This window comes from Dendrobates tinctorius, unplaced genomic scaffold, assembly GCF_039654945.1.
Source record: "Dendrobates tinctorius isolate UK_male_01 unplaced genomic scaffold, ASM3965494v1 ptg000235l, whole genome shotgun sequence".
Taxonomy (NCBI): Eukaryota; Metazoa; Chordata; class Amphibia; order Anura; family Dendrobatidae; genus Dendrobates; species Dendrobates tinctorius.
Window position 1 is genome coordinate 1,305,001 of NW_027361902.1, and position 137,048 is coordinate 1,442,048.

Genomic DNA, 137,048 nt, shown 5'->3' on the forward strand with positions numbered 1-137,048 from the left:
CAACAGGTCCAAGTTTATTTTCCACCGTCCGACTGACGGCCCTCACAGCATACCGCAATATCTCTTTCCCACGGCCCTCCGTGTCCAGGGCCGCTTCACACACCGTACTTTACACCAGGGATGTATTTATACGTACCGCCCCTTTTCCACTTGTGACGAACGGCCCACCGCCGTTCGTCCAAATACGGAGGACTGACGGGGGTCCCGCTGCCACCAAAACGCGACGGACAGCGGACCCTGTGTCACCACTATGTCACAGTCCCACCACTGACACGGGTATATCAGCGGACGGAGGGACGAGACACACTGCCGGCACACGGCTATCACAGGCACAGTGGGGGCTTATCTTAGTTATCCCACCACTGGCACCATGTGACCAAAAATATCCAGCAAGCTAATCTCGCTCTACAATTTGCCGCAGGGGAGTATTTTGGGTGCCCCACCACTGCTATCAATCTTCTAAGTACTGCGGGGATTTTTGTACATCCCACTTTCTCTCAGTTCCACTTTGGAACTCGCAGCTCTCCGGCGCCCCCCCTTACCCTCAGGTCAGTCAGGGAACTGCACCTAGGATAATTAGTCGCCGGACGGGCTGCCTGTTGTGAACCGGCAATTAGGCTTCTGCAGTAAGGGAATTATCAATGCTGTGGCCGCAGCCACTCATTCAGCAATATAAGACCCTTCTGTACTGCCAGCAAGCCGCAATAGCCGTACACAACGCGCTGCCACCAGTCACGGTTACTTAATTCACAGTGTTAAATTAAGAGGGTCCGTGGCAAACCCCTTGAATTAGTAGCGATTATCTATCAAAGGCGTATAGTTCGATTCTTAGAGCATAGAGACAGAACTAAATAATTTTATCATTTATTCCCCGAAAAAGTAGGGCAGTGGTTACAGATAAAAGTTGCTATAAAGTTGAGACATAAAATATGTACAGTACAAACATAAAATAAACGGATTAAAAACAGAGGTACACTCACGGTTGTTCATGACTCGTTAGGCAAACCCATGCGGCGGAGAAAGAAGGCGGAGCCACACATCTCCACTCATCTGGAGTTCTTGTCAGCACGAGGATTGGAGCTCTTCTGAGCTGGTTTTGCCAAGGGAATGCCTTATAGGCTTTGCTTTGTGACATCACGGAGAGATGCATTCTGGGTTGATCCCACCTCTCTCATCCAAGTTATGTTTTGGCTACAAAACTTAGATTAGCTATAACTTTATGGGAGAAGCTGGTATGGACTCCTCAGTGGTATCATGTTTCCCAGGGTAATGAGCCCATCAAGAAAACATCAAACATCTATGCGATATGACCGTCCATTTGGGCGCAAATCATATCTCAGGTTCTCAACATCTTAGGACTTCGGAAGTGACACTGTAGCGGAGCTGGGACCGCTCGGATCACAGAGATATGGTTATTATATCTCTATGTTATAGGGCTTTCGCAGGGCAGGCTCTTAAAGGTTTACTTCTAACTCCTGATTTCAAACAAAGAGTTTTTTCCCGCACTTTTTTTTCCTTTCAGTTGAGGCTGAGAGAAGCCAAATGGTGTAACAGCAGGGGGCCTCCTATTCCTAGTGTGAACACAGGCTGTAAAGGAGGGGGGGTGACACAGCTCTGTGTGTGTGAAGGGAGGAGGGGTGAAGCTGCAGGGACAGCAGCCTGGATTGTCATATGTGCTGGATCTTTCTGGGAAGTTACAACAGAAAACATCATATTTTTGTAGGCAAAACCCCGTACCTCACAGACATTGTATATCACACCTCCCCCCTTAAGAGGGCGCTAAGGAGGCATTACCTCTCGGTAATCGGCCATGCGCACCTCAGCGGGTTCGCCCCGGCGGGACAACCCATCGGCATTGCCATTTTCACTGCCCTTCCTGTGTTTTACAGTAAATTCGTACTGTTGAAGGGCAAGGCTCCAGCGGAGCAACCTCCCATTGGTTCCGGACACTGTGTGAAACCAGCTCAGAGGGTTGTGGTCAGTTACCACCGTGAAGGCGCGCCCGTACAGGTAGGGCTGCAAACGCTGCAGTGCCCACAACATGGCCAGACACTCCTTCTCGATGGTCGAGTATGCCACTTCCCTCGGCAAAAGTTTCCGGCTCAGGTACAACACGCGGTGCTCTTGGTCCCCCGAGTCGACCTGGCTAAGCACAGCACCGAGGCCAAACTCGCTGGCGTCGGTCTGTACCAGAAACGGGCGACTGCTGTCGACTGCTCTCAACACTGGAGAGTTGCACAGGGCTGCTTTCAAAGCTTGAAAAGCCGCCTCACAGTCATCTGTCCAGTTGACTGTTTGGGGTAGCCTCTGCTTGGTGAGGTCAGTCAAGGGTTTTGCAAGGGCGCTATAGTCCTGTACGAACCGCCTATAGTACCCTGCAGTGCCCAAGAAGGACTTCACCTGTTTCTTGGTCCTGGGGGTGGGCCAGGACACGATTGCGTCCACTTTTTCTGGCTCCGGACTCATGGAACCCCCGCCTACCCGGTGCCCCAGGTAGTGGACCTTGTGCATGCCTATCTGGCACTTCCTCGGCTTGATGGTCAGGCCTGCCTGGTGAAGACGCTTGAGCACCTCCTGGAGGTGCTGAAGGTGTTCCTCCCAGGTGGAACTGAAGATGGCAATATCGTCTAAGTACGCCACCGCGTACTCCTCCGGTCCCCGAAGCAGGTGGTTGACCATCCGCTGGAAAGTGGCAGGGGCATTCTTCATGCCGAAGGGCATGACCGTGGACTCGTACAGTCCAAAGGGGGTGATAAAGGCGGATTTCTCCTGCGCCTCAGGGCTCAGGGGAATCTGCCAGTATCCCCGGCTCAAATCCATGATGGATATGTAGTTGGCGTTTGACAACCGCTCGAGCAGATCCTCGATGCGCGGCATCGGGTGAGCATCAGAGGTTGTGATGGCGTTGAGCCCCCTGTAGTCCACGCAGAACCGGGTGGTCCGATCCTTTTTAGGCACGAGGACTACAGGTGAGGCCCATGTGCTTTTTGACCGTCGAATCACCCCCAGCCTTAACATCTCATCTATCTCTTGGCGCATGACTTGTTGCACTGTTTCAGAGATCCGATAAGGTGTTCGCCGTAATGGGGCGTGATTCCCGGTGTCCAGCTCATGAACCGCTAACTCCGTCCTCCCCGGTTTGTTGGTGAACACGTCCCGGAAGGGTTCCAGGGTGGCCATCAACTGCAACCGCTGGGATACGGTTAGCGAACCACTTATCTCCATGTCCTCAATGGACCCACCGGCCTTGGCCTGGGCCAGCATGTCCAGGAGGGGATCTTCCTCCCCATCCTCTGGCAGATTGCAGACCGGTAGGACGCAAGCTTCACGTTCGTAGTGCGCCTTCAGCATGTTGACGTGAAAGGCCTTGCGCCCACCCCGAGCATGGTCAAGCGTGACCACGTAGGTGACCGGGTTGAGCTGTTGGTGGACGACGTACGGGCCTTCCCAGGCTGCCTGAAGCTTATCCATTCGTACGAGGACCAGCACCCACACCTTTTGACCCACCTGGTAGGTCCGCTCCCGGGCGTTCTGGTCGTACCAGCGCTTCTGGTCAGCCTGAGCCTGCGTCATGTTGTCATGCACCAACTGCGTCAAGGTCTGCATCTTGTCACGGAAGCGCATGACATAATCCACGATGGACACTTCTGTGGGGTTTGGCTCATCTTCCCAGGATTCTCTTATCAACCCAAGGGGTCCCCGGACTCGCCTGCCATACAGGAGCTCGAAGGGGGAGAACCCGGTCGAGGCCTGCGGAACTTGTCTGTAAGCGAACAGCAGGTGTGGGAGGTACCGCTCCCAGTCGCGCCCTTGGGTCTCAACCAGTATGCGGAGCATCTGTTTGAGGGTACCGTTGAAGCGTTCACACAAACCATTAGTCTGTGGGTGATACGGACTCGATACCAGGTGCGTCACCTGCATTTTCTCACAGAGAGCCTCCATTAGGCGAGACATGAATTGGGGCCCTTGATCGGTAAGCATCTCCCTGGGAAATCCTACCCTTGAAAAGATGGTCACCAGTGCGTCAGCCACCTTATCTGCCCTGGTTGAAGACAGAGCTACTGCCTCTGGGTACCGGGTAGCGTAGTCTACCACGGTGAGAATGTATCGCTTTCCGGAGCTGCTGGGGACGGACAGCGGGCCTACAATGTCCACCGCGATTCTCTGGAAAGGCTCCTCTATCACCGGTAAAGGAATAAGGGGAGCCTTAAGGGCAGGCCCCGCCTTACCCACTTTTTGACAGATGGCACAGGAGCGGCAGTAGTGTGTTACATCTGTCCCCATCTTGGGCCAATAGAAGTGTTGAGACAGCCGGGCCTTTGTTTTGCTGATCCCCAAGTGTCCAGCAAGTGGAATCTCATGGGCAATCCGCAACAACTCAGTTCTGAACTGATAGGGGACGACCAACTGTCTTTCCCTCAACCACTCCTTTTTAGGATCTCCGGGTACTGTCTCCCGGTACAACCTTCCTCGTTCCCAGAACACCCTCTCCTTATCAGACTTGGAGGTGGGCGTCTTGGCGAGACCTCTCAATTTCTCCAGGCTGGCATCTGAGTGCAGAGCAGCCTGGAACTCCATGCTGGAGGCTGCCAGAAGTGACGTCAGGGTCCCCTCTTTACTGGGACCCTCTGGAATCGGCTCTGGGTTCACCTCTGGTTCAGTCTCTCCTGTAGCAGCAGAGGGTCCAGAAGACAGTGTGTTACCTGCGATCTGGGCACTCTGACTGCGTGTGACAGCTGCTATGTATGCTGTCTCCCTGGGGATTTCTACAGACCCACCAGCCGGTGCTGCCCTGGGCTCTACCTCCCCATCCACCCCCAACACTTCAGGAGCATTGCTACTTATGGGCCAGTTACCTTCCTCGGTGGCACTGGTCAGCTGCGTGGCATTACCTTCCTCATGGTCCCCATGCACCTCCCCGTTGCCTTGAGCACCGTTGCTTGCTCCTATCAGGGGTTCCTCAGCCGTCTCACTCCGCAGAGTGACAGGGCTGAGCACTTCGGTACCTGTGGACACATCTACCGTTTCAAAGAAAGGGTTAACGGGTTCAGTCGGCACAAATACATCAACATCATCATTATCCTTCGTAGGAAAACAATGGTTATCAGATTGCTTTGGTACATTCACATCAGCATCATACCTGGGGTAAGAATGGTTGTTAGTTGCATCATTACTCATCAAGGCATTAGCAGGTAACACATTCAGATTCCCATCATCATCAACATCAGGGTTAACGTTACCATTATTATCAGATTGGGGAAGGGTGTCAGGGACATAGTATGCAACCATCCGCCCCAAGTCAGTCCCCAATAAAACATCAGTGGGCAAGTTTTCAGACACTCCCACCTCCCTCACCCCACTCCCAGCACCCCAATCAAGAAAAACCCGGGCCACTGGCAAGGGACATCGGGTGCCTCCAATCCCGGTGACAGTCAGGGTTTTCCCCTCAACAAACTCTTCTGGGGCCGCCAGTCCAGGACGGATGAGGGTTCGTTCAGCCCCGGTGTCCTTGAGGCCTGTAGCAAGACGGGCCCCCACTTGAACAGGTTGAACGTTGTCGTCAGCCCTCCCAACCACACCTCCCACCAAAAGAACAGAGGCGTTGGGCCCGGGGGCCTTGACTGGGGGGTTCTTCGGCCTATTCGGACAGGCGTAAAAGAAGTGACTAGGCCGCTGGCAGTGGTGACACAGGCGACTGTCAGTAGCCGGCCTGCTGTTGGCAACAGGGACTGGGCCTCCGGAGGGATGGCTAGCTGGGGCACTGGGGTTGGTTGCAGGCTTACCCCCTTTCCAGCTGGTGGCGACTGGCCTCCGCGTCTCGGACTTCCGGTTGGCCTCGTAGTTGTCGGCGATCTGCGCCGCTTTGTCCGCGTTCGTTGGTTCGCGGTCCAGGATGAACTGTCGGACCTCAGCTGGGCAGAGATGCAGGAACTGGTCTTTGATCATCAGGTCCCGTAGCTGCTCAAAGGATTCAACGGACAGTCCATGGATCCACTGGTCAAAGTGGGTCCTGAGTCCTTGCACCACATCACTGTAGCTATCGTATGGGCCACGTTGGAGGTGCCGAAACTTCTTTCGGTATACCTCAGGTGTCAGCCGGTATTTGGCGATCAGTGCCTGCTTTATGGCGTCATAGTCTTCATCGCCTTCTGGCGGAAGAGAAGCAAATGCCTCCAGGGCTTTGCCTTTTAGCCCTGGGGTCAAGCACCTTGCCCATTGGTCTCTAGGCAGCTGGTACTGTCTGCAGGCTTTCTCAAAGGCTCGCAGAAACGTGTCCAAGTCCCCGTCCTTTTCCATCACGGAAAAATGCTCTGGCCGGGGTTTAGGAGTTTGGACGCTGCTGGGCTCACTGGTTCGGGCTGTGGGGGCATTCCACCCCCGCTGGAGCATCTCCAGCTCATGGGCCCTCTGAGCCTCTGCTCGGCACTAAGCTCTCTCTGCCTCCCGCTCGGCTCGCTGCTCTGCTCTCTCTCGAGCTTGCTGGATCAGCGCCAGACGTCCATCACGGTCTTCGGCAGGGAGTGCGTCCAAGGCCGCTTGCAGATAGGGGTCCAGCCCGTTCTGGTTGAATGTGGGGCCAGCGCTCATGAGTGGAGCCTCTGCTGCAGCCCCATTGTTACTCGAGCCCGCTTCTGCGTTCGCTGGGCTCTGGTCGTTTTCCCGTTGCACCAGAGCCGCAATCATTTGGGCTTTGCTTTTGTTTGTGGTGTCGATCCGCCACACCCCGCAGAGGGCAATAAGAGATGCCTTGTTATGCTGCTTATACCACTCTGCTCCCATCGTAGCCATGGCTGCCAAATAAAAGACAGAAAAGAAAAACGGAGAAAAAGGGAGGGAATACTTGCAAGTACACACTAATGTCTCAGGACTAGTAACCACTGAGTCTGTTCTCCAAAACCTATGATGCAGGATTCTCGCAGGAACCGTGCAGGTTTTTAGTGAGAGGAATGATTGCTCAAACCAAATCACTAATGCTCTAGGATTATCCCACCGCTCTGCCACCAATATGTGACGAACGGCCCACCGCCGTTCGTCCAAATACGGAAGACTGACGGGGGTCCCGCTGCCACCAAAACGCGACGGACAGAGGACCCTGTGTCACCACTATGTTACAATCCCACCACTGACACCGGTGTATCAGCGGACGGAGGGACGAGACACACTGCCGGCACACGGCTATCACAGGCACAGTGGGGGGCTTATCTTAGTTATCCCACCACTGGCACCATGTGACCAAAAATATCCAGCAAGCTAATCTCGCTCTACAATTTGCCGCAGGGGGAGTTTAATTTGGATGCCCCACCACTGCTATCAATCTTCTAAGTACTGCAGGGATTTATGTACATCCCACTTTCTCAGTTCCACTTTGGAACTCGCAGCTCTCCGGCGCCCCCCTTACCCTCAGGTCAGTCAGGGAACTGCACCTAGGATAATTAGTCGCCGGACGGGCTGCCTGTTGTGAACCGGCAATTAGGCTTCTGCAGTAAGGGAATTATCAATGCTGTGGCCGCAGCCACTCATTCAGCAATATAAGACCCTTCTGTACTGCCAGCAAGCCGCAATAGCCGTACACAACGCGCTGCCACCTGTCACGGTTACTTAATTCACAGTGTTAAATTAAGAGGGTCCGTGGCAAACCCCTTGAATTAGTAGCGATTATCTATCAAAGGCGTATAGTTCGATTCTTAGAGCATAGAGACAGATCTAAATAATTTTATCATTTATTCCCCGAAAAAGTAGGGCAGTGGTTACAGATAAAAGTTGCTATAAAGTTGAGACATAAAATATGTACAGTACAAACATAAAATAAAGGGATTAAAAACAGAGGTACACTCACGGTTGTTCATGACTCGTTAGGCAAACCCATGCGGCGGAGAAAGAAGGCGGAGCCACACATCTCCACTCATCTGGAGTTCTTGTCAGCACGAGGATTGGAGCTCTTCTGAGCTGGTTTTGCCAAGGGAATGCCTTATAGGCTTTGCTTTGTGACATCACGGAGAGGTGCATTCTGGGTTGATCCCACCTCTCTCATCCAAGTTATGTTTTGGCTACAAAACTTAGATTAGCTATAACTTTATGGGAGAAGCTGGTATGGACTCATCAGTGGTATCATGTTTCCCAGCGTAATGAGCCCATCAAGAAAACATCAAACATCTATGCGATATGACCGTCCATTTAGGCGCAAATCCTATCTCAGGTTCTCGACATGTTAGGACTTGGGAAGTGACACTGTAGCGGAGCTGGGACCGCTCGGATCACTGAGATATGGTTATTATATCTCTATGTTATAGGGCTTTCGCAGGGCAGGCTCTTAAAGGTTTACTTCTAACTCCTGATTTCAAACAAAGAGTTTTTTCCCCCCGCACTTTTTTTCCTTTCAGTTGAGGCTGAGAGAAGCCAAATGGTGTAACAGCAGGGGGCCTCCTATTCCTAGTGTGAACACAGGCTGTAAAGGAGGGGGGTGACACTGCTCTGTGTGTGTGAAGGGAGGAGGGGTGAAGCTGCAGAGCTAGCAGCCTGGATTGTCATATGTGCTGGATCTTTCTGGGAAGTTACAACAGAAAACATCATATTTTTGTAGGCAAAACCCCGTACCTCACAGACATTGTATATCACAACACTCTTCGACGATCCTGGCAGCTCAGTCACTGTGGCCGCCTTAGGCCCGTACACCATCAGCACTTTACTGGTCAGCTTTGTCGTTCCAAATACGGTGTCCTTCACCCCGTGCCTCGTCTCTTCTGCGGTACTTTCCTGTCAGGACCACCCCCCTGACGTTCTCTCTCCTCAGTCCCCCTAGTTTGGTTCTCCTCACAGTGCACAAACTGTCATAGTCCTCCTGTCACTGGAGCTCCCTCTGGGGACTGGAACTTTCTGGAACCCTCCTTCAAATTTATACCTTTCCCGGTTCCCTGTAACTCCGCCCCCCATGACCAACGGTTTCTGAAGCCCTAAGCTGATGTCAAGTCCTTTGCTCACACTCCTCCCTGCCCTCTAATAGTCAACCCCAGGTACTGCATGTCCACTACACTTTCCTAGCTGTTTCCCCACTGTAGTAACTGACACCTGTCTACACTGTGCAAACTTTTCCTTCTCTATTCTGACAAGTCCGTCCGTCCGTCAGGTCACCTTCCCTACAAGGGTCAACCGTCTCCTATCACCTTCCTGCCAAGTCTGCCCCGTTCCCGCACTCAGGTCTCCTTTTGTACCCCACGCCCCCTGCTGTCCAACAGAAAGGTCTCTCCCCTTCAGAGGAAAACTCTCCCACCAACAGTGGTGACAGCCCCAATGGTTCCGGCTTAAAGGGCACCGCACACCGATGACTTGACTCATCTTCTCCCTAGCAAACATATTGGATCACATATCCTGCTCCTGTCCATGATGAATCTGCCATGGGAAAACATTTATTGGTGAGACCAAACCAATTTTCTAATTGAGCACTTTATTGGTTTTCTTCTTGGATCACTGTTGTCACAGGTCCAGAGGTTATGTTAATAGTTGTAAATAAAGGCTAAATTTCATTTTATTGAACCAGGACCCTCATAGCTATATTCCCCCTGACTTAGAGAGTAGAATGAGGTGCAACCATATCCGTATGATAGGACTGCCGGGAAGGGCAGAAGGAAATAATCCTGGTGACGCAACCTATTTCCGGGAGCCGCCTTCTCTGCTGCGTATGCGGTGGAGAGGGCACACCGTGTACCTGGGAATCCGAATCCTCCTGGAGCCCCCAAGACCCCTACTGATCAGATTCCTCAACTTATATCCTGCAACTGGCATGAAAGTGTCACCGGAATGTTGTTTCCCGACTTTTCAGCAGATTTGCAGAAATGAAGAGCCTCATTCACTTGGATTAAGAGACGTCTGAAAAGTTCCAATGTGACTGATTCCATGGCGTACCAGCCAGGCTAAGAGCAGTAGAGGGTGAGAGGGTCATTGTCTTCCAGAGCCCGGCGGAGGCAGAGGAGAGGATCTCCAGGAGAGAAAGGCGCCAGTAGATTGCATGAGCGTCGAAATTTCTATTTCAGGTGGAGATTATTGATTTGTTGTCTGCAAACTACGGTTTCAAGCTACTGGTGATAATTTTCTTCCAGAAGCCGATGGGAGAAGCGGAGAGGATCTCCAGAGAGAGCGGCGCCTGACGTAGTAATGACAATGTGGTAAAGTTATTGTACGAGTGCTGAACGTAATATTTCAGATGGAGAGAATTGAATTGACTTCTGCCAATCATTGTTTTACTGGTGGTATTCATCTTTATACCTGAGCTGCGATGCTATAAGGATTCATTGATATATTTCTAATGTTCCTTATCTCCATATAGATTTGTTAAAAGGTTAATATACCGTATATACCCGTGTATAAGCCGACCCCCCCCCCCCCTAATTGTGCCACAAAAAACTGGGAAAACTTATTGACTCGCATATAAGCCTAGGGTGGGAAATGCAGCAGCTCCTGGTAAATGTCAAAAATAACAATAGACACCAATAAAAGTAAAATTAATTGAGACATCAGTAGGTTAAATGTTTTTGAACACCCACACACCTTGCCCCCTCACACTGTATAATGCCCACACACCTTGCCCCCTCACACTGTATAATGCCCACACACCTTGCCCCCTCACACTGTATAATGCCCACACACCATGCCCCCACACTGTGTAATGCCCACACACCGTGCCCCCTCACACTGTATAATGCCCACACACCGTGCCCTCTCACACTGTATAATGCCCACACACCTTGCCCCCTCACACTGTATAATGCCCACACACCATGCCCCCACACTGTGTAATGCCCACACACCGTGCCCCCTCACACTGTATAATGCCCACACACCTTGCCCCCTCACACTGTATAATGCCCACACACCTTGCCCCCTCACACTGTATAATGCCCACACACCATGCCCCCACACTGTGTAATGCCCACACACCGTGCCCCCTCACACTGTATAATGCCCACACACCGTGCCCTCTCACACTGTATAATGCCCACACACCTTGCCCCCTCACACTGTATAATGCCCACACACCGTGCCCCCACACTGTGTAATGCCCACACACCGTGCCCCCTCACACTGTATAATGCCCACACACCGTGCCCCCTCACACTGTATAATGCCCACACACCGTGCCCCCCCACACTGTATAATGCCCACACACCGTGCCCCCTCACACTGTATAATGCCCACACACCGTGCCCCCTCACACTGTATAATGCCCACACACCGTGCCCCCTCGCACTGTATAATGCCCACACACCGTGCCCCCTCACACTGTATAATGCCCACACACCGTGCCCCCACACTGTGTAATGCCCACACACCATGCCCCCCCACTGTATAATGCCCACACTGTGTAATGCCCACACACCGTGCCCCCACACTGTGTAATGCCCACACACCGTGCCCCCTCACACTGTATAATGCCCACACACCGTGCCCTCTCACACTGTATAATGCCCACACACCTTGCCCCCTCACACTGTATAATGCCCACACACCGTGCCCCCACACTGTGTAATGCCCACACACCGTTCCCCCTCACACTGTATAATGCCCACACACCGTGCCCCCACACACTGTATAATGCCCACACACCGTGCCCCCCCACACTGTATAATGCCCACACACCGTGCCCCCTCACACTGTATAATGCCCACACACCGTGCCCCCTCACACTGTATAATGCCCACACACCGTGCCCCCTCGCACTGTATAATGCCCACACACCGTGCCCCCTCACACTGTATAATGCCCACACACCGTGCCCCCACACTGTGTAATGCCCACACACCATGCCCCCCCACTGTATAATGCCCACACACCGTGCCCCCACACTGTGTAATGCCCACACACCGTGCCCCCACACTGTGTAATGCCCACACACCGTGCCCCCCCACTGTATAATGCCCACACACCGGGCCCCCTCACACTGTATAATGCCCACACACCGGGCCCCCTCACACTGTATAATGCCCACACACCGTGCCCCCCCACACTGTATAATGCCCACACACCGTGCCCCCTCACACTGTATAATGCCCACACACCGTGCCCCCTCACACTGTATAATGCCCACACACCGTTCCCCCACACTGTGTAATGCCCACACACCGTGCCCCCCCACTGTATAATGCCCACACACCGTGCCCCCTCACACTGTATAATGCCCACACACCGGGCCCCCTCACACTGTATAATGCCCACACACCGTGCCCCCCCACACTGTATAAAGCCCACACACCGTGCCCCCTCACACTGTATAATGCCCACACACCGTGCCCCCACACTGTGTAATGCCCACACACCGTGCTCCCCCACTGTATAATGCCCACACACCGGGCCCCCTCACACTGTATAATGCCCACACACCATGCCCCCTCACACTGTATAATGCCCACACACCGTGCCCCCTCACACTGTATAATGTCCACACACCGTGCCCCCTCACACTGTATAATGCCCACACACCGTGCCCCCCACACTGTATAATGCCCACACACCATGCCCCCTCCCACTGTATAATGCCCACACACCGTGCCCCCCCACACTATATAATGCCCACACACCGTGCCCCCCACACTGTATAATGCCCACACACCATGCCCCCTCACACTGTATAATGCCCACACACCGTGCCCCCCCACACTATATAATGCCCACACACCGTGCCCCCTCACTGTATAATGCCCACACACCGTGGCCCCACACTGTATAATGCCCACACGCCGTGCCCCCTCACTGTATAATGCCCACTCACCGTGCCCCCACACTGTATAATGCCCACACACCGTGCCCCCTCACACTGTATAATGCCCACACACCGTGCCCCCTCATACTGTATAATGCCCACACACCGTGCCCCCACACTGTATAATGCCCACACACCGTGCCCCCTCACACTGTATAATGCCCACACACCGTGCCCCCTCACACTGTATAATGCCCACACACCGTGCCCCCCCACACTGTATAATGCCCACACACCGTGCCCCCTCACACTGTATAATGCCCACACACCGTGCCCCCTCACACTGTATAATGCCCACACACCTGCCCCCACACTGTGTAATGCCCACACACCGTGCCCCCCTGTATAATGCCCACACACCGGGCCCCCTCACACTGTATAATGCCCACACACCGGGTCCCCTCACACTGTATAATGCCCACACACCGTGCCCCCCCACACTGTATAATGCCCACACACCGTGCCCCCTCACACTGTGTAATGCCCACACACCATGCCCCCACACTGTGTAATGCCCACACACCGTGCCCCCCCACTGTATAATGCCCACACACCGGGCCCCCTCACACTGTATAATGCCCACACACCGTGCCCCCTCACACTGTATAATGCCCACACACCGTGCCCCCCCACACTGTATAATGCCCACACACCATGCCCCCTCACACTGTATAATGCCCACACACCGTGCCCCCCCACACTGTATAATGCCCACACACCGTGCCCCCTCACACTGTATAATGCCCACACACCGTGCCCCCCCACACTGTATAATGCCCACACACCGTGCCCCCTCACACTGTATAATGCCCACACACCGTGCCCCCTCACTGTATAATGCCCACACACCGTGGCCCCACATTGTATAATGCCCACACACCGTGCCCCCTCACTGTATAATGCCCACACACCGTGCCCCCACACTGTATAATGCCCACACACCGTGCCCCCTCACACTGTATAATGCCCACACCGTGCCCCCGCACTGTATAATGCCCACACACCGTGCCCCCTCACACTGTATAATGCCTACACACCGTGCCCCCCCACACTGTATAATGCCCACACCATGCCCCCCCACACTGTATAATGCCCACACACCGTGCCCCTTCACACTGTATAATGCCCACACACCGTGCCCCCACACTGTATAATGTCCACACACCGTGCCCCCTCACACTGTATAATGCCCACACACCGTGCCCCCTCACACTGTATTATGCCCACACACCGTGCCCCCACACTGTATAATGCCCACACACCATTCCCCCTCACACTGTATTATGCCCACACACCGTGCCCCCACACTGTATAATGCCCACACACCGTGTCCCCTCACACTGTATAATGCCCACACACCGTGCCCCCTCACACTGTATAATGCCCACACACCGTGCCCCCACACTGTATAATGTCCTCACACCGTGCCCCCACACTGTATAATGCCCACACACCGTGTCCCCTCACACTGTATAATGCCCACACACCGTGCCCCCTCACACTGTATAATGCCCACACACCGTGCCCCCTCACACTGTATAATGCCCACACACCGTGCCCCCCACACTGTATAATGCCCACACACTGTGCCCCCACACTGTATAATGTCCACACACCGTGCCCCCTCACACTGTATAATGCCCACACACCGTGCCCCCTCACACTGTATTATGCCCACACACCGTGCCCCCACACTGTATAATGCCCACACACCATTCCCCCTCACACTGTATTATGCCCACACACCGTGCCCCCACACTGTATAATGCCCACACACCGTGCCCCCTCACACTGTATAATGCCCACACACCGTGTCCCCTCACACTGTATAATGCCCACACACCGTGCCCCCACACTGTATAATGTCCACACACCGTGCCCCCTCACACTGTATAATGCCCACACACCGTGCCCCCCACACTGTATAATGCCCACACACCGTGCCCCCACACTGTATAATGTCCACACACCGTGCCCCCTTACACTGTATAATGCCCACACACCGTGCCCCCTCACACTGTATTATGCCCACACACCGTGCCCCCACACTGTATAATGCCCACACACCATTCCCCCTCACACTGTATTATGCCCACACACCGTGCCCCCACACTGTATAATGCCCACACACCGTGCCCCCTCACACTGTATAATGCCCACACACCGTGTCCCCTCACACTGTATAATGCCCACACACCGTGCCCCCACACTGTATAATGTCCTCACACCGTGCCCCCACACTGTATAATGCCCACACACCGTGTCCCCTCACACTGTATAATGCCCACACACCGTGCCCCCTCACACTGTATAATGCCCACACACCGTGCCCCCACACTGTATAATGTCCTCACACCGTGCCCCCACACTGTATAATGCCCACACACCGTGCCCCCTCACACTGTATAATGCCCACACACCGTGTCCCCTCACACTTATTATCTCTGCCTGTTGCTGTAGATTTCGGGTTCTGACCAGTGATGGGTAGTGAGTAGTTCAAAATGCCCTAATCTTCAAAGTGAACTAGTTCATCACCATCCTGACAGAGATTAGTTCATTATGACCTAAACAGCAAGTGGGAGGAGACAGAGAGTGACCCCGCCTCCAGCTCCAGGACGCTCCCGACTCTGTCTCACGCTTGCTCTTTATAAAGAAGGTAGTAAAACACTAATACCACACATCAAATACAATAGTAATATTATTAATAAAAACTAACATTGCACAGTAGACAGACACCGCTCCTATGTGTGTGTGAGAGAGAGCGAGTGTTTCTGTGTGTGGGTCATGCCCCTCACCTGTCTTTGTGATAAGATCAGCCTCCGGTAGAGGATCGGCCTCCTGTAGAGGATCGGCCTCCTGTAGAGGATCAGCCTCCTGTAGAGGATCGGCCTCCGGTAGAGGATCGGCCTCCTGTAGAGGATCGGCCTCCGGTAGAGGATCGGCCTCCTGTAGAGGATCGGCCTCCTGTACAGGATCGGCCTCCGGTAGGGGATCAGCCTCCGGTAGAGGATCGGCCTCCGGTAGAGGATCGGCCTCCTGTAGAGGATCGGCCTCCGGTAGTGGATCGGCCTCCTGTAGAGGATCGGCCTCCAGTAGAGGATCAGCCTCCTGTAGAGGATCGGCCTCCAGTAGAGGATCAGCCTCCTGTAGAGGATCAGCCTCCGGTAGAGGATCGGCCTCCGGTAGAGGATCGGCCTCCTGTAGAGGATCGGCCTCCGGTAGTGGATCGGCCTCCTGTAGAGGATCGGCCTCCAGTAGAGGATCAGCCTCCTGTAGAGGATCGGCCTCCAGTAGAGGATCGGCCTCCTGTAGAGGATCAGCCTCCGGTAGAGGATCGGCCTCCTGTAGAGGATCTTCCTCCAGTAGAGGATCAGCCTCCTGTAGAGGATCGGTCTCCGGTAGCCTAGAAGATCAGTCTTGCTAAAATCTTTCCCGCTGGCTCCTGTTCTCACAATGGTGAATGCTGAGCGGCTTCTCCTCATCCACAGTCACTGGGAGTCAGTCCTCTACAGGAGCCGCAGCTTCTGTGTCACCAACTAGAACTGATTCATCTCAGCAGAACCCAGAGAAATACTGAACTAAAGGAACGAGATTTCCCATCACTAGAGTTGAGCGAAACGGCTCGAAAAAATTCAAAAGTCACGACTTTCGCCAAAGTCGGGTTTCATGAAACGAAACCCGACCTTAGCGTGAGGTCGGCGACTTTAGCGCCAAAGTCGCGTTTCAAAAGATGCTTTAGCGCCCTTTTGCAGCCAATCAGGATGAACGGACACTGTGGGCAATGTGATGACATAGGCAGCGGTCACCACCATCTTGGAGAAGGGCATGCAAGTGATTGGCTTGCTTTGTGGGGCGTCACAGGGGGTATAAAAGGGCGGGGACGCCGACCGCCATGTTACTCATGCTGATCTCAGAATAGGGAGAGCTGCTGCTGCTGATTCTGTAGGGAGAGCGTTAGGCAGGGAAGAAGATTAAAAAAACTGATTCTGCTGCTAGCGATTTTGCCTGTACAACACACCAGTCACTGTGCAGTGCAAGGGGAGGCTATATTTTGGTGCATCAGCTCTGTTGGTTATTAGGCTGCCTTATAAGGCTACCTGGTAGCTGCATGGCTGTGTGCACACTGCTGAGCAAACTGCTTTTTTCAAAGCAATCCAGATTTTATTGTTTTGTCCTTGTGAGTTACTGAGCGTTCATTTTTCACACACCGTACAGCGGTGTACGCTCCTCTCTCAGTACCGTGTAACGGCTGTTATCACGGCCACAGTGAAGCTATCTGTGTGTGACTCTGTAAGGATAAGTCGAGGACATGTTCCGTTCTTACAGACCTCCACCTTATAGTTTTGTCTGGTTTTCAAACAGTTTAGTATATTTGCTGTTTGATTACATTCAAAACTATAGAGAGACAGCGTGTGTCAGTCCGTATACTAAAACATGGAGCTTGACAATTTTACATACACTGGACAGCAGTGTACGTGCACGCTCCTCTCTCAGTACCGTGTAACGGCTGTTATCACGGCCACAGTGAAGCTATCTGTGTGTGACTCTGTAAGGATAAGTCGAGGAGTTGTTCCGTTCTTACAGACCTACACCTTATAGTTTTGTTTGGTTTTCAAACAGTTTAGTATATTTGCTGTTTGATTACTTTCAAAACTATAGAGAGACAGCGTGTGTCAGTCCGCATACTTAAAAAACACGGAGCTTGACAATTTTACGGACAACGGACAGCGGTGTACGTGCACGCTGCTCTCTCAGTGCCGTGTAACGGCTGTTATCACGGCCACAGTGAAGCTAAGGGTGTGACTCTGTAAGGATAAGTCGAGGAGTTGTTCCGTTCTTACAGACCTACACCTTATAGTTTTGTCTGGTTTTCAAACAGTTTAGTATATTTGCTGTTTGATTACATTCAAAACTATAGAGAGACAGCGTGTGTCAGTCCGTATACTTAAAAAACACGGAGCTTGACAATTTTACGGACACCGGACAGCGGTGTACGTGCACGCTCCTCTCTCAGTACCGTGTAACGGCTGTTATCACGGCCACAGTGAAGCTATCTATGTGTGACTCTGTAAGGATAAGTCGAGGAGTTGTTCCGTTCTTACAGACCTACACTCTAGGGAGATTCCAGTTTTGCCCAATTCTATATACACCTTGTAGTTTGTCATACACTAGGCAATTTCTGCCGGTCACATTGCGGTGTTAAATAAACAGGGCCTGACTGAATCCCACAGTGTCCTGAAGTGTAGAGACATTCCAATTCTACACAGTCCTCTATACACCCTTCTACCAGCATAGAGAATCTGCCTGTCATATTGCGGTGTTAAATAAACAGGGCCTGTCATGTCGGACACTGTTCGCACCAGGGTGTCCAGCAGACAGCGGTAATACCCCATCCTACCACTTGGTTCTCAGCGGCGCTGGTTGGTCTTCTGATCCGGCTTGGATTGGGTTAACCAGGTTGTTAGTCTGGGTGAGGGCTTAGCCACGCCCCCTGCCTTTAAATTGTCCTGCGTGACTATGGGGATCGCTGACTATAGCTCTTGCCTTGTGCTAGCGATACCGGTCTGGAGTGGTGGTCTAAGGAGCATACGGTTTCTGGTGTAGTATATTCCGTTGCTGCCATTTTGCCTCCCTGTGTTGTATTTTTTGGTTGCCCTTGCACATTATTGTTTTCTCTTGTGTGTATGCGGTGTGGTGCGTTTCCTTTATCCCTGTTCATACTTATTTGTGGGGTCTGGTGTTTGGTCTCCTCACTGGGTGGAGGGTGGTGGGTTCAGCTTAGGGCTGGACAGGAGACAAGGACAGGGTGGAGGCCCAGGCAGGCACACCTTCAGTGTAAACCCTGGGTTGAGGGACAGGCAGGGTTTCCCCTAGTCTGAGGGACACCGCAGGGGCCCCGGGGTCCAGCCTAAAGTTACCTAGGCTTCCCGTGACATTATAGTCGGGCCCAAAAAAAAAAAAAAGGATTATTCACCATGGATCCTATAGTCTCCATAACCAAGCAGCTGGAGGCTCTGTCCATACAGGTCACTGAACTGAGGGGGGCGGTCCAGCAACAAGGCCTGTCAGTTCCTGCTGTACAGACTGAGGCAGCAGTCAGGGCAGCTGAACCCAAGTTACCTCTTCCTGAACGATTTTCTGGTGATCGCTGTAAGTTCGTTGTATTTCGTGAATCCTGCAGATTGTATTTTCGTATGCGTCCTCTCTCCTCAGGAGATGAGGCTCAGCGTGTGGGCTCGGTAATTTCCTTGCTGAGTGGTGATCCACAAGCATGGGCGTTTTCACTACCTTCTGATTCACCTGCATTTGAGTCTGTAGACCTTTTTTTTCTGCTCTTGGTTTAATCTATGACGATCCTGACAGACTGGCGTTAGCAGAGTCTAAAATACGCTCTCTACTCCAGGGTGAGCGACTGGCGGAGGATTATTGTACGGAATTTCGTCGCTGGGCTGTGGACACTCAATGGAATGACCCGGCACTAAGGAGTCAATTTTTGCATGGGGTTTCTGAAAGGGTTAAACAATCTCTGCTAATGTATGAGACTCCGGCCTCTCTGGAAGCTGCTATGGTGCTTGTAGTACGCATTGATCGCCGCCTTCATCAGAGGTTGCAGGAGACATTGCCTGTGGGGGGGCAGTTTCTGGTGAGGTTGCCTCAGGTGAATCCATGGAACCTATGCAGATCGCTGGTATATCACATACACATAATAACAAGCATAAATGTCCCCTGCCCAGAAAGCAAGGGGTCTGTTTTTTTTGTAGCAAAACAGGACATTTTATTAATGCTTGCCCCCTAGTACCTAAGAAAGACGTGCCGGTGGAAAACTGCTAGGCTCAGAGGGTTTGGAGGAGTCTAATCTGAGCCTTTGCATATCCTCCGTGGTGGTCTCCCAGTGTATGCTCCCTGCCAAGGTAGTGGTCGGGGGCCAAGAGCTGTCGATTACAGTATTTGTAGATAGTGGTTCAGCCGCTAATCTCATTGATGAAAAGTTTGCGTGTACAGCGGGATTGAAGGTGGAGAAGCAGCCTAATCCTATCCGGGTGGTTACCATCAATGCCTCCCCACTCTCACAAGGGGAGATTAAAGAGTTTGTGACTGATGTACAACTCCACATTGGGGTCCTACACTCTGAGCGGGTAACATGTAAGGTGCTCAGTAATTTACCTGCTCAGGTAGTTCTGGGGTTTCCATGGTTGTCTATGCACAATCCGGTGATTGATTGGAAAACCCAGGACATAATTCAGTGGAGCAGATATTGCCAGGAGAGTTGTCTGGCCACATGTATCTCCGCGGTGACTCCCAGCATCCCGGAGCCACTGCTGGACTTTGCTGATGTATTTTCTGAAAGAGGTTGTTCAGAGCTGCCACCGCACCGACCCTATGACTGTGCTATTAGGTTAAAACCAGGGGCCAAGTTACCGAAAGCCAGGATGTTTAATATCTCAGGTCCTGAGAGGCAAGCTCTCAAAGAATACATTGCAGAAAGTCTAAGCAAAGGGCACATCAGGCCTTCATCCGCTCCATTGGCGGCGGGGTTCTTCTTTGTCAAGAAGAAAGATGGCGGATTACGCCCGTGTCTGGATTTCAGAGAACTCAACCAGATTACGGTTCGTGACCCATACCCGATGCCACTGATACCCGACTTGTTCAACCAGGTGTCTGGTGCCAAATGGTTTTCCAAACTTGACCTCAGGGGGGCGTACAATCTCATAAGAGTCCGACAAGGGGATGAATGGAAGACGGCATTTAATACCCCTGAGGGTCATTTTGAGAATTTGGTGATGCCATTTGGGTTGACCAGCGCGCCAGCAGTATTTCAACATTTCATAAATGATGTCTTTTCTCATCTTTTGGGGAAATTTGTTATCATATACCTTGATGACATTCTTATTTACTCACGCGACCGTGATGCACACATAGAGCATGTTAGGCGGGTGTTGCAGTTGCTCAGGGAGAACAAGCTCTATGCCAAGCTTGAGAAATGTGTATTTGTCGTCCAAGAATTACCTTTTTTGGGTCATGTAATTTCCGCCTCAGGGTTTAAAATGGACACGGCTAAGGTGCAAGCGGTGCTGCAGTGGGATCGGCCTGATAATCTCAAGGCGCTTCAGCGATTCCTCGGCTTTTCCAATTATTATAGGAAATTTATTAAGAATTTTTCGATAATTGCTAAACCGCTCACCGACATGACTAAAAGAGGTACTAATTTTTCTGTCTGGTCTGAGGCTGCGGTGCGCGCGTTTGAATTCCTCAAAAACAGTTTTGCTTCAGCTCCCATCCTGGTTCAGCCTGGTGTCTCCCTACCATTTACCATGGAGGTGGATGCATCTGATGTTGGAGTGGGGGCGGTACTGTCTCAGGGCCCATCCTTGGGCAAATTGCACCCGTGTGCCTACTTCTCCAAGAAACTGTCGCCGGCCGAGCGTAATTACGATATTGGTAACAGGGAATTGTTGGCCATCAAGTTGGCATTTGAGGAGTGGCGACACTTCTTGGAGGGGGCTGTCCATCAGATTACTGTTATAACAGACCATAAAAATCTGCTTTATTTAGAGTCTGCTAAACGCCTGTCCCCCAGACAGGCTCGCTGGGCGCTATTCTTCACCCGGTTCAATTTTTTTGTGACATACCGACCAGGTTCTAAGAATACTAAGGCGGACGCCCTGTCCAGATGTTTTCCGGGGGGAGAGCCATGTGAGGAGCCGGTGCCTATCCTCCAAAAGGGAGTTGTGGTCTCGGCTCTCACGACAGAAGTTGAGGCAGAGATTGCGGAGGCTCAGGAGGAGGTACCGCCGGATCTGCCTCCTAATAAATCGTTTGTGTCACTACACCTACGCTTAAAGGTGTTAGAGGAACATCACGATACTGTCCTGGCGGGCCACCCAGGGGTTAAGGGCACTCTGGAACTTGTATCACGTTGCTTTTGGTGGCCCAAAATCCTGCAGGACGTGGCCTCATATGTGTCTGCCTGTACCACGTGCGCACAGGCCAAGACACCACGCTCCCGTCCTACTGGCATGTTGCATCCTCTCTGTGTGCCCAGTAAGCCATGGACTGAGAATTCCATGGATTTCATTACGGACTTGCCCTCCTCGGCTGGGAACACGGTCATTCTGGTAATAGTTGATCGGTTCTCTAAAATGTCGCATTTCGTTGCTTTGCCATCTTTGCCCAATGCGAAGACCCTTGCTCAGGTATTTATTCGCGAGGTGGTCAGACTTCATGGTGTCCCGTCTGATATTGTATCTGATAGAGGTACACAATTTGTGGCAAAATTTTGGAGAGCTTTTTGTTGACGCCTAGGGATTAAATTGTCTCATTCATCGGCTTTCCATCCGCAGTTGAATTGAGCGTATGAACCAAAACCTGGAACAATACTTACGCTGTTTTGTGTCTGACAATCAAGAAGAGTGGTCGGCGTTTCTTCCTCTGGCTGAATTCGCGATAAACAATCATTGTCAGGAATCGTCTGGGGAATCTCCTTTCTTTTGTGTTTATGGTCAACATCCCCAATTCTGTACCTTGCGCCATGGGTGCTCTGCGGGCGTCCCTGAGGAGGACCAGTTGGGAGCACAATTGTCATCTGTTTGGAGGAGACTAAAGCAGCGCTTGCTGAATGTAGGTTCTAGGTACAAACGTGTGGCTGACGGTAGACGTGTGCCAGGTCCGGACCTGTGTGTGGGTGATTGGGTATGGTTGTCTACAAGGAACATCAAACTCAAAATACCATCGCTTAAGTTGGGTCCCAGGTTCATTGGTCCGTTTAGGATCTCCGCAATTATCAACCCTGTGGCATTTCGTTTGGAGTTACCTGCCGTATACAAGATACATAATGTGTTTCACAAGGCGTTACTTAAGAAGGTCGTGGGTTCTGTTGATGTTTCTCCCATGCCACCGTCTCCCGTCTTGGTGGAGGGCACGTTGGAGTTTGAGGTGTCCAAGGTGGTTGACTCTCGGGTAGTGCGTCGCACTCTACAGTACCTGGTCCACTGGCGTGACTATGGTCCTCAGGAGAGGACTTGGGTGCCGGCTTCGGACATACTTGCAGACCGACTGATTACAGGGTTTCATCGCCGCCATCTGGACAAGCCGGGTCCTTGACATTGTGAGGTTCCTGGGGTCCCTCATAGAAGGCGGGGTACTGTCATGTCGGACACTGTTCGCACCAGGCTGTCCGGCAGACAGCGGCAATACCCCATCCTACCACTTGGTTCTCAGCGGCGCTGGTTGGTCTTCTGATCCGGCTTGGATTGGGTTAACCAGGTTGTCATTCTTGCTGAGGGCTTAGCCACGCCCTCTGTCTTTAAATTGTTCTGCGTGACTATGGGCGTCGCCGACTATAGCTCTTGCCTTGTGCTAGCGATACTGGTCTGGAGTGGTGGTCTAAGGAGCATACGGTTTCTGGTGTAGTATATTCCGTTGTTGCCATTTTGCCATTTTGCCTCCCTGTGTTGTATTTTTTGGTTGCCCTTGCACATTATTGTATTCTCTTGTGTGTATGCGGTGTGGTGCGTTTCCTTTATCCCTGTCCATACTTATTTGTGGGGTCTGGTGTTTGCTCTCCTCACTGGGTGGAGGGTGGTGGGTTCAGTTTAGGGATGGACAGGAGACAAGGACAGGGTGGAGGCCCAGGCAGGCACACCTTCAGTGTAAACCCTGGGTTGAGAGACAGACAGGGTCTCCCCTAGTATGAGGGACACCGCAGGGGCCCCGGGGGTTCAGCCTAAAGTTACCTAGGCTTCCCATGACACTGACTGAATCCCACAGTGTCCTGAAGTGTAGAGAGACATTCCAATTCTACACAGTCCTCTATACACCCTTCTACCAGCATAGAGAATCTGCCTGTCATATTGCGGTGTTAAATAAACAGGGCCTGACTGAATCCCACAGTGTCCTGAAGTGTAGAGACATTCCAATTCTCCCCAGTACTATATACACCTTGTATCTTGTTTTACTGTACCAGAGAGTTGGTGTAAATTTGTGTAAATTTTTCCAAAAAATGAGGAAGTGTGGTGGAAGAGTCCGTGGAAGTGGGCGGGGGTTGGCTGCTGGTAATGATGGTGTTGGTGGTGGATCTGCTGGTAGTGGCAAAAGCAAAATAGGACCGAATGCAGGAGGTGTTGAGCCTGCGTCATCGTCTGGCTCCACAAGGCCTCGAAGGCTCCCTTTTCTGGGAGTAGGTAAACCGCTTCTAAAGCCAGAGCTTCAATAACAAGTTTTGGCTTACATTGCTGACTCAGCCTCCAGCTCTATCACCTCCTCTTCTGAAGTTTTAAAAAATAAAAGCACTGAGTTGTCATTGGAGGCTCATGGTTATGAACCACACCTTTCCTTGTGTCCTTCACCCCAACCAAGATTGAAGGATGACGCAGGCCACACTACAGATTACTCCATGGAGCTCTTTTCTCATACCATGCCTGGGTTATCAAGTGAAATGGTGAATTACCCAGGCCAAGATGAATCTGACATGGAGTGCACTGATGCACAGCCGCTGATGGATGATTCTGCTGGTACATTCACTCAGAGCACTACATTGTCCTCGCAGTATACAGAGCCAGATTCTGACCCTGATGAGACTCAGGTGCCCCTTCCCGCACACTATACCACCATACACGGTGACACAGAGGAAGGTGCACATGACATTGAAGAGGAGGTGATGGATGACCCAGTTGTTGACCCAGATTGGCATCCATTGGGGGAAAAGGGTGCCGCTGCCAATAGCTCAGAAGAGGAGGAGGAGCATCCGCAGCAGGCATCGACATCGCAACAGCTGTTATCTGGCAGGCCCGGAGCAGTCCAAAAACGGGTTACAAAAACCCAAAAAATTGCAGGACAGCTTGGCCAGACGGTCAAAATAGGACAGCGTGCAAGGCCTCAAAATGTCTTCCCTAGTAGGAAGAGTGCAGTGTGGCACTTTTTTGAACAAAATCCTAATGATCAGGCCAAGGTAATCTGTAAGAAGTGTGCAAAGACCTTTAGCCGAGGGAAAAATCTGAGAAATTTGAATACCAGTTGCATGCTTAGACATTTAACCACCATGCACTTGCAAGCGTTGACGGACTACCAAAACTCATGTACCACATGTGCTACTGCTCCCAAAGAAAGTAGTCAGCAACGCAACATTGTTTCCCCCACTGTAAGTCCACCAGTTAGCACACCACCAGCAGCAAATGTTGAGGTGTCGTCGCAAGGGCAAATCATTCAGGGAATCACACTGTTATTGTAACGAAAGACTGAATCTAGGCCATCAGAAAGAACATCAACTCCATCCCCATCATCAACCCTCTCTCAGTCCGCCCTGTCCATCGCTACTTCCACCATATGCAGCTCTCAAGTCCAGCTCACCCTACCAGAGACTATGAGTAGGACAAAAAAGTACTCATCCTCTCATCCGGGTACACTGGCTTTGAACACCCACATTGCCAAACTAATCTCGTTAGAGATGATGCCCTATCGGTTGGTGGAAAGCGCAGCTTTCCGCGAACTCATGGCCTATGCAGTACCACGCTATGACCTACCCAGTCGCCACTTCTTCTCTCGCAAAGCCATCCCAGCCCTCCACCATCATGTAAAAGACCACATTGTCCATGAACTCAAGCAGTCAGTGAGTGGAAAGGTGCACCTCACAACTGATGCATGGTCCAGTCGGCATGGCCAGGGCCGTTACGTGTCCATCACTGTGCACTGGGTTAATGTGGTGGATGCAGGGTCCACAGGGGACAGCGGTGGTGGGACAGTGCTGCCTAGCCCACGGTATAGGAAACAGTTGGCTGTAGGCGTTCGACCCTCCTCCTCCTCCAGAAGCGAAAGCTGATCCACAGAGCGCAGTCGTACGAGCACTCCATCTGCAGCTGCCACTGTTGCACACGATGTGTCCCCCTATCGATCAGCTAGTGGAAAGCGTCAGCAGGCTGTGTTGCAGATGATGTGTTTGGGCGACAGACACACCGCAGAGGTACTGGCCGACTACTTTCAGCGACAAACTGAGTCATGGCTGGGCAGTGTACATCTTGAGGCAGGCAAGGTAGTTAGTGATAACGGCCGTAATTTTGTGGCAGCCATAGCCCTTTCAAAACTCAGACACATACCTTGCTTGGCTCACACCTTGAACCTGGTGGTGCAGTGCTTCCTCACTAATTATCCGGAGTTAACAGCCCTGCTCCAGAAGGTGCGAAGACTGTGCGCGCACATCCGCCGGTCGCCTGTACACTCCAGTCGTATGCAGAAGCTGCAGCGATTGCTCCACCTTCCCAAGCACCGCCTAATTATCGACGTTGCAACAAGGTGGAACTCCACCCTGCACATGGTTGAGCGGCTGTGCGAACAGAGGCAGGCCGTAATGCATTTGTGGGAGGATACACGGCCAGGCACTTTGAGGGCAGACATGGAGTTGACAGGTGGGCAGTGGTCGAAGCTGAAAGACCTCTGTAAAGTCCTTCAGTGTTTTGAGGAATGCACACGGCTGGTAAGCGCAGACGACGCCATCCTAAGCATGAGCATCCCACTTATGCGTCTGCTCATGCAAACTTTGACGCACATTAAGGAGCAGGCGTCTGCAGCCGTGGATGATGAGGAAGAGGAGGAGGGAAGCCTTGATGACAGTCAGCCATTGTCTGGTCAGGGACCTCTCCTGGACGAGGTGGAGGAAGAAGAGGAAGAGGAGGAGGAGGATGATGATGGGGATGATTATTTAGGGGAGGAGGATGCTTCTCGTGGGGCAAGTGAAAATGTTGGCTTTGCAAGGTCTGGTACAGGGTTTGTGCATGACTGGAGGGATGTGGATTTGCCAGAAAGTGCTCCTCCACCCAGCACTCGCAGTGCATCATTGACACCGGGAACATTGGCCCACATGTCAAATTATGCCTTGCAGATCCTAAAACGGGACCCCCTCATTGCCAAAATGATGAACGATGATGACTACTGGTTGGCCAGCATCCTGGATCCACGCTATATAAAGGCAAATTCCAAAACATCATGCCACAGGAGAACCCTGACCTAATATTGGCTAATAAACAAGCAACTCTGGTAAACCGGTTGGTTGAGGCATTCCCAGCACACAGCAGCGGTGATGGTTCTCACACGAGCCGTAGGGGCCGGGGGCAACTTGGAAGCGGTGTTGGTGGTGGACACATCAGAAGTGGCGTTGGAGACAGGGGTTTCATGACCATGTTGTGGACTGATTTTTCAAGTCCCGCTCACACGACTGGTAATACTGCATCGATTGAAAGTGACAGGAGACAGCAGTTGTCAACTATGGTTACAAACTACTTTTCCTCCCATATCGTTGTTCTCCCTCACAGGTCATTCCCATTTGACTATTGGGCCGCTAAACTGGACACCTGGCCTGAATTGGCACAATATGCCTTACAGGAGCTCGCTTGCCCAGCTGCAAGTGTGCTATCGGAAAGAGTCTTCAGTGCAGCTGGATCAATCCTGACAGAAAAAAGGACCCGTCTGTCAACCCAAAATGTGGATGATCTAACCTTCATTACAATGAACCATGCATGGGTTTCCAAGGATTTTGTCCCACCTTACCCTGATGACACATAGGTTGCCAGGAAAATTGTTTTCTTTGGTCCACCTCTTCCTGGGACTTGACCAATTTCGCCTTTAGCAGCAGGTGAATGTCCCACATCAACATATGCCATTTTGTAAACCTCCCTAACTGGGCAGCCTCCTCCCCCCAATGGCCGGGATCACCACCGTGCGCACGCAACCGTGCGAGTGCCATTGCCCTGGTCAGGTGGGTGGGCCAACTCGTGGGCGCGGGCACTGGCACAGGGTCCCTCATAGTGCAATCAAGTGTCTCTGATGGTGGTGGTGCACACCTGCCGTCTGACACACCGCCGTACTATGAGGGGCCCAGTGCCAGTACCGACGCCCACGAGTGGGCCCCCCTTGCTTGGGCAGGGCCACAGCATTTGCAATATTTACCTCTCTCTGCTCCTCCGCTGTGTAGTCTGGGCTGTCAAATCCATCACTGGGACTGGCACTTCAAATTTGGTGAACTGATAGAAGATGATGGTTAAGACGTAGCTATGCCCTGTCCCGCTGACTGGGATCCAGCTTCAGATGATCAATGGCTTCCATTTCTTATGGACGTCGACTCACAATGAGATGCAGTGGTGGTTTCTCATCAGCTTTAACAGTTTTCCTACCCACAGACGTGTGACATTCCGGCGCACATTTTTAAATGTGCCCTCCCTCTCATGCCAATCCAATTGAATCACCTACGTCCTGTAGCTTCTGTGTTTTGCACTCCAAAGTTACGTGACAGATCATGATAGGCAGTGAGCACCATGTTTACATCTCTCCCTGTGATCAAAATTGGATGGATATGAGTAACGGTGATGGGATCAACGGTACTGCGATTCAGCAACACTTTCTTCAAAAAGAAAGGTTTTTGCTGTGTCCCCACACTAATTAATTGAGGGTCAGCATCGCCTCTGAGAATTGTGGCGGAAGTTTATCCCGTGAATAGGAATTCCTAGATTTCTGCAATCACTAGACTTTAGGTCAATAATTGTATGCATCTCATTTCCTATTGCAGAGAGTCTGGGCTGTATTACTGAGACAGAAATATAAATGAAGATTTAGAAATACCACCAAAAGTGTATCATGGTGTACGCTTCAAATACATTTCCTTTTATCTAGTTTTTAGATTGCTGTGTAATCCATACTGAGAACACAGAGATTTTAAATGTTTAAACTATGCTCTATATACCTGCTATCCAGTGGTAATGTACACTTTCTCAACTTTGTACAATCTGGTCTAATCCATACTGGGCCTGAGAACATCTGAGTCTGCCTCCTGATCGATACACATAGGTTTTTAATGTGTAAACTATGCTACATATATACGTGTTACCCGGTGAAACTGTACCCTTTATCAACTTTCTCGAATCTTGTCGGATCCATACTGGGCCTGAGAACGGCTGCCGAGCTATTAAGCAAGCTACAGCACCTGTGGTTTGGACACGTAATGTTTTGCATTTTTTCTGGAATGGCGGTTAGGCCGAAATCAGGAATTGTTGTTGACCTGCACTTACTGGGAAATCATCGTTCACGGCGAATAATCTGAATCCCAGATCCCCATCACTAACGGTGTTCAGCGGGTTATCTGCACCTGTAAGCGACAAAAGCTGGTCCTTTCAGTGTAGCGCACATGTTGCCCCGGACATGGAAGGCCATGATAGACCGGTTATTGCTCGATCGCGCGTGCCAGAGCCTCGCGTATCCCTCTAGTAAGCTTGACGCGTACCGCGGGGCATGCCGGAGTCTCGTTCGTTAATGGAATAAAGCTGACAAATCGCTAACACAACTACAAATGAACATACCACACCACACACAGAATCGACAAAGCTTTCAATGTGTGCATCTTTCTTTGAGGTGGCATGGTTGTAGTTTCCCGGGTGGAGTCCAATTAAGACGCAGGCTCCACTCCTTTTGGACATTCCTTTAAGGTTCAGCTTTGCAATCATACTGCCCCCGGAAAGCAAACACTTTGACTTCATGGACGCTGTTTGGAGGTTCGTGGGAATAACGCCCGATCGGCAGTTGGCATAATTTATTGGTGGGAAGTCCGACGGTATATGATCGTGTTCGTTTTCAGATTTTGGTTTTTTTTGTTTGTTTTTTACATTTTTAGTCCAGCCTTTCTGGACTTCATAAGGGCATGACAAGCCTTGATCTGTGTCTCCTCCACCTCCTCCTTTTACTCCTCCACCTCTTTTGTAAATGTAGTTGCCCTTTTCCATATGTTATTTTTGGCTTCTGAGCATTTTGTCCGCTTTGGGACACCTTTTAAGGTGTTATGTAATTGTTTTCTATGTGTTAGTATGTGTTTGTGTTTGCCTGTTATTGTTTTCAGTGTGGTTCGGCGAACATCCGACGAACTTGCCTCCTGTGCGACGAACCAAACCACTAGCGGGGTGGCTCAACACTACTCCTGATATATAGACGTGCATTGTTAATGTTTAAACTATGCTATATATACCTGCTATCTGATGATACTGTACACTTTGTCCACTTTTTATATTCTTGTCTAATCCATACTGAGCCTGTGAGCATCTGTGTGACTGATGGAATATATATGGAGATTGACAATTATCCTTTGACTGAATAGAGCTGTACGCTTCTGATACAGTGCCATATATCTGATGTTATTTTGGGTCTATTTTGTGCTAAATTTTGAAGTTTGGTGGAAGAGGCCGCAGACGTGGGCACGGGGGGGCCAGCTGGTGATGATGGTGGTGGTGCATCTGCTAGTAGTGGCAAAAACACAATAGCAGCTAAGGCAGGAGGTGTTGAGCCTGCGTCATGGTCTGGCTCTGGAACGCCTGGAAGGCTACCTTTTCTGGGAGTAGGTTAACCGCTTTTAAAGCCGGAGCATGAGGAACTGGTTTTGGCTTACATTGCCGAAACAGACTCCAGAAAATATGCCCTCCTCTTCTGAAGTTTCAAAAAATGCAAGGACTGAGTCGTCAAGTGCTGGCTCCTGGTCAGGAAGAACCCCTTTCCTTGTGTCCTGCACCCCCACCCAAAGTCAATGAGGCAGCAGGCCACACTTCACATTAGTCCATGTAGCTCTTTCTATCATACCATGCCTGGGTTATCAAGTCAAATTGTGAATTCCCCAGTCCAAGATGAATCTGACATGGAGGGTGGGTGGCCAGCCAGGGCAGTGGGGTTAATCGGTACCAGGCCGGTGTCTAAGAGGGATGTGTCACGGTGGTGGTGACCCGTTCCGTGGCCCTGGGCGTCCATGCAAAGGGGTGAATTACGTTTATAGGTGAATGATACGTGACGCCACCTGTGGTTTCTGAGTAAATTGACCAGCGCTGCAGTGGCGCTTCTCTGGGACACATGTTGTGGTGCAGGTTAGATGTAGAAGCCCAGGTAGGGCCATAGTCGCAGGGCACATGAAAGAGTTGGTAGATGGTGTGCAGTGCAGGATGTAGCTGAGCCGTGCGCCAGGCGCAGGAGAAAGAGGACAGACACAGTCGTGTAGATTGTCATGATTTGTAGTTTTGCCCTGTCCTGTATTTTGTATAATATGTCATTTAACTTTCCTCTGGTTGTATTTGCTGTAAATTAACCATGTCTCCTTCCCCCAATAATATAGAATCATAGAATCATAGAATTGTAGAGTTGGAAGGGACCTCCTGGGCCATCTGGTCCAACCCCCTGCTCAAAGCAGGATTCGCTAAATCATCCCAGTCAGATGTCTGTCCAGCCTCTGTTTGAAGACTTCCATTGAAGGAGAACTCACCACTTCTCGTGGCAGCCTGTTCCACTCATTGATCACTCTAACTGTCAAAAAGTTTTTTCTAATATCTAATCTGTGTCTCTTCCCATTCAGTTTCATCCCATTGCTTCTAGTCTTTCCTTGTGCAAATGAGAATAAAGATGATCCTTCTACAATGTGACAGCCCTTTAGATATTTGTAGACAGCTATTAAGTCTCCTCTCAGTCTTCTCTTTTGCAAACTAAACATTCCCAAATCCTGCAACCTTTCCTCATAAGACAGGGTTTGCAGACCGGTCACCATTCTGGTCGCTCTTTTCTGAACTTGCTCCAGTTTGTTGATGTCTTTTTTAAAATGTGGTGCCCAAAACTGGACACAATATTCCAGATGAGGTCTGACCAAAGAGGAGTAGAGGGAAATAATGACTTCACGTGATCTAGACTGTATGCTTCTGTTAATACATCCTAGAATTGCATTTGCCTTTTTTGCTGCTGCATCACACTGTTGACTCATATTCAGTCTGTGATCTATTAGTATACCCAAGTCTTTTTCACATGTGCTGTCACTTAGCCCTATTCCTCCCATTCTATATATGCTTTTTTCATTTTTATTGCCCAGATGTAGTACTTTGCATTTCTCCCTGTTAAAAACCATTCTGTTAGTTGCTGCCCACTTCTCCAGTTTATTTAAATCTTTTTGAATCCTCTCTCTCTCTTCTCTAGTATTAGCTATCCCTCCTAGCTTTGTGTCATCAGCAAATTTAATCAGTTTACCCTCAATTCCTTCATCTAAATCGTTGATAAAGATGTTGAACAATACAGGGCCCAGGACAGAGCCCTGTGGTACCCCACTTGAGACATTCTTCCAACTGGATGTACAGCCATTTACGACCACTCTTTGGGTCCGATCACTAAGCCAGTTATGAATCCACCTAACAGTTGCCTTGTCCATTCCATACTTAGTCATTTTTTCAATAAGGATTGTATGAGAGACTTTGTCAAATGCTTTGCTGAAGTCAAGATATACTATATCTACAGCATTTCCTTGATCCACCCAATCAGTGATACCGTCATAGAAGGAAATTAAGTTAGTCTGACATGACTTATTAGTTAGAAACCCATGCTGACTCTGTTTAATCACTTCATTCTTATCCAGGTATTGACATACATGTTGTTTAATAATTTGTTCAAAGATCTTTCCTGGTATAGAAGTCAGACTCACCGGCCTATAGTTGCCTGGGTCCACCTTCTTCCCCTTTTTGAAGATAGGAACAACATTTGCTCTTCTCCAGTCTTCTGGCACTTCTCCTGTTCTCCAAGAATTTTCAAAGATTATGGAGAGGGGTTCAAAAATTTCTTCTGCTATCTCCTTCAGTACTCTGGGGTGTAATTCATCTGGACCTGGAGACTTGAATTCATTTAGGTTAGCTAAGTGTTTCCTCACTATCTTTCTGTTTATAGATATCCTGGATTCTTCTATTCCCTTAATAGGACAGTGAATAACAGTTGATGTTGCATTTCCTTTCTGAGAGAAAACAGATGCAAAATAGGAATTTAAAAGTTCAGCCTTCTCAACATCCTGTCTTACCATTTCATCATTTTCATCCTGTAAAAATCCTATAGCATCTTTGACTTTTCTTTTACTTTTGACATATCCCCAAAATCCTTTATTATTGCTTTTGACATCTCTTGCAAGCCTCAGTTCATTTTCAGCTTTAGATAATCTGATTTGTGCCCTGCAGGTTCTGCAGACAGCATTATATTCTTCTTTAGATATGCCTCCCTCTTTCCATTTTATAAACATTTTTTTCTTCCTTTTTAGCATGTGCTTAAGTTCTGTGTTCATCCATCCTGGTTTCCTTAAATGCTTCCTATTCTTCCCTCTTTTCGGAATTGTTAACAACTGTGCTTTGAGAATTTCATTTTTCAAGATTTCCCATCCTTCCTGGACATTTTTGTCTTTAAGGATATCCAGCCATTGGATCCCTCCAATTCTCTTTCTGAATCCCTTAAAATCTGCCTTTCTGAAATCTAACCTTGACGTCTGAGTCTTCACAGGTCTTCCACCTCTAGTAATCCAAAATTCTAAAATAGCATGGTCGCTACCTCCTAGGGTCCCAGCCACTTTTACCTCCTCAACCATTTCCTCCCTGTTTATAAGGATTAGATCCAAGGTAGCAGTTCCCCTTGTTTTCTCCCTTACCTTTTGGAAGATAAAGTTGTCAGCAAGAGAGGATAAGAATTTCCTTGACCTGTTAGTTTTGCCTGAGAGAGATTCCCAACAAATGTCTGGATAGTTGAAATCTCCCATGACAACTATGTCATATTTTTTGGAGAACTTGGCCATCTGATGCATAAAGAGTTCATCTATATATTCGGCTTGCACAGGCGGCCTGTAGTAAATGCCTACAATGGTGTCCTTTCCATTGTTCTGTCCTTGTATTCTTACCCAAACAGTTTCCACAGAACTCCCAGTCTCTGAAGCTTCAATCTCTGTGCAGATATACGCATTTCGAACATACAATGCGACACCCCCTCCTCGTTTATCAAGTCTGTTTCTTGCAAATAAGTTGTATCCTTCTAGTCTTGTATTCCAATCATGTGTATTGTCCCACCAAGTTTCAGTGATTCCAATGACATCATATTTCTGTTCCTGTGTTAGTAGTTCCAATTCTCCTTGTTTGTTGCCCATGCTTTGTGCATTAGTATAGAAACATTTTAGTTTGTGATTGGTTTCTCTTTCTCCAATATTTTTATTAATTAGATTCTTTCGTCTTTGTTCTTCCTTTCCACTTCTAATAGCAGAGTTCTCAATAGCATTTGTCAGGTGTATGGCTTTTTCTGGTCTTTTGCTTCCCTTCCCATGTTGTTCTAGTTTAAAGCTCTCCTTACAAGTGTAGCAAGGCGACTTCCAAATACATGCTTTCCAGTCTTCGTAAGGTGCACCCCATCTCTAGCAAGTAGTCCATCGTATAAGTAGTTCACTCCGTGATCCAGAAATCCAAATCCTTGCTGACGGCACCATCGACGTAGCCAGTTGTTCACCTGCAGAATCTTATTCCACCTCCTTGTTCCATGGCCATCCACTGGGAGGATGGAAGAGAAGACCACCTGCGCTCCCAGTTCTTTCACTTTCTTGCCTAAGTCTTCAAAGTCTCTGCAGATGGTTTCCAGGTCGTTTCTTGCGGTGTCATTTGTCCCCACATGTAGTAGCAGGAATGGGTAGTCATCTGTAGGTCTGAAGAGTCCTGATATCCTATATATATATATATATGCAATGTCTTGTGATGTACCTGGACCATAATCTAATTTAGGCTTGTGTCAACAGCTAGTGGAACTTTGGCTATTGTTTTCCTAAGCAGAAGATAACCTACAATACACATCCTGTAGACTCAGTGCAGCCCTTACATTTCTAGAATCTTCTGATGGACCAAACCATTGAATAGTAGGTGTGACCCCTACCCCCCTTCAGATGGGCTGATCCCAGGATCCCTGACAATACATTCTTCTTTCAAGATCAGTTGTGATTTGAGTGCGGAGGTGGAAGGAGTCACGAACTGAGTTGAGGCCAGCTCGTGACGTCCGTGGCATTGTGTGGAATCCTGTGGACTATTGCAAGGATTATTGTTATCACATCTGGCACAAGGACTATCGTGAGATGCCCGGATTTGTTTCCATTGTGTGGACTTATTGTGGACTTCTCATGGACTCCAAGGACATTATGGATATTTGATGTTGTATGCTCCCTACCTTAATAAATCTCGTTGGATCGTCCCTCGGCCTGTTGTCCCTTCTTGCTCTGTCGTATACCCCGTCACAAACTGGTGGGAGCAGTGGGATCAGAGCAGAAGGAATGGAGGACAACGGCCCATCAACATCTGGAACCAGCACCGCAGAGTACAAGAACTGGACTGCGGTGAACCTACAAACAAAGGCCCGTGAACTGGGAGTCAGCTACAAGGGACTCTCCAAGGAGCAGCTGATTGAGGCTTTGGAAGGAGTTCGCCTGCAAGATGACGTTGAGGAAGGATCCCTGTCATGATTTGCAGTCTTGCCCTGTCCTGTATTTTGTATAATATGTCATTTAACTTTCCTCTGGTTCATTTGCTGTAAATTAACCATGTCTCCTTCCCCCAATACTTGCAATGTCTTGTGATGTACCTGGACCATAATCTAATTTAGGCTTGTGTCAACAGCTAGTGGAACTTTGGCTATTGTTTTCCTAAGCAGAAGATAACCTACAATACACATCCTGTAGACTAAGTGGAGCCCTTACATTTCTAGAATCTTCTGATGGACCAAACCATTGAATAGTAGGTGTGACCCCTACCCCCCTTCAGATGGACTGATCCCAGGAGCCCTGACAATACATTCTTGCTTTAAGATCAGATGTGAGTTGGATGCTAAAAGAGAAGGACGAGGCTGTCTGAGGAAGCTTCGGCCTCTGTGTGATCGTGGTGGATTTCTGGGACTCTTAAAGGACTATGGTTTTGTGATCTGGCACAAGGATTGTCGGGAGGTGCCCCCGAATCAGTTTCCTGTGGACTTATTTTGGGACTCTGCAAATTACCTTCGTGTTGTTCCTGTTTTTTTGGTCAATAAATCTGTTGGATTATTCCCAGGCCTGTTGTCCCTCCTTGCTCTGGAGAATACTCCCGTCACAAACTGGTGGCAGCGGTGGGATCAGAGCAGAAGGAATGGAGGACAACGGCCCATCAACATCTGGAACCAGCACCGCAGAGTACAAGAACTGGACTGCGGTGAACCTACAAACAAAGGCCCGTGAACTGGGAGTCAGCTACAAGGGACTCTCCAAGGAAAAAAACCAGGGGAAGAGTCTTGAGGAGATCATTTGCATATTCCCAGTGCCTTCTGGGATAAGTGAAGAGTCTCCGCGAGCTCAACGATCACTGGGTTTTGGCGGTTGCAGCTGAAAAGAGGAAATCGGAAAACCAGGGGAAGAGTCTTGAGGAGATCATTTGCATATTCCCAGTGCCTTCTGGGATAAGTGAAGAGTCTCCGCGAGCTCAACGATCACTGGGTTTTGGCGGTTGCAGCTGAAAAGAGGAAATCGGAAAACCAGGGGAAGAGTCTTGAGGAGATCATTTGCATATTCCCAGTGCCTTCTGGGATAAGTGAAGAGTCTCCGCGAGCTCAACGATCACTGGGTTTTGGCGGTTGCAGCTGAAAAGAGGAAATCGGAAAACCAGGGGAAGAGTCTTGAGGAGATCATTTGCATATTCCCAGTGCCTTCTGGGATAAGTGAAGAGTCTCCGCGAGCTCAACGATCACTGGGTTTTGGCGGTTGCAGCTGAAAAGAGGAAATCGGAAAACCAGGGGAAGAGTCTTGAGGAGATCATTTGCATATTCCCAGTGCCTTCTGGGATAAGTGAAGAGTCTCCGCGAGCTCAACGATCACTGGGTTTTGGCGGTTGCAGCTGAAAAGAGGAAATCGGAAAAACCGCGCGCCTATCGGCGCGCGAAATTTGGCTCATCTTTCATCGTTTTTAAGAAATCTCAAGATGGAAGAGGCCAGGAGCCATTTGGTGAGCTGCATTTCTTGCTACATGTTCACAGATTTACCAGTGGAAAAGCCAAACTTCACATGCCACAAATGCAAGCTTGTGTCCCTGTTGGAGGAAAAGTTGCAAAATCTCGAAGAGAGGTTAGCTACGTTGAAGATCATTAAGGAAGGTGAAGAGTTCTTGGACAGAGCAGAATTATCTCTTCATGTTACAGAAAGAGAAGAAATTCGAAGTGCACCTGAAGAAACAGAGGAATGGAGACATGTGACCCAGAGAAGCAGGAGGATCAGGAGGCAGTCAGCACCCATACTGCTCAGAAACCAGTACCAGGCTCTCACGCAGGAAAACGATGAAGAAATACATCAGGATAAGACTTTACCCACAAACAACAACCTTGTACGCCCTCAGAGTCCTCCTGGATGGAGAAAGAAAAATGTTGTGAAGAAGAAACGGAGAGTGGTGGTCATGGGGGATTCCCTGCTGAGAGGAACAGAGGCCGCTATCTGCAGACCGGATATAACTACAAGAGAAATGTGCTGTCTTCCAGGTGCAAAAATTAAAGATGTGTCTGACAGGATATCAGGACTCTTCAGACCTACAGATGACTACCCATTCCTGCTACTACATGTGGGGACAAATGACACCGCAAGAAACGACCTGGAAACCATCTGCAGAGACTTTGAAGACTTAGGCAAGAAAGTGAAAGAACTGGGAGCGCAGGTGGTCTTCTCTTCCATCCTCCCAGTGGATGGCCATGGAACAAGGAGGTGGAATAAGATTCTGCAGGTGAACAACTGGCTACGTCGATGGTGCCGTCAGCAACGATTTGGATTTCTGGATCACGGAGTGAACTACTTATACGATGGACTACTTGCTAGAGATGGGGTGCACCTTACGAAGACTGGAAAGCATGTATTTGGAAGTCGCCTTGCTACACTTGTAAGGAGAGCTTTAAACTAGAACAACATGGGAAGGGAAGCAAAAGACCAGAAAAAGCCATACACCTGACAAATGCTATTGAGAACTCTGCTATTAGAAGTGGAAAGGAAGAACAAAGACGAAAGAATCTAATTAATAAAAATATTGGAGAAAGAGAAACCAATCACAAACTAAAATGTTTCTATACTAATGCACAAAGCATGGGCAACAAACAAGGAGAATTGGAACTACTAACACAGGAACAGAAATATGATGTAATTGGAATCACTGAAACTTGGTGGGACAATACACATGATTGGAATACAAGACTAGAAGGATACAACTTATTTGCAAGAAACAGACTTGATAAACGAGGAGGGGGTGTCGCATTGTATGTTCGAAACGCGTATATCTGCACAGAGATTGAAGCTTCAGAGACTGGGAGTTCTGTGGAAACTATTTGGGTAAGAATACAAGGACAGAACAATGGAAAGGACACCATTGTAGGCATTTACTACAGGCCGCCTGTGCAAGCCGAAGATATAGATGAACTCTTTATGCATCAGATGGCCAAGTTCTCCAAAAAATATGACTTAGTTGTCATGGGAGATTTCAACTATCCAGACATTTGTTGGGAATCTCTCTCGGGCAAAACTAACAGGTCAAGGAAATTCTTATCCTCTCTTGCTGACAACTTTATCTTCCAAAAGGTAAGGGAGAAAACAAGGGGAACTGCTACCTTGGATCTAATCCTTATAAACAGGGAGGAAATGGTTGAGGAGGTAAAAGTGGCTGGGACCCTAGGAGGTAGCGACCATGCTATTTTAGAATTTTGGATTACTAGAGGTGGAAGACCTGTGAAGACTCAGACATCAAGGTTAGATTTCAGAAAGGCAGATTTTAAGGGATTCAGAAAGAGAATTGGAGGGATCCAATGGCTGGATATCCTTAAAGACAAAAATGTCCAGGAAGGATGGGAAATCTTGAAAAATGAAATTCTCAAAGCACAGTTGTTAACAATTCCGAAAAGAGGGAAGAATAGGAAGCATTTAAGGAAACCAGGATGGATGAACACAGAACTTAAGCACATGCTAAAAAGGAAGAAAAAAATGTTTATAAAATGGAAAGAGGGAGGCATATCTAAAGAAGAATATAATGCTGTCTGCAGAACCTGCAGGGCACAAATCAGATTATCTAAAGCTGAAAATGAACTGAGGCTTGCAAGAGATGTCAAAAGCAATAATAAAGGATTTTGGGGATATGTCAAAAGTAAAAGAAAAGTCAAAGATGCTATAGGATTTTTACAGGATGAAAATGATGAAATGGTAAGACAGGATGTTGAGAAGGCTGAACTTTTAAATTCCTATTTTGCATCTGTTTTCTCTCAGAAAGGAAATGCAACATCAACTGTTATTCACTGTCCTATTAAGGGAATAGAAGAATCCAGGATATCTATAAACAGAAAGATAGTGAGGAAACACTTAGCTAACCTAAATGAATTCAAATCTCCAGGTCCAGATGAATTACACCCCAGAGTACTGAAGGAGATAGCAGAAGAAATTTTTGAACCCCTCTCCATAATCTTTGAAAATTCTTGGAGAACAGGAGAAGTGCCAGAAGACTGGAGAAGAGCAAATGTTGTTCCTATCTTCAAAAAGGGGAAGAAGGTGGACCCAGGCAACTATAGGCCGGTGAGTCTGACTTCTATACCAGGAAAGATCTTTGAACAAATTATTAAACAACATGTATGTCAATACCTGGATAAGAATGAAGTGATTAAACAGAGTCAGCATGGGTTTCTAACTAATAAGTCATGTCAGACTAACTTAATTTCCTTCTATGACGGTATCACTGATTGGGTGGATCAAGGAAATGCTGTAGATATAGTATATCTTGACTTCAGCAAAGCATTTGACAAAGTCTCTCATACAATCCTTATTGATAAAATGACTAAGTATGGAATGGACAAGGCAACTGTTAGGTGGATTCATAACTGGCTTAGTGATCGGACCCAAAGAGTGGTCGTAAATGGCTGCACATCCAGTTGGAAGAATGTCTCAAGTGGGGTACCACAGGGCTCTGTCCTGGGCCCTGTATTGTTCAACATCTTTATCAACGATTTAGATGAAGGAATTGAGGGTAAACTGATTAAATTTGCTGATGACACAAAGCTAGGAGGGATAGCTAATACTAGAGAAGAGAGAGAGAGGATTCAAAAAGATTTAAATAAACTGGAGAAGTGGGCAGCAACTAACAGAATGGTTTTTAACAGGGAGAAATGCAAAGTACTACATCTGGGCAATAAAAATGAAAAAAGCATATATAGAATGGGAGGAATAGGGCTAAGTGACAGCACATGTGAAAAAGACTTGGGTATACTAATAGATCACAGACTGAATATGAGTCAACAGTGTGATGCAGCAGCAAAAAAGGCAAATGCAATTCTAGGATGTATTAACAGAAGCATACAGTCTAGATCACGTGAAGTCATTATTTCCCTCTACTCCTCTTTGGTCAGACCTCATCTGGAATATTGTGTCCAGTTTTGGGCACCACATTTTAAAAAAGACATCAACAAGCTGGAGCAAGTTCAGAAAAGAGCGACCAGAATGGTGACCGGTCTGCAAACCCTGTCTTATGAGGAAAGGTTGCAGGATTTGGGAATGTTTAGTTTGCAAAAGAGAAGACTGAGAGGAGACTTAATAGCTGTCTACAAATATCTAAAGGGCTGTCACATTGTAGAAGGATCAACTTTATTCTCATTTGCACAAGGAAAGACTAGAAGCAATGGGATGAAACTGAATGGGAAGAGACACAGATTAGATATTAGAAAAAACTTTTTGACAGTTAGAGTGATCAATGAGTGGAACAGGCTGCCACGAGAAGTGGTGAGTTCTCCTTCAATGGAAGTCTTCAAACAGAGGCTGGACAGACATCTGACTGGGATGATTTAGCGAATCCTGCTTTGAGCAGGGGGTTGGACCAGATGGCCCAGGAGGTCCCTTCCAACTCGACGATTCTATGATTCTAAGGAGCAGCTGATTGAGGCTTTGGAAGCAGTTCACCTGCAAGATGATGCTGAGGAAGGATCCTCACAGCAAAGAGAGGAAAGGCGGCAGTCGGAGGTAAATACCCAAAAAAGTCAGTGGGTTGTGTGGTACGAGGAGGAGATGGCCTTGCTGGGAGAAGAGGCTACCATAGAAGATAAGAGGGAGGTCATGCGCACAGCCAAGGAGAGGCAGCGCAGGATGGAGGAGAGGGCAATGCTGGAGAGGGAGATCACTTTGGAGGCAGCGAGAAGCTCCAGACAGACTGTACCCACAGCATCCCCCATGAGGGAACTCCCCAGAGTGTCCCGCAAAGACTTCAAGCCGTTTAATGAGGCTTCCGGTGACATTGAGGGCTTCTTCCTGGACTTTGAGCATCAGTGTCGATTAATGGAAGTCCCGGAAAGGGAGCGCGTCCGACATCTTGTGGGGCTCTTAGAGGGTGGAGCTGCCGCAGCCTATAGAGCTATGGACCCTCGGTTGAACTGTGAGTATGCGGAGATTAAACAGACTATTCTAGAACATTATGCTGTGACCCCAGACACTTACAGGACTCAGTTCCGTACTTTAGCCTGTGATGAGGAAGTGTCCTTCAAGATGTATGCTCACAAACTCAAACATATATGTCATCGCTGGCTGGAGGCAGAGGAGGCAATAACCTGGGAAACGTTCCTGCAGGTCATCCTAAAAGAGCAGTTTTATTTTAAGTGCCCCGCTGAGATCCGGGAATGGGTGCGTGAAAGGAGACCAGCAACAGTGGAGGAAGCTGCAGCTCTAGCTGATGAGGCTCTCACCATCAAGCCTCAGTGGAAAAAATTACTACTCAGGGAGAAAAACACTACCAGCCCCCCAACGCTGGCGGCCCCTGGTCCTTCTGCCTCCAATATTCACCATCCCACTAGACCATCAACTCATGGTGACCTTCGTGTGACTGTGCCTCGCATTACTCCTGCTCCACCTTTGGGACTACGACGTGGAGGAAGAATCCCAGAGCGCAGATGCTATGGATGTGGGCAGCCCGGGCATATGCAATTCCAATGTCCAGGTGTACGGAGGCAGAACACCTACAGACCGCCTTTGCCTGTTCATTATCTACAGACCCCCTCACCTGGAGAAGAGATGGATTCAGTGCCTGATGACTTGCCAAGTGACTCTGATATCCTGGCTTCCCTACCTGGAGTCTATGGGGTGCGAGCCCCAGCCACCTGTTCTTCTGATCTTCAGCACAAACATCTACAGGAGGTCGTGCTGGATGGTCAAAAAGTTGTTGGCTTCCGTGACACTGGGGCTTTTCTCACCATAGCCGATCCCCGAGTAATTCAACCAGAAGCAATTCAAAAGGGACCAGGAATTGCCATTGAATTGGCTGGAGGTACCCAGAGATATATTCCAAGAGCGAGTGTGACCCTGGATTATGGCTTTGGGGCCAAACAATGCATGGTCGGTGTGATGAGCGGCCTCCCTGCAGACGTTCTTCTAGGAAATGATGTGGGGAATCTTCATTGCCACTTTGTCGGTGCGGTAACCCGAAGTCAAGCCAAGAGAGCAGCCAATGTGGACGTGTACAACCCATCCATGGAAATGAGGCCACCAGAACTGCCGTCACAGCCGGTGAGTGATTCTTCTTGTGGGGATAATATGAATGTTACCTGGGATAAAGTTCAGTTTAGACAAGAAGTGGAGACTGACCCCACCCTAGCTAGTTTTAGAGCTCGAGCTGAAATAGGGCAGCTAGGGGAGAATGGAGAAAGAATTATCAGAGAAAATGGACTTCTGTATCGGGTTACCAATGCCGACTCCCTAGATAAGCCCTGGACTTATAGCAAACAGCTGATTGTTCCTCAGAAATACAGAATTCCCCTATTACACCTTGCTCATGATATTCCTACTGCTGGCCATCAAGGCAAAACCCGCACCGAGAGGCGATTGACTCAATCTTTCTATTGGCCTGGGATTTCCCAAGCAGTGGCGCATTTCTGCCGAACTTGCGACATATGTCAGCGTAGAGGGCGACCCGGAGATCACCCAAAGGCACCCCTGCAACCGCTCCCTATAATAGAAGAACCCTTTCAAAGAGTAGCTGTTGATATCATTGGACCTCTGGCTAAACCAAGTAAATCTGGAAAGCAGTACATTCTCACTGTTGTGGACTATGCCACCCGATATCCAGAAGCGGTGGCCTTGTCAAGTATTTCTGCAGCCAAGGTGGCCGAGGCCCTGGTTACCATTTTCACCAGAGTAGGATTTCCCAGTGAGATCTTGTCGGACCAAGGCTCCCAGTTCATGTCAGAGCTGGTCCAGTGTCTGTGGCGCACCTGTGGAGTACGAGCGATCCGCACGACCCCGTATCATCCCCAAACAAATGGACTTTGTGAACGATTTAATGGCACTCTGAAGAATATGCTGAGGGCCTTCACTGACAGAGATTCAAACTGGGAGAAGTACCTACCCCATCTCTTGTTTGCCTATCGGGAAGTTCCCCAGGAGTCCACTGGGTTCTCCCCCTTTGAACTACTCTTTGGAAGAAAGGTCCGAGGACCCTTAACCCTGCTCAAGGAATACTGGGAGGGGCAAGTTGAAGATACAGGGGCCCCTGTTGTCCCTTATGTCCTAAAGCTGCGAGAAACCCTGGCCCAACTTGCTAGTTTTGCCCAGAGTCATGTGCGGATGGCTCAAACCAGACAGAAGACATGGTATGACCGTAAAGCACGCTACCGGGAGTTTGTAGAAGGACAACAGGTCTTAATGATTGTTCCCCATCGGCAGAATAAACTGCAGACAACATGGGAGGGTCCCTTCCGGGTTCTCAGAAAACTGAATGACACCAATTACCTTCTTGCTTTAGATGATCAGGGGCTAAGACAAAAGACTGTCCATGTGAATATGATTAAGGAGTACCATGACCGGACCCTTCCAATGATAGCAAGCTGTCGGCTAGCTTCAGAGGACGGTCAAGAGGATGAGGACTCCCTACCTGATCTTGTGGAAGCAGCGAGAGCCCCATCCACTGTGGAACAGGTTCCTCTGGGAGATCACCTGGATTCCTTACAGAAAAACCAGATGCTGGGAGTGCTTCAACAGAGACGTGCTGCTTTCTCATCCCAACCAGGTCGAACCACCGTCACCCAACATCATGTGGACACTCAGGGCATCCGTCCCATACAACAGGCTCCTTACCGGGTACCTGAATCAGTTCGAAACACCATGCAGCACGAACTGGAGGAGATGCTACAGCTTGAGGTAATCCAGGCCTCCCATAGCCCTTGGGCCTCTCCTGTGGTGTTAGTACCCAAGAAGGATGGGAGTACTCGATTTTGTGTGGACTATCGACGACTAAACGACCATACCGTCAGTGATCCTTACCCAATGCCTCGTATTGACGAACTTCTAGACCGACTGGCTGGATCCCGATATGTCACTATCTTTGATCTCAGTAAGGGATACTGGCAAATCCCTCTGACGGAGGAGGGGAGAGAACGGTCCGCTTTTATAACCCCCTTTGGTCTGTATGAATTCCTAAATATGCCCTTTGGAATGAAGAATGCCCCGGCCACCTTCCAGAGAATGGTGGACCAGATCCTCCGGGGATGTGGTGACTTTGCTTGTGCCTACTTGGATGATATCGCTATCTTCAGCCAGACGTGGGAGGAACATCTGAACCAAGTAGCCGTTATTCTTGACCTGCTTCTTGCAGCAGGCCTAACCATTCGACCAGATAAATGCCAATTGGGGATGGGTGAAGTCCAGTACCTAGGGCATAGAGTAGGAGGAGGGAAGCTCCGTCCCGAACCTGCCAAAATCCAGGCTATTAGAGACTGGCCTGTACCCCAAACTAAGAAACAAGTTATGGCTTTTTTGGGCACTGCCAGTTATTACCGAAAATTTGTTTCTCATTTCAGCACTGTGGCCAAGCCTCTTACCGACCTGACCAAGAAAACGATGCCCCGGCTGGTGATCTGGACTCCAGCCTGTGATGAGGCTTTTAACCAGCTGAAGGACGCTCTGGTCTGTGACCCTGTTCTGGCTGCTCCAGACTACAAGAGGAGATTCATTGTGCAGACGGACGCCTCTGCTTATGGACTGGGAGCTGTCCTCAGCCAGGTGAATGCAGCTGGGGACGAGCACCCCATTGCCTACCTCAGCCGGAAACTGCTGGACCGAGAAGTGGCCTATGCAACTGTTGAAAAAGAATGTCTGGCTGTAGTGTGGGCCCTTAGGAAACTAAGGCCGTATCTGTATGGACGAGAATTCACTGTCATTACTGATCACAATCCCCTCACCTGGCTGAACAGAGTCTCTGGGGACAATGGACGCTTACTACGATGGAGCCTGGCACTGCAGCCCTATAACTTTACCATACAGTATAGAAGAGGCAGCCAACACCAAAATGCAGATGGACTGTCCAGGCAAGAGGAGCCCTGAGTCCTGTCAGCCATGCCTGTGTGTACTTAACCAGTGACCTGTAGAGGTCCCTAGTACGTACACAAATTGGGAGGGGAAGGGATTGTCATGATTTGCAGTCTTGCCCTGTCCTGTATTTTGTATAATATGTCATTTAACTTTCCTCTGGTTCATTTGCTGTAAATTAACCATGTCTCCTTCCCCCAATACTTGCAATGTCTTGTGATGTACCTGGACCATAATCTAATTTAGGCTTGTGTCAACAGCTAGTGGAACTTTGGCTATTGTTTTCCTAAGCAGAAGATAACCTACAATACACATCCTGTAGACTAAGTGGAGCCCTTACATTTCTAGAATCTTCTGATGGACCAAACCATTGAATAGTAGGTGTGACCCCTACCCCCCTTCAGATGGACTGATCCCAGGAGCCCTGACAATACATTCTTGCTTTAAGATCAGATGTGAGTTGGATGCTAAAAGAGAAGGACGAGGCTGTCTGAGGAAGCTTCGGCCTCTGTGTGATCGTGGTGGATTTCTGGGACTCTTAAAGGACTATGGTTTTGTGATCTGGCACAAGGATTGTCGGGAGGTGCCCCCGAATCAGTTTCCTGTGGACTTATTTTGGGACTCTGCAAATTACCTTCGTGTTGTTCCTGTTTTTTTGGTCAATAAATCTGTTGGATTATTCCCAGGCCTGTTGTCCCTCCTTGCTCTGGAGAATACTCCCGTCACAATCCCCACAGCAAACGGAGGAAAGACTGCAGCCGGAGGTAAATACCCAAAAAAGTCAGTGGGTTGTGTGGCATGAGGAAGAGTTGGCATTGCTGGGAGAAGAGGCTACCATAGAAGATAAGAGGTCATGCGCGGAGCTAAGGAGAGGGCATTGCTGGAGAGGCAGATGGCATTGCTGGGAGAAAATGCTACCATAGAAGATAAGAGCGAGGCCATTCATAGAGCTCAAGAGAGGGCATTGCTGGAGAGGCAGCTCGCTGTGGAAGCAGCTAGAAGCTCCAGACAGACTGTAACCCCAGCACCCACCATGAGGGAACTCCCCAGAGTGTCCCGCAAAGACTTCAAGCTGTTTAATGAGGCTTCAGGTGACATTGAGGGCTTCTTCCAGGACTTTGAGCATCAGTGTCGATTAATGGAAGTCCCGGAAAGGGAGCGAGTCCGACGTCTGGTGGGGCTCTTAGAGGGTGGAGCTGCCGTAGCCTATAGAGCTATGGACCCTCGGTGGAACTGTGAGTATGCGGAGATTAAACAGACTATTCTAGAACATCATGCTGTGACCCCAGACACTTACAGGACCCAGTTCCGTACTTTAGCCTGTGATGAGGAAGTGTCCTTCAAGATGTATGCCCACAGACTCAAACAAATATGTAATCGCTGGCTGGAGGGAGAGGAGGACTTAACTTGGGAGACCTTCCTCCAAGTCATCCTAAAAGAGCAGTTTTACTTCAAGTGCCCCGCTGAGATCCGGGAATGGGTGTGTGAAAGGAGACCAGCCACTGTGGAGGAAGCTGCAGCTCTAGCTGATGAGGCTCTCACCATCAAGCCTCAGTGGAAAAAGCTACTACTCAGTAAGAAAAAAACTACCAGCCCCCCAACGCTGGCGGCCCCTGGTCCTTCGGCCTCCAATATTCACCATCTCACTAGACAATTAACTCATGGTGACCTTCGTGTGACTGTGCCTCGCATTACTCCTGCTCCACCTTCGGGACTACGACGTGGAGGAAGCATCCCAGAGCGCAGATGTTATAGATGTGGACAGCCTGGGCATCTGCAATTCCAATGTCCAGGTGTTCGGAGGCAGGACAGCTACAAACCGCCTTTGCCTGTTCATTATCTACAGACACCCTCACCAGGAGAAGAGCTGGATTCAGTCCCTGCAGACGTTCTTCTAGGAAATGATGTGGGAAATCTTCATTGCCACTTTGTCGGTGCGGTAACCAGAAGTCAAGCCAAGAGAGCAGCTAATGTGGACGTGTACAACCCATCCATGGAAATAAGGCCACCAGAACTGCCGTCACAGCCGGTGAGTGGTTTTTGTGGGGACAATGTGAGTGTTACTTGGGATAAAGTTCAGTTTGGACAAGAGGTAGATATTGACCCCACCCTAGCTAGTTTTAGAGCTTGAGCTGAGATAGCGCAGTTGGGGGAGAACGGGAAACAATTATCAGAGAAATTGGTCTTCTGTATCGGGTTACCAATGCTGACTCCCTAGATAAGCCCTGGACTTATAGCAAACAGCTGATTGTTCCTCAGAAATACAGAATTCCCCTATTACACCTTGCTCATGACATTCCTACTGCTGGCCATCAAGGCAAAACCTGCAAAGAGACGATTGACTCAATCTTTCTATTGGCCTGGGATTTCCCAAGCCGTAGTGCATTTCTGCCGAACTTGCGACATATGTCAGCGTAGAGGGCGACCCGGAGATCACCCAAAGGCACCCCTGCAACCGCTCCCTATAATAGAAGAACCCTTTCAAAGAGTAGCTGTCAATATCATTGGACCTCTGGCTAAACCAAGTAAATCTGGAAAGCAGTACATCCTCACTGTTGTGGACTATGCCACCCGATATCCAGAAGCTGTGGCCTTGTCAAGTATTTCTGCAGCCAAGGTGGCCGAGGCCCTGGTTACCATTTTCACCAGAGTAGGATTCCCCAGTGAGATCTTGTCAGACCAAGGCTCCCAGTTCATGTCAGAGCTTGTCCAGTGTCTGTGGCGCACCTGTGGAGTAAGAGCGATCCGAACGACCCCGTATCATCCCCAAACAAATGGACTTTGTGAACGATTCAATGGCACTCTGAAGAATATGCTGAGGGCCTTCACTGACAGAGATTCAAACTGGGAGAAGTACCTACCCCATCTCTTGTTTGCCTATCGGGAAGTTCCCCAGGAGTCCACCGGGTTCTCCCCCTTTGAACTACTCTATGGAAGAAAGGTCCGAGGACCCTTAACCCTGCTAAAAGAATATTGGGAGGGACAAGTTGAAGATACAGGAGCCCCTGTTGTCCCTTATGTCCTAAAGCTGCGAGAAACCCTGGCTCAACTCGCTAGTTTAGCCCAGAGTCATGTGCGGATGGCTCAAACCAGACAGAAGACATGGTATGACCGTAAAGCACGCTATCGGGAGTTTGTAGAAGGACAACAGGTCTTAATGATTGTTCCCCATCGGCAGAATAAACTGCAGACAACATGGGAGGGTCCCTTCCGGGTTCTCAGAAAACTAAATGATACTAATTATCTTCTTGCTTTAGATGATCAGGGGCTAAGACAAAAGACTGTCCATGTGAATATGATTAAGGAGTACCATGACCGGAACCTTCCAATGATAGCAAGCTGTCGGCTAGCTTCAGAAGACGGTCAAGAGGATGAGGACTCCCTACCTGATCTCGTGGAAGCAGCGAGAGCCCCATCCACTGTGGAACAGGTTCCTCTGGGAGATCACCTGGATTCCTTGCAGAAAAAACAGATGCTGGGAGTGCTTCAACAGAGACGGGCTGCTTTCTCATCCCAACCAGGACTAACCACCGTCACCCAACATCATGTGGACACTCAGGGTATCCGTCCCATACAACAGGCTCCTTACCGGGTACCTGAATCTGTTCGAAACACCATGCAGCACGAACTGGAGGAGATGTTACAGCTTGGGGAAATCCAGGTCTCCCATAGCCCTTGGGCCTCTCCTGTGGTGTTAGTACCCAAGAAGGATGGGAGTACTCGATTTTGTGTGGACTATCAACGACCATACCGTCAGCGATCCTTACCCAATGCCCCGTATTGACGAACTTCTAGACCGACTGGCTGGGTCCTGATATGTCACTACCTTGGATCTCAGTAAGGGATACTGGCAAATCCCGCTCACGGAGGAAGGGAGAGAACGGTCCGCTTTTATAACCCCCTTTGGTCTGTATGAATTTCTAAGCATGCCTTTTGGAATGAAGAATGCCCCGGCAACCTTGCAGAGAATGGTGGACCAGATCCTCCGGGGATGTGGTGACTTTGCTTGTGCCTACTTGGATGATATCGACATCTTCAGCCAGACGTGGGAGGAACATCTGAATCAAGTAGCCATTATTCTTGACCTGATTCTTGCAGCCGGCCTAACCATTCGACTCGATAAATGCCAATTGGGGATGGGTGAAGTCCAGTACCTAGGGCATAGAGTAGGAGGAGGAAAGCTCCGTCCTGAACCTGCCAAAATCCAGGCTATTAGAGACTGGCCTGTGCCCCAAACTAAGAAACAAGTTATGGCTTTTTTGGGCACTGCCAGTTATTACCGAAAATTTGTTTCGCATTTCAGCACTGTGGCCAAGCCTCTTACTGACCTGACCAAGAAAACGATGCCCCGGCTGGTGATCTGAACTCCAGCCTGTGATGAGGCTTTTAACTGGCTTTTAATCTGGCTGCTCCAGATTACAAGAGGAGATTCATTGTGCAGACGGACGCCTCTGCTTATGGACTGGGAGCTGTACTCAGCCAGGTGAATGCAGCTGGGGACGAGCACCCCATTGCCTACCTTAGCAGGAAACTGCTGGAGCGAGAAGTGGCCTATGCAACTGTCGAAAAAGAATGTCTGGCTGTAGTGTGGGCCCTTAGGAAACTAAGGCCGTATCTGTATGGACGAGAATTCACTGTGGTTACTGATCACAATCCCCTCACCTGGCTGAACAGAGTCTCTGGGGACAATGGACGCTTACTACGATGGAGCCTGGCTCTGCACCCTATAACTTTACCATACAGTATAGAAGAGGCAGCCAACACCAAAATGCAGATGGACTGTCCAGGCAGGAGGAGCCCTGAGTCCTGTCAGCCATGCCTGTGTGTACTTAACCAGTGACCTGTAGAGGTCCCTAGTACGTACACAAATTGGGAGGGGAAGGGATTGTCATGATTTGCAGTCTTGCCCTGTCCTGTATTTTGTATAATATGTCATTTAACTTTCCTCTGGTTGTGTTTGCTGTAAATTAACCATGTCTCCTTCCCCCAATACTTTGCAATGTCTTGTGATGTACCTGGACCATAATCTAATTTAGGCTTGTGTCAACAGCTAGTGGAACTGTGGCTATTGTTTTCCTAAGCAGAAGATAACCTACAATACACATCCTGTAGACTCAGTGAAGCCCTTACATTTCTAGAATCTTCTGATGGACCAAACCATTGAATAGTAGGTGTGACCCCCCCTACCCCCCTTCAGATGGGCTGATCCCAGGAGCCCTGACAATGCATTCTTCTTTCAAGATCAGTTGTGATTTGAGTGCGGAGGTGGAAGGAGTCACGAACTGAGTTGAGGCCAGCTCGTGACGTCCGTGGGATTGTGTGGAATCCTGTGGACTATTTCAAGGATTATTGTTATCGCATCTGGCACAAGGACTATCGTGAGGTGCCCGGATTTGTTTCCATTGTGTGGACTTATTGTGGACTTCTCATGGACTCCAAGGACATTATGGATATTTGATGTTGTATGCTCCCTGCCTTAATAAATCTCGTTGGATCGTCCCTCGGCCTGTTGTCCCTTCTTGCTCTGTCGTATACCCCGTCACACAGTTCCTTTACCTGTACTTGGTAAGTGCCGTCCAGGACCCAGAGTACAGATGGAGAAGGAGTTGGTCAGCCTGGAAGCCAATTTGGAATTCTCTCTCTGCAGATAGGTAGTGTGGCCTCCGCTCTAGCGCTTATCTGAGGTACTCGCAGTGCTGAGTTCCATGAAGTTCCCTCCGTTGACTCTCTTTTGGAACTTTCTCATATGGCAGGCAGCCGTAGCCTTTTCCTTCTGGCTGCCACACGTTGCTGCTGGGGCCTCTGAGCCTTAGTTGGGTACAGAAAGTTGTGGGAAGCAGGGTGTGTTGCAGTCCGCGCTGCCGAGATTCACAAATCACCTGGGATGCAAGATGTTGTAGCAGTGTACTCCTTTATTTCCTCCTACGCGTTTCGGCGCCCTTCCTGGCACCTTCCTCAGGGATATTACATCAGTCATAGGAGCAGGGAATTTATAGCCCCTTACATTAACAATTATGGGTGTGTTCTGTTTACATGTGATGTCATAATGGTCATCACTGGGGGAGGGGCAGCATTTTTGGCGGAATTTCACATAAATAGCATAATAAAACAAAAAAATGGTCCAAAACACTTGCTAAAATATACATAAAAATCTTACAAACAGAATGATGAAAAAAATTTCATGAAAAATGCAGCAGAAACGTTGCTAAAATATCCAGATTATCACTGCAGAAAAAATGTTTTCTAATATAGCATAAAGGAGAAAGAGGAGAAAATACACGCCATCAGAAAAAACAGAAAGTTCAAATAGCTATTCATTCGATTTTATGTCGGTGTTGATATTCATATGCTATCTTCAATAACCAGAAAAAAACAAGCCAAATCCATATAGCTGCTCATTAGATCTTAAGTTGGTTTTTCTGGTGGCGGGTAAGTTCTCCTCATTGTCCTTCACGCTATCTTGCTTGCGCCTGTATGGAGACCTGTGATCTTCCTGGGTATTAGAACCGAGGTTGGCTGCACCCACAGACACACGATCTATGGGTGATACCACCACAGCCAATATATATAATAGGACCATAAACACACGGAAGATGAGAAACACAGTTTTTAAGCCATTTTTAATAGTTTTAATACAATTTTTTAGATATTTTTTTATTGACAATAAATAATTAAAATAAAATGAAAATGAAAATTTTTAAGAACAGTTGATCTTAGGAATAATCTGGTTTATATTTTATGAAGTTTATTTTAATAGCAGCACCACTCTTTGCTCCCCTCCTAAAACAAAAATAAAGAAGATTGTTTGTCAACATAATAATAATATTTTTGACATATTTCTTTTCTAATTTTTCATAACAATTCTTTTATAGCAATCACAGAACCATATATTTAACAGGATATTGTCATGAAAAAGCAGTTTATGGAACCGTCGATCCAACGGCTCTGATACCGGTGAGACGCTGGCGCTCACCACCAGTCACAAGAGAAAACACTGAAACCCGCGACTCCATGAGTTCTACTACCCTGAAAGTCGGGTGACATCGGGTTTATAAAGCATTTTTTCTGCAGTGATAATCTGGATATTTTAGCAACGTTTCTGCTGCATTTTTCATGAAATTTTTACATCATTCTGTTTGTAAGATTTTTATGTATATTTTAGCAAGTGTTTTGGACCATTTTCTTGTTTTATTATGCTATTTATGTGAAATTCCGCCCAAAATGCTGCCCCTCCCCCAGTGATGACCATTATGACATCACATGTAAACAGAACACCCCCATAACTGCTAATGGAAGGGGCTATACATTCCCTGCTCCTACGGCTGATGTAATATCCCTGAGGAAGGGGCCAGGAAGGAGCCGAAACGCGTAGGAGGAAATGAAGGAGGACACTGCTACAACATCCCAGGTGATTGGTGACTCTCGGCAGCGCGGACTGTGGCACACCCTGCGTCCCACAACTTTCTGAAGGTTTCTCCACGTGCGAGTGGTCGGTGGAGGTCCTGCAGCAGCTGGTTCTGGGGTACGCTCATTCAACCCGAAAAAAGGCAAAGTCGCTGATCTCTAGTGATCACTAGTTCTGAGGCTGAGAGGAGAGGAAGGATCAGTCAGAGACAGGCAGCACACACAGGGTTAACAGCTGAAACTTGTTTAAAGGGGCGGAGACCATGTCATGTGACCAGCAACAAGCTGGAGTGATCCTCCAAACATGGCCGCCCCCAGGAGAAGTGAGTGCTGACTGTACATGACTCTCTATACCCTGTATATACTGTCTATAGTGTGCTGTGTATAGTGTATACTGTATATAGTGTGCTGTGTATAGTATATACTGTCTATAGTGTGCTGTGTATAGTGTATACTGTCTATAGTGTGCTGTGTATAGTGTATACTGTCTATAGTGCGCTGTGTATAGTATATACTGTCTATAGTGTGCTGTGTATAGTGTATACTGTCTATAGTGCGCTGTGTATAGTGTATACTGTCTATAGTGTGCTGTGTATAGTATATACTGTCTATAGTGCGCTGTGTATAGTATATACTGTCTATAGTGTGTTGTGTATAGTATATACTGTCTATAGTGTGCTGTGTATAGTGTATACTGTCTATAGTGCGCTGTGTATAGTATATACTGTCTATAGTGTGCTGTGTATAGTATATACTGTCTATAGTGTGCTGTGTATAGTATATACTGTCTATAGTGCGCTGTGTATAGTGTATACTGTCTATAGTGTGCTGTGTATAGTGTATACTGTCTATAGTGTGCTGTGTATAGTATATACTGTCTATAGTGTGCTGTGTATAGTGTATACTGTCTATAGTGTGCTGTGTATAGTATATACTGTCTATAGTGTGCTGTGTATAGTGTATACTGTCTATAGTGCGCTGTGTATAGTATATACTGTCTATAGTGTGCTGTGTATAGTATATACTGTCTATAGTGTGCTGTGTATAGTATATACTGTCTATAGTGTGCTGTGTATAGTGTATACTGTCTATAGTGTGCTGTGTATAGTATATACTGTCTATAGTGTGCTGTGTATAGTATATACTGTCTATAGTGCGCTGTGTATAGTATATACTGTCTATAGTGCGCTGTGTATAGTATATACTGTCTATAGTGTGCTGTGTATAGTATATACTGTCTATAGTGCGCTGTGTATAGTATATACTGTCTATAGTGCGCTGTGTATAGTGTATACTGTCTATAGTGCGCTGTGTATAGTATATACTGTCTATAGTGCGCTGTGTATAGTATATACTGTCTATAGTGCGCTGTGTATAGTGTATACTGTCTATAGTGCGCTGTGTATAGTGTATACTGTCTATAGTGCGCTGTGTATAGTATATACTGTCTATAGTGTGCTGTGTATAGTATATACTGTCTATAGTGCGCTGTGTATAGTGTATACTGTCTATAGTGCACTGTGTATAGTATATACTGTCTATAGTGCGCTGTGTATAGTATATACTGTCTATAGTGCGCTGTGTATAGTATATACTGTCTATAGTGCGCTGTGTATAGTATATACTGTCTATAGTGCGCTGTGTATAGTGTATACTGTCTATAGTGTGCTGTGTATAGTATATACTGTCTATAGTGCGCTGTGTATAGTATATACTGTCTATAGTGCGCTGTGTATAGTATATACTGTCTATAGTGCGCTGTGTATAGTGTATACTGTCTATAGTGCGCTGTGTATAGTGTATACTGTCTATAGTGTGCTGTGTATAGTATATACTGTCTATAGTGTGCTGTGTATAGTGTATACTGTCTATAGTGTGCTGTGTATAGTATATACTGTCTATAGTGCGCTGTGTATAGTGTATACTGTCTATAGTGTGCTGTGTATAGTATATACTGTCTATAGTGCGCTGTGTATAGTATATACTGTCTATAGTGCGCTGTGTATAGTATATACTGTCTATAGTGCGCTGTGTATAGTGTATACTGTCTATAGTGTGCTGTGTATAGTATATACTGTCTATAGTGTGCTGTGTATAGTGTATACTGTCTATAGTGTGCTGTGTATAGTATATACTGTCTATAGTGCGCTGTGTATAGTATATACTGTCTATAGTGCGCTGTGTATAGTATATACTGTATATAGTGCGCTGTGTATAGTATATACTGTCTATAGTGTGCTGTGTATAGTATATACTGTCTATAGTGTGCTGTGTATAGTGTATACTGTCTATAGTGTGCTGTGTATAGTGTATACTGTCTATAGTGCGCTGTGTATAGTATATACTGTCTATAGTGCGCTGTGTATAGTGTATACTGTCTATAGTGCGCTGTGTATAGTGTATACTGTCTATAGTGCGCTGTGTATAGTGTATACTGTCTATAGTGCGCTGTGTATAGTATATACTGTCTATAGTGCGCTGTGTATAGTATATACTGTCTATAGTGCGCTGTGTATAGTATATACTGTCTATAGTGCGCTGTGTATAGTATATACTGTCTATAGTGTGCTGTGTATAGTATATACTGTCTATAGTGTGCTGTGTATACTGTCTATAGTGTGCTGTGTATAGTGTATACTGTCTATAGTGTGCTGTGTATAGTATATACTGTCTATAGTGTGCTGTGTATAGTGTATACTGTCTATAGTGTGCTGTGTATAGTATATACTGTCTATAGTGTGCTGTGTATAGTATATACTGTCTATAGTGTGCTGTGTATAGTATATACTGTCTATAGTGCGCTGTGTATAGTATATACTGTCTATAGTGCGCTGTGTATAGTGTATACTGTCTATAGTGCTCTGTGTATAGTGTATACTGTCTATAGTGCGCTGTGTATAGTGTATACTGTCTATAGTGTGCTGTGTATAGTATATACTGTCTATAGTGTGCTGTGTATAGTATATACTGTCTATAGTGTGCTGTGTATAGTGTATACTGTCTATAGTGTGCTGTGTATAGTATATACTGTCTATAGTGTGCTGTGTATAGTATATACTGTCTATAGTGTGCTGTGTATAGTGTATACTGTCTATAGTGCGCTGTGTATACTGTCTATAGTGTGCTGTGTATAGTGTGTACTGTCTATAGTGTGCTGTGTATAGTATATACTGTCTATAGTGTGCTGTGTATAGTGTATACTGTCTATAGTGCGCTGTGTATACTGTCTATAGTGTGCTGTGTATAGTGTGTACTGTCTATAGTGTGCTGTGTATACTGTCTATAGTGTGCTGTGTATAGTGTATACTGTCTATAGTGTGCTGTGTATAGTGTATACTGTCTATAGTGTGCTGTGTATAGTATATACTGTCTATAGTGTGCTGTGTATAGTGTATACTGTCTATAGTGCGCTGTGTATAGTGTATACTGTCTATAGTGTGCTGTGTATAGTATATACTGTCTATAGTGTGCTGTGTATAGTGTATACTGTCTATAGTGTGCTGTGTATAGTGTGTACTGTCTATAGTGTGCTGTGTATAGTATATACTGTGTATAGTGTGCTGTGTATAGTGTATACTGTCTATAGTGCGCTGTGTATAGTATATACTGTCTATAGTGTGCTGTGTATAGTATATACTGTCTATAGTGCGCTGTGTATAGTATATACTGTCTATAGTGCGCTGTGTATAGTATATACTGTCTATAGTGCGCTGTGTATAGTATATACTGTCTATAGTGCGCTGTGTATAGTGTATACTGTCTATAGTGCGCTGTGTATAGTGTATACTGTCTATAGTGTGCTGTGTATAGTGTATACTGTCTATAGTGTGCTGTGTATAGTGTGTGCTGTGTATAGTGTATACTGTCTATAGTGTGCTGTGTATAGTGTATACTGTCTATAGTGCGCTGTGTATAGTGTATACTGTCTATAGTGTGCTGTGTATAGTATATACTGTCTATAGTGTGCTGTGTATAGTATATACTGTCTATAGTGTGCTGTGTATAGTGTATACTGTCTATAGTGCGCTGTGTATAGTATATACTGTCTATAGTGTGCTGTGTATAGTGTATACTGTCTATAGTGCGCTGTGTATAGTATATACTGTCTATAGTGCGCTGTGTATAGTATATACTGTCTATAGTGCGCTGTGTATAGTGTATACTGTCTATAGTGTGCTGTGTATAGTGTATACTGTCTATAGTGTGCTGTGTATAGTATATACTGTCTATAGTGTGCTGTGTATAGTGTATACTGTCTATAGTGTGCTGTGTATAGTATATACTGTCTATAGTGTGCTGTGTATAGTATATACTGTCTATAGTGTGCTGTGTATAGTATATACTGTCTATAGTGTGCTGTGTATAGTATATACTGTCTATAGTGCGCTGTGTATAGTATATACTGTCTATAGTGCGCTGTGTATAGTGTATACTGTCTATAGTGTGCTGTGTATACTGTCTATAGTGTGCTGTGTATAGTATATACTGTCTATAGTGCGCTGTGTATAGTATATACTGTCTATAGTGTGCTGTGTATAGTATATACTGTCTATAGTGCGCTGTGTATAGTATATACTGTCTATAGTGTGCTGTGTATAGTGTATACTGTCTATAGTGTGCTGTGTATAGTATATACTGTCTATAGTGTGCTGTGTATAGTATATACTGTCTATAGTGCGCTGTGTATAGTGTATACTGTCTATAGTGCGCTGTGTATAGTATATACTGTCTATAGTGCGCTGTGTATAGTGTATACTGTCTATAGTGCGCTGTGTATACTGTCTATAGTGTGCAGTGTATAGTATATACTGTGTATAGTGTGCAGTGTATAGTATATACTGTCTATAGTGTGCAGTGTATAGTATATACTGTGTATAGTGTGCAGTGTATAGTATATACTGTCTATAGTGTGCTGTGTATAGTATATACTGTCTATAGTGCGCTGTGTATAGTATATACTGTCTATAGTATGCTGTGTATAGTATATACTGTCTATAGTGTGCTGTGTATAGTATATACTGTGTATAGTGTGCTGTGTATAGTATATACTGTCTATAGTGTGCTGTGTATAGTATATACTGTCTATAGTGTGCTGTGTATAGTATATACTGTCTATAGTGTGCTGTGTATAGTATATACTGTCTATAGTGCGCTGTGTATAGTATATACTGTCTATAGTATGCTGTGTATAGTATATACTGTCTATAGTGTGCTGTGTATAGTATATACTGTCTATAGTGTGCTGTGTATAGTATATACTGTCTATAGTGTGCTGTGTATAGTATATACTGTCTATAGTGTGCTGTGTATAGTATATACTGTCTATAGTGCGCTGTGTATAGTATATACTGTCTATAGTATGCTGTGTATAGTATATACTGTCTATAGTGTGCTGTGTATAGTGTATACTGTCTATAGTGTGCTGTGTATAGTGTATACTGTCTATAGTGCGCTGTGTATAGTGTATACTGTCTATAGTGTGCTGTGTATAGTGTATACTGTCTATAGTGTGCTGTGTATAGTGTATACTGTCTATAGTGTGCTGTGTATAGTATATACTGTCTATAGTGCGCTGTGTATACTGTCTATAGTGTATAGTATATACTGTCTATAGTGTGCTGTGTATAGTATATACTGTCTATAGTGTGCTGTTTATAGTATATACTGTCTATAGTGTGCTGTGTATAGTGTATACTGTCTATAGTGTGCTGTGTATAGTGTATACTGTCTATAGTGTGCTGTGTATAGTGTATACTGTCTATAGTGTGCTGTGTATAGTGTATACTGTCTATAGTGTGCTGTGTATAGTGTATACTGTCTATAGTGTGCTGTGTATAGTATATACTGTCTATAGTGCGCTGTGTATACTGTCTATAGTGTATAGTATATACTGTCTATAGTGTGCTGTGTATAGTATATACTGTCTATAGTGTGCTGTGTATAGTATATACTGTCTATAGTATGCTGTGTATAGTATATACTGTCTATAGTGCGCTGTGTATAGTATATACTGTCTATAGTATGCTGTGTATAGTATATACTGTCTATAGTGTGCTGTGTATAGTATATACTGTCTATAGTGTGCTGTGTATAGTATATACTGTCTATAGTGTGCTGTGTATAGTATATACTGTCTATAGTGTGCTGTGTATAGTATATACTGTCTATAGTGCGCTGTGTATAGTATATACTGTCTATAGTATGCTGTGTATAGTATATACTGTCTATAGTGTGCTGTGTATAGTGTATACTGTCTATAGTGTGCTGTGTATAGTGTATACTGTCTATAGTGCGCTGTGTATAGTGTATACTGTCTATAGTGTGCTGTGTATAGTGTATACTGTCTATAGTGTGCTGTGTATAGTGTATACTGTCTATAGTGTGCTGTGTATAGTATATACTGTCTATAGTGCGCTGTGTATACTGTCTATAGTGTATAGTATATACTGTCTATAGTGTGCTGTGTATAGTATATACTGTCTATAGTGTGCTGTGTATAGTATATACTGTCTATAGTGTGCTGTGTATAGTATATACTGTCTATAGTGTGCTGTGTATAGTGTATACTGTCTATAGTGTGCTGTGTATAGTGTATACTGTCTATAGTGTGCTGTGTATAGTGTATACTGTCTATAGTGTGCTGTGTATAGTGTATACTGTCTATAGTGTGCTGTGTATAGTGTATACTGTCTATAGTGTGCTGTGTATAGTATATACTGTCTATAGTGCGCTGTGTATACTGTCTATAGTGTATAGTATATACTGTCTATAGTGTGCTGTGTATAGTATATACTGTCTATAGTGTGCTGTGTATAGTATATACTGTCTATAGTGTGCTGTGTATAGTATATACTGTCTATAGTGTGCTGTGTATAGTATATACTGTCTATAGTGTGCTGTGTATAGTGTATACTGTCTATAGTGCGCTGTGTATACTGTCTATAGTGTGCTGTGTATAGTATATACTGTCTATAGTGCGCTGTGTATAGTATATACTGTCTATAGTGCGCTGTGTATAGTGTATACTGTCTATAGTGCGCTGTGTATAGTATATACTGTCTATAGTGTGCTGTGTATAGTATATACTGTCTATAGTGTGCTGTGTATAGTATATACTGTCTATAGTGCGCTGTGTATTGTATATACTGTCTATAGTGTGCTGTGTATAGTATATACTGTCTATAGTGCGCTGTGTATAGTATATACTGTCTATAGTGTGCTGTGTATAGTGTATACTGTCTATAGTGTGCTGTGTATACTGTCTATAGTGCGCTGTGTATAGTGTATACTGTCTATAGTGTGCTGTGTATAGTATATACTGTCTATAGTGCGCTGTGTATAGTATATACTGTCTATAGTGCGCTGTGTATAGTATATACTGTCTATAGTGCGCTGTGTATAGTATATACTGTCTATAGTGTGCTGTGTATAGTATATACTGTCTATAGTGTGCTGTGTATAGTATATACTGTCTATAGTGCGCTGTGTATAGTATATACTGTCTATAGTATGCTGTGTATAGTATATACTGTCTATAGTGTGCTGTGTATAGTATATACTGTCTATAGTGCGCTGTGTATAGTATATACTGTCTATAGTGTGCTGTGTATAGTGTATACTGTCTATAGTGTGCTGTGTATAGTATATACTGTCTATAGTGCGCTGTGTATACTGTCTATAGTGTGCTGTGTATAGTGTATACTGTCTATAGTGTGCTGTGTATAGTATATACTGTCTATAGTGTGCTGTGTATAGTATATACTGTCTATAGTGCGCTGTGTATAGTATATACTGTCTATAGTGCGCTGTGTATAGTATATACTGTCTATAGTGCGCTGTGTATAGTATATACTGTCTATAGTGCGCTGTGTATACTGTCTATAGTGTGCTGTGTATAGTATATACTGTCTATAGTGCGCTGTGTATAGTATATACTGTCTATAGTGCGCTGTGTATAGTATATACTGTCTATAGTGCGCTGTGTATAGTATATACTGTCTATAGTGTGCTGTGTATAGTATATACTGTCTATAGTGTGCTGTGTATAGTATATACTGTCTATAGTGTGCTGTGTATAGTATATACTGTCTATAGTGTGCTGTGTATAGTATATACTGTCTATAGTGTGCTGTGTATAGTGTATACTGTCTATAGTGCGCTGTGTATACTGTCTATAGTGTGCTGTGTATAGTATATACTGTCTATAGTGTGCTGTGTATAGTATATACTGTCTATAGTGCGCTGTGTATAGTATATACTGTCTATAGTGCGCTGTGTATAGTATATACTGTCTATAGTGCGCTGTGTATAGTGTATACTGTCTATAGTGCGCTGTGTATAGTGTATACTGTCTATAGTGTATAGTATATACTGTCTATAGTGTGCTGTGTATAGTGTATACTGTCTATAGTGTGCTGTGTATAGTGTATACTGTCTATAGTGTGCTGTGTATAGTGTATACTGTCTATAGTGCGCTGTGTATAGTATATACTGTCTATAGTGCGCTGTGTATAGTGTATACTGTCTATAGTGCGCTGTGTATAGTATATACTGTCTATAGTGCGCTGTGTATAGTGTATACTGTCTATAGTGTGCTGTGTATAGTATATACTGTCTATAGTGTGCTGTGTATAGTATATACTGTCTATAGTGCGCTGTGTATAGTATATACTGTCTATAGTGTGCTGTGTATAGTGTATACTGTCTATAGTGCGCTGTGTATAGTATATACTGTCTATAGTGCGCTGTGTATAGTATATACTGTCTATAGTGTGCTGTGTATAGTATATACTGTCTATAGTGTGCTGTGTATAGTGTATACTGTCTATAGTGTGCTGTGTATAGTATATACTGTCTATAGTGCGCTGTGTATAGTGTATACTGTCTATAGTGTGCTGTGTATAGTATATACTGTCTATAGTGCGCTGTGTATAGTGTATACTGTCTATAGTGTGCTGTGTATAGTATATACTGTCTATAGTGTGCTGTGTATAGTATATACTGTCTATAGTGCGCTGTGTATAGTGTATACTGTCTATAGTGTGCTGTGTATAGTATATACTGTCTATAGTGCGCTGTGTATAGTGTATACTGTCTATAGTGCGCTGTGTATAGTGTATACTGTCTATAGTGTGCTGTGTATAGTATATACTGTCTATAGTGTGCTGTGTATAGTATATACTGTCTATAGTGCGCTGTGTATAGTGTATACTGTCTATAGTGTGCTGTGTATAGTATATACTGTCTATAGTGCGCTGTGTATAGTGTATACTGTCTATAGTGTGCTGTGTATAGTATATACTGTCTATAGTGTGCTGTGTATAGTATATACTGTCTATAGTGCGCTGTGTATAGTGTATACTGTCTATAGTGTGCTGTGTATAGTATATACTGTCTATAGTGCGCTGTGTATAGTGTATACTGTCTATAGTGTGCTGTGTATAGTATATACTGTCTATAGTGTGCTGTGTATAGTATATACTGTCTATAGTGCGCTGTGTATAGTATATACTGTCTATAGTGCGCTGTGTATAGTGTATACTGTCTATAGTGTGCTGTGTATAGTATATACTGTCTATAGTGTGCTGTGTATAGTATATACTGTCTATAGTGCGCTGTGTATAGTATATACTGTCTATAGTGTGCTGTGTATAGTGTATACTGTCTATAGTGTGCTGTGTATAGTATATACTGTCTATAGTGCGCTGTGTATAGTGTATACTGTCTATAGTATATACTGTCTATAGTGCGCTGTGTATAGTGTATACTGTCTATAGTGTGCTGTGTATAGTATATACTGTCTATAGTGTGCTGTGTATAGTATATACTGTCTATAGTGCGCTGTGTATAGTATATACTGTCTATAGTGTGCTGTGTATAGTGTATACTGTCTATAGTGCGCTGTGTATAGTATATACTGTCTATAGTGCGCTGTGTATAGTATATACTGTCTATAGTGCTCTGTGTATAGTGTATACTGTCTATAGTGCGCTGTGTATAGTGTATACTGTCTATAGTGTGCTGTGTATAGTATATACTGTCTATAGTGCGCTGTGTATAGTGTATACTGTCTATAGTGTGCTGTGTATAGTATATACTGTCTATAGTGTGCTGTGTATAGTATATACTGTCTATAGTGCGCTGTGTATAGTATATACTGTCTATAGTGTGCTGTGTATAGTGTATACTGTCTATAGTGTGCTGTGTATAGTATATACTGTCTATAGTGTGCTGTGTATAGTATATACTGTCTATAGTGCGCTGTGTATAGTATATACTGTCTATAGTGCGCTGTGTATAGTATATACTGTCTATGGTGTGCTGTGTATAGTATATGTCTATAGTGTGCTGTGTATAGTATATACTGTCTATAGTGTGCTGTGTATAGTATATACTGTCTATAGTGTGCTGTGTATAGTATATACTGTCTATAGTGTGCTGTGTATAGTGTATACTGTCTATAGTGCGCTGTGTATAGTGTATACTGTCTATAGTGCGCTGTGTATACTGTCTATAGTGTGCTGTGTATAGTGTATACTGTCTATAGTGTGCTGTGTATAGTATATACTGTCTATAGTGCGCTGTGTATAGTGTATACTGTCTATAGTGTGCTGTGTATAGTGTATACTGTCTATAGTGTGCTGTGTATAGTGTATACTGTCTATAGTGCGCTGTGTATAGTATATACTGTCTATAGTGTGATGTGTATAGTGTATACTGTCTATAGTGTGCTGTGTATAGTATATACTGTCTATAGTGCGCTGTGTATACTGTCTATAGTGTGCTGTGTATAGTATATACTGTCTATAGTGTGCTGTGTATAGTATATACTGTCTATAGTGTGCTGTGTATAGTATGTACTGTCTATAGTGCGCTGTGTATAGTGTATACTGTCTATAGTGCGCTGTGTATAGTATATACTGTTTATAGTGCGCTGTGTACAGTGTATACTGTCTATAGTGCGCTGTGTATAGTATATACTGTCTATAGTGTGCTGTGTATAGTGTATACTGTCTATAGTGTGCTGTGTATAGTATATACTGTCTATAGTGCGCTGTGTATAGTATATACTGTCTATAGTGCGCTGTGTATACTGTCTATAGTGTGCTGTGTATAGTATATACTGTCTATAGTGCGCTGTGTATACTGTCTATAGTGTGCTGTGTATAGTGTATACTGTCTATAGTGTGCTGTGTATAGTATATACTGTCTATAGTGTGCAGTGTATAGTGTATACTGTCTATAGTGTGCTGTGTATAGTATATACTGTCTATAGTGCGCTGTGTATACTGTCTATAGTGTGCTGTGTATAGTGTATACTGTCTATAGTGTGCTGTGTATAGTATATACTGTCTATAGTGTGCAGTGTATAGTATATACTGTCTATAGTGTGCTGTGTATAGTATATACTGTTTATAGTGCGCTGTGTATAGTATATACTGTCTATAGTGTGCTGTGTATAGTATATACTGTCTATAGTGTGCTGTGTATAGTATATACTGTCTATAGTGTGCTGTGTATAGTGTGTACTGTCTATAGTGCGCTGTGTATACTGTCTATAGTGCGCTGTGTATAGTGTATAGTGTGCTGTGTATAGTATATACTGTCTATAGTGTGCTGTGTATAGTATATACTGTCTATAGTGCGCTGTGTATAGTGTGTACTGTCTATAGTGCGCTGTGTATACTGTCTATAGTGCGCTGTGTATACTGTCTATAGTGCGCTGTGTATACTGTCTATAGTGCGCTGTGTATACTGTCTATAGTGCGCTGTGTATACTGTCTATAGTGTGCTGTGTATACTGTCTATAGTGTGCTGTGTATAGTATATACTGTCTATAGTGTGCTGTGTATAGTATATACTGTCTATAGTGTGCTGTGTATACTGTCTATAGTGTGCTGTGTATAGTATATACTGTCTATAGTGTGCTGTGTATAGTGTATACTGTCTATAGTGTGCTGTGTATAGTGTATACTGTCTATAGTGTGCTGTGTATAGTGTGTACTGTCTATAGTGCGCTGTGTATAGTATATACTGTCTATAGTGTGCTGTGTATAGTATATACTGTCTATAGTGTGCTGTGTATAGTATATACTGTCTATAGTGTGCTGTGTATAGTATATACTGGCTATAGTGTGCTGTGTATACTGTCTATAGTGTGCTGTGTATAGTATATACTGTCTATAGTGCGCTGTGTATAGTATATACTGTCTATAGTGCGCTGTGTATAGTATATACTGTCTATAGTGTGCTGTGTATAGTGTATACTGTCTATAGTGTGCTGTGTATAGTGTATACTGTCTATAGTGTGCTGTGTATAGTGTATACTGTCTATAGTGTGCTGTGTATAGTATATACTGTCTATAGTGTGCTGTGTATAGTATATACTGTCTATAGTGTGCTGTGTATAGTATATACTGTCTATAGTGTGCTGTGTAGACTGTCTATAGTGTGCTGTGTATAGTATATACTGTCTATAGTGTGCTGTGTATAGTATATACTGTCTATAGTGTGCTGTGTATACTGTCTATAGTGTGCTGTGTATAGTATATACTGTCTATAGTGCGCTGTGTATAGTATATACTGTCTATAGTGCGCTGTGTATAGTATATACTGTCTATAGTGTGCTGTGTATAGTGTATACTGTCTATAGTGCGCTGTGTATAGTGTATACTGTCTATAGTGCGCTGTGTATAGTGTATACTGTCTATAGTGTGCTGTGTATAGTGTATACTGTCTATAGTGTGCTGTGTATAGTATATACTGTCTATAGTGCGCTGTGTATACTGTCTATCGTGCGCTGTGTATACTGTCTATAGTGCGCTGTGTATACTGTCTATAGTGCGCTGTGTATACTGTCTATAGTGCGCTGTGTATACTGTCTATAGTGCGCTGTGTATACTGTCTATAGTGTGCTGTGTATAGTATATACTGTCTATAGTGTGCTGTGTATACTGTCTATAGTGTGCTGTGTATAGTATATACTGTCTATAGTGTGCTGTGTATAGTGTGTACTGTCTATAGTGCGCTGTGTATGCTGTCTATAGTGTGCTGTGTATACTGTCTATAGTGTGCTGTGTATACTGTCTATAGTGTGCTGTGTATAGTGTGTACTGTCTATAGTGCGCTGTGTATACTGTCTATAGTGCGCTGTGTATAGTATATACTGTCTATAGTGTGCTGTGTATAGTATATACTGTCTATAGTGCGCTGTGTATAGTATATACTGTCTATAGTGTGCTGTGTATAGTGTATACTGTCTATAGTGTGCTGTGTATAGTATATACTGTCTATAGTGTGCTGTGTATAGTATATACTGTCTATAGTGTGCTGTGTATAGTGTATACTGTCTATAGTGCGCTGTGTATACTGTCTATAGTGCGCTGTGTATAGTGTATACTGTCTATAGTGCGCTGTGTATAGTATATACTGTCTATAGTGTGCTGTGTATAGTGTATACTGTCTATAGTGCGCTGTGTATAGTATATACTGTCTATAGTGTGCTGTGTATAGTGTATACTGTCTATAGTGTGCTGTGTATAGTATATACTGTCTATAGTGTGCTGTGTATAGTATATACTGTCTATAGTGTGCTGTGTATAGTGTGTACTGTCTATAGTGCGCTGTGTATACTGTCTATAGTGCGCTGTGTATACTGTCTATAGTGCGCTGTGTATACTGTCTATAGTGTGCTGTGTATACTGTCTATAGTGTGCTGTGTATACTGTCTATAGTGTGCTGTGTATAGTATATAGTCTATAGTGTGCTGTGTATAGTATATACTGTCTATAGTGTGCTGTGTATACTGTCTATAGTGTGCTGTGTATAGTATATACTGTCTATAGTGTGCTGTGTATAGTATATACTGTCTATAGTGTGCTGTGTATACTGTCTATAGTGTGCTGTGTATAGTGTATACTGTCTATAGTGTGCTGTGTATAGTGTGTACTGTCTATAGTGCGCTGTGTATAGTGTATACTGTCTATAGTGTGCTGTGTATAGTGTGTACTGTCTATAGTGCGCTGTGTATAGTGTATACTGTCTATAGTGTGCTGTGTATAGTGTATACTGTCTATAGTGCGCTGTGTATAGTGTATACTGTCTATAGTGTGCTGTGTATAGTATATACTGTCTATAGTGTGCTGTGTATAGTGTGTACTGTCTATAGTGCGCTGTGTATACTGTCTATAGTACGCTGTGTATACTGTCTATAGTGTGCTGTGTATACTGTCTATAGTGTGCTGTGTATAGTATATACTGTCTATAGTGTGCTGTGTATAGTATATACTGTCTATAGTGTGCTGTGTATACTGTCTATAGTGTGCTGTGTATAGTATATACTGTCTATAGTGTGCTGTGTATAGTGTGTACTGTCTATAGTGCGCTGTGTATACTGTCTATAGTGCGCTGTGTATAGTGTATACTGTCTATAGTGTGCTGTGTATACTGTCTATAGTGTGCTGTGTATAGTATATACTGTCTATAGTGCGCTGTGTATAGTATATACTGTCTATAGTGCGCTGTGTATAGTGTATACTGTCTATAGTGCGCTGTGTATACTGTCTATAGTGTGCAGTGTATAGTATATACTGTGTATAGTGTGCTGTGTATAGTGTGTACTGTCTATAGTGTGCTGTGTATACTGTCTATAGTGCGCTGTGTATAGTGTATACTGTCTATAGTGTGCTGTGTATAGTATATACTGTCTATAGTGTGCTGTGTATAGTGTATACTGTCTATAGTGTGCTGTGTATAGTGTGTACTGTCTATAGTGTGCTGTGTATACTGTCTATAGTGTGCTGTGTATAGTATATACTGTCTATAGTGCGCTGTGTATAGTGTATACTGTCTATAGTGTGCTGTGTATAGTATATACTGTCTATAGTGTGCTGTGTATAGTGTGTACTGTCTATAGTGCGCGGTGTATACTGTCTATAGTGTGCTGTGTATACTGTCTATAGTGTGCTGTGTATAGTATATACTGTCTATAGTGTGCTGTGTATAGTATATACTGTCTATAGTGCGCTGTGTATAGTGTATACTGTCTATAGTGCGCTGTGTATAGTATATACTGTCTATAGTGTGCTGTGTATAGTGTATACTGTCTATAGTGTGCTGTGTATAGTATATACTGTCTATAGTGTGCTGTGTATAGTATATACTGTCTCTAGTGCGCTGTGTATAGTGTGTACTGTCTATAGTGCGCTGTGTATACTGTCTATAGTGCGCTGTGTATACTGTCTATAGTGTGCTGTGTATAGTATATACTGTCTATAGTGTGCTGTGTATAGTATATACTGTCTATAGTGTGCTGTGTATACTGTCTATAGTGTGCTGTGTATAGTATATACTGTCTATAGTGCGCTGTGTATAGTATATACTGTCTATAGTGTGCTGTGTATAGTGTATACTGTCTATAGTGTGCTGTGTATAGTGTGTACTGTCTATAGTGCGCTGTGTATACTGTCTATAGTGCGCTGTGTATAGTGTATACTGTCTATAGTGTGCTGTGTATAGTGTATACTGTCTATAGTGTGCTGTGTATAGTATATACTGTCTATAGTGTGCTGTGTATAGTATATACTGTCTATAGTGTGCTGTGTATAGTGTATACTGTCTATAGTGTGCTGTGTATAGTATATACTGTCTATAGTGCGCTGTGTATACTGTCTATAGTGTGCTGTGTATAGTGTATACTGTCTATAGTGCGCTGTGTATAGTATATACTGTCTATAGTGTGCTGTGTATAGTGTATACTGTCTATAGTGTGCTGTGTATAGTATATACTGTCTATAGTGTGCTGTGTATAGTGTGTACTGTCTATAGTGCGCTGTGTATACTGTCTATAGTGCGCTGTGTATACTGTCTATAGTGCGCTGTGTATACTGTCTATAGTGTGCTGTGTATACTGTCTATAGTGTGCTGTGTATACTGTCTATAGTGTGCTGTGTATACTGTCTATAGTGTGCTGTGTATAGTATATACTGTCTATAGTGTGCTGTGTATAGTATATACTGTCTATAGTGTGCTGTGTATACTGTCTATAGTGTGCTGTGTATAGTATATACTGTCTATAGTGTGCTGTGTATAGTATATACTGTCTATAGTGTGCTGTGTATAGTGTATACTGTCTATAGTGTGCTGTGTATAGTGTGTACTGTCTATAGTGCGCTGTGTATAGTGTATACTGTCTATATTGCGCTGTGTATAGTGTATACTGTCTATAGTGTGCTGTGTTTAGTGTATACTGTCTATAGTGTGCTGTGTATAGTATATACTGTCTATAGTGCGCTGTGTATACTGTCTATAGTGTGCTGTGTATAGTATATACTGTCTATAGTGTGCTGTGTATAGTATATACTGTCTATAGTGTGCTGTGTATAGTATGTACTGTCTATAGTGCGCTGTGTATAGTGTATACTGTCTATAGTGCGCTGTGTATAGTATATACTGTTTATAGTGCGCTGTGTACAGTGTATACTGTCTATAGTGCGCTGTGTATAGTATATACTGTCTATAGTGTGCTGTGTATAGTGTATACTGTCTATAGTGTGCTGTGTATAGTATATACTGTCTATAGTGCGCTGTGTATAGTATATACTGTCTATAGTGCGCTGTGTATACTGTCTATAGTGTGCTGTGTATAGTATATACTGTCTATAGTGCGCTGTGTATACTGTCTATAGTGTGCTGTGTATAGTGTATACTGTCTATAGTGTGCTGTGTATAGTATATACTGTCTATAGTGTGCAGTGTATAGTGTATACTGTCTATAGTGTGCTGTGTATAGTATATACTGTCTATAGTGCGCTGTGTATACTGTCTATAGTGTGCTGTGTATAGTATATACTGTCTATAGTGCGCTGTGTATACTGTCTATAGTGTGCTGTGTATAGTGTATACTGTCTATAGTGTGCTGTGTATAGTATATACTGTCTATAGTGTGCAGTGTATAGTATATACTGTCTATAGTGTGCTGTGTATAGTATATACTGTTTATAGTGCGCTGTGTATAGTATATACTGTCTATAGTGTGCTGTGTATAGTATATACTGTCTATAGTGTGCTGTGTATAGTATATACTGTCTATAGTGTGCTGTGTATAGTGTGTACTGTCTATAGTGCGCTGTGTATACTGTCTATAGTGCGCTGTGTATAGTGTATAGTGTGCTGTGTATAGTATATACTGTCTATAGTGTGCTGTGTATAGTATATACTGTCTATAGTGCGCTGTGTATAGTGTGTACTGTCTATAGTGCGCTGTGTATACTGTCTATAGTGCGCTGTGTATACTGTCTATAGTGCGCTGTGTATACTGTCTATAGTGCGCTGTGTATACTGTCTATAGTGCGCTGTGTATACTGTCTATAGTGTGCTGTGTATACTGTCTATAGTGTGCTGTGTATAGTATATACTGTCTATAGTGTGCTGTGTATAGTATATACTGTCTATAGTGTGCTGTGTATACTGTCTATAGTGTGCTGTGTATAGTATATACTGTCTATAGTGTGCTGTGTATAGTGTATACTGTCTATAGTGTGCTGTGTATAGTGTATACTGTCTATAGTGTGCTGTGTATAGTGTGTACTGTCTATAGTGCGCTGTGTATAGTATATACTGTCTATAGTGTGCTGTGTATAGTATATACTGTCTATAGTGTGCTGTGTATAGTATATACTGTCTATAGTGTGCTGTGTATAGTATATACTGGCTATAGTGTGCTGTGTATACTGTCTATAGTGTGCTGTGTATAGTATATACTGTCTATAGTGCGCTGTGTATAGTATATACTGTCTATAGTGCGCTGTGTATAGTATATACTGTCTATAGTGTGCTGTGTATAGTATATACTGTCTATAGTGTGCTGTGTAGACTGTCTATAGTGTGCTGTGTATAGTGTATACTGTCTATAGTGTGCTGTGTATAGTGTATACTGTCTATAGTGTGCTGTGTATAGTGTATACTGTCTATAGTGTGCTGTGTATAGTATATACTGTCTATAGTGTGCTGTGTATAGTATATACTGTCTATAGTGTGCTGTGTATAGTATATACTGTCTATAGTGTGCTGTGTAGACTGTCTATAGTGTGCTGTGTATAGTATATACTGTCTATAGTGTGCTGTGTATAGTATATACTGTCTATAGTGTGCTGTGTATACTGTCTATAGTGTGCTGTGTATAGTATATACTGTCTATAGTGCGCTGTGTATAGTATATACTGTCTATAGTGCGCTGTGTATAGTATATACTGTCTATAGTGTGCTGTGTATAGTGTATACTGTCTATAGTGCGCTGTGTATAGTATATACTGTCTATAGTGTGCTGTGTATAGTGTATACTGTCTATAGTGTGCTGTGTATAGTATATACTGTCTATAGTGTGCTGTGTATAGTATATACTGTCTATAGTGCGCTGTGTATACTGTCTATCGTGCGCTGTGTATACTGTCTATAGTGCGCTGTGTATACTGTCTATAGTGCGCTGTGTATACTGTCTATAGTGCGCTGTGTATACTGTCTATAGTGCGCTGTGTATACTGTCTATAGTGTGCTGTGTATAGTATATACTGTCTATAGTGTGCTGTGTATACTGTCTGTAGTGTGCTGTGTATAGTATATACTGTCTATAGTGCGCTGTGTATAGTATATACTGTCTATAGTGTGCTGTGTATAGTGTATACTGTCTATAGTGTGCTGTGTATAGTATATACTGTCTATAGTGTGCTGTGTATAGTGTGTACTGTCTATAGTGCGCTGTGTATGCTGTCTATAGTGTGCTGTGTATACTGTCTATAGTGTGCTGTGTATACTGTCTATAGTGTGCTGTGTATAGTGTGTACTGTCTATAGTGCGCTGTGTATACTGTCTATAGTGCGCTGTGTATAGTATATACTGTCTATAGTGTGCTGTGTATAGTATATACTGTCTATAGTGCGCTGTGTATAGTATATACTGTCTATAGTGTGCTGTGTATAGTGTATACTGTCTATAGTGTGCTGTGTATAGTATATACTGTCTATAGTGTGCTGTGTATAGTATATACTGTCTATAGTGTGCTGTGTATAGTGTATACTGTCTATAGTGCGCTGTGTATACTGTCTATAGTGCGCTGTGTATAGTGTATACTGTCTATAGTGCGCTGTGTATAGTATATACTGTCTATAGTGTGCTGTGTATAGTGTATACTGTCTATAGTGCGCTGTGTATAGTATATACTGTCTATAGTGTGCTGTGTATAGTGTATACTGTCTATAGTGTGCTGTGTATAGTATATACTGTCTATAGTGTGCTGTGTATAGTATATACTGTCTATAGTGCGCTGTGTATAGTATATACTGTCTATAGTGCGCTGTGTATAGTATATACTGTCTATAGTGTGCTGTGTATAGTGTATACTGTCTATAGTGTGCTGTGTATAGTGTATACTGTCTATAGTGTGCTGTGTATAGTATATACTGTCTATAGTGTGCTGTGTATAGTGTGTACTGTCTATAGTGCGCTGTGTATACTGTCTATAGTGCGCTGTGTATACTGTCTATAGTGCGCTGTGTATACTGTCTATAGTGTGCTGTGTATACTGTCTATAGTGTGCTGTGTATACTGTCTATAGTGTGCTGTGTATAGTATATAGTCTATAGTGTGCTGTGTATAGTATATACTGTCTATAGTGTGCTGTGTATACTGTCTATAGTGTGCTGTGTATAGTATATACTGTCTATAGTGTGCTGTGTATAGTATATACTGTCTATAGTGTGCTGTGTATACTGTCTATAGTGTGCTGTGTATAGTGTATACTGTCTATAGTGTGCTGTGTATAGTGTGTACTGTCTATAGTGCGCTGTGTATAGTGTATACTGTCTATAGTGTGCTGTGTATAGTGTGTACTGTCTATAGTGCGCTGTGTATAGTGTATACTGTCTATAGTGTGCTGTGTATAGTGTATACTGTCTATAGTGCGCTGTGTATAGTGTATACTGTCTATAGTGTGCTGTGTATAGTATATACTGTCTATAGTGTGCTGTGTATAGTGTGTACTGTCTATAGTGCGCTGTGTATACTGTCTATAGTACGCTGTGTATACTGTCTATAGTGTGCTGTGTATACTGTCTATAGTGTGCTGTGTATAGTATATACTGTCTATAGTGTGCTGTGTATAGTATATACTGTCTATAGTGTGCTGTGTATACTGTCTATAGTGTGCTGTGTATAGTATATACTGTCTATAGTGTGCTGTGTATAGTGTATACTGTCTATAGTGTGCTGTGTATACTGTCTATAGTGTGCTGTGTATAGTATATACTGTCTATAGTGCGCTGTGTATAGTATATACTGTCTATAGTGCGCTGTGTATAGTGTATACTGTCTATAGTGCGCTGTGTATACTGTCTATAGTGTGCAGTGTATAGTATATACTGTGTATAGTGTGCTGTGTATAGTGTGTACTGTCTATAGTGTGCTGTGTATACTGTCTATAGTGCGCTGTGTATAGTGTATACTGTCTATAGTGTGCTGTGTATAGTATATACTGTCTATAGTGTGCTGTGTATAGTGTATACTGTCTATAGTGTGCTGTGTATAGTGTGTACTGTCTATAGTGTGCTGTGTATACTGTCTATAGTGTGCTGTGTATAGTATATACTGTCTATAGTGCGCTGTGTATAGTGTATACTGTCTATAGTGTGCTGTGTATAGTATATACTGTCTATAGTGTGCTGTGTATAGTGTGTACTGTCTATAGTGCGCGGTGTATACTGTCTATAGTGTGCTGTGTATACTGTCTATAGTGTGCTGTGTATAGTATATACTGTCTATAGTGTGCTGTGTATAGTATATACTGTCTATAGTGCGCTGTGTATAGTGTATACTGTCTATAGTGCGCTGTGTATAGTATATACTGTCTATAGTGTGCTGTGTATAGTGTATACTGTCTATAGTGTGCTGTGTATAGTATATACTGTCTATAGTGTGCTGTGTATAGTATATACTGTCTCTAGTGCGCTGTGTATAGTGTGTACTGTCTATAGTGCGCTGTGTATACTGTCTATAGTGCGCTGTGTATACTGTCTATAGTGTGCTGTGTATAGTATATACTGTCTATAGTGTGCTGTGTATAGTATATACTGTCTATAGTGTGCTGTGTATACTGTCTATAGTGTGCTGTGTATAGTATATACTGTCTATAGTGCGCTGTGTATAGTATATACTGTCTATAGTGTGCTGTGTATAGTGTATACTGTCTATAGTGTGCTGTGTATAGTGTGTACTGTCTATAGTGCGCTGTGTATACTGTCTATAGTGCGCTGTGTATAGTGTATACTGTCTATAGTGTGCTGTGTATAGTGTATACTGTCTATAGTGTGCTGTGTATAGTATATACTGTCTATAGTGTGCTGTGTATAGTATATACTGTCTATAGTGTGCTGTGTATAGTATATACTGTCTATAGTGTGCTGTGTATAGTATATACTGTCTATAGTGCGCTGTGTATACTGTCTATAGTGTGCTGTGTATAGTGTATACTGTCTATAGTGCGCTGTGTATAGTATATACTGTCTATAGTGTGCTGTGTATAGTGTATACTGTCTATAGTGTGCTGTGTATAGTATATACTGTCTATAGTGTGCTGTGTATAGTGTGTACTGTCTATAGTGCGCTGTGTATACTGTCTATAGTGCGCTGTGTATACTGTCTATAGTGTGCTGTGTATACTGTCTATAGTGTGCTGTGTATACTGTCTATAGTGTGCTGTGTATACTGTCTATAGTGTGCTGTGTATACTGTCTATAGTGTGCTGTGTATAGTATATACTGTCTATAGTGTGCTGTGTATAGTATATACTGTCTATAGTGTGCTGTGTATACTGTCTATAGTGTGCTGTGTATAGTATATACTGTCTATAGTGTGCTGTGTATAGTATATACTGTCTATAGTGTGCTGTGTATAGTGTATACTGTCTATAGTGTGCTGTGTATAGTGTATACTGTCTATAGTGCGCTGTGTATAGTATATACTGTCTATAGTGCGCTGTGTATAGTATATACTGTCTATAGTGCGCTGTGTATAGTATATACTGTCTATAGTGTGCTGTGTATAGTGTATACTGTCTATTGTGTGCTGTGTATAGTGTATACTGTCTATAGTGTGCTGTGTATAGTGTATACTGTCTATAGTGTGCTGTGTATAGTATATACTGTCTATAGTGTGCTGTGTATACTGTCTATAGTGTGCTGTGTATAGTATATACTGTCTATAGTGTGCTGTGTATAGTGTGTACTGTCTATAGTGCGCTGTGTATACTGTCTATAGTGCGCTGTGTATAGTGTATACTGTCTATAGTGTGCTGTGTATAGTGTATACTGTCTATAGTGTGCTGTGTATAGTATATACTGTCTATAGTGCGCTGTGTATAGTATATACTGTCTATAGTGCGCTGTGTATAGTATATACTGTCTATAGTGCGCTGTGTATAGTGTATACTGTCTATAGTGCGCTGTGTATACTGTCTATAGTGTGCAGTGTATAGTATATACTGTGTATAGTGTGCTGTGTATAGTGTGTACTGTCTATAGTGTGCTGTGTATACTGTCTATAGTGCGCTGTGTATAGTGTATACTGTCTATAGTGTGCTGTGTATAGTATATACTGTCTATAGTGTGCTGTGTATAGTGTATACTGTCTATAGTGTGCTGTGTATAGTGTGTACTGTCTATAGTGTGCTGTGTATACTGTCTATAGTGTGCTGTGTATAGTATATACTGTCTATAGTGCGCTGTGTATAGTGTATACTGTCTATAGTGTGCTGTGTATAGTATATACTGTCTATAGTGTGCTGTGTATAGTGTGTACTGTCTATAGTGCGCTGTGTATACTGTCTATAGTGTGCTGTGTATACTGTCTATAGTGTGCTGTGTATAGTATATACTGTCTATAGTGTGCTGTGTATAGTATATACTGTCTATAGTGCGCTGTGTATAGTGTGTACTGTCTATAGTGCGCTGTGTATACTGTCTATAGTGTGCTGTGTATACTGTCTATAGTGCGCTGTGTATAGTATATACTGTCTATAGTGTGCTGTGTATAGTGTATACTGTCTATAGTGTGCTGTGTATAGTATATACTGTCTATAGTGTGCTGTGTATAGTATATACTGTCTCTAGTGCGCTGTGTATAGTGTGTACTGTCTATAGTGCGCTGTGTATACTGTCTATAGTGTGCTGTGTATACTGTCTATAGTGTGCTGTGTATAGTATATACTGTCTATAGTGTGCTGTGTATAGTATATACTGTCTATAGTGTGCTGTGTATACTGTCTATAGAGTGCTGTGTATAGTATATACTGTCTATAGTGCGCTGTGTATAGTATATACTGTCTATAGTGTGCTGTGTATAGTGTATACTGTCTATAGTGTGCTGTGTATAGTATATACTGTCTATAGTGTGCTGTGTATAGTGTATACTGTCTATAGTGCGCTGTGTATACTGTCTATAGTGCGCTGTGTATACTGTCTATAGTGCGCTGTGTATACTGTCTATAGTGCGCTGTGTATACTGTCTATAGTGTGCTGTGTATAGTATATACTGTCTATAGTGTGCTGTGTATAGTATATACTGTCTATAGTGTGCTGTGTATAGTATATACTGTCTATAGTGTGCTGTGTATACTGTATATAGTGTGCTGTGTATAGTATATACTGTCTATAGTGCGCTGTGTATAGTATATACTGTCTATAGTGTGCTGTGTATAGTATATACTGTCTATAGTGTGCTGTGTATAGTATATACTGTCTATAGTGCGCTGTGTATAGTGTATACTGTCTATAGTGCGCTGTGTATAGTATATACTGTCTATAGTGTGCTGTGTATAGTATATACTGTCTATAGTGTGCTGTGTATAGTATATACTGTCTATAGTGCGCTGTGTATACTGTCTATAGTGCGCTGTGTATACTGTCTATAGTGCGCTGTGTATACTGTCTATAGTGCGCTGTGTATACTGTCTATAGTGCGCTGTGTATACTGTCTATAGTGCGCTGTGTATAGTATATACTGTCTATAGTGTGCTGTGTATAGTATATACTGTCTATAGTGTGCTGTGTATACTGTCTATAGTGTGCTGTGTATAGTATATACTGTCTATAGTGCGCTGTGTATAGTATATACTGTCTATAGTGTGCTGTGTATAGTATATACTGTCTATAGTGTGCTGTGTATAGTGTATACTGTCTATAGTGCGCTGTGTATAGTATATACTGTCTATAGTGTGCTGTGTATAGTATATACTGTCTATAGTGTGCTGTGTATAGTATATACTGTCTATAGTGTGCTGTGTATACTGTCTATAGTGTGCTGTGTATAGTATATACTGTCTATAGTGTGCTGTGTATAGTATATACTGTCTATAGTGTGCTGTGTATAGTATATACTGTCTATAGTGCGCTGTGTATAGTATATACTGTCTATAGTGTGCTCTGTATAGTATATACTGTCTATAGTGTGCTGTGTATAGTATATACTGTCTATAGTGCGCTGTGTATAGTATATACTGTCTATAGTGTGTTGTGTATAGTATATACTGTCTATAGTGTGCTGTGTATAGTATATACTGTCTATAGTGTGCTGTGTATAGTATATACTGTCTATAGTGCGCTGTGTATAGTGTATACTGTCTATAGTGCGCTGTGTATAGTATATACTGTGTATCGTGCGCTGTATATAGTATGTACTGTTTATAGTGTACTGTGTATAGTGTATACTGTCTATAGTGTGCTGTGTATAGTATATACTGTCTATAGTGTGCTGTGTATAGTATATACTGTCTATAGTGTGCTGTGTATAGTATATACTGTCTATAGTGTGCTGTGTATAGTATATACTGTCTATAGTGCGCTGTGTATAGTATGTACTGTCTATAGTGCGCTGTGTATAGTGTATACTGTCTATAGTGTGCTGTGTATAGTATATACTGTCTATAGTGTGCTGTGTATAGTATATACTGTCTATAGTGTGCTGTGTATAGTATATACTGTCTATAGTGTGCTGTGTATACTGTCTATAGTGTGCTGTGTATAATATATACTGTCTATAGTGCGCTGTGTATAGTATATACTGTCTATAGTGTGCTGTGTATAGTATATACTGTCTATAGTGTGCTGTGTATAGTATATACTGTGTATAGTGCGCTGTGTATAGTATATACTGTCTATAGTGTGCTGTGTATAGTATATACTGTCTATAGTGCGCTGTGTATAGTATATACTGTCTATAGTGCGCTGTGTATAGTATATACTGTCTATAGTGCACTGTGTATAGTATATACTGTCTATAGTGCGCTGTGTATAGTGTATACTGTCTATAGTGTGCTGTGTATAGTATATACTGTCTATAGTGCACTGTGTATAGTATATACTGTCTATAGTGCGCTGTGTATAGTGTATACTGTCTATAGTGCGCTGTGTACATGGACCAGAGCCGAAGACGAATCTCTGGTGCCCATCGGATACAGGGAAATCTCTGTCCCTGCCCTGAAAAATAAGAACATCAAACAGGGCCGGAGCTCAGGAGGAATACTGATCTGGCATAAAGAGGAGCTCCACCAGTACATCAAACCGGTGAAGAGAGGAGGCAGCCACATATGGATCAGGATCAGCAGCTCCATCCTCACCTCTCAGTCTGATGTCTATCTCTGCGCCACCTATATACCACCGCCAGAGTCGCCCTACTTCAATCCAGACTGCTTCGAGATCTTACAAAGAGAAGCCGCCCACTATCAGGGCCTGGGCAAAGTTCTCATCTTTGGAGACCTCAATGCAAGAACAGGGAGAGAAAACGACTTCCTGACCACGGACGGGAACATCTACATATTTGGAGCAGAGAATGACGGCCAAGACTCAGTAGTCACAGAGAGAAACAGCTATGACAGTACAGTCAACAAAAGTGGTAAAAAGCTCCTGACCGTATGCAGAAGTTTAGGACTTCATATTCTTAACGGACGAACCAAAGGAGACTCCTTAGGAAGGTGCACACTAAACTCCCATGTAGGGAGGAGTGTAGTAGATTATGCCATTACAGATATGAACCTGGCAAATGTCAGCGCCTTCATAGTCTCCCCACAAACGCACCTGTCAGACCACAGCCAACTTCTTCTGTACCTGATATCTACAGAGAAACCATCCACTCAAAAGCCACAGCAGAGCGGCCTCTTCACCCGGCCTCCATCCTATAAATGGCACAAAACGTCGACATTAAAGTATAAAGAGGCTCCCAGCAGACCTGAAATACAGCGGATGCTCCACCACTTCTACAACTACGAGTACCAGCCTAACCCAAAGGGAGTGAGTCAAGCTGCAAAAGACCTCAACAATATATTCTATGCAATGGCCAGACTGTCCGACCTTAAAAAAGTCAACTACAAGAGACCAAAAGAAAAACAGATCAATGGATGGTTTGACAGAGAATGTAAAGCCGTACGGAAGACCCTGAGAACAGCCTCAAACAAGAAACACAGAGACCCCAACCACCCGGGTCTGAGGGAAGCCTATGAAACCATACAAAGGCAGTACAAAACCATCCTCAGGAGGAAGAAGCAGAGTTACATCTCCACCAAACTTAACCAACTCCAAGACGCCCTCCAAGACAACTCCTTCTGGGAACTATGGAACCACATGGGCACAAAAGACCAGAAAAACAACATCCATATCCAAAATGGCAACATCTGGCTCCAGTACTTCAGAGACCTCTATAAAGACATTCCAAAGGAAGAACTAAGCCAAGAACAGGTAAACATAATGGCAAAACTAAAAGCAATGGAGGAAAAAGTAAAAAATTTCCAAAACCCCGTGGATGCACCTATTACATTACAGGAAGTAGCAGAGAGAATCTCTTCCATAAGATGTAGAAAAGCCGGTGGCCTGGATGGAATCCTACCAGAAATGCTGAAGTACAGCCCACCAGAAATACAGGCCGCAATGGTTAAACTCTTCAATATTGTGCTAAGTGCCGGCTACTTCCCTCCTACCTGGAATCAAGGCCTCATCACACCCATCCACAAGAATGGGGACAGGTATGACCCAGCCAACTACAGAGGAATATGTGTCAGCAGCAACCTGGGAAAACTGTTCAACAGCATCCTGAACAAGAGGATCCTCAGTTTCCTCACCGAGCACAACGTCCTCAGCAAGAGCCAAGCAGGCTTCATGCCAAACCACCGCACTACTGACCACATCTACACCCTGCACAGCCTCATTCAGAGCCACGTCCACAATACAAAGAACGAGAAGATATACGCCTGTTTCGTGGACTTTAAAAAGGCCTTTGATTCGGTGTGGCACCCAGGCTTATTCCTGAAACTGCTGGAGAGCGGAATAGGAGGAAAGACCTACGATGTTATCAAAAGCTCCTACACCGAGAACCTCTGCAGTGTGAGTGTGAACGGCAGAAGAACGGCTTATTTCCAGCAGAGCCGGGGAGTCAGACAAGGCTGCAGCCTAAGCCCAACGCTCTTCAACATTTACATCAATGAGCTGGCTACCGCTCTGGAATTTTCCACAGCACCAGGTCTCACCCTCCACGACGTGCAGGTGAAATTCCTGCTGTATGCAGATGACTTGCTGCTTCTGTCACCAACCGAGAAAGGCCTCCAAGACAACCTGAAAATCTTAGAGAAATTCAGCTCCACCTGGGCTCTACCGGTCAACCTAAAGAAAACCAACATCATGGTGTTCCAGAAGAGAGAGAGAAAATCAGACCAGCACCCTTCATTTATCCTCAACAACTGCGCCCTTACAGGAACGGACAAATATACCTATCTGGGCCTAGAGATTCACCGATCAGGGAGCTTCAAACAAGCCATAGAGACCCTGAAAGACAAGACATGCAAAACCTTCTATGCCATCCGAAGGAAACTCTACCATCTAAAGCCACCAGTGAGGGTCTGGTTAAAAATCTACGATTCTATCATCGCCCCAATCCTCCTGTATGGCAGCGAAGTCTGGGGTCCTCACACCTACCCAGACTGGTCAAGGTGGGATTCAAGCCCAACAGAAATATTCCACCTGGAATTTTGCAAGCACCTTCTCCAAGTCCATCGGAGCACCTCCAACAGTGCTTGCCGGGCCGAGCTGGGCAGATTCCCTCTACACCTAACGGTTCTAAAGAGGGCACTGTCATTCCGGGCTCACCTACGTAGGAGCAATCCAAGCTCCCATCACCATAAAGCCCTGACACATGTAGGGGAAACAGAAAAACCAGGACCCTCGGAACAGCTCACCCAAACCCAACCTGACCAGAAAACCAATCACAACAACCTGACAAAAGCCGGAATCAGGAAGATGGTAGACGAAGGCCAGGAGAGGTACGTAAGTGACTGGAAGAACGACATCATCAGCTCACAGAAACTGACCATGTACCGGAGTCTACAGAGAGACTACAGACTGGCTCCATACCTGGAGAAACTCCCGGACCCCAAAGACCGCAAGATCCTGAGCCGGTATAGACTCAGTGCCCACAGTCTGGCCATCGAATCCGGCCGACACAGGCAGAGCTACAAGCCCAGGGAGGAAAGACTGTGCCAACACTGTGACCAGGAGGCCCTGGAGGATGAGACCCACTTCCTGCTACACTGCTCCAAGTACTCAGCAGTGAGGGACACTCACTTCAGGAGACTCTCACATCTCTTCCCGGATTTCACCACCATGAAGGAGGAAGAGAAAACATATATCCTGCTGGGGGAAGAAGAGAGAGCAGTGGAGATGGCAGCGCAATATGTGAGCGAATGCCATAGACTGCGAGAAAGAGAACTATGATATGCCATGGACTTCTATGGCACCCACCCTGGATATGCCCCAATCCCCCATCCACCTTCCCTATGCCATGGACTTCTATAGCCTCATCCTGGATCTGCCCCCATCCACCTTCCCTATGCCATGGACTTTTATAGCCCCATCCTGGATCTGCCCCATCCACCTTTCCTACAGCCCCTTCCCAACATCCCTACAGTCCCTATCCCAATTCCCTTCTGTACACCTGCTTTGGCAAAACTAATGTGTATTTAGTCCTGCCAATAAAGCTTCTTTGAATCTTGTATAGTATATACTGTCTATAGTGCGCTGTGTATAGTATATACTGTCTATAGTGCGCTGTGTATAGTATATACTATCTATAGTGCGCTGTGTATACTGTCTATAGTGCCAGTCTCTCCAAAAGCCCAGAACACTTTGCTGAACCCAAGCCCCTAGTTCTATATGAATATCTGGTCCGGAGCCAACCCACTAGGGAGCTAGAATTTTAGCACGGAGACGTGGCAGTAAGTTTATAGAGCAAGGAAAAAGGAACTAGTAATTTTATAGATTTTACTCCAAAAAGAATAGTATACAAAGGAAAAAAAACAAAAAAAGTCCAGTAATTTAAATATATAGTAATATTTATTAAAGGGTATACAACAAAGTGAGGTAGAGTGGGGGACAAAATACCAAAGAAAAGGGCACTACACAGGGGACGACATGGATCACAAAATAATGTGGCAACATGTAATAAAACACTGAATAAATAACTTGTATATATCCAAAATGGACACAGATAATATAGGTGCCACAGATAAGGAAAAAATGATAATAATAATAATTATTTTGCAATCAACAATATCAATATGCAAAAGCTTAAATACCCAGTAGAAAATAAAGTGCCAATATGCAGCAAGGTGGCTAGGGCAAAAGTCCCAAAATTGAGTGAATAGTAAATGAGTAATAATAGCATGAGTACTGCTGACTCAAAGTAACTCAATATATAGCCAACCAGTATTTACCTTGTGTGGGTATAGGAGGAGTCCCCTGGATGCGCCCTGCCCCGACGCGCGTTTCGTCATCTGCCTTCGTCAGGGGCGATAGCAGGTCGCTCCAAAAATCACAGCGGGTGGTATTCGTGACCTTCCTGGCCTGTGATATCAGGGATTTGGGGGATGAAGAAAGTCCTGAGAAGTTAAATCTCTGACAATCCCTGTGATGAGCTTTGATGGGGGCTGATTGACAGACCCAGCACATCCCACAGAGTTTTGTGAGATTCCCAACTTACATGATGTCTCCCCTCGTTTTTCCAGGTGGTAGATATTGTAATTTTTTTTTTTTTTTTAATTGTGATTTTACCTTTTCACCAGGATCAAACAAAAGTTGGATAGCATCATCTATTGGACTGTTATTAAGCTGGAGGAGTTAGAATGGCCGTAATATTTATAGTTCATAATTATTGGATCAATCCAAACCCCAAAATTCATATCTGGACACTGACATTTGCTGGTCTGTGACTCTGTTGTGCAGACACTTCTGCCTGTGGAACGCAGAACTCCTCTGCGTAAACGAATGTCCATTTTGGTATATGGTTCCCAGAGCAGAACTTCCTGTCTTAATTACCTGGCCATTGCAGAGGGTGTCTGCTTCCAAGGATGTTGAAGAGTCATCTCTTTCTCTTTATTTCCCCAGTTTTCATTTAGTTTCTCTCTGCCTAGCTATAGTTACACATGCTCAGTGGTGGTTGTAGAGTTAGCTCTTCCAATTTTCGAGATGTCTTATTGATTTTAATTTTCCTCTATGGCATATACCCGCCACACATCAGTGATGGTTTTGGTGTTTCTGTCCCTTTTCCTCCAGGTCTCCAGTAATCTACAAGATGTGACATAACAGAGGGAATCCGTTGTGTGTCCTGCCGATCCGTGACCAACGTCATATGTCCATCGCTGTATAGCTGATATCCTCTCTATATACCACCTCCGCTCCGTACACCTCGCTGTATACCACCTCCGCTCCGTACACCTCGCTGTATACCACCTCCGCTCCGTACACCTCGCTGTATACCACCTCCGCTCCGTACACCTCGCTGTATACCACCTCCGCTCCGTACACCTCGCTGTATACCACCTCCGCTCCGTACACCTCGCTGTATACCACCTCCGCTCCGTACACCTCGCTGTATACCACCTCCGCTCCGTACACATCGCTGTATACCACCTCCGCTCCGTACACCTCGCTGTATACCACCTCCGCTCCGTACACCTCGCTGTATACCACCTCCGCTCCGTACACCTCGCTGTATACCACCTCCGCTCCGTACACCTCGCTGTATACCACCTCCGCTCCGTACACCTCGCTGTATACCACCTCCGCTCCGTACACCTCGCTGTATACCACCTCCTCTCCGTACACCTCGCTGTATACCACCTCCGCTCCGTACACCTCGCTGTATACCACCTCCGCTCCGTACACCCCGCTGTATACCACCTCCGCGCCGTACACGCCGCTATATATCTTGACCGCTCGGTACACCTTTCTATTCACCACGTCCGCTCTGCACACCCCGCTATACACCATGTCCGGTCCGTACCTCACGCTGGGGGTCCTTTACCTGGTACAAGGCTTTCCCTATGGTCTTCAGTCTGGTCTGCTCCCGGTTCTGCTTCGCACTCAGGGACTGTCACTGTCGCACATCGGCCTGACTCGGGTCCTGTACCTGCCATGGCTCCTGAAGTTTCTTTGGTCGCCTCTGGTGGATGGGCTGTGGCATCGTCAGACTTGGCTTGTGCTGAGTACTGGGGGTCTGTGCCTTTGTTGTGCCCTGTGCTCGGTGTTGCCCCTCCAGGGTGCGTTCACCACTCTGGCCTGGCTGCTCCTCCTCATGCATGTACTGTCCTCCATGCAGGACGTGGCACTAGATGCGGTGACAGTAGCTGTCCTGAACCAGGACCAGCTGGGTCTAGGTAACTCCATCCAAGTAGTGGCCTACAAGCTGGGCTCAGTGCTGGCCGGAGGGGGCGCACTCACCGTGCTCAGTAGCCTGGGCTGGAGAGGGGTCTTCCTGCTGCTCTCGGGCGGGTACCTTATGGCGGTGCTCTGTGCGCAATGGTCAGAAGCCCTTAAAGGAGGGGATTCCAGATATCAAGGAAACCAGAAGACGTCTTGTAAACTGAGGCTGATGGACATCATGGACAGAGTCTTCAGCGCTCCAGGGACTGTGTGGACCATGGTCTATGTGGTGATCTACAAGCTGGGTGAGGGCTGCAAAAATCTACGCCTGTTGGGAGACGATTTCTTTCACTTGTTTTTACTTCATTCTCATTGTCCCCAATGTATAATCTCCGCTCTGTCCCCCCATACCCTGGTATATAGCATACAGCCCCCCATACCCTGGTATATAGCATACAGCTCCCGATTCCCTGGTGTACAGTATCTGGCCCCTCGCCCCCTTCCCCAGTGTATAGCCTCCGCTCTGTCCCCCCATACCCCGGTGTATAACCTCTGGCCCATCACCCCCCCCCCTGGTGTACAGTATCTGGCCCCTCGCCTCCTCTCCCCAGTGTATAGCCTCCGCTCTGTCCCCCCCATACCCCGATGTATAACCTCTGGCCCCTCACCCCCTGGTGTACAGTATCTGGCCCCTCGCCTCCTTCCCCAGTGTATAGCCTCCGCTCTGTCCCCCCATACTCCGGTGTATAACCTCTGGCCCATCACCCCCTTGGTGTACAGTATCTGGACCCTCGCCTCCTCTCCCCAGTGTATAGCCTCCGCTCTGTCCCCCCATACTCCGGTGTATAACCTCTGGCCCCTCACCCCCTGGTGTACAGTATCTGGCCCCTCGCCTCCTTCCCCAGTGTATAGCCTCCGCTCTGTCCCCCCATACTCCGGTGTATAACCTCTGGCCCATCACCCCCTTGGTGTACAGTATCTGGCCCCTCGCCTCCTTCCCCAGTGTATAGCCTCCGCTCTGTCCCCCCATACTCCGGTGGATAACCTCTTGCCCATCACCCCCTTGGTGTACAGTATCTGGCCCCTCGCCTCCTTCCCCAGTGTATAGCCTCCACTCTGTCCCCCCATACCCCGGTGGATAACCTCTTGCCCATCACCCCCTTGGTGTACAGTATCTGGCCCCTCGCCTCCTTCCCCAGTGTATACCCTCCGCTCTGTCCCCCCCCCATACCCCGGTGTATAACCTCTGGCCCATCACCCCCTGGTGTACAGTATCTGGCCCCTCGCCTCCGCTCTGTCCCCCCATACCCCGGTGTATAACCTCTGGCCCATCACCCCCTGGTGTATGACATCTGGTCCCGTTGCCCTCCGCAGTATGACCTCCGGCCCACCACTGTATAACCTCCGGCCACTTGTCCTCGGTGTATAAGCCCCCATACCCCTGCCCCCTCCATGCCATCTGCCTCTACTACCATGTGACGGGGCGGCCGGTGGTGCAGAGCCCCCCTGATACCAGCGTGGTCCTGTAATAAGAGCCCCGGGGTAACATGTCCGTCCATGACATTTCCGCCTCCTGAACCTTCCCAATCACCTGTCACTGATATTATTGATAAGTGGAAAGAATTGCAGCAACTTACCACGAAGTGGAGACGCCGTAATGTTAGAGCCGGGGGCCGAGTGCTGAGGAGCAGAAATGTCACCCCCGCTCTGCTGACCCCATAACTGCAGAGTACAGACCTCCTCTGGTATCAGCCCAAACACTGCGCCCCTGCCGAGAGCTGCAGCCGTACATCACCAGGCACAATTCCATCAGGCAGATGGAGAGGTGTAAAGCACCACCACTGGACTCTGGAGGAGATGTGTTCTGTAGAGGGGGGCACAAACTTTTTATATATATATATATATATATATATATATATATATATTGTGTTTGCGTCTATAAAACACAAGATCGTCTACTACACTGGTGTTAACAGAGGACATCACGGATCAGGGACCGAGTTACTCTATGTAAAGTGAGATCTGTGCCTGGAGAGGATCCCCAGCTGTGAGACCATCAGAGGTGACATGATGGAAGTTGTACTTGTGTGACCCTCAGACATGCAGGCTGCTCTTCTTGCAGGTGAGCAGGGCTCCCTCTCCATGGTCCCCCTGTTACTCTTGGATCAGGGCGTCTCTCCGGCTGAGTTGGGATTTTGGAGCGGGATTCTCTCCTTGGGGTTTTCCATTGCTGGATCTGCCAGTGGCGGTGCCATCCTGAGGAAGGGCAGGTAAGTGGCTGAGACCTTAGGGTTAGACGGTATATAACCCTATAGGGCCGGGACGGGCAATTAATTTTCCCAAGGTGCCACATGAGAAACTGGCACTGCTGTGGAGGGCCGAACCAATCGGCTGAACTTAAAGGGGCGGTCTGAAACCAAGGGTGAATTTCATATTAAATGTATATCTATTCAGTGTAATAATCTAATCTTGTTTTCTAATATACTTCAATGAAAAATTCCCTAACGTACCCTCTACATTTTGTTTGAGCTTCACCAGTGCATGCTGGGATACTCGAATTAGCCATCATCAGGGGGCAGAAGCTGCAGTCACTAAAGCAGACTCGGCGGGCGCTGTGATATTGGCGGGCGCTGTGACACCGGTGTGTTATGAGTTCATTTTCCCCTTCACCATTGAGGTCTGATGAACTCCCTCTTCTGGTGAAGGAAGGTAGTGAGGCTGATTACCAAGCACCTGAGCTGGGAGAGGATGACTGGGCGACGGGGATCTCTGACTGGATATAAGGCAGCCGACGCCCTTCTGCCTCGCTGGTGATTTCTCTGTGGAATTCTAGGAGACCAGTCTGATTCCTGCTCCTCAAAAGCTAAGTTTTCTGCTTTGCCTTTTTGCATTTGTGTTTTGGTTTTAGTTTGCCTTGCTTTTCTGGATTCTGCCATTCCCTGCTGGGGTGAGCTGAATTCCTTTTTGTCGGTTTGCTCTGTCTTCAGAAAATACCTGAGTACTGACATAGTCTTTTTGAAGCCTAGCGTCTTCAGGGCCTGTTTTTCCCTGTCAGTCCGTTGGCTCTTATTTTGATAGGGTTTTTTGCGGATTGCAGACAGCAGCTTTCCTATCCTGTCCTATCTAGTTAGCTTGGGCCCCATCATTTGCTCAGTCTGTCTTTCTATCTGTGTTAGTGTTTTTTCTTCTTGCTTCACCGTCATTATATGTTGGGGGCTGCCTATTGCTTTGGGGTCTGCTCTGGGGCAGTTTAGATTTCCCTTTCTGTCTTTAGGCTAGGCAGTTCTCCGGCTGTGATCGAGGGGTCTAGGGCACCTTAGGAACCCCCCCACGGCTACTGCTAGTTGTTGATAGGTTCAGGGGTCTGCAATCCGATAGCTGCCAACTTCTCTGGTTTTCTGGACTTAGCTAGCATTTCTGTTTTTGCCTCCTACGGTGACTCATTCATAACAGAATCACCAGCCATACCGCAGATCCTAGGGTACTCAATAGCAGGAAAGAATTGTAAAAAAAAAAAAAAAAAAAAAGTGTGTATATTTTTTCCTCTATATCTCTGAGGCCGTAGGGGGAATTTTTTTTTCTCTCAATGGAGATAAAGCAATTGTCTGATCATGTGGAGCAGCTCGCTGGGGAATTTCCGCCTATCTTGCTCATTCACATGCTGCTGAACCAAAGATCCCTACTCCTGATGTGTTTTCTGGGGATCGGTCTAAATTTTTGAATTTTAAGAATAATTGTAAATTATTTCTTGCCTTGAAGCCTAACTCGTCAGGGAGCTCCGCGCAGCAGGTTAAAATTGTCATCTCTTTGCTGCGTGGCGATCCCCAGGATTGGGCGTTTTCTTTGAAACCTGATGATCCTAGTCTGACTAATGTGAACGCATTTTTTCAAGCCTTGGGGTTGTTGTATGACGAACCTAATGCTATTGATCAGGCTGAAAAGACCCTGCTGGCATTGAGCCAGGGTCGAGATTCTGCAGAATTGTACTGTCAAAAATTCCGAAAGTGGGCGGTCCTTACTGCCTGGAATGATAATGCCTTGGCAGCTCTCTTTTGGAAGGGTTTGTCAGAAGCCGTAAAAGATACTATGGTGGGATTTCCTGTTCCCTCTGGTCTTGACGATTCTATGTCATTAGCCATTCAGGTTGATCGGCGTTTACGTGAACGCAGGACTGCACGAGAGGTGTGGCCACCTGTTGAACGAATGTCTGAACCTATGCAATGTGATAGAGTTTTGTCCAGGGAGCAACGTCGGGAGTTCAGAAGGCGTAATAAGTTGTGTTTTTTTTTTTTTGTGGAGATGCCTCGCATATTATTTCTGTCTGTCCTAAACGAGAGAAACGTTTTGCACACACGTTTTCTGTGGGTGGTGTTCAACCTAAGTTTCTTCTGGCAATTACTCTGATCTGCTCCCTGTCCACATTTTCCGCCAAGGCTTTTGTGGATTCAGGAGCAGCTCTGAACCTAATGGACTTGGATTTTGCTAAACGTTGTGGATTTCCTATGACACCTCTGCGGACACCTATCCCTTTGAGGGGGATTGATGCTACTCCTTTGGCGAAAAATAAACCTCAGTTTTGGACCCAGGTGGTAATGCGGGTCGCCTCGGACCACCAAGAAAATTGCAGATTTTTGGTGTTGCATAATTTGCATGATACCATTGTTCTGGGGTTTCCCTGGTTGCAAATTCATAATCCAGTTTTGGATTGGAAATCTGTGTCTGTGGTGAGTTGGGGTTGTCGGTGTGCCTTTAGTGAGGCTCCGGTGTTTTCCACCTCTCCCCAGTCACATGATGTTCCTGACTATTTGGCGGACTTTTATGATGTATTTAGTGAGAATGAGTCTGCGTCTTTGCCTCCCCATAGGAGTTATGACTGTGCAATTGAACTGAGCCCGGGGTGTAAATTTCCCAAGGGTCGGCTCTTCAATTTATCTGTACCCGAGCACGAGGCTATGCGGTCCTATATTAAGGAGGCGTTGGAGAAGGGTCATATTAGACCATCCTCGTCACCATTAGGTGCTGGGTTTTTTTTCGTGGCCAAAAAGGATGGTTCATTAAGGCCTTGTATTGATTATCGTGCCCTCAACAAAATTACTGTTAAATATCAGTATCCGTTACCCCTGATTTCGGATCTATTCTCCAGAGTTAAAGGTGCTTGCTGGTTTACCAAGCTTGACCTCAGGGGGGCGTATAATCTTATCCGCATTAAGCAGGGGGATGAATGGAAGACGGCGTTTAATACTCCGGAGGGACATTTTGAGTACCTGGTGATGCCTTTTGGGTTCACTAATGCCCCTTCTGTCTTCCAGTGCTTCATGAACGACATTTTCCGAGACTTTGTGGATAAATTTTTGATTATCTATCTGGATGATATTTTGATCTTCTCCAAGGATTGGGATTCTCATGTGGAACATGTTCGGACGGTGTTCCGGATCTTGAGGGAGAATTCCCTGTATGTCAAAGGATCGAAATGCCTTTTTGGGGTACAGAGGATTTCATTTTTGGGATTTATTTTGTCTCCGTCAACTATTGAAATTGATCCGGCCAAGGTACAGGCCATTTATGATTGGGTTCAGCCCACTTCTTTGAAGGCCCTCCAGAAGTGTTTGGGTTTTGCTAATTTTTATCGGAAATTTATAGCAAAATTTTCTAGTATTGCCAAGCCATTGACTGATCTGACTAAGAAGGGTGCTGATGTGTTGAATTGGTCTCCGGAGGCTGTTTCTTCCTTTCAGGAGCTGAAGCGAAGATTCACTTCTGCCCCGGTTTTGCGGCAACCTGATGTCTCACTCCCGTTCCAGGTAGAGGTGGACGCTTCTGAGATTGGTGCAGGAGCTGTTTTGTCCCAAAAGGATGCTGTAACATCTAAAATGAATCCCTGTGCTTTCTTTTCCCGAAAGTTCTCCCCATCTGAACGTAACTATGATGTGGGGAATCGGGAACTGTTGGCCATGAAATGGGCATTTGAGGAGTGGAGACATTGGTTGGAGGGAGCTAAACCTCAAGTCGTGGTCCTCACTGACCACAAGAATTTGATTTACCTGGAGTCGGACAAACGCTTGAACCCTAGACAGGCTAGATGGGCCTTGTTTTTTACACGTTTTGATTTTGTGGTCTCTTTTCTTCCTGGCACTAAGAATGTCAAGGCTGACGCTCTTTCTAGGAGCTTCTTTGCTGATTCTCCTGTGGTGACCAAGCCTGCTACCATCTTAGGTGAAGGAGTAGTTCTTTCTGCCATCTCACCCGATTTGAGACGTGCTCTGGAAGAGTTCCAGGAGGACAAACCTGAGAGTTGTAGCAAGTGGAAAGTTGTATGTTCCTGACCAGTGGAAGAAGAGTGATGTCTGAAGTTCATTGCTCTGCATTGGCTGGTCATCCAGGTATTTTTGGTACTAGAGATCTGGTGAGTCGGTCTTTTTGGTGGCCCGCCTTGTCTCGTGATGTCAGGAATTTTGTGCAGTCCTGTGGGACTTGCTCCCGATCTAAACCTTGTTCTCGCTCTAGTGGGTTGTTGATGCCTTTGCTGGTCCCCAGGAGGCCATGGACCCATATTTCAATGGATTTCATCTCTGATATGCCTGTCTCTCAGAGAATGACTGTTATTTGGGTGATTTGTGATAGGTTCTCTAAGATGGTTCATCTTGTACCACTCCCTAAGTTGCCATCTTCTTCTGAGTTGGTGCCCCTGTTTTTGCAACAGGTGGTTCGCTTGCACGGGATTCCTGAGAACATTGTATCTGACAGAGGAGTTCAGTTTGTGTCTAGATTTTGGAGGACTTTCTGTTCCAAGCTGGGAATTCAGTTGTCCTTCTCCTCTGCGTTTCACCCTCAGACCAATGGGCAGATGGAGAGAACAAATCAGATCTTGGAGTCGTATTTGAGATGTTTTATTTCCGCTGATCAGGATGATTGGGTTTCATTTTTGCCCTTAGCCGAATTTGCTTTAAATAATAGAGCTAGTTCTGCCACTTTGATGTCACCTTTTTTTTTTTTTTTTTTTTTTTTTTTGTAACTTTGGGTTTCATCCTCGATTTTTCTTCAGGGTAGATGGAGCCTTCTGCCTGCCCAGGTGTTGACACTGTGATGGAGAGAATGCACCTGATCTGGGACCAAGTGGTTGATAAGTTATCTCGCTCCCAGGAAAAGGCCCAGCGGTTTTCCAACCGGCATAGGACCGTTGGTCCCCAGTTTAAGGTGGGTGATATGGTTTGGTTATCAAAAAATATCGCTATGAAGGTGGCTTCTCCTAAGTTTAAGCCTAGATTTATTGGGCCTTACAAGATTTTGGAGATTATTAATCCGGTCTCTTTTCGGTTGGCTCTTCCTGTCACATTTAAAATCCATAATGTGTTTCATAAGTCCTTGTTGAAGAGGTTTGTTGAACCAGTTGCTCCTGGGGTGGCACCTCCGGACCCTGTATTGGTTGAAGGTAACATGGAATATGAGGTAGAGAAGATACTGGATTCCCATCTGGCTAGACGGAGACTCCAGTATTTGGTTAAGTGGAAGGGTTATGGTCAGGAGGATAATTCCTGGGTCTCTGCCTCTGATATTCATGCCAAAAGATTGGTGCGTGCCTTTCATCGGGCTCACCCTGATCGCCCTGGTGGCTTGGATGAGGGTTCGGTGACCCCTCCTCAAGGGGGAGGTACTGTTGTGAGTTCATTTTCCCCTTCACCATTGAGGTCTGATGAACTCCCTCTTCTGGTGAAGGAAGGTATTGAGGCTGATTATCAAGCACCTGAGCTGGGGGAGGATGACTGGGCGACGGTGATCTCTGACTGGATATAAGGCAGCCGACGCCCTTCTGCCTCGCTGGTGATTTCTCTGTGGAATTCTAGGAGACCAGTCTGATTCCTGCTCCTCAAAAGCTAAGTTTTCTGCTTTGCCTTTTTGCATTTGTGTTTTGGTTTTAGTTTTCCTTGCTTTTCTGGATTCTGCCATTCCCTGCTGGGGTGAGCTGAATTCCTTTTTGTCGGTTTGCTCTGTCTTCAGAAAATACCTGAGTACTGACATAGTCTTTTTGAAGCCTAGCGTCTTCAGGGCCTGTTTTTCCCTGTCAGTCCGTTGGCTCTTATTTTGATAGGGTTTTTCGCGGATTGCAGACAGCAGCTTTCCTATCCTGTCCTGTCTAGTTAGCTTGGGCCCCATCATTTGCTCAGTCTATCTTTCTATCTGTGTTAGTGTTTTTTCTTCTTGCTTCACCGTCATTATATGTTGGGGGCTGCCTATTGCTTTGGGGTCTGCTCTGGGGCAGTTTAGATTTCCCTTTCTGTCTTTAGGCTAGGCAGTTCTCCGGCTGTGATCAAGGGGTCTAGGGCATCGTAGGAACCCCCCACGGCTATTGCTAGTTGTTGTTGATAGGTTCAGGGGTCTGCAATCCGATAGCTGCCAACTTCTCTGGTTTTCTGGACTTAGCTAGCATTTCTGTTTTTGCCTCCTACGGTGACTCATTCATAACACCGGTGGGTGCTGTGACATTGTGTTCGGCTAGTCCTGCTCACCTGATGATGTGTCGTTCGTAAAGTGTGATGTATACTCAGTATGAGATTCTTATGCTATATTCCTTTGAATGCACAGTGACAGTGCGCTCCCTGTGCTATATTCCTTTGAATGCACAGTGACAGTGCGCTCACTTGCTGGCTCTAAGGAGAAGAGATGACCCGGCAGGGGCCAGTCCAGTCTCTGAAACAGAGGATGCTTCTTTTCATGGTGGGGAAAGCAGCTGTGGCAGTGACATCAGCCTTTACCCCCTGATGATGTCCCGTGTGAGTACCCCAAAATGCACTGGGATGCTCAAAGAAATGTCATTGGAAGTTTAAAAAACCCACAAGCAGACAGGAAGTTAGAGTAGAGCGGGAATGGTAGAAATGTTTTAATTGAAATATACTGTGTTCCAAATTATTATGCAAAACGAGTTTCGGAGTGATAAGGTTAGAATGTTTTTGTCCTTTACACTCATTGCTGGTGATGTGTGTCAGGGCTCTTTATATCACTGAGAGCAATTGCAGAGACCTGTGCACATTAGTTTGGCCGATGTGTCCAAATAAAGGCAAGACTACTGAAGAAGGCTGTTCCACATTATTAAGCAGCCGACATTTTTTGCCAGAATGGGAAAGAAAAAGGATGTGTCGGCTGCTGAGAAGCCACAAATTGTGGAGTATTTAGGTCAAGGCATGACTTCAATCAACACTGCCAAGACCCTTCATCGTGATCATCGCACAATCAAGAAGTATGTAACTGATTCCCAGCACACACGTGTGCGGCTGATAAGGAAAAATTGAGGACTCTTTCCAACAGGTAATTGCGTCAGGTTAAAAGAGCAGCTGCAAAAATGCCTTGTCCTAGCAGCAGACAAGTTTTTGAAGCTGCTGGTGCCTCCAACGTCCCCCCGAACAACAAGACGCAGGGTCCTTCAGAGGTTTGCAGCTGTGTGTAAGCCGTCCTGTCGACCACCTCTATCCACTGCACACAAGCAGAAACGGCTCCAGTGGGCCAAACGAGACATGAAGACCGATGAGTGCCGTGCAACGCTCGATGGTCCAGATGGATGGAGTGGAGGATGGCTGGTTGATGGACACCCCATGAAAACACGGCTACGGCGCCAACAAGGAAGAGATGGAGTAATGTTTTGGGCTGGAATCATGGGGAGAGAGATTGTCGGCCCCTTTAGGGTCCCTGAAGCAGTAAAGATGAACTCCATAATCTATGTGGAGTTTCTAGAACAGCACTTCCTGCCATGGTTCAAGAGGAAGAGCCGTGCTTTCCGCAGCAAGATCATTGTCATGCCTGATAATGCGCCGTCTCATGCTGCAAATAACACATCTGCATCTCTGGCTGCTATGGGCATAAAAGAGGAGAAACTTCTGGTGTGGCCACCATCTTCCCCTGACCTCAACCCCATTGAGAACCTCTGGAGCATCATCACAAGGACCGTCTATGATGGCGGGAGGCAGCTCACATCTAAGCAACAGCTCTGGGAGGGAATTCTGTCCACAGGCAAAACAACTGAAGCACAAACCGTCCAAAAACTGACAAATTCAATGGACGAGAGAGTTCAGAAGCTTCTTTCCAACAAGGGTCCTATGTGCAAATGTAACATCACCCAGAAGAAAGGTCTGACCTGAAAACTGTTTGATGTCATTCTGTAATAAGCTGATAATACTGATAACTTCACAATTCACCATTGTTTTGTTCAAAATAAAAATAAAAAGGTTGAAAACTCTGCTGTGCATAATAATTTGGAACATGCATTTTGAGGGTTTTCTTTTTAAAAATATCCTGTTTTCATAGGCAGTTTGTTCAAAAACATTACAATTATACTAGAATATTAGATGACTGGAAAATAACAATGACGGCAATTCATAGAGGGAATGTAGAGGAAATAGGAGGAAATAGTTTCTGCATAATATTTTGGAACACAGTGTATATTAGAAAAGTGATGACTGAATTTCGTCTGGGAGTCGCCTCCTTGGGTTTCGGATCACCCTTTAATTCTGCATATTATTAATTTCATCACCTTATGTGACGCAGTGCCCTATGTGGCGAAGTTTACATGAGCGTATAAAAAATCGTGATTTTCATCCAGAAAAAGACGACTTTCCCTCTGTCATCCGTACGGCATCCATGTTTATATATCAGAAGTGAATAAATGTAAAAGAAGAAATCCAGCGTCAGCAATGGCAATGTATCCAGAATAATCGGACGCTCTATGGATGATTCATATGGGAGCCAATTTTTTTATTTTTGCACACCCATAGACCTCAACAGGCGAGTCTGATCTGACATACAGAAGACACTGGTGGGCGCTGTGACACTGGTGGGCGCTGTGACACTGGTGGGCGCTGTGACACTGGTGGGCGCTGTGACACTGGTGGGCGCTGTGACACTGGTGGGCGCTGTGACACTGGCGGGTGCTGTGACACTGGGCGCTGTGAAATTGGCGGGCGCTGTGAAATTGGCGGGCGCTGTGACACTGGTGGGTGCTGTGACACTGGCGGGCGCTGTGACATTGGCGGGCGCTGTGACATTGGCGGGCGCTGTGACATTGGCGGGCGCTGTGACATTGGCGGGCGCTGTGACATTGGCGGGTGCTGTGACATTGGCGGGTGCTGTGACACCGGTGGGCGCTGTGACATTGGCGGGTGCTGTGACATTGGTGGGTGCTGTGACACCGGTGGGCGCTGTGACATTGGCGGGCGCTGTGAAATTGTCGGGCGCTGTGAAATTGTCGGGCGCTGTGACACTGGTGGGTGCTGTGACACTGGTGGGTGCTGTGACATTGGCGGGCGCTGTGACACTGGCGGGCGCTGTGACACTGGCGGGTGCTGTGACATTGGCGGGTGCTGTGACATTGGCGGGTGCTGTGACACCGGTGGGCGCTGTGACATTGGCGGGTGCTGTGACATTGGGTGCTGTGACACCGGTGGGCGCTGTGACATTGGCGGGCGCTGTGAAATTGTCGGGCGCTGTGAAATTGTCGGGCACTGTGAAATTGGCGGGCGCTGTGACATTGGCGGGCGCTGTGACATTGGCGGCTGCTGTGACATTGGCGGCTGCTGTGACACTGGCGGCTGCTGTGACACTGGCGGGCGCTGTGACACTGGCGGGCGCTGTGACACTGGCGGGCGCTGTGACACTGGCGGCTGCTGTGACACTGGCGGGCGCTGTGACACTGGCGGGCGCTGTGACACTGGCGGGCGCTGTGACATTGGCGGGCGCTGTGACACTGGCGGGCGCTGTGACACCGGTGGGCGCTGTGACATTGGCGGGCGCTGTGAAATTGTCGGGCGCTGTGAAATTGTCGGGCACTGTGAAATTGGCGGGCGCTGTGACATTGGCGGGCGCTGTGACATTGGCGGCTGCTGTGACACTGGCGGCTGCTGTGACACTGGCGGCTGCTGTGACACTGGCGGGCGCTGTGACACTGGCGGGCGCTGTGACACTGGCGGGCGCTGTGACACTGGCGGGCGCTGTGACACCGGTGGGCGCTGTGACACCGGTGGGCGCTGTGACACCGGTGGGCGCTGTGACACCGGTGGGCGCTGTGACATTGGCGGGTGCTGTGACACAGGTGGGTGTTGTGACATTTCTCACAGACGTTTTCTGACTGTAATCTGGATAGCCCAATTACTTAACATTGCTCCTCACGCTCTGTCTGAGGTCGGGTTTATTTTCTTGTCACGGACAGCACTTGGACAAATGTTAGTCACGTGAACACGGCCTGACAATACTTGTTATAATGAAGCTGATCGTAACACGTAATAGAAGTGATCAAGCAATAAACTGGGAACATTGGAAAAAAAGTTTTCTCCCACCTCCACTCCACATGCAGAGCTCCACATCACATCGGGGTGGGAATCCTTACTGCAGTCTATGGACTGGAGTGATAAGCCACAGATCACAGGGGGAGCACTATGGGGGACTTAACCCTTACCTCTCCTGCACAGGACATACAACAGCACAAGCTGGGAGCAAAAAGGGAGGTAAGGGTTAACCCTCACATACAAAGGTGAGGACTCCAGCCCTCTGACTGTGAGCATCAGCGGCCCCCCGCACGGGAGACACTCAGGGGGCCCCGCAGTTTGCCCAGGCCTACTATAGGGTAAGTGGCTGAGACGTTGGCGTTAGACGGTATTTAACCCTATAGGGTAATTGGCTGTGATGTTGGGGTTAGACGGTATATAACCCTACAGAATAAGTGGCTGAGACGTTGGGGTTAGAGGGTATATAACCCTATAGGGTAAGTGCTTTTATTCAGTACTCAGGTGTAGTGCTGATCCAGCGGGGTCCTCTGTCATGCGCTGATCCCTCTCTCCTGCACGGCATTGATAAACTTGTGGCTCCAGCTCTGGAGGTGGTAGAGATCAGGCTTGTGGCTCCAGCTCTGGAGGTGGTAGAGATCAGGCTTGTGGCTCCAGCTCTGGAGGTGGTAGAGATCAGGCTTGTGGCTCCAGCTCTGGAGGTGGTAGAGATCAGGCTTGTGGCTCCAGCTCTGGAGGTGGTAGAGATCAGGCTTGTGGCTCCAGCTCTGGAGGTGGTAGAGATCAGGCTTGCGGCTCCAGCTCTGGAGGTGGTAGAGATCAGACTTGCGACTCCAGCTCTGGAGGTGGTAGAGATCAGACTTGCGACTCCAGCTCTGGAGGTGGTAGAGATCAGACTTGCGACTCCAGCTCTGGAGGTGGTAGAGATCAGACTTGCGACTCCAGCTCTGGAGGTGGTAGAGATCAGACTTGCGACTCCAGCTCTGGAGGTGGTAGAGATCAGACTTGCGACTCCAGCTCTGGAGGTGGTAGAGATCAGGCTTGTGGCTCCAGCTCTGGAGGTGGTAGAGATCAGGCTTGTGGCTCCAGCTCTGGAGGTGGTAGAGATCAGACTTGCGACTCCAGCTCTGGAGGTGGTAGAGATCAGACTTGCGACTCCAGCTCTGGAGGTGGTAGAGATCAGAAATGTGACTCCAGCTCTGGAGGTGGTAGAGATCAGGCTTGTGACTCCAGCTCTGGAGGTGGTAGAGATCAGGCTTGTGACTCCAGCTTTGGAGGTGGTAGAGATCAGGCTTGTGACTCCAGCTCTGGAGGTGGCAGTAGGATGATACAAGCCAAGATCAGAAAAGCAAAGATTGTTACTCTTATACATTTAAGGCATCCTACCGATCTGTAGCCACAACTGCAGTGTGACTCACCTGATCCCTCAGCAGATTGATACAGTAGGGTGAATTATCACTCATACACCGGGGTCTGAGTTGGTGGGGCAACCTTTGCTGCGTGGAGATGACTTCTCCAGGTTGGGCAGGCTGCAATGTTTTCATCGCTTGCCTTCTCTTTCTCAGGTCGGTGCCTGCGCTGCTTAGGATGCTGTTCCTGCTCCGGCTCTCCTGTCTTGTTCTTCAGACTTTACTCATCATTTCCTTGGGTGAAGACACCAGTGTTGTAAAAGGTAAGAGAGTCACAAGACCTTTTATGTAGATGAGTCCTAAGGTCCCCATCAGGTGATGAGAAGCCATGACTGCGATCACACATACAGATCACGTGCACATGATCTGACCGTGATGACACACGTCCTGCTTCAGCATCGCCTCTCACGTGTACAAGGCTCCACCACATCAGGTGGTGACAGGAGGCGGCCAGGTTGCACTTGCACTGTCCTGATCCGGCCACCACAGAATAAGAGTCCTGCTCCACTCAATGTAGTAATGGTTACAGATATGTTGTAAGTACAACAATATAATCAGGGTCTAAGAGTGCATACAGTTATGTGAGTGCAACCGTGTCCTTAAGAGTGATCACCCACAGTGCACAGCATAGTGGAGTACGCCACCTGTATCATCCGTACATTATATATTGTAAGAAAGTAGCTGGACAGATCCTGGATGGAGTGTATGTGTCTCCCAGGTGCCTAGCCATGGTGACGTGAAACCCGGAGAAGCAGGCACCACTGCGTATAGTTCTGAGAGGTGTTTCTAATGGGCCCAGATTTTGGAACGACTGGCAGAGTTGGTTGGGACTAAGCCCTGTGATAATGAAACGATGGAGCCAAATTGCTGCACTGACGGTTTTTGTTTTGTGCTGGAAGAGGTGTACATTTGTTTATGGTGCACACTTATAAACTTTTACAAATCTGCCGGTTTGGACAAAGGTACCGTGAGCTTGTGTGAACACCGCTTATGTAAAAAATGACTGAATTCCTACAATTGGTGGAGAATGCGGGCAGTGAATATCAAGGAACACAGGTAATTGCTGGAAAGACTGTTTGTTCTGGGTGAAGGCAGCCTTGGCTTTTAAAGCTTGGTCTGAAGCCATGGAGGAGCTAATCAAGCAGCTGGTCCAGGCCAACATGCAACAGCAAGCACAGTACGAGATTAATAAACTGTTAGTGCAACAAGTAGATCAACAGCAGCAACAACAGTGGCAGCAGATGACGCTCTTGGCAAAGATGCTCCCGGCCAGGGAAACTGACTCCTCCAAACCGAAGAGACACAGGTGAGAAAAATAGTAAGAGGCTTGTTGCAAAGATAACTCCGCATGATGATGTCAGAGGGTAGTGGACTGAGAGAAATTAAATACGCAGGCTGAGGTGCTGGCACCATATTTGACTGGGAACCACAAAAAGCCTATTATGACTTATCGGTTTGGACCGGACAACCCCTTTAAGTCTGCAGTTACTCTGCGTGAATGCATACTTATGACTACCCCCAGCGCACACACTGTGCCGCGGGGATTCACCGGTTTCTGAATCGGGACTGAAGGTATGTATGAGTTAGACATTCTCCCTTCCTGTAGGTGTCCTTGCTCCATACACTTCTATTGAGCGAGGCCGTGGCCCTGTCGGCCATGTCCACTAGCTTGTATCGAAGAAGATGGTAGAGAAGTACAGCTGGGTCTGAGACTGTCTACTTGCCTATCTATTCTCCATCAGCCTATTTCCACAAGCTTCTCCCCATTTGAACTGCTGCATGGCTGACAATCCCCGTGGACTCCTTGATGTGGGAAAAGAGTTTTTGGAAGCCTAGACCACACCCTACAGAAGTGTGGTAGAGCATGTGACTCAGATGGACTGCAGGAGGTAAGCTAGTTCCTGGCCAACTGGCAGGCCCCCTAGAAGAAGTGAAGAAGATTGGCAAAGTCAACTACAAAGTTCACCAACCAGGGAAAAGGAAGCCTCACCATGTTTACCAAGTAACCTAATCATGCTGCTTTGTTGGCCAAGTCAGAAGTCAACATGAAAGATATCGAGGTGCCTGAGACTTTGTCATGCCCCCAAAAAGAAACAGTGCTGGGAGCTGTTGCACTGAAATAGAGACCTCTTCTCTGAATTACCAGATCTTACTCAGGTCATAGAGCATGAGGTTCTCACGGAGCCTCATGTTTAAGTCAATCTGAAGCACTATCAGATCCCAGAAGCCTGGTGAGAGGTGATCTCGAAAGAGGTGAAGTGGATGCTGAGTCTGGGATTTATTGAAGAGTCCAAAAGTGGCTGATCCAGTCACATAGTGTTGATGCCAAAGCCAGCTGGGGAGTTGTGCTTCTGTAACAACTACAGGGTATAGCGTACTGCATAGGATGTTGTATGGGGTGTTAATAGGGGCACTGTTGGGACTGTATAAGGGGCTGTGTAGCATACTGTATAGGGGTATGGTATAGGATACTGTATTGGGGTGTGCTTACAAGGTCAACACTAAACGACCAGCAATCTATAAACCATTATCGATCATTAGTCCTTTCATAGCATCATAGAATGTTAGAGTTGGATGAGACCCCCAGGGTCATCAGGACCTCCAGGGTCACACTGTCCAAAACTCTGCTCAATGCAGGATTCACCAAATCATCCCAGACAGATGTCTGTCCAGCCTCTGTGTGAAGACTTCCATTGAAGGAGAACTCACCACTTCTCGTGGCAGCCTGTTCCACTCATTGATCACTCTAACTGTCAGTTTTTTTTCTAATATCTAACCTGTGTCTCCTCCCATTCAGTTTCATCCCATTGCTTCTAGTCTTTCCTTGTGCAAATGAGAATAAAGATGATCCTTCTACAATGTGACAGCCCTTGAGATATTTGTAGACAGCTATTAAGTCTCCTCTCAGCCTTCTCTTTTGCATCTAAACATTCCCAGATCTTTAACCGTTCCTCGTAAGACATACATTGCAGTCCGCTCACCATCTTGGTCGCTCTTCTCTGAACTTGCTCAGACCGTATTTTCTTCAGTCTGTTTAAACAGGGCACCAGCAGCTCATGTGCCCCCCGACACCAGCAGCTCATGTCCCCCCAGATAAGAACATGACCACCAAGTTTCACTGTAAGCACTATGTAGTTTTCTAAATTCATCTTTCCAGATGCCTGGTGCCTCTAGTGAGGGAGGCCTCCCCCCACACATGGTATCATTGAGGGGGACACATGAGCTGCTGGTGTCGGGGGGGCACATGAGCTGTTGGGGCAGGGGTATATGAGCTGCTGGTGTTGAGGTGGGGGGGTCAGGGTGTGGGGGACCCATGAGCTGCTACTATCGGGGGGAGAGCTATCGGGGGGAGAGACACATGAGCTGCTGGTGTCGGGATGGAGGGGACACATGAGCTGCTGGGGTGGGGGGAGGGACACGAGCTGCTGGTGTCGGGGTGGAGGGGACACATGAGCTGCTGGTGTCGGGGTGGAGGGGACACATGAGCTGCTGGGGTGGGGGGAGGGACACGAGCTGCTGGTGTCGGGGTGGGGGGGGGACACATGAGCTGCTGGTAACATAGGCCAAAAAAAGACATTAGTCCATCCAGTTCAGCCTATAAAATTCTGTCAGAATAAATCCCGAGATCTGCGTCCTTCTAAAGAACCTACTCACTGTAAGATTCAATATCGTTACGCTCCAGGAAGACATCCAGGCCTCTCTTGAACCCTTCGACTGAGTTCGCCATCACCACCTCCTCAGGCAGGGAATTCCAGATTCTCACTGCCCTAACAGTAAAGAATCCTCTTCTATGTTGGTGGAGAAACCTTCTCTCCTCCAGACGCAGAGAATGCCCCCTTGTGACCGTCACCTTCCTTGGCATAAACAGATCCTCGGAGAGATATTTGTATTGTCCCCTTATATACTTACACATGGTTATTAGATCGCCCCTCAGTTGTCTTTTTTTCTAGACTAAATAATCCTAATTTTGCTAATCTCTCTAGGTATTGTAGTTCCCCCATCCCCTTTATTAATTTTGTTGCCCTCCTTTGTACCCTCTCTAGTTCCATTATATCATTCCTGAGCACCGGTGCCCAAAACTGTCCACAGTCCTCCATGTGCGGTCTAACCAGGGATTTGTACAGAGGCAGTATAATGCTCTCATCATGTGGATCCAGACCTCTTTTAATGCACCCCATGATCCTGTTTGCCTTGGCAGCCGCTGACTGGCACTGGCTGCTCCAGGTAAGTTTATCAGTAACTAGGATCCCCAAGTCCTTCATGACAGATTTACCCAGTGGTTTCCCGATCAGTGTGTAATGGTGATATTGATTCCTTCTTCCCATGTGTATAACCTTACATTTATCATTGTTACACCCCATCTGCCACCTTTCGGCCCAAGTTTCCAACTTATCCAGATCCATCTGTAGCAGAATACTATCCTCTCTTGTATTGACGGCTGTACATAGTTTTGTATAATCTGCAAATATCGATATTTTACTGTGTAAACCTTCTATCAGATCGTTAATAAATATGTTGAAGAGAAGAGGTCCCAACACCGACCCCTGCGGTCCCCACTGGTCACAGCGACCCAGTTAGAGAATATACCATTTATAACCCCCCCCTCTGCTTTCTATCACTCAGCCAGTTACTTACCCATTACACACATTTTCCCCCAGACCCGGCATTCTCATTCTGTGTACCAACCTCTTGTGTGGCACGGTATCAAACGCTTTGGGAAAAATCAAGATCTACCACGTCCAGTGACTCACCTGGGTCCAGTCTATAGCTGACCTCTTCATAAAAACTGATTAGATTGGTGTGACAGGAGCGATTCCTCATAAACCCATGCTGATATGGAGTTACACAGTTATTCTCAGTGAGATCATCCAGAATAACGTCCCTCAGAAACCCTTCACATATCTCACCAACAATAGAGGTTAGACTTACTGGCCTATAATTTCCAGGTCACTTTTAGAGCCTTTTTGAATATTGGTACCACATTTGCTGTGCGCCAGTCCTGTGGAACAGACCCCGTCACTATTGAGTCCCTAAACATAAGAAATAATGGCTTGTCTATTACATTACTTAGTTCTCTTAGTACTCGTGGGTGTATGCCATCCAGACCCGGAGAGTTATCTATTGTAATCTTATGTAGCCGGTTTCGCCCCTCTTCTTGGGTTAGATTGGTGACCCTTAATATCGGGTTTTCTTTGTCTCTCGGCATTTCATTTTCCACCGTGAATACCGTGGAGAAGAAGGTGTGTAATATATTCGCTTTTTCCTCATCATCTACAACCATTCTTTCCTCACAGTTTTATAAGGCTCCTACACTGTCACTTATGATTCTGTTACTATTGATATAGGTGAAGAACAGCTTGGGATTAGTGTTACTCTCCTTTGTGATTCTCTGTTTCCTTTTTGGCAGCTGTAATTAGTTTTTTAGATAAAGTACTTTCTCCCTGTAGTTGTTAGATCTCAGCGGGGCCGTCCTGCTTTAGTAGTGTAAATGCTTTCCTGTTACTGGTAATCGCCCTCTTACTTCTGTGTTTGGCCACATTGGGTTTTTCCTATTTCTGGTCCTTTTATTCCCACAAGGTATAAACCGCTTACAGCGCCTATTTAGGATGTTCTTACACATTTCCCATTTATTATCTGTATTCTTATTTCTGAGGACATTGTCCCAGTCACCAGATTGAGGGCGTCTCTCAGCTGGTCAGACTTTGCCTTCCTAAAGTTCAGTGTTTTTGTGACTCCCTGACAAGTCCCCCGAGCGAAACACAAGTGACACTGTACAATATTGTGGCCGCTATTTCCTGCAGATCTGTTATTCTGTCCGGTCTGTTAGATAGTATTAGGTGTAAAGTGCGGCTCCTCTGGTCGGATTCTGCACCAATAGTGAGAGATAATTATTCTTGGCTATTAGCAGAAACCTGTCGCCTTTATGAGTTTCGCAGGTCTCGGTTTCCCAGTTAATATCCGGGTAAAGTCCCCATAACAAGACCCTCATTATGGGCTGCAGCTTCATCTATCTGCCTTAGTAGCAAACTTTCCATGATTTCTTTTATATCTGGGGGGGGGTGTAACAGACCCCAATGAGAATTTTGTTACTATTTTTCCCTCCATGTATTTCGGCCCATATGGACTCGACATCCTCATTCGCTAATATCTTCCCTTAAAGTGGACCTTAGACAAGACTTTACATAAAGACAAACCCCTCCTCCTCCTCTCCGATTGTTACGATCCTTTCTAAGCAGACTGTAACCCTGTAAGTTACCTGCCCGGTCACAGCTTTCATCTCACCATGTCTCGGTTATTCCCACTATGTCATAGTCACCTGTAGATGTTTCTGCTTCTAGTTCTTCCATCTTGTTTGTCCGGCTTCTGGCGGTTGCGAGCATGCAGTGTAGAGGATTTTGTTCTGTTCCAATCTCCTCCCTGTGGATTGTTTTAGACATTTTCTTACCTCCCTTCGGAGTATGTTGTCTTTGGTCTTCTTTGCCGCTCCTCATATCCTTCATCAGTATATTTTCTGGTTTCATGTTCGTGTCTAACGTTTTTCTTCCCGTCCCCTCCTCTTCTAGTGTAACGCTCTCCTGATGAGTGCAGCGAGTCTTCTGGGGAATGTCTGTTTCCCAGGTTTGTTGAGGTGTAGTCCTTCTCTGGTGAGGAGTCCGTCGTACAGGTAATTCACACCGTGGTCCAGGAATCCGAGTCCTTGTTGTCTGCACCATCGTCTTGACCAGTTGTTCGCATCAAGGATCCTGTTCCATCTCCTGCTGCCATGCCCGTCTACTGGAAGGATAAAAGAAAAATCTACCTGGGCATCCAGTTCCTTTACTTTCTTCCTCAACTCTTCCAAGTCCTTGCAGATTGTCGGTAGGTCCTCCGTCATTGGTGCCAACATGTATCAGAAGAAATGGGTGGACGTCCTTGGAACTGATGAGCTTTGGTATCCTATCGGTCACATCCTTGGATCTTCGCACCTGGGAGGCAGCATACTTCTCTTGCGGTTATGTCCGGTCTGCAGATGGCTGCTTCTGTGCCTCTCAGTAGTGAGTCTCCCACCACCTCTCTTCTTCGCTTCTTGGCTGTACTTTTTGTTGTCACTTCTGGGTGTTGCTGTGTGCCCTTTTCTTCTTTGCTTGCTGGTAGTGACTCATCCTTAGGTGTACCATCATCGTCCTCCACAAAGCCTTGGTATCGGTTTCTCAGTTGTGTGGTTGGTGATGTCTCCATGGTCTTCTTGCTTCTTTTGGTCACATGCTTCCACTCGTCTGCTTTTGGAGGTTCTCTTCGCTTTTCCCAGAAGGCACCTGGAATATGCAAATTATCTTCCTCAAGCTTCAATCCCTGGTTTGGCGATGCTTTCCAAGCACCTGGTCCCGGCTGTATCCAACAATCCTCTTGCTTAGGGAGACTCTTCGCTTTTCCCAGAAAACACCTAGAATATGCAAATTTTCTTCCTCATGCTTCAATCCCTGTTGTACGGGTGGGGGAGACACCTGAGCTGCTGGTGTCGGGGTCAAGGGGACATGAGCTGCTGGGGTCGGGGTGGAGGGGGACACATTAGCTGCTGGTGTCGTGGGGGGCACATGAGCTGCTGGGGCAGGGGTATATGAGCTGCTGGTGTCGGGGTGGGGGGGACACAAGATGCTGGTGTTGGGGTGGTGGGGACACATGAGCTGCTGGTGTCAGGATGGAGGGGACACATAAGCTGCTGGTGTTGGGGTGGTGGGGACACATAAGCTGCTGGGGTCGGGGAGACACATGAGCTGCTGGTGTCGTGGTCAGGGGGACATGAGCTGCTGGGGTCGGGGTGGAGGGGGACACATGAGCTGTCGGGGACACATGAGCTGCTGGGGTCGGGGTGGAGGGGGACACATGAGCTGCTGGGGTCGGGGTGGAGGGGGACACATGAGCTGCTGGGGTCGGGGTGGAGGGGGACACATGAGCTGCTGGGGTCGGGGTGGAGGGGGACACATGAGCTGCTGGGGTCGGGGTGGAGGGGGACACACGAGCTGCTGGGGTCGTGGGGGGGAACATGAGCTGCTGGGGCAGGGGTATATGAGCTTCTGGTGTCGGGGTGAAGGGGACACATGAGCTGCTGGTGTCTGGGTGGGGGAGGGACACGAGCTGCTGGTGGGGGGAGGGACACAAGCTGCTGGTGTGTGGGTGGGGGGCACACATGAGCTGCTGGTGTCAGGGTGGAGGGGACACGAGCTGCTGGTGTCTGGGTGGAGGGGGACACATGAGCTGCTGGTGTCTGGGTGGAGGGGGACACATGAGCTGCTGGTGTCGTGGGGGGGCACATGAGCTGCTGGGGCAGGGGTATATGAGCTGCTGGTGTCGGGGTGGGGGGGACACGAGATGCTGGTGTTGGGGTGGTGGGGACACATGAGCTGCTGGTGTCAGGATGGAGGGGACACATAAGCTGCTGGTGTTGGGGTGGTGGGGACACAAGCTGCTGGTGTCGTGGTCAGGGGGACATGAGCTGCTGGGGTCGGGGTGGAGGGGGACACATGAGCTGCTGGGGTCGGGGTGGAGGGGGACACATGAGCTGCTGGGGTCGGGGTGGAGGGGGACACATGAGCTGCTGGGGTCGGGGTGGAGGGGGACACATGAGCTGTCGGGGACACATGAGCTGCTGGTGTCGGGGTGGAGGGGACACGAGCTGCTGGGGTCGGGGTGGAGGGGGACACATGAGCTGTCGGGGACACATGAGCTGCTGGTGTCGGGGTGGAGGGGACACGAGCTGCTGGGGTCAGGGTGGAGGGGACACATGAGCTGCTGGTGTCTGGGTGGAGGGGGACACGTGAGCTGCTGGTGTCTGGGTGGAGGGGGACACATGAGCTGCTGGTGTCTGGGTGGAGGGGGACACATGAGCTGCTGGTGTCGGGGTGGAGGGGGACACATGAGCTGCTGGTGTCGGGGTGGAGGGGGACACATGAGCTGCTGGTGTCTGGGTGGAGGTGGACACATGAGCTGCTGGTGTCTGGGTGGAGGGGGACACGTGAGCTGCTGGTGTCAGGGTGGAGGGGACACGAGCTGCTGGTGTCAGGGTGGAGGGGACACGAGCTGCTGGTGTCGGGGTGGAGGTGGACACATGAGCTGCTGGTGTCGGGGTCAGGGTGGAGGGGACACATGAGCTGCTGGTGTCTGGGTGGAGGGGGACACGTGAGCTGCTGGTGTCTGGGTGGAGGGGGACACGTGAGCTGCTGGTGTCTGGGTGGAGGGGGACACGTGAGCTGCTGGTGTCGGGGTGGAGGGGGACACATGAGCTGCTGGTGTCGGGGTGGAGGTGGACACATGAGCTGCTGGTGTCGGGGTCAGGGTGGAGGGGACACGTGAGCTGCTGGTGTCGGGGTGGAGGGGGACACGTGAGCTGCTGGTGTCTGGGTGGAGGGGGACACGTGAGCTGCTGGTGTCTGGGTGGAGGGGGACACGTGAGCTGCTGGTGTCGGGGTGGAGGGGGACACGTGAGCTGCTGGTGTCTGGGTGGAGGGGGACACGTGAGCTGCTGGTGTCTGGGTGGAGGGGGACACGTGAGCTTCTGGTGTCGGGGTGGGGTCTACATATCATTGATGGTATTAAAAAGTCACAGATGTGCTGCTTTAAGATAACAGAGAAGATGCTGCCCTTACAAAACTCACATCAGCTGCACTTCTGTAGAGCAGCTGATAGTGACTTGGTGGCCAAGTGTCTCCTGACAACCGGACCCCTACAAGGAGTCCTGGAGACAAATTTTCACCACTGTCCCTCCGGCATCCTGGCTCTAGAGCTCGTTCTGGAGATGGAGAAAGATGGCCGCTGTAATATGTCGCCACTGTGGTTGTTCCAGGCCTAGAAGACTTAGTACCTCCTGACATATCTTGGAGGCCACGCACAATACCAGAGGAGGAGTTATTGATGGGGGGTGTACTCATTTTTTGGGTAAACTGAAGCTTTTGTAATGAGTTTATATCATAACCTCACTGTCAGGCTTTGAGGAAAACTGTTCTATGAAGCCGAGAACTGTGAGAATGTGGAAACTGTTGTACTCAGTGAGACACTGATCAAATGTTCCATTCCCAGGAGGTGTACTTATTTATGATGATCATGTTTAGTATTACACCTGTGTGCTCAGGCTCTGATGCGGATCACATACAGAATATATTTCAGTACAGGCAATGGCTCCGTCAGTTTCCGTCTCATTTTCCAGGGATTCAGACACCAATCTTCAGGATGCCACATGCACGTGGCAGGAACGTAATGTGAACAGCCTAATGGCGATCCCGTGTGTCCGGATACAACGTCACGCGGCTCCAGTAGTGATCGCACACATTCCACCGTGTACACAGCTCTGACACTGCTCATTATTATTTCCATGTTCCTCAGATTGTCTGCTCCTCACTCTGGTGCTGCAAAATTTCCTGGCTGGTGTGATCACTACTGCAACCTTCACCCTAATGATGCACTGCACCCGGGCCGCTCCCAAGAAAGTACAGGTACCAATGTGTGAACGGGGAGGAGGAAAGGTCAGGGATCTCACAAAGGTGAGGAGGAGAGGTCAGCGATCTAATACAGAGGAGGACATGAGAGGTCAGGGATCTCACAGGGGAGGACATGAGAGGTCAGGGATCTAATACAGAGGAGGACATGAGAGGTCAGGGATCTAATACAGAGGAGGACATGAGAGGTCAGGGATCTCACACGGGAGAACATGAGAGGTCAGGGATCTCACACAGGGGAGAACACGAGAGATCAGGGATCTAATACAGAGGAGGACATGAGAGGTCAGGGATCTCACACGGGAGAACATGAGAGGTCGGGGATCTCACACGGGAGGACGAGAGATCGGGGATCTCACACAGGGGAGAACATGAGGTCGGGAATCTCACACAGGGGAGAACATGAGGTCGGGGATCTCACAGGGGAGGACATGAGAGGTCGGGGATCTCACACAGGGGAGAACATGAGAGGTCAGGGCATCTCACACAGGGGAGAACATGAGAGGTCAGGGCATCTCACACAGGGGAGAACATGAGAGGTCAGGGCATCTCACACTGGGGAGGACATGAGAGATCAGGGATCTCACACTGGGGAGAACATGAGAGATCAGGGATCTCACACTGGGGAGAACATGAGAGATCAGGGATCTCACACTGGGGAGAACATGAGAGATCAGGGATCTCACACTGGGGAGAACATGAGAGATCAGGGATCTCACACTGGGGAGAACATGAGAGATCAGGGATCTCACACTGGGGAGAACATGAGAGATCGGGGATCTCACACTGGGGAGAACATGAGAGATCGGGGATCTCACACTGGGGAGAACATGAGAGATCGGGGATCTCACACTGGGGAGAACATGAGAGATCGGGGATCTCACACTGGGGAGAACATGAGAGATCGGGGATCTCACACTGGGGAGAACATGAGAGATCGGGGATCTCACACTGGGGAGAACATGAGAGATCGGGGATCTCACACTGGGGAGAACATGAGAGATCGGGGATCTCACACTGGGGAGAACATGAGAGATCGGGGATCTCACACTGGGGAGAACATGAGAGATCGGGGATCTCACACAGGGGAGAGCATGAGAGGTCCGGGATCTCACACAGTGGAGAACATGAGAGGTCAGGGATCTCACATGGGAGGACATGAGAGATCTGGGATGTTATCGGGAGGACATGAGAGATCAGGGATCTCACACAGGGGAGAGCATGAGAGGTCAAGGATCTCACACAGTGGAGAACATGAGAGGTCAGGGATCTCACACAGTGGAGAACATGAGAGGTCAGGGATCTCACATGGGAGGACATGAGAGATCTGGGATGTTATCGGGAGGACATGAGAGATCAGGGATCTCACACAGGGGAGAGCATGAGAGGTCAAGGATCTCACACAGGGGAGAACATGAGAGGTCAGGGATCTCACACAGTGGAGAACATGAGAGGTCAGGGATCTCACACAGGGGAGGACATGAGAGATCTGGGATGTTATCAGGGGAGGACATGAGAGATCGGGTATGTTGTACGGAGGAGGACATGAGAGATCAGGGATCTTATACAGGGGAGGACATGGGAGATCGGGTATGTTGTACGGGGGAGGACATGAGATATCTGGGAGTTATACGGGGGATAACATGAGAGATCGGGTATGTTGTATGGAGGAGGACATGAGAGATCTGGGAGTTATACGGGGGATAACATGAGAGATCGGGTATGTTGTATGGAGGAGGACATGAGAGATCAGGGATGTTATACAGGGGAGGACACGAGAGATCAGGGATGTTATAAAGGGGAGGACGAGAGATCTGGGATCTCACACAGGGGAGGACAGGAGAGATCAGGGAATCTCATACAGGGGAGGACATGAGAGAATAGGGTTGTTATATAGGGGAGGACATGAGAGATCGAGGATCCCATACAGAAAAGGATACGAGAGATCAGGGATCTTGTACAGTGGAGGACATGAGAGATCTGATCTGATATGTGGAGGCAGTGTTGGCTGTGTAGAGCAGAGTCCCACATTAGGGTTACCTCATTATACTGTGTCTCACCATTGTGTAAAGAGGTTGCACTTATTAATTTACGGTAGCCCCTATATACCGCAGCATATGGGGGTGACGGCAGCAATATTGGGGTTACACCACTATACCGCAGGGTACGGGGGTGACGGCAGTAATATTGGGGTTACACCACTATACCGCAGGGTACGGGGGTGATGGCAGTAATATTGGGGTTACACCGCTGTACCGCAGGGTACGGGGGTGACTGCAGTAATATTGGGGTTACCCCGCTATACCGCAGCGTATTGAGTTAACAGCAGAAATATTGGGGTTACCCCGCTATACCGCAGCGTATGGAGTTAACAGCAGAAATATTGGGGTTACCCCGCTGTACCGCAGGGTACGGGGGTGACGGCAGTAATATTGGGGTTACCCCGCTATACCTCAGGGTACAGGGGTGACTGCAGTAATATTGGGATTACCCCTCTGTACCGCAGCGTACGGGGGTGACGGCAGTAATATTGGGATTACCCCGCTGTACCGCAGGGTACGGGGGTGACGGCAGTAATATTGGGGTTACCCCGCTGTACCGCAGCGTACGGGGGTGACGGCAGTAATATTGGGGTTACCCCGCTGTACCGCAGGGTACGGGGGTGACTGCAGTAATATTGGGGTTACCCCGCTGTACCGCAGGGTACGGGGGTGACTGCAGTAATATTGGGGTTACCCCGCTGTACCGCAGGGTACGGGGGTGACGGCAGTAATATTGGGGTTACCCCGCTGTACCACAGGGTACGGGGGTGACTGCAGTAATATTGGGGTTACCCCTCTGTACCGCAGCGTACGGGGGTGACGGCAGTAATATTGGGATTACCCCGCTGTACCGCAGGGTACGGGGTGACGGCAGTAATATTGGGATTACCCCTCTGTACCGCAGCGTACGGGGGTGACGGCAGTAATATTGGGATTACCCCGCTGTACCGCAGGGTACGGGGTGACGGCAGTAATATTGGGGTTACCCCGCTGTACCGCAGGGTACGGGGTGACGGCAGTAATATTGGGGTTACACCGCTGTACCGCAGGGTACGGGGTGACGGCAGTAATATTGGGGTTACCCCGCTGTACCGCAGGGTACGGGGGTGACGGCAGTAATATTGGGGTGACCCCGCTGTACCGCAGGGTACGGGGTGACGGCAGTAATATTGGGGTTACACCGCTGTACCGCAAGGTACGGGGGTGACGGCAGTAATATTGGGGTGACCCCGCTGTACCGCAGGGTACGGGGTGACGGCAGTAATATTGGGGTGACACCGCTGTACCGCAGGGTACGGGGGTGACGGCAGTAATATTGGGGTGACCCCGCTGTACCGCAGGGTACGGGGGTGACGGCAGTAATATTGGGGTTACCCCGCTGTACCACAGGGTACGGGGGTGGCGGCAGTAATTTTGGGGTTACGTTGTTACACCATACTTACATTTGCTCCTGATTTTCTCGCCCACAGGCCAGTCACTACAGTCTTCTGTCTTCTCTGGAGGTTCTGGGTAAAGTGGTTTTCAGTGCGGTCTCGGGACTCCTGGTGGACTCTCTCGGTGTCTCCACATCCTTCTCTCTGTTTATTGTTCTCTCCTTCCTGCCCATCTTGCACCTCCAGAGACTCCCACCCAACTTACACTGAGCCCTCTGCCTGTTGTAAGATGGCTTCCGGACAAGTCCTGGAGGGGAGATATGTATCATCGCGGCTATTAGCTGCGGTCATGTGAGCTCAGAGGTATGCCTCTACCTGTGATGCCATCACCACCACCAGGCCTCTCTACCTGTGATGACCTCACCACCAGCCTGTCTACCTGTGATGACCTCACCACCTGGCCTGTCTACCTGTGATGACCTCACCACCTGGCCTGTCTACCTGTGATGACCTCACCACCTGGCCTGTCTACCTGTGATGACCTCACCACCTGGCCTCTCTACCTGTGATGACCTCACCACCTGGCCTGTCTACCTGTGATGACCTCACCACCTGGCCTGTCTACCTGTGATGACCTCACCACCTGACCTGTCTACCTGTGATGACCTCACCACCTGGCCTGTCTACCTGTGATGACCTCACCACCTGGCCTGTCTACCTGTGATGACCTCACCACCAGGCCTGTCTACCTGTGATGACCTCACCACCAGGCCTCTCTACCTGTGATGACCTCACCACCAGGCCTCTCTACCTGTGATGACCTCACCACCAGGCCTCTCTACCTGTGATGACCTCACCACCTGGCCTGTCTACCTGTGATGACCTCACCACCTGGCCTGTCTACCTGTGATGACCTCACCACCTGGCCTGTCTACCTGTGATGACCTCACCACCTGGCCTCTCTACCTGTGATGACCTCACCACCTGGCCTCTCTACCTGTGATGACCTCACCACCTGGCCTGTCTACCTGTGATGACCTCACCACCAGGCCTGTCTACCTGTGATGACCTCACCACCAGGCCTGTCTACCTGTGATGACCTCACCACCAGGCCTCTCTACCTGTGATGACCTCACCACCAGGCCTCTCTACCTGTGATGACCTCACCACCAGGCCTCTCTACCTGTGATGACCTCACCACCAGCCTGTCTACCTGTGATGACCTCACCACCTGGCCTGTCTACCTGTGATGACCTCACCACCAGGCCTCTCTACCTGTGATGACCTCACCACCAGGCCTCTCTACCTGTGATGACCTCACCACCAGGCCTCTCTACCTGTGATGACCTCACCACCAGGCCTCTCTACCTGTGATGACCTCACCACCAGGCCTCTCTACCTGTGATGACCTCACCACCAGGCCTCTCTACCTGTGATGACCTCACCACCAGCCTGTCTACCTGTGATGACCTCACCACCAGGCCTCTCTACCTGTGATGACCTCACCACCAGGCCTCTCTACCTGTGATGACCTCACCACCTGGCCTCTCTACCTGTGATGACCTCACCACCTGGCCTGTCTACCTGTGATGACCTCACCACCAGGCCTCTCTACCTGTGATGACCTCACCACCAGGCCTCTCTACCTGTGATGACCTCACCACCAGGCCTCTCTACCTGTGATGACCCCACCACCAGGCCTCTCTACCTGTGATGACCCCACCACCAGGCCTCTCTACCTGTGATGACCCCACCACCAGGCCTCTCTACCTGTGATGACCCCACCACCAGGCCTCTCTACCTGTGATGACCTCACCACCAGGCCTCTCTACCTGTGATGACCCCACCACCAGGCCTCTCTACCTGTGATGACCCCACCACCAGGCCTCTCTACCTGTGATGACCTCACCACCAGGCCTCTCTACCTGTGATGACATCAGCGCTCCCGGATGATCAGTTCTTTATCTCTTTATACTTATTTGATATTTTATTTGGAGACTTTTCTTCAGATGAATGATCCTAAGGTCACAGGACCTTCCGGTTCTCAGCTCTGAGAGGTGAAGAACCTCTGCAACTACAGAAGACCCACAGTGGAGCATCAGAGGAGTGGGTTCGTTGCAGTGTATCAGTGCAGCATTGTCAGTGTGAGGGCTACATTGTAAAACTTCTTTGCCATAATTGGACTCTTACCCCTTCTTGTTTTCTTGACCTTAATGAACAAAACAAATGAAGTTCCTAACCAGGTGCCATCGTTGTGAGGAATGTCGGTCTCCATGAATCTGATGTTTTCTCTTCTGCTCATCTGTTTTCTACTTATTTCTTTTCTGCTACTTTCCATTAACCTCACAAAAAGGCTAAAAAGAACAAAAGCCGCTTTCTCCATTGTAATGTGGAATCATTCCGAAATGAATGTCATTTTCTACATCTCTGTCCGTACTTTTTGTGATCAGAGGGATAAAAAACAGACCTCAAAAAATATTTTTGATGGGATTATAGAGTCAATTGAAACACCAGAAAACAAAAACAATTCCCTAAAATATAGCTTTTAATTCAATCACTAAAAACATTAGTAGAAATGACTAAAACAGGAGGGGAGGGATAGGGGACAGATAGTTCTAATGGATGGCTGAAATGCTATTTCGTTTCTAATCAGTTATACCAAATTAAGGGCCACAGGCTAAATCGCCCTAGTCCACCGTTTCAGCCCTTCCTAACCGCGGAGGTTGGCACCCTAATTGTTGACGATATGGCGCCCCCGCTCAACGTCGGTATCCCTAATAATCCCTAAACCTCCCTAAGTATACAAAAAAGGACACAAAAAATATACACACACACATATAATACCGAAAAAAATGTTTAAAGGGACATAAATAGTCTCATAGATAATACTGATGTGCTGTGAACTTATCTCGTAGTAATTCTGATAGTATAGATACCCCACAATGTAAACTTATCTCGTAATAAAAAGAAAGAAAGAAAGAAATAGGGAGTATCAAAAAAAATGCAGCTTTAGATAAAGCTTATCTCGTAGTTACACGAATACTAATACGCTGCAAAAAACAGACCCAAATATCAGATAATAAAGTCAGTAAAAAACGACTACAAGGAAATTCAATAAATAGCACAATTGACAATCAAAAAATTGCACATTAAAGGCAGAAAAATGAATCTTGTGTTGCACATGCAGCGACCATTATTTTAGAAGTAGGGGTATTTCATCACCCTATTTCACTTGGAGACACGATCCACCTCCGATACACTATCTGCACATAAAAAAGATTGCATGATAATTGTGCCGTCTTATCCAGGTTATAGATGAAAAAATGAGGCTAACAAATTCACCTCAATGGTAATTTCCATTCCAATAGTAATGCATACAAAGTGTAGACCAACCGAGTATAATAGCTCAAATAGGGTTAATCTCCCCACTACAAGAGGAATCTGCCAAGATATCATGTGCAAAAAAATGTACTTATCAGCCAATTGATGCAGATGAAAGCCCGACGCGTTTCCCCCTCTTGGTCCTATGAGGGTTCATCAGGGGTCAGAAAGTGGGGTCTCATTACCCCCGGCCGAAAGAGAAATGCAATGTGCGTCTTGCTCCAGGCGCGTTCACCGCCGGTGTTTAAAGATTCCGCGTTAGTACAGAACGCCCACTTCCGGTCACTGTGAAACCAAGATGGTGGTATAATGGAGCGCATCATGCGTTCCAAAAACCGGAAGGGAACAATATTGAGGAGGGACCAACAGTGCTCAGGGAAGCTGTTCAATGCAAACAATGCCTGAATGACGCGGGTGACGCGCACCCGAATAAACAGCCCTCCCAGAAACAGCGCTTCACTCAATAGTGCCAGAGGACAAATGAATCACAGACATAATACGTCCTCATTCACTAACAAAACGCTCTCAAATACAAATTACCCTCCACAGACAATGTGCAGAAGGCCCTTTATTATTAAGATTCAACGCTAATCAGTGCGTGTCACCTTACATATGTATTCAGGATAAATAATCTGGTTAATCAGAGCACCAGGCACATTACAAAGATAGTGAAGACACTCCTCAATAGCGTGGAGTAAAATAGATGTATCCTCACAAAAGATAAAGAACAGAACAATAATCATAATTAGTAACAATATACTGACCCAATCATCACTCAAAACCGCCGGCTGGGGAGGTGCGGGACCACATTCATTATAAATAACTGCTGAAGGTTAACTCTTCGTTTAGGCCTTTCGGGCTCTGAGATTCAAGCCAAAAAATCCAGCGTGTCTCACGCTGTAGGATTCTTTTATCCCAATCTCCCTGTCTGGCTGCGGGCTGCACTCTCTCTATAACACGAAAATTCATTTGTTTGTCATCACCTCCATGTAGTCTTCTGAGGTGGGAGAGTTATCATCCCCCCCCTTTACAACAAGGTATACCGAAGGGTCAGTTCCTCAGAGGTCGGAGGAACTGTTCTGATTGGAGTGATTTTGAATCACACTCAAGAGACTTATGGGGGAGGTTTAGAAGCAGGGGGTACCCAACAAGGGTGATCGAACCTGCCTATAAACATGCAAAACAAGTAAGTAGGACGTCCTTGTTGGTCCCGAGGGTTAAGGAGGATTCAAATACAATCACTAGAATAATAGGAACCTATGACGATCAATCTGAAAAAGTCATGGATATTCTTGAGAAGTACTGGTCTATCCTTAAAATGGATAATGATATCAGTGATTGTATTACCCCGGGTCCGTCAGTTACATTTAGGAAGGGCAGGTCAATTAAGGATCGGGTGGTGAGTAGCCATCTGGAGCCTCAGAAGAGAGAGGAAACGTGGCTACGGAATAGAGCAACAGGCACCTTTAAGTGTGGGCACTGTTACTTTTTGTAAATATATATCTGTATCTCATACTTTTAGTAGTGCATACACGAAAAGGGTGTATGAAATGAAAAGCTTTGCAAACTGTAAAACCACTGGAGTTGTATATCTGTGTACCTGTACCTGCCCCCTTGACTATGTGGGGAAAACAAAGCGTGAATTACGTGTCCGCATAGGTGAACATCTGGGGGATATTAGACATGGGAGAGACCCCCCTGGCCCGTCATGTCAATATGGTGCATGGAGGTGATGACAAACAAATGAATTTTCGTGTTATAGAGAGAGTGCAGCCTGCAGCCAGACAGGGAGATTGGGATAAAAGAATCCTACAGCGTGAGACACGCTGGATTTTTTGGCTTGAATCTCAGAGCCCGAAAGGCCTAAACGAACAGTTAACCTTCAGCAGTTATTTATAATGAATGTGGTCCCGCACCTCCCCAGCCGGCGGTTTTGAGTGATGATTGGGTCAGTATATTGTTACTAATTCTGATTATTGTTCTGTTCTTTATCTTTTGTGAGGATACATCTATTTTACTCCACGCTATTGAGGAGTGTCTTCACTATCTTTGTAATGTGCCTGGTGCTCTGATTAACCAGATTATTTATCCTGAATACATATGTAAGGTGACACGCACTGATTAGCGTTGAATCTTAATAATAAAGGACCTTCTGCACATTGTCTGTGGAGGGTAATTTGTATTTGAGAGCGTTTTGTTAGTGAATGAGGACGTATTATGTCTGTGATTCATTTGTCCTCTGGCACTATTGAGTGAAGCGCTGTTTCTGGGAGGGCTGTTTATTCGGGTGCGCGTCACCCGCGTCATTCAGGCATTGTTTGCATTGAACAGCTTCCCTGAGCACTGTTGGTCCCTCCTCAATATTGTTCCCTTCCGGTTTTTGGAACGCATGATGCGCTCCATTATACCACCATCTTGGTTTCACAGTGACCGGAAGTGGGCGTTCTGTACTAACCCGGAATCTTTAAACACCGGCGGTGAACGCGCCTGGAGCAAGCCGCACATTGCATTTCTCTTTCGGCCGGGGGTAATGAGACCCCACTTTCTGACCCCTGATGAACCCTCATAGGACCAAGAGGGGGAAACGCGTCGGGCTTTCATCTGCATCAATTGGCTGATAAGTACATTTTTTTGCACATGATATCTTGGCAGATTCCTCTTGTAGTGGGGAGATTAACCCTATTTGAGCTATTATACTCGGTTGGTCTACACTTTGTATGCATTACTATTGGAATGGAAATTACCATTGAGGTGAATTTGTTAGCCTCATTTTTTCATCTATAACCTGGATAAGACGGCACAATTATCATGCAATCTTTTTTATGTGCAGATAGTGTATCGGAGGTGGATCGTGTCTCCAAGTGAAATAGGGTGATGAAATACCCCTACTTCTAAAATAATGGTCGCTGCATGTGCAACACAAGATTCATTTTTCTGCCTTTAATGTGCAATTTTTTGATTGTCAATTGTGCTATTTATTGAATTTCCTTGTAGTCGTTTTTTACTGACTTTATTATCTGATATTTGGGTCTGTTTTTTGCAGCGTATTAGTATTCGTGTAACTACGAGATAAGCTTTATCTAAAGCTGCATTTTTTTGATACTCCCTATTTCTTTCTTTCTTTTTATTACGAGATAAGTTTAAGTGTCATGCACCAACTGCGTCACGGTCTGCATCTTGTCACGGAAGCACATGACATAATCCACGATGGACACTCCTGTGGGGTTCGGCTCATCTTCCAAGGATTCTCTTATCAGCCCAAGGGGTCCCCGGACTCTCCTGCCATACAGGAGCTCGAAGGGGGAGAACCCGGTCGAGGCCTGCGGAACTTCTCTGTAAGCGAACAGCAGGTGTGGGAGGTACCGCTCCCAGTCGCGCCCTTGGGTCTCAACCAGCATGCGGAGCATCTGAGGGTACCGTTGAAACGTTCACACAAACCATTAGTCTGTGGGTGATACGGACTCGATACCAGGTGCGTCACCTGAATTTTCTCACAGCCTCCATTAGAGATCAGTGATACCGGCAGGGGGGCGGTCACTGATCGCTGTCACACACAGTGATACGTGCTGGTCAGCAGGAGACCAGCGATCAAAGAAATGTCCAGAGGTTTCCACAGCGATCAGCGATCCCGGCAGGGGGACGGTCACTGATCGCTGTCACACACAGTGATACGTGCTGGTCAGCAGGAGACCAGCGATCAAAGAAATGTCCAGAGGTTTCCACAGCGATCAGCGATCCCGGCAGGGGGACGGTCACTGATCGCTGTCACACACAGTGATACGTGCTGGTCAGCAGGAGACCAGCGATCAAAGAAATGTCCAGAGGTTTCCACAGCGATCAGCGATCCCGGCAGGGGGGCGGTCACTGATCGCTGTCACACACAGTGATACGTGCTGGCCAGCAGGAGACCAGCGATCAAAGAAATGTCCAGAGGTTTCCACAGCGATCAGCGATCCCGGCAGGGGGACGGTCACTGATCGCTGTCACACACAGTGATACGTGCTGGTCAGCAGGAGACCAGCGATCAAAGAAATGTCCAGAGGTTTCCACAGCGATCAGCGATCCCGGCAGGGGGGCGGTCACTGATCGCTGTCACACACAGTGATACGTGCTGGCCAGCAGGAGACCAGCGATCAAAGAAATGTCCAGAGGTTTCCACAGCGATCAGCGATCCCGGCAGGGGGGCGGTCACTGATCGCTGTCACACACAGTGATACGTGCTGGCCAGCAGGAGACCAGCAATCAAAGAAATGTCCAGAGGTTTCCACAGCGATCAGCGATCCCGGCAGGGGGACGGTCACTGATCGCTGTCACACACAGTGATACGTGCTGGTCAGCAGGAGACCAGCGATCAAAGAAATGTCCAGAGGTTTCCACAGCGATCAGCGATCCCGGCAGGGGGGACGGTCACTGATCGCTGTCACACACAGTGATACGTGCTGGTCAGCAGGAGACCAGCGATCAAAGAAATGTCCAGAGGTTTCCTCAGCGATCCCGGCAGGGGGACGGTCACTGATCGCTGTCACACACAGTGATACGTGCTGGTCAGCAGGAGACCAGCGATCAAAGAAATGTCCAGAGGTTTCCACAGCGATCAGCGATCTCGGCAGGGGGGCGGTCACTGATCGCTGTCACACACAGTGATACGTGCTGGTCAGCAGGAGACCAGCGATCAAAGAAATGTCCAGAGGTTTCCTCAGCGATCCCGGCAGGGGGGCGGTCACTGATCGCTGTCACACACAGTGATACGTGCTGGTCAGCAGGAGACCAGCGATCAAAGAAATGTCCAGAGGTTTCCACAGCGATCAGCGATCCCGGCAGGGGGGCGGTCACTGATCGCTGTCACACACAGTGATACGTGCTGGTCAGCAGGAGACCAGCGATCAAAGAAATGTCCAGAGGTTTCCACAGCGATCAGCGATCCCGGCAGGGGGACGGTCACTGATCGCTGTCACACACAGTGATACGTGCTGGTCAGCAGGAGACCAGCGATCAAAGAAATGTCCAGAGGTTTCCACAGCGATCAGCGATCCCGGCAGGGGGGCGGTCACTGATCGCTGTCACACACAGTGATACGTGCTGGTCAGCAGGAGACCAGCGATCAAAGAAATGTCCAGAGGTTTCCACAGCGATCAGCGATCCCGGCAGGGGGCGGTCACTGATCGCTGTCACACACAGTGATACGTGCTGGTCAGCAGGAGACCAGCGATCAAAGAAATGTCCAGAGGTTTCCACAGCGATCAGCGATCCCGGCAGGGGGACGGTCACTGATCGCTGTCACACACAGTGATACGTGCTGGTCAGCAGGAGACCAGCGATCAAAGAAATGTCCAGAGGTTTCCACAGCGATCAGCGATCCCGGCAGGGGGCGGTCACTGATCGCTGTCACACACAGTGATACGTGCTGGTCAGCAGGAGACCAGCGATCAAAGAAATGTCCAGAGGTTTCCACAGCGATCAGCGATCCCGGCAGGGGGACGGTCACTGATCGCTGTCACACACAGTGATACGTGCTGGTCAGCAGGAGACCAGCGATCAAAGAAATGTCCAGAGGTTTCCACAGTGATCAGCGATCCCGGCAGGGGGGCGGTCACTGATCGCTGTCACACACAGTGATACGTGCTGGCCAGCAGGAGACCAGCGATCAAAGAAATGTCCAGAGGTTTCCACAGCGATCAGCGATCCCGGCAGGGGGAAGGTCACTGATCGCTGTCACACACAGTGATACGTGCTGGCCAGCAGGAGACCAGCGATCAAAGAAATGTCCAGAGGTTTCCACAGCGATCAGCGATCCCGGCAGGGGGACGGTCACTGATCGCTGTCACACACAGCGATGTGTGCTGGCCAGCAGGAGACCAGCGATCAAAGAAATGTCCAGAGGTTTCCACAGCGATCAGCGATCCCGGCAGGGGGGCGGTCACTGATCGCTGTCACACACAGTGATACGTGCTGGCCAGCAGGAGACCAGCGATCAAAGAAATGTCCAGAGGTTTCCACAGCGATCAGCGATCCCGGCAGGGGGGCGGTCACTGATCGCTGTCACACACAGTGATACGTGCTGGTCAGCAGGAGACCAGCGATCAAAGAAATGTCCAGAGGTTTCCACAGCGATCAGCGATCCCGGCAGGGGGGCGGTCACTGATCGCTGTCACACACAGTGATACGTGCTGGCCAGCAGGAGACCAGCGATCAAAGAAATGTCCAGAGGTTTCCACAGCGATCAGCGATCCCGGCAGGGGGGACGGTCACTGATCGCTGTCACACACAGTGATACGTGCTGGTCAGCAGGAGACCAGCGATCAAAGAAATGTCCAGAGGTTTCCACAGCGATCAGCGATCCCGGCAGGGGGACGGTCACTGATCGCTGTCACACACAGCGATGTGTGCTGGCCAGCAGGAGACCAGCGATCAAAGAAATGTCCAGAGGTTTCCACAGCGATCAGCGATCCCGGCAGGGGGACGGTCACTGATCGCTGTCACACACAGTGATACGTGCTGGTCAGCAGGAGACCAGCGATCAAAGAAATGTCCAGAGGTTTCCACAGCGATCAGCGATCCCGGCAGGGGGACGGTCACTGATCGCTGTCACACACAGTGATACGTGCTGGTCAGCAGGAGACCAGCGATCAAAGAAATGTCCAGAGGTTTCCACAGCGATCAGCGATCCCGGCAGGGGGGCGGTCACTGATCGCTGTCACACACAGCGATGCGTGCTGGCCAGCAGGAGACCAGCGATCAAAGAAATGTCCAGAGGTTTCCACAGCGATCAGCGATCCCGGCAGGGGGGACGGTCACTGATCGCTGTCACACACAGCGATGCGTGCTGGCCAGCAGGAGACCAGCGATCAAAGAAATGTCCAGAGGTTTCCACAGCGATCAGCGATCCCGGCAGGGGGACGGTCACTGATCGCTGTCACACACAGTGATACGTGCTGGTCAGCAGGAGACCAGCGATCAAAGAAATGTCCAGAGGTTTCCACAGCGATCAGCGATCCCGGCAGGGGGGCGGTCACTGATCGCTGTCACACACAGTGATACGTGCTGGCCAGCAGGAGACCAGCGATCAAAGAAATGTCCAGAGGTTTCCACAGCGATCAGCGATCCCGGCAGGGGGGCGGTCACTGATCGCTGTCACACACAGTGATACGTGCTGGTCAGCAGGAGACCAGCGATCAAAGAAATGTCCAGAGGTTTCCACAGCGATCAGCGATCCCGGCAGGGGGGCGGTCACTGATCGCTGTCACACACAGTGATACGTGCTGGTCAGCAGGAGACCAGCGATCAAAGAAATGTCCAGAGGTTTCCACAGCGATCAGCGATCCCGGCAGGGGGGCGGTCACTGATCGCTGTCACACACAGTGATACGTGCTGGCCAGCAGGAGACCAGCGATCAAAGAAATGTCCAGAGGTTTCCACAGCGATCAGCGATCCCGGCAGGGGGACGGTCACTGATCGCTGTCACACACAGTGATACGTGCTGGTCAGCAGGAGACCAGCGATCAAAGAAATGTCCAGAGGTTTCCACAGCGATCAGCGATCCCGGCAGGGGGGCGGTCACTGATCGCTGTCACACACAGTGATACGTGCTGGTCAGCAGGAGACCAGCGATCAAAGAAATGTCCAGAGGTTTCCACAGCGATCAGCGATCCCGGCAGGGGGACGGTCACTGATCGCTGTCACACACAGTGATACGTGCTGGTCAGCAGGAGACCAGCGATCAAAGAAATGTCCAGAGGTTTCCACAGCGATCAGCGATCCCGGCAGGGGGGCGGTCACTGATCGCTGTCACACACAGTGATACGTGCTGGCCAGCAGGAGACCAGCGATCAAAGAAATGTCCAGAGGTTTCCACAGCGATCAGCGATCCCGGCAGGGGGGCGGTCACTGATCGCTGTCACACACAGTGATACGTGCTGGCCAGCAGGAGACCAGCGATCAAAGAAATGTCCAGAGGTTTCCACAGCGATCAGCGATCCCGGCAGGGGGGCGGTCACTGATCGCTGTCACACACAGTGATACGTGCTGGCCAGCAGGAGACCAGCGATCAAAGAAATGTCCAGAGGTTTCCACAGCGATCAGTGATACCGGCAGGGGGACGGTCACTGATCGCTGTCACACACAGTGATACGTGCTGGTCAGCAGGAGACCAGCGATCAAAGAAATGTCCAGAGGTTTCCACAGCGATCAGTGATACCGGCAGGGGGGCGGTCACTGATCGCTGTCACACACAGTGATACGTGCTGGTCAGCAGGAGACCAGCGATCAAAGAAATGTCCAGAGGTTTCCACAGCGATCAGCGGTACCGGCAGGGGGGACGGTCACTGATCGCTGTCACACACAGAGATACGTGCTGGCCAGCAGGAGACCAGCGATCAAAGAAATGTCCAGAGGTTTCCACAGCGATCAGCGATCTCGGCAGGGGGGCGGTCACTGATCGCTGTCACACACAGTGATACGTGCTGGTCAGCAGGAGACCAGCGATCAAAGAAATGTCCAGAGGTTTCCACAGCGATCAGCGATCTCGGCAGGGGGACGGTCACTGATCGCTGTCACACACAGTGATATCAATGAAATGTCCAGAGGTTTCCACAGCGATCAGCGATCCCGGCAGGGGGGCGGTCACTGATCGCTGTCACACACAGTGATACGTGCTGGTCAGCAGGAGACCAGCGATCAAAGAAATGTCCAGAGGTTTCCACAGCGATCAGCGATCTCGGCAGGGGGACGGTCACTGATCGCTGTCACACACAGTGATACGTGCTGGTCAGCAGGAGACCAGCGATCAAAGAAATGTCCAGAGGTTTCCACAGCGATCAGCGATCCCGGCAGGGGGACGGTCACTGATCGCTGTCACACACAGTGATACGTGCTGGTCAGCAGGAGACCAGCGATCAAAGAAATGTCCAGAGGTTTCCACAGCGATCAGCGATCCCGGCAGGGGGGCGGTCACTGATCGCTGTCACACACAGTGATAGGTGCTGGTCAGCAGGAGACCAGCGATCAAAGAAATGTCCAGAGGTTTCCACAGCGATCAGCGATCCCGGCAGGGGGGCGGTCACTGATCGCTGTCACACACAGAGATACGTGCTGGCCAGCAGGAGACCAGCGATCAAAGAAATGTCCAGAGGTTTCCACAGCGATCAGCGATCCCGGCAGGGGGGCGGTCACTGATCGCTGTCACACACAGTGATACGTGCTGGTCAGCAGGAGACCAGCGATCAAAGAAATGTCCAGAGGTTTCCACAGCGATCAGTGATCCCGGCAGGGGGGACGGTCACTGATCGCTGTCACACACAGTGATACGTGCTGGCCAGCAGGAGACCAGCGATCAAAGAAATGTCCAGAGGTTTCCACAGCGATCAGCGGTACCGGCAGGGGGGCGGTCACTGATCGCTGTCACACACAGTGATATCAATGAAATGTCCAGAGGTTTCCACAGCGATAAGCGATCCCGGCAGGGGGACGGTCACTGATCGCTGTCACACACAGTGATACGTGCTGGTCAGCAGGAGACCAGCGATCAAAGAAATGTCCAGAGGTTTCCACAGCGATCAGTGATACCGGCAGGGGGGCGGTCACTGATCGCTGTCACACACAGTGATACGTGCTGGCCAGCAGGAGACCAGCGATCAAAGAAATGTCCAGAGGTTTCCACAGCGATCAGCGGTACCGGCAGGGGGACGGTCACTGATCGCTGTCACACACAGTGATATCAATGAAATGTCCAGAGGTTTCCACAGCGATCAGCGATCCCGGCAGGGGGACGGTCACTGATCGCTGTCACACACAGTGATACGTGCTGGCCAGCAGGAGACCAGCGATCAAAGAAATGTCCAGAGGTTTCCACAGCGATCAGTGATCCCGGCAGGGGGGACGGTCACTGATCGCTGTCACACACAGTGATACGTGCTGGTCAGCAGGAGACCAGCGATCAAAGAAATGTCCAGAGGTTTCCACAGCGATCAGCGGTACCGGCAGGGGGGCGGTCACTGATCGCTGTCACACACAGTGATACGTGCTGGTCAGCAGGAGACCAGCGATCAAAGAAATGTCCAGAGGTTTCCACAGCGATCAGCGGTACCGGCAGGGGGGCGGTCACTGATCGCTGTCACACACAGTGATATCAATGAAATGTCCAGAGGTTTCCACAGCGATCAGCGATCTCGGCAGGGGGCGGTCACTGATCGCTGTCACACACAGTGATACGTGCTGGTCAGCAGGAGACCAGCGATCAAAGAAATGTCCAGAGGTTTCCACAGCGATCAGCGATCTCGGCAGGGGGACGGTCACTGATCGCTGTCACACACAGTGATACGTGCTGGTCAGCAGGAGACCAGCGATCAAAGAAATGTCCAGAGGTTTCCACAGCGATCAGCGATCCCGGCAGGGGGACGGTCACTGATCGCTGTCACACACAGTGATACGTGCTGGTCAGCAGGAGACCAGCGATCAAAGAAATGTCCAGAGGTTTCCACAGCGATCAGCGATCCCGGCAGGGGGACGGTCACTGATCGCTGTCACACACAGTGATACGTGCTGGTCAGCAGGAGACCAGCGATCAAAGAAATGTCCAGAGGTTTCCACAGCGATCAGCGATCCCGGCAGGGGGGCGGTCACTGATCGCTGTCACACACAGTGATACGTGCTGGTCAGCAGGAGACCAGCGATCAAAGAAATGTCCAGAGGTTTCCACAGCGATCAGCGATCCCGGCAGGGGGGCGGTCACTGATCGCTGTCACACACAGTGATACGTGCTGGTCAGCAGGAGACCAGCGATCAAAGAAATGTCCAGAGGTTTCCACAGCGATCAGCGATCCCGGCAGGGGGACGGTCACTGATCGCTGTCACACACAGTGATACGTGCTGGTCAGCAGGAGACCAGCGATCAAAGAAATGTCCAGAGGTTTCCACAGCGATCAGCGATCTCGGCAGGGGGACGGTCACTGATCGCTGTCACACACAGTGATACGTGCTGGTCAGCAGGAGACCAGCGATCAAAGAAATGTCCAGAGGTTTCCACAGCGATCAGCGATCCCGGCAGGGGGACGGTCACTGATCGCTGTCACACACAGTGATACGTGCTGGTCAGCAGGAGACCAGCGATCAAAGAAATGTCCAGAGGTTTCCACAGCGATCAGCGGTACCGGCAGGGGGGACGGTCACTGATCGCTGTCACACACAGTGATACGTGCTGGTCAGCAGGAGACCAGCGATCAAAGAAATGTCCAGAGGTTTCCACAGCGATCAGCGATCCCGGCAGGGGGGCGGTCACTGATCGCTGTCACACACAGTGATACGTGCTGGTCAGCAGGAGACCAGCGATCAAAGAAATGTCCAGAGGTTTCCACAGCGATCAGCGATCCCGGCAGGGGGACGGTCACTGATCGCTGTCACACACAGTGATATCAATGAAATGTCCAGAGGTTTCCACAGCGATCAGCGATCCCGGCAGGGGGGCGGTCACTGATCGCTGTCACACACAGTGATACGTGCTGGTCAGCAGGAGACCAGCGATCAAAGAAATGTCCAGAGGTTTCCACAGCGATCAGCGATCCCGGCAGGGGGGACGGTCACTGATCGCTGTCACACACAGTGATACGTGCTGGTCAGCAGGAGACCAGCGATCAAAGAAATGTCCAGAGGTTTCCACAGCGATCAGCGATCCCGGCAGGGGGGACGGTCACTGATCGCTGTCACACACAGTGATACGTGCTGGTCAGCAGGAGACCAGCGATCAAAGAAATGTCCAGAGGTTTCCACAGCGATCAGCGATCCCGGCAGGGGGGCGGTCACTGATCGCTGTCACACACAGTGATACGTGCTGGCCAGCAGGAGACCAGCGATCAAAGAAATGTCCAGAGGTTTCCACAGCGATCAGCGGTACCGGCAGGGGGGCGGTCACTGATCGCTGTCACACACAGTGATACGTGCTGGTCAGCAGGAGACCAGCGATCAAAGAAATGTCCAGAGGTTTCCACAGCGATCCCGGCAGGGGGGCGGTCACTGATCGCTGTCACACACAGCGATACGTGCTGGCCAGCAGGAGACCAGCGATCAAAGAAATGTCCAGAGGTTTCCACAGCGATCAGCGATCCCGGCAGGGGGGACGGTCACTGATCGCTGTCACACACAGTGATACGTGCTGGCCAGCAGGAGACCAGCGATCAAAGAAATGTCCAGAGGTTTCCTCAGCGATCCCGGCAGGGGGACGGTCACTGATCGCTGTCACACACAGTGATACGTGCTGGTCAGCAGGAGACCAGCGATCAAAGAAATGTCCAGAGGTTTCCTCAGCGATCAGCGATCCCGGCAGGGGGGACGGTCACTGATCGCTGTCACACACAGTGATACGTGCTGGCCAGCAGGAGACCAGCGATCAAAGAAATGTCCAGAGGTTTCCACAGCGATCAGCGATCCCGGCAGGGGGGCGGTCACTGATCGCTGTCACACACTCGCTAGCGATCTCGCTATGTGTGACGGCGGCTTAACAAGCTTGTCAATGGTTATAGGAAGCAGTTATTTATTCCAAAGGGGGTGCAACCAAATATTAAGGGGAGGGTTGAACAGTTTTATTCTGTCCATTTTTGGGGTTTTGTGTGGAACTTTTTTTTGTGTTGTTCCAATACAGACACAGGAAATAAACCTGAGTATAACAAAGTGTGTGCGTGCAACCATCGCCTGGGAGGAATACTTCATTTTCTGGAACAATTACAAGGGTGCCAACACTTTCTGCCATGACTGTATTCCAGGTCTATGCATGCCGGGTCTATACTATATATACATCTGACTTATATATTCTGGGTCTATACTGTACATGCGCTGGTTCTATATATGCCAGGTCTACATATATAGACAGGTCTATGCGGGTCTGTACTGTATACGCCGGATCTATATACAGTGGGGAAAAAAGTCTATAGTCAGCCGCCAACTGTGCCAGTTCTCCCCTTATATAGAGGAGAGCGGCCTGTAACTGACATCATAGGTGACCACAACTATGAGAGCCACAATGAGGAAACAAATCCAGGAAATCACCTTGTCTGATTTGGGAAGATTTATTTAGCAAATTATGGTGGAAAATAAGTATTTGGTCGCCTAAAAACCTGCAAGATTTCTGGCTCTCACAGACCTGTAACTTCTTCTGTAAGAGGCTCCTCTGTCCTCCCCTCATTACCTGTAGTAATGGCGCCTGTTTATAATATACACCTGTCCACAACCTCAAACAGTCACACTCCAAACTCCACTATGGTGAAGACCAAAGAGCTGTGAAGGACACCAGAAACAAAATTGTAGCCCTGCACCGGGCTGGGAAGAATGAATCTGCAATAGGCAAGTAGCTTGGAGTGATGAAATCAACTGTGGGAGTAATAATTAGAAAATGGAAGACATACAAGACCACTGATAATCTCCCTCCATCTGGGGCTCCACGCAAGATCTCTCCCCGTGGGGTCAGAATGATCACAAGAACGGTGAGCAAAAATCCCAGAACCACATGGGGGGCCTAGTGAATGAGCTGCACAGAGCTGGGACCACCATAGCACAGGCTACCATCAGTAACACACTACGCGCCAGGGACTCAGATCCTGCAGTGCCAGACGTGTCCCTCTGCTTAAGCCTGTACATGTCCGGGCCCGTCTGAAGTTTGCTAAAAAGCATTTGGATTATCCAGAAGAGTATTGGGAGAATGTCATTATGTCTGAGTAGAACTGTTAGGTAGAAACAAAACACGTCGTGTTTGGAGGAGACAGAATGCTGAGTTGCATCCAAAGAACATCATACCTACTGTGAAGTATGGGGGTGGCAACATCGTTTCTCTGCAAAGGGACCAGGACAATTGATCCGGGTACATGAAAGAATGAATGGGGCCATGAATCAAGAGATTTTGAGTGCAAACCTCCTTCCATCAGCAAGGGCATTGAAGATGAAACGTGGATGGGTCTTTCAGCATGATAACCCCAAGCACACCGTCAGGGCAAAAAAGGAGTGGCTTCATAAGAAGCATATGAAGGTCCTGTAGTGGCCTAGCCAGTCTCCAGCTCTCAACCCCATAGAAAACCTTTGGAGGGATTTGAAAGTCCGTGTTGCCCAGCGACAGGCCCAAAACATCACTGCTCTAGAGGAGATCTGCATGGAGGAATGGGCCAACATACCACCACCAGTGTGTGGAAACCGTGTGAAGACAGAAAACGTCTGACCTCTGTCATTGCCAACAAAGGATATATAACAAAATACTGAGATGAACTTTTGTTAATGACCAAATACTGATTTTCTACCATAATCTGGAAAATAAATCTTCCCAAATCAGACAAGTGGATTTGTTTTCTTATTGTGGCTCTCATAGCTGGGGTCTACCTATGATGTCAGTTACAGGCCGCTCTCATCTTTATAACCCCTTTCTGCCATCTGACGTACTATCCCGTCCATGGTACCCGGTCCCGTATGACCGGGGACGGGATAGTACGTCAGCGCGATCAGTGGGTCTCCCGGGGGTGGGCGACGCTGATCGCGGCTGGGTGTCAGCTGATTATCACAGCTGACACCAGGCACTATGTATCAGGGGTGGTCACGGACTGCCCCCGGCACATTATCCCCTGGCACACTGCGATCAAACATGATCACAGTGTACCGGGGGTGCAGGGAGGGGGCTCCCTCCGTGCTTCCCTGGACCCTCGGAACAGCGCAATGTGATCACCTGTTCCAAGGGCCTCCCTCTCTGCAGGCCCCTGGATCCAATATGGCCGTGGGGGCCTGCCGGGAGGCGGCTTCTTCATTGCCTGCTGAGAGCAGGCACAGAGGAAGCCTGTGCAGCGCCAGTCAGATCGCTGATCTGACCAGAGTGATGTGCAAACTGTCAGATCAGCGATCTGACACATTATTATAATATCCCAGGGGGGACATTACTGTAAAGTATAATGAAAAACAAGTGGAAAAATAATTAATTAAAAAAACCTAAATAAATAATAAAAAAATTCCTAATTTTTCGTAAATAAAAAAATAATAAAAGTCCACATATTTAGTATCTCCGCATCTGTAACGACCCGCCCTATAACACTGTCCCACTAGTTAACCCCTTCAAAAATAAAAAAAATAGGCAAAAAACAATGCTTTATCATCATACTGCCGAACAAAAAGTGCAATAACACGCGATCAAAATATAAATAACCATGGTACCGCTGAAAACGTCAGCTTGTGCAGCAAAAAACGAGCCGCCATACAGCGTCATCAGCGGACAAATAAAGTTATAGCTCGCAGAATAAAGCGATGCAAAAATAATTATTTTTTATATAAAATTGTTTTCATTGCATAAAAGCGCAAAAACACAAAAAATGACATAAATGAGGTATCGCTGTAACCGTACTGACCCGAAGAATAAAACCGCTTCATCAATTTTACCGCACGCGGAACGGTGTAAACGCACCCCCCCAAAAGAAATTCATGAAATGCTGGTTTTTGCTCATTCTGCGTCCCAAAAATCAGAATAAAAAGCGATCAAAAAAGTCACGTCCCCGAACATGGTACCAATAGAAACGTCAACTCGTCCTGCAAAAAATAAGACCTCACATGACTCTGTGGGTCAAAATACGGAAAAATTATAGCTCTCAATATGTGGTGATGCAAAAACTATTTTTACAATAAAAAGCGTCTTTTAGCGTGTGACAGCCGCCAAACATAAAAACCGCCATAAATAGTAAATCAAACCCCCCGTTATCACCCCCTTAGGGAAAAATAATGAAATATATAAAAAAAATGTTTATTTCCATTTTCCCATTAGGGCTGGGGTTAGAGTTAGGGCTGAGATTAGGGTTAGGGCTGAGATTAGGGTTATGGGTGTGTTGGGGTTAGGGCTGGAGTTAGAATTGGGGGTTTCCACTGTTTGGGCACATCAGGGGCTCTCCAAATGCAGCATGGCGTCTGATCTCAATTCCAGCCAATTCTGCGTTGAAAAAGTCAAACGGAGCTCCTTCCCTTCCGAGCTCTGCCATGCGCCCATACAGTAGTTTTCTCCCACATATGGGGTATCAGCCTACTCAGGACAAATCGTACAACAACTTTTGGGGTCCAATTTCTCCTGTTACCCTTCGGGAAAATAAAAAAATTGGGGACTAAAAGATCAAGTTTGTGGAAAAAATGATTTTTTAATTTTTACGCCCGGGTGTTATAAACTTCTGTGAAGCACTTCGGGGTTCAAACTGCTCACCACACATCTAGATAAGTTCCTTTGGGCTTCTATTTTCGAAAATGGGGTCATTTGTGGAGGCGTTTCCACTGTTTAGGTACATCAGGGGCTCTCCAAACGCGGCATGGTGTCGGATCTCAATTCCAGCCAAAAAAAGTCAAATTGCGCTGCTTCCCTTTCAAGCTCTGCCATGCGCCCAAATAGTGGTTTACCCCCACATGTGGGGTATCAGCGAACTCCAGACAAATTGCACAATAACGTTTAGAGTCCTGTTACCCTTGGAAAAATAAAAATTGGGGGTGAAAAGATAATTTTTGTGGAAAAAATAAGATTTTTTTTATTTGTACAGCTGTACGTTATAAACTTCTGTGAAGCACTGGGGGGTTCAAAGTTCTCACCACATATCTAGATAAGTTCCTTGGGGGGTCTAGTTTCGAAAATGGTGTCATTTGTGGGGGGTTACACTGTTTAGGTACATCAGGGGCTTTCCAAACGTGACATGGCGTCCGATCTTAATTCCAGCCAATTTTGCATTGGAAAAGTCAAACGGCGCTCATTCTCTTCTGAGCTCTGCCATGTGCCCAAACAGTGGTTTACCCCCACATATCAGGTATCGGCGCACTCGGGACAAATTGCACAATAACTTTTGCAGTCCAATTTCTCCTGTTACCCTCGGGAAAATAAAAAAAATTGGACTTTTTTTGTGAAAAAAGTTACATTTTCATTTTTTAAAAAAAAAATATTCAGAGTTGAGAGTCCTCAGTGGTTGGTACCTTTTAATGGCCAACTGAAAAGATGGTGACACATTGCAGCTTTCCAGACTCCTCAGGTCTCTTCATCAGGCTAGACTAATACAATCTCTTCATACCTGATGAAGAGACCTGAGGAGTCTGGAAAGCTGCAATGTGTCACCATCTTTTCAGTTAGCCATTAAAAGGCATCAACCACTGAGGACTCTCAACTCTGAATATTTTTCTGTCTACCGGCTAACACGGTACAAATATATACATTTTTTTTTAAAACATTCAAAAAATTCCTCGCTCATTATCACTGATGTCATGTTGCGGATCCCGACACTGGAGATCTCGCTCGTTGTCACTGACGTCATGTTGCGGGTCCCGACAGTGGAGATCTCGCTCATTATCACTGATGTCATGTTGCGGATCCTGACACTGGAGAACTCGCTCATTATCACTGATGTCATGTTGCGGATCCCGACACTGGAGATCTCGCTCGTTATCACTGATGTCATGTTGCGGGTCCCGACAGTGGAGATCTCGCTCGTTATCACTGATGTCATGTTGCGGATCCTGACACTGGAGAACTCGCTCATTATCACTGATGTCATGTTGTGGATGCCGACAGTGGAGATGTCGCTCGTTATCACTGTGATGTTGCGGATCCCGATACTGGAGATCTCGCTCGTTATCACTGATGTCATGTTGCGGATCCCGACAGTGGAGATCTCGCTCATTATCACTGATGTCATGTTGCGGATCCCAACACTGGAGATCTCGTTCGTTATCACTGATGTCATGTTGCGGATCCCGACAGTGGAGATCTCGTTCGTTATCACTGATGTCATGTTGCGGATCCCGACAGTGGAGATCTCGCTCGTTATCACTGATGTCATGTTGCGGATCCCGACAGTGGAGATCTCGCTCGTTATCACTGACGTCATGTTGCGGATCCCGACAGTGGAGATCTCGCTCGTTATCACTGACGTCATGTTGCGGATCCCGACACTGGAGATCTCGCTCGTTATCACTGACGTCATGTTGCGGATCCCGACACTGGAGATCTCGCTCGTTATCACTGACGTCATGTTGCGGATCCCGACACTGGAGATCTCGCTCGTTATCACGGACGTCATGTTGCGGATCCCGACACTGGAGATCTCGCTCGTTATCACTGACGTCATGTTGCGGATCCCGACACTGGAGATCTCGCTCGTTATCACTGACGTCATGTTGCGGATCCCGACACTGGAGATCTCGCTCGTTTTCACTGACGTCATGTTGCGGATCCCGGCATTGGAGATCTCGCTCGTTGTCACTGACGTCATGTTGCGGATCCCGACACTGGAGATCTCGCTCGTTGTCACTAACGTCATGTTGCGGATCCCGACACTGGAGATCTCGCTCGTTATCACTGGCGTCATGTTGCGGATCCCGACACTGGAGATCTCGCTCGTTTTCACTGACGTCATGTTGCGGATCCCGGCACTGGAGATCTCGCTCGTTATCACTGACGTCATGTTGCGGATCCCGACACTGGAGATCTCGCTCGTTGTCACTGACGTCATGTTGCGCATCCCGACACTGGAGATCTCGCTCGTTATCACTGGCGTCATGTTGCGGATCCCGACACTGGAGATCTCGCTCGTTTTCACTGACGTCATGTTGCGGATCCAGGCACTGGAGATCTCGCTCGTTGTCACTGACGTCATGTTGCGGATCCCGACACTGGAGATCTCGCTCGTTATCACTGACGTCATGTTGCGGATCCCGACACTGGAGATCTCGCTCGTTTTCACTGACGTCATGTTGCGGATCCCGGCACTGGAGATCTCGCTCGTTGTCACTGACGTCATGTTGCGGATCCCGGCACTGGAGATCTTGCTCGTTGTCACTGACGTCATGTTGCGGATCCCGACACTGGAGATCTCGCTCGTTGTCACTGACGTCATGTTGCGCATCCCGACACTGGAGATCTCGCTCGTTATCACTGGCGTCATGTTGCGGATCCCGACACTGGAGATCTCGCTCGTTGTCACTGACGTCATGTTGCGGATCCCGACACTGGAGATCTCGCTCGTTATCACGGACGTCATGTTGCGGATCCCGGCACTGGAGATCTCGCTCGTTGTCACTGACGTCATGTTGCGGATCCCGACACTGGAGATCTCGCTCGTTGTCACTGACGTCATGTTGCAGATCCCGACACTGGAGATCTCGCTCGTTTTCACTGACGTCATGTTGCGGATCCCGGCACTGGAGATCTCGCTCGTTGTCACTGACGTCATGTTGCGGATCCCGGCACTGGAGATCTTGCTCGTTGTCACTGACGTCATGTTGCGGATCCCGACACTGGAGATCTCGCTCGTTGTCACTGACGTCATGTTGCGGATCCCGACACTGGAGATCTCGCTCGTTGTCACTGACGTCATGTTGCGCATCCCGACACTGGAGATCTCGCTCGTTATCACTGGAGTCATGTTGCGGATCCCGACACTGGAGATCTCGCTCGTTTTCACTGACGTCATGTTGCGGATCCCGGCACTGGAGATCTCGCTCGTTGTCACTGACGTCATGTTGCGGATCCCGACACTGGAGATCTCGCTCGTTGTCACTGACGTCATGTTGCGGATCCCGACACTGGAGATCTCGCTCGTTTTCACTGACGTCATGTTGCGGATCCCGACACTGGAGATCTCGCTCGTTGTCACTGACGTCGTGTTGCGGATCCCGACACTGGAGATCTCGCTCGTTTTCACTGACGTCGTGTTGCGGATCCCGGCACTGGAGATCTCGCTCGTTGTCACTGACGTCGTGTTGCGGATCCCGACACTGGAGATCTCGCTCGTTGTCACTGACGTCGTGTTGCGGATCCCGACAATGGAGAGCTCGCTAGTTATCACTGACGTGTTGCGGATCCCGACATTATAATAATAATAAATTTTATTTTTATAGCGCCGACATATTCCTCAGCACTTTACATTTCAGAGGGGATTTGTACAGACAATAGACATTACAGCATAACAATAATCACATACAGTAGATTATAACAAATACCAAGAGGAGTGAGGGCCCTGCTCGCAAGCTTACAGTCTATGAGGAAAGAGGGAGACACGAAAGGTGGGTGGTAACAGTTGCCCTGATTGTATGGACCAGCCATAATGTTAAGTGTGTAACAGTACAGACACAGAGGGCTAATGGATGCATAAAGCATGTGGGAACATGATGCTGGGAACCTGGTTATGGTAAAACTTTTGGCTCTGCCACACAGGGATAGATTAGGTTAATGTGTTGAGGCGATAGGCCAGTCTGAATAAATGCGTTTTCAGGACACGCTTAAAATTGTGGGGATTGGGGACTAATCGTATTGACCTGGGAAGTGCATTCCAAAGAATTGGCACAGCACGTGTAAAGTCTTGGAGACGGGAGTGGGAGGTTCTGACTATTGAGGATACTAACCTCAGGTCATCAGCAGAACGGAGGGCGCGGGTAGGGTGGTATACTGAAACAAGGGAGGAGATGTAGGGTGGTGCTGAGCCATGGAGGGCTTTGTGGGTGAGGGTAATAAGTTTATACTGAATTCTGGAGTGGATGGGTAGCCAGTGTAATGACTGGCACAAGGTAGAGGCATCGGTGTAACGATTGGTGAGGAATATGATCCTGGCTGCAGCATTCAAGACAGATTGGAGAGGGGAGAGTTTTGTAAGAGGGAGACCGATTAGAAGAGAGTTACAATAGTCGAGACGAGAATGAATAAGAGAAACAGTAAGAGTTTTTGCAGAGTCAAAAGTAAGAAAAGGTCGAATTCTAGAAATGTTTTTGAGGTGCAGATGACAAGAGCGAGCCAGTGATCGAATGTGGGGGGCAAAGGAAAGCTCGGAATCAAGTATGACCCCAAGACAGCGGGCATGTTGCTGGGGAGTAATAGTGGAACCACAGACGGAAATGGCAATGTCGGGTGTAGGTACATTAGTAGCGGGAGGAAACACCAGGAGTTCAGTCTTTGACAGGTTCAGTTTCAGATATAGTGAGGACATATTAGACACAGCGTTTAGACAATCGCCGGTGTTTTCTAGAAAGGCTGGCGTGATGTCAGGAGAAGAAGCGTATAATTGGGTGTCGTCAGCATAGAGATGGTACTGGAAACCAAATCTACTGATTGTTTGACCAATAGGGGCAGTGTACAAGGAGAAGAGGAGGGGGCCTAGAACCGATCCTTGAGGAACCCCAACAGTAAGGGGAAAGTGAGAGGAGGAGGAACCGGCAAAAGAAACAGTAAAGGAGCGGTCGGAGAGATAGGAGGAGAACCAGGAGAGAACGGTGTCCTTGAGGCCAATGGAATGGAGCATAGTGAGGAGGAGCTGATGATCCACAGTGTCGAATGCTGCAGACATTGGAGATCTCGCTCGTTATCACTGACGTCATGTTGCGGATCCCGACACTGGAGAGCTCTCTCGTTATCACTGACATCATGTTGCGGATCCCGACACTGGAGAGCTCTCTCGTTATCACTGACGTCATGTTGCGGATCCCGACACTGGAGATCTCGCTCGTCTTCACTGACGTCATGTTGCGGATCCCGACACTGGAGATCTCGCTCGTCTTCACTGACGTCATGTTGCGGATCCCGACACTGGAGATCTCGCTCGTTATCACGGACGTCATGTTGCGGATCCCGGCACTGGAGATCTCGCTCGTTGTCACTGACGTCATGTTGCGGATCCCGACAGTGGAGATCTCGCTCGTTATCACTGACGTCATGTTGCGGATCCCGACAGTGGAGATCTCGCTCGTTATCACTGACGTCATGTTGCGGATCCCGACACTGGAGATCTCGCTCGTTATCACTGACGTCATGTTGCGGATCCCGACACTGGAGATCTCGCTCGTTATCACTGACGTCATGTTGCGGATCCCGACACTGGAGATCTCGCTCGTTATCACGGACGTCATGTTGCGGATCCCGACACTGGAGATCTCGCTCGTTATCACTGACGTCATGTTGCGGATCCCGACACTGGAGATCTCGCTCGTTATCACTGACGTCATGTTGCGGATCCCGACACTGGAGATCTCGCTCGTTTTCACTGACGTCATGTTGCGGATCCCGGCATTGGAGATCTCGCTCGTTGTCACTGACGTCATGTTGCGGATCCCGACACTGGAGATCTCGCTCGT

At 47.5% G+C, this 137,048-nt stretch overlaps 1 protein-coding gene across 3 annotated transcripts; it reads left to right on the forward strand.

Annotated features, from left to right (window-relative positions):
- The first annotated feature begins 52,174 nt into the window (after positions 1–52,174).
- MFSD3 (major facilitator superfamily domain containing 3) lies at positions 52,175–114,000 on the forward strand. 3 transcript variants are annotated; one of them, XM_073556540.1, is made up of 6 exons: positions 52,175–52,302; positions 82,934–84,327; positions 86,145–86,292; positions 97,851–97,957; positions 108,051–108,160; positions 111,675–114,000. In XM_073556540.1, exons 2-6 carry the CDS (start codon positions 83,649–83,651, stop codon positions 111,846–111,848), a joined length of 1,218 nt encoding a protein of 405 aa, XP_073412641.1. In that variant the 5' UTR covers positions 52,175–52,302; positions 82,934–83,648; the 3' UTR covers positions 111,849–114,000. The 3 variants fall into 3 exon arrangements, with proteins under 3 accessions (XP_073412641.1, XP_073412642.1, XP_073412640.1); XM_073556541.1 differs by lacking the exon at positions 52,175–52,302 and adding an exon at positions 52,316–52,416; XM_073556539.1 differs by lacking the exon at positions 52,175–52,302 and adding an exon at positions 52,504–52,621.
- The last annotated feature ends 23,048 nt before the right edge of the window (positions 114,001–137,048 follow it).

Coding starts and splice junctions, on each gene's coding strand:
- MFSD3 (XM_073556540.1), top strand. CDS start 83,649: ATGTCCGGTCCGTACCTCACGCTGGGGGTCCTTTACCTGGTACAAGGC. Junction 84,328..86,144: donor TGTGGTGATCTACAAGCTGG/GTGAGGGCTGCA, acceptor CTCTTCTTGCAG/GTGAGCAGGGCTCCCTCTCC. Junction 86,293..97,850: donor GCCATCCTGAGGAAGGGCAG/GTAAGTGGCTGA, acceptor TCTCTTTCTCAG/GTCGGTGCCTGCGCTGCTTA.